Source organism: Rattus norvegicus, chromosome 12 (genome assembly GCF_036323735.1).
Source record: "Rattus norvegicus strain BN/NHsdMcwi chromosome 12, GRCr8, whole genome shotgun sequence".
Classification (NCBI taxonomy): Eukaryota; Metazoa; Chordata; class Mammalia; order Rodentia; family Muridae; genus Rattus; species Rattus norvegicus.
In genome coordinates this window covers 27,260,348-27,399,660 of record NC_086030.1, presented here as the reverse complement: position 1 = coordinate 27,399,660, position 139,313 = coordinate 27,260,348, and the positions used below count along the sequence as shown (strand labels likewise).

At 49.9% G+C, this 139,313-nt stretch overlaps 7 protein-coding genes, 1 long non-coding RNA gene, 1 other non-coding gene and 2 pseudogenes across 15 annotated transcripts in view; 6 read left to right on the top strand and 5 right to left on the bottom strand.

The window, feature by feature from the left end:
• Positions 1-5,594, top strand: part of Mettl27 (methyltransferase like 27) — a 9,154-nt gene extending 3,560 nt beyond the window's left edge. The window contains exons 5-7 of one of the 3 annotated variants that reach the window (XM_039089763.1): positions 144-236; positions 5,080-5,316; positions 5,448-5,594. In XM_039089763.1, coding sequence (XP_038945691.1) covers positions 144-236; positions 5,080-5,316; positions 5,448-5,467 — 350 coding nt within the window. In that variant the 3' untranslated portion in view covers positions 5,468-5,594. Of the gene's footprint in view, positions 1-143; positions 237-5,079 lie in introns of all 3 variants that reach the window. The other 2 variants (NM_001109499.3, XM_039089764.1) reach the window with 2 other exon arrangements.
• A 4,108-nt stretch (positions 5,595-9,702) lies between these two features.
• Positions 9,703-11,501, bottom strand: Cldn4 (claudin 4). Its single transcript, NM_001012022.1, has one exon. The coding sequence runs from the start codon at positions 11,308-11,310 to the stop codon at positions 10,678-10,680; it is 633 nt and encodes a 210-aa protein (NP_001012022.1). The 5' UTR covers positions 11,311-11,501; the 3' UTR covers positions 9,703-10,677.
• A 15,968-nt stretch (positions 11,502-27,469) lies between these two features.
• On the top strand, positions 27,470-29,270 carry Arpc5l-ps3 (actin related protein 2/3 complex, subunit 5-like, pseudogene 3; annotated as a pseudogene).
• Positions 29,271-47,916: 18,646 nt separating this feature from the next.
• Positions 47,917-49,420, bottom strand: Rps13-ps6 (ribosomal protein S13, pseudogene 6; annotated as a pseudogene).
• A 3,693-nt stretch (positions 49,421-53,113) lies between these two features.
• Positions 53,114-54,586, top strand: Cldn3 (claudin 3). The gene has a single exon (NM_031700.2). The coding sequence runs from the start codon at positions 53,554-53,556 to the stop codon at positions 54,211-54,213; it is 660 nt and encodes a 219-aa protein (NP_113888.2). The 5' UTR covers positions 53,114-53,553; the 3' UTR covers positions 54,214-54,586.
• Positions 54,587-77,644: 23,058 nt separating this feature from the next.
• Positions 77,645-80,922, top strand: Abhd11 (abhydrolase domain containing 11). Of its 3 annotated transcripts, none has more exons than XM_063271552.1 (6): positions 77,645-78,360; positions 78,500-78,635; positions 79,531-79,704; positions 79,867-80,037; positions 80,146-80,339; positions 80,594-80,922. In XM_063271552.1, the coding sequence occupies exons 1-6, from the start codon at positions 78,233-78,235 to the stop codon at positions 80,724-80,726; spliced, it is 936 nt and encodes a 311-aa protein (XP_063127622.1). In that variant the 5' UTR covers positions 77,645-78,232; the 3' UTR covers positions 80,727-80,922. The 3 variants fall into 3 exon arrangements, with proteins under 3 accessions (XP_063127622.1, XP_063127623.1, NP_001258109.1); NM_001271180.1 differs by having other exon boundaries at positions 78,198-78,360; positions 80,158-80,339; positions 80,594-80,918; XM_063271553.1 differs by lacking the exons at positions 80,146-80,339; positions 80,594-80,922 and having other exon boundaries at positions 79,797-80,010.
• A 95-nt stretch (positions 80,923-81,017) lies between these two features.
• Positions 81,018-82,005, bottom strand: Abhd11-as1 (ABHD11 antisense RNA 1 (tail to tail)). The gene is made up of 4 exons (NR_026689.1): positions 81,969-82,005; positions 81,565-81,681; positions 81,310-81,430; positions 81,018-81,220 (listed from the first exon to the last, which is right to left on the bottom strand). It is a non-coding gene; the product is annotated as an ABHD11 antisense RNA 1 (tail to tail) (long non-coding RNA).
• An 11,108-nt stretch (positions 82,006-93,113) lies between these two features.
• Positions 93,114-121,144, top strand: Stx1a (syntaxin 1A). Of its 3 annotated transcripts, none has more exons than XR_005491588.2 (10): positions 93,114-93,250; positions 106,157-106,234; positions 106,502-106,601; positions 110,167-110,241; positions 110,920-110,993; positions 111,095-111,203; positions 111,648-111,721; positions 115,057-115,310; positions 118,811-119,004; positions 119,834-119,871. XR_005491588.2 is itself a non-coding variant. In NM_053788.3 (10 exons), exons 1-10 carry the CDS (start codon positions 93,221-93,223, stop codon positions 119,909-119,911), a joined length of 867 nt encoding a protein of 288 aa, NP_446240.2. In that variant the 5' UTR covers positions 93,190-93,220; the 3' UTR covers positions 119,912-121,144. The 3 variants fall into 3 exon arrangements, 1 of the variants encoding a protein (NP_446240.2); XR_005491589.2 differs by having other exon boundaries at positions 93,116-93,250; positions 115,057-115,194; NM_053788.3 differs by having other exon boundaries at positions 93,190-93,250; positions 115,057-115,194; positions 118,894-119,004; positions 119,834-121,144.
• Positions 121,145-122,360: 1,216 nt separating this feature from the next.
• Bud23 (BUD23, rRNA methyltransferase and ribosome maturation factor) lies at positions 122,361-133,568 on the bottom strand. The gene is made up of 12 exons (NM_001135743.1): positions 133,499-133,568; positions 133,369-133,406; positions 130,987-131,082; positions 130,810-130,892; positions 130,491-130,587; positions 128,044-128,140; positions 126,604-126,654; positions 125,808-125,893; positions 125,299-125,344; positions 124,981-125,039; positions 122,906-122,995; positions 122,361-122,820 (listed from the first exon to the last, which is right to left on the bottom strand). The coding sequence occupies exons 1-12, from the start codon at positions 133,544-133,546 to the stop codon at positions 122,766-122,768; spliced, it is 846 nt and encodes a 281-aa protein (NP_001129215.1). The 5' UTR covers positions 133,547-133,568; the 3' UTR covers positions 122,361-122,765.
• On the bottom strand, positions 123,372-123,504 carry LOC120096124 (small Cajal body-specific RNA 20). Its single transcript, XR_005492150.1, has one exon. It is a non-coding gene; the product is annotated as a small Cajal body-specific RNA 20 (non-coding RNA).
• A 152-nt stretch (positions 133,569-133,720) lies between the features above and the next one.
• On the top strand, positions 133,721-134,800 carry Dnajc30 (DnaJ heat shock protein family (Hsp40) member C30). Its single transcript, NM_001109024.3, has one exon. It carries the CDS (start codon positions 133,735-133,737, stop codon positions 134,392-134,394), a length of 660 nt encoding a protein of 219 aa, NP_001102494.1. The 5' UTR covers positions 133,721-133,734; the 3' UTR covers positions 134,395-134,800.
• Positions 134,801-139,313: the final 4,513 nt, after the last annotated feature.

The window sequence follows — 139,313 nt, the reverse complement described above, 5'->3', positions numbered from 1 at the left end:
GCTGTTCACCATTAAGGCGGGTCTTTCCTCATAAATTAACTCAGAACTCCCTTACAGACAAACCCAGAGAGTTGTCTTCCAGATCCTGTCAAAATAACTAACAATAGTAACCATTACACATCTCCACCCCGCCCCACACGCAGGGACCTTTGACGCCGTGATCATTGTGGGCGCTCTCAGTGAGGGACAGGTGCCCTGCAGTGCCATACCTGAGCTCCTAAGAGTCACCAAGCCGGGTGAGTCACAACACAGCCAACCCCGCCCCTCAGGCATCCTTTCCCCTCTCCACAGCACTCAGGCCGAAGAAGGGTGGGGCACTGCATGGGGGTACCCATCCCAGACCAGCACCCCAGTTCACCATCTGCCCCTTCAGTGCCCCTCCCTGGCTGGCACACCATGAGGACAAACGACTGACTAGCTCACCTGCTAGCCATGGGCAACCAGGAGCATCTCCACCCTTCTGCCCTTTGTCCCCTATCTTAGAGCCAAATGGCTTTGTCACTAGGATCCCATCTACATCAGTCATGTGGTTGACGGTTAGGTACAGTCATGTCCGCATGGCCTTTGCTTCAGCCCTGGTACCCGATTTAGGTCAGCTGAGCTCCATCTCCCACCCTTCCTTGAATATATTTGATAGTTCTCTTTTCCTGGCATAGGTCCAGGTCTGTTCATTCAAGATGACAATGGCATCAGCTTGGATCACTCCACACACTGAGGGGTGGAGCAGGCTGGGGCTTTCTTTTTCCTACGGTGCTGAAGACTGAACTCAGCACCTCAGGCAGGTTATAAACCCCCAGACCACTCACAGGGCAATTCCAGGAAGAAACTCCTCTACTGAGCCACGCCCCCAGCCCCTCCCTGGGGGATTCTAGGCAGGTGCTCTACCACTGAGCCACGCCCCCATCCCCTCACTGGGGATTCTAAGCAGGGGCTCTACCACTGAGCCACGCCCCCAGTCCCTCAATGGGGGATTCTAGGCAGGGGCTCTCCCACTGAGCCACGCCCCCAGCCCCTCACTGGGGGATTCTAGGCAGGGGCTCTATCCCTGAGCCACGCCCCCAGCCCCTCACTGGAGGATTTCAGAGAAGGCAGGGAAGAGCAGAACTCTCAGAATGAAGTTGTATTTTCAAGGGTAGAGGGCAGAAGATGGGGTAGGGAGTTGCCTGGAAGAAGTGAGAAACTCAGGAAAATAGAGATTTCCAGAAGAGGGTCTACCTGGCCTAAGAACAGAATGAGGAAGTTGGAAGATAAAAACACTTCCTCTCCCAAGCCCTACTCCTGGAGCTAAGCCTAGGCATGTCTGGGCAGGATTCTGTTTCAGACAGGCCAAATAGAAGCTAGGGCATCAATAGGGTCATCGGCAGTGACATGGGTTGGGCTCAGAAGCACCGGAAATGCCCACTGCATGACCCTAAACAAAACAGACTCTCCTGTTCCAGCCTGAGCCCCCCACCTTCCTCACCCCATCTGCCAGAAACCAGCCATACTGGTTACATTGCAGCTACTTGGACAAAGTCCAAGTCATCCCCCCACACCCCCACTCCCAACCCCAGGCCTTCGATTTTAGAGGAGGAGCCCTCGTTGATCTTTTTTTTTTTTTAAGATTTATTTATTTATTATATATAACTACGCTGTTAACTGTCTTCAGACACACCAGAAGAGGGCATTAGATACCATTTCAGATGGTTGCCAGGATTTGAACTCAGGACCTCTGGAAGAACACTGAGTGCTCTTAACCACTGAGCCATCTCTCCAGCCTGCCCTCATTGGTCTTAAACTCGGAGATCTACCTGCCTCTCTGCCTCTCTGCCTCTCTCTGCCCCTCTGCCTCTCTCTGCCTCTCTGCCTCTCTCTCTGCCTCTCTGCCTCTCTCTCTGCCTCTCTGCCTCTGCCTCTCTCTCTGCCTCTCTGCCTCTGCCTCTCTCTGCCTCTCTGCCTCTGCCTCTCTGCCTCTCTCTGCCTCTCTGCCTCTGCCTCTGCCTCTCTCTCTGCCTCTCTGCCTCTGCCTCTGCCTCTCTCTCTGCCTCTCTCTGCCTCTCTGCCTCTGCCTCTGCCTCTCTCTCTGCCTCTCTGCCTCTCTCTCTGCCTCTCTGCCTCTGCCTCTCTCTCTGCCTCTCTGCCTCTCTGCCTCTGCCTCTCTGCCTCTCTCTGCCTCTCTCTCTGCCTCTCTCTCTGCCTCTCTCTCTGCCTCTCTCTGCCTCTCTCTGCCTCTCTCTCTGCCTCTCTCTCTGCCTCTCTCTGCCTCTCTCTGCCTCTCTGCCTCTCTCTCTGCCTCTCTGCCTCTCTCTCTGCCTCTCTGCCTCTCTGCCTCTGCCTCTCTCTCTGCCTCTCTGCCTCTCTGCCTTTCTGCCTCTCTGCCTCTCTGCCTCTGCCCAGTGCTAGAATTAAAGTTCTGCGTTGGGTTGGAGAGATGACTCAGACTTGATAAGTTATTCTCTGCTGGTGAAATGAGGCCATTCATGCCATATTAAATTATATTAAATGCAGGTTTATTAGGAAGCTGCTCTCATGCAAGTTCACTGGCCCCAGAGAAGGAGACTAGGGAAGTCACTGTAGGAAGGGAGAGAGAGGAGTGTGCATGCAGAGAAAGAGAAGGAGAGAGAAGGGAGACCAAAATGTCTAGACTACATAGGGAAGAGCTCCTGGGGGAGGCAACCCAGACTCCAAGGGTGGGCAGGGTGTGCCAGGTAGGGACTGAGGGATGCTGGGAGAACCTGGAGGCCAGGTCTGCTTTAATATGTAAAATATACACCTCTGTCCCTTGGGATCTGAACCCAAACAAAGATTAAGATCATTTGCAGAGGGGTTGGGGATTTGGCTCAGTGGTAGAGCGCTTGCCTAGGAATCGCAAGGCCCTGGGTTTGGTCCCCAGCTCCGAAAAAAAAAAAAAAAAAGAAGATCGCTTGCAGAGGACCCAGGTTCGATTCGCAGCACCCACATGGTAGCTTATAATTCTGTGTAACTCAAATTCTAGGGGAGCCAATACCGTTTTCAGGTGCCCACCCGCACAAGGTACACATACATACTCATGCACATAAAATAAAGCTTTGTGTCTTCACATCCTGCTCCCCTCTCCCCCCACCCCCAAGAAAGTGAGCGTCAACGTTTGGGTCCTGACAACCCTAACCAATCGGGCCCAGTTGCCCGTCTCCAATAGATCAACTAAAATCAAATTGCCAGGTGATGGTGGCACTCTCCTTTAGTCCCATGCTGGGAGGCAGAGACAGTCATATCTCTGAGTTTGAAGCCAGCCTGCACAGAGAGAGTTTGAAGATAGACAGGGCTACCCAGAGATACCCTGTCTAAGAAACATACATACATACATACATACATACATACATACATACATACATACAAACCAAACAATAAGAAATGCAACAAAAGGTTTGTTCAGTGTGTCTTCTTTGGGAAGGGGAATGTAGATGTCTAGTGATACACACGTGCCCCTCTCCCATTCCTTTTCTTTCTTTCTTTTTTTTTTTTTCCGGAGCTGGGGACTGAACCCAGGGCCTTGCGCTTGCTAGGCAAGGGCTCTACCACTGAGCTAAATCCCCAACCCCTCCTCTCCCATTCCTGATGTGGAATTTAGGTTTAAAGATGGAGTTTGTATAGGTAAGCGGTCCTGGTCAAGATATAGTACCACCTTACCACTGACCCATCGTTATCTGGGCTTCAGTGTTTCCTGCAAGGTAGACGGGCAAGTGTCAGAACTGTGTGGAGACTTTTCAGAGAAACAAGTTCCTCCTCCGACTGACTCCAGGCTCCTGCCGTTCCCTTCTTCCACCATGAGACTCCTGGGGAAATTCTAATTTGGGGGAAACCAATGTTTCAATAGTCTGACAGCCCGAGGGAGGGGCATAAGTGTGTCTTTAGCATCTCTTTGTAGCTATGTGGCCCTCCCTAGTCTGAAAACCACCCTGTATCCTAGATTTAAAGTTTGAGCTGCCTTGGGACCACAGAGATGGGTCGCTGGCTAAAAGGACCTAGGTTTGATTCCCAGCACCCACAGGGTGGCTCACGACCTTCTGTAACCTTATTTCCAGGAGGCCCAACACCCTTACCTGGCCCCTATGGGCACAGCATGTGCATGGTACACAGACATACAGGCAGGCAAAACTAAACATAAAAATTTTTAGATAAGCGCTCCAAATTTTTTTAAATTTTATTTTGTTCTTCCTGCCTAAGCGTGCCAAATGCTAGGATATTAGGTTTGAGCCACCATGCTTGGGCCATGCCAGGGGTTTTATACCCATGTATGCACAATGCACATACATGTCCTTCCCATGAAGCAGAATTATCATTTCCCTTCATGCCTGCAAGAAACTTAGCAAAAAGAAATAGATGGGCTTACAGGGCCAGCGTTCATGTGCTTTTCCTGAGACCCACACTTGTCTCTTAATGGGACTGGGCTACAGACAGCATGGAGCTCTCTGTCCCTATTAGGGTGAAGAGTTCCCAGAGTAAAGGACACTTTGGCTGTTAAGGGACTGCATAGGAACCTGACCGAGTAACATAGACCTGTGATCTCGACTACTAAGAAACTGAAACAGCAGAATCTCAAAACCAAGGCCTGTGCTACACAGGGATTTCAAAGACAGCCTGGCGATTTAGCAAGATCCTGTCTCAAAAGCAAAAATTAAAAGAAATGGGCATAGAGCTCAAGGGTAGAGGGCTCACCTAGGAACCCCCATGACAGCTAGGGGGTGTGGCTCAGTGGTAGAGCCCCTGCCTAGGATTCCCCCAGTGAGGGGCTAGGGGCGTGGCTTAGTGGTAGAGCCCCTGCCTAGAATTCCCCCAGTGAGTAGCCAGGAGTATGGTTTAACTGCAGTATCTTTTTTAGCATGATTGAGGCCCATGTTTTCACCTGCAGAGCTGTAAAAAAAAGTTTTGTGTTTTTTTGTTTCTGTTTGTTTGTTTGTTTGTTTTGAAATGGAGACCATGGGAAACCATCAGGTTAAGGAAACTGAAGGGGATTCCTAAAGCAGCTTTAGGCACCAAACTCTAGAACTGAAGTCCTGAGTGGGGGGGACTTCCGGTGCCTTCATTCAGCTCACCTGCCCTGCCCCCATCCCTCCGCAGGTGGACTTGTTTGTCTGACTACCAGGACCAACCCTTCCAACCTTCCATACAAGGAGGCGCTGGAAGCCGCCTTAGACTCCCTGGAGCAGGCTGGAGCGTGGGAACGCCTGGTGACCCAGCCTGTGGACCACTGGGAGCTAGCAACTTCAGAACAAGAGTCAGGGCTGGCCACCTGTGCCAACGATGGCTTCATCTCTGGCGTCATCTACCTTTACCGAAAGCAGGAGACAGCCCAGGGTGAGAGAGGGAGGCTCAGTATCCAGCCCCTAATTGACCACTGATCCTCTATGTATGGTCTTAGCCCAGTGTGTTTTCTTGGCCTTCCTTGCTCTGTCTGTAAAATGGGTCCATCTTCCCAACCATGTTAGGTACACCCCAAAGGGACTGAAAGGACTCCTCTAGTTTCAAGACCACAAGACTGGAGCGGTCATTAACAGTGTTTGCTCCTCAAAGCATGAGAAACTGAGATACCTGGCATCTTCAGCATCCAAAATCAACTTCACATGTTACAAGCATGCCTGTGTGTGTTGCCACTATTGGGGTAGCGAGATGGGCGGGTCCCTCAGGAGGTAACTGAACCAAAACTCTCCACTCAGTGAGGCATCCTGTCAAGTAATAAGGCCGAGAAGTGAGAGTGACCGGGGGTGGGGAGGTGGGGGGGTGGGGGGGTGGGGGGGTGGGGGGGATTATGGATGACCGCGCTCCAGCCTGTCCATGTGCGGGTGCGCCCGTACACTCAGGTACACAAGCTACATACCAGAGACAGGAAAAATAAAAATAAAACAGTAAAGAGACCACTGTGTACTGTAACACAACCAAGCGCCATTCCACCCCCATTTTGCAAAAGACGCTAAATTAGGACCAGCAAGATGGCTCTCGGCAAATAAAGCCACACTCACCACCAAGCCTGATAATGTGTGTTGGATCCTCAGGAGCCACGGGGTGAATGGAGAGAAATGACCCCCTACAGGTTGTCCTCTGATGTCTACATAGTACACCTGTGCATGTGTGTGTGTGCGCACACACACACACACACACACACGCGCGCGCGCGCGGGTGTGGTGCGTGCGTGGTGGAGGGAGACTGACCCAAATGTGCCCCTATAAATGGAATCTCGAGGGTTTTAGGAGACAGACAGGCTAGCGAGATGGCTCGGAGGGTGACTTGAGTTCAGTCTCCAGGGCTCACATGACAGAGAAGAGAAACAATTCCAGCAGACTGTACTCTGACCTCCACAAAACACATGCCCGCATGTGCACACGCACACAGCGACGATAGAAAATCAACAGATGTAAAATAAAGTCTAAATGACAAAGAAATGGGGTGATGCGATTAGTGGGAGGAGGTGACCGGAGAAGCAGATTCAGAAAAGTGTGGTTTAGCCAAATCTGAGGTTGTAGCCTGGGGCCCCACGACGACAAAATAACACTTCCTGGACACTTGGGCAGCCCCAGGCATAGAACCTGGCTTCAACCAGTCTGAGCAAGGCAAGACTAAATCCAAACCCACATAGAATAAAGCAAACAGCTGTCCACTATCCAACATCCGTGTCCCATCAGCCCCGTCCCTCCACCCCCACCAGAGATATTATCTGTTGTTAAGCTAACAGTGGGGTAGACTGGGCTTTCCGGGATCACGTGGGAAGCTGGGGCAAGGAAACAGGTAGATTAGCCTGCCCAGAACAAAGAGCTATGCCTGGGTTGGCCTGGTTATATAAACCGAGCAACCCAGCCACTTGAGAGGCTGAGGTGGGAAGACAGAAAGTCCAAGGCCTGCCTTGGCTGCAGTGAAACCCAGGCCAGCCTGGACCATTGATCCACACTCTATTTCAAAAGTAAGACAAGATCTAGAGAGGCTGGAGAGATGGCTTTGAGGCTAGGAGCACTGACCGCTATTCCGGACAGCCCAGGTTTAATTCCCAGAACCCACATGGCCACTCACAACTTCCTGTTTTTCCAGGGGACCTGACAAAACACCGATGCATATAAAATAAAACTAACTAACTAAATAATTCTAAAAGATCTAGAGATGTAGAGAGCTTTAGGATCCCCCAGTGAGGGACTAAGGGAGAACAGAAGTCCTGCCAAGGAGCCCTGGATCCCATCCCTAGCACGGGATAAAAATAGATTAACAATGGAAAAAAGTTTAATTTTTTTCATCTTTTTTTAACATTTATATATTTCCTCCCGCCCCCCAAGCTTTTTCAATGTGGTCAGCCCTGACTGTCCTAGACTTGCTTTGTAGACCAGGCTGGCCTTGAACTCACAGAGACCTGCCTGCCTCTGCCTCCCCAGTACTGTGACTAAAAGTGTGCTCCACCAGACTTGTATTTCTTTACGGGGTGTGTGTGTGTGTGTGTGTGTGTGTGTGTGTGTGTGTGTGTGTGTGTGTTCACATGAAATGACCTGCTTACGGAGGTCAGAGGACAGCGTGCAGAACCATTTGAGCTCCAGGAATGCGATTTAGGTCATCAGACTTGGCCGCAAGCACCATTCCCTCTGGAGCCATCTCACTGGCCCAAGAAAGGAAAATGATATAACGTCTCCTTTCTTATTCCGACCCATCTTTTCTGTTACTCTGACCCAGGGTCGGAAGGAGGCCTGGTGGGCTCTAACTGGCTACGGCCAAACAGGAGCCTCAAGCCCCAGTCCTCCAGCAGCCTCCTTTGGAGCACCTAGGATTACTTCCAGGCCTGTGTTGCTTAATTTTAGGCAGTGCTGGGACTTGAACTCAGGACCCCTGGTATGCTAGGCTAGCCCTCCACCCAGGAAGGTACATCCCTGCAACTTGGTGAAAGGACAGTGTTGTTTGTTTTGTTTTGTTGGTTTTTCTTGGTTTTAAAGAACTATGTAGCCCTGGCAAACCTGGAACTCACTTATGTAGACCAGGCTGGCCTCAAACTCACAGAGATCGGCCGGCCCCTCAGCCACTGGGTTTTTCAATGCTTAGCAAGAGACATTTGGAACTGCTCAACAGTAGAGCCTTTGCCTAACATGGGAGCCCTGGATTTAGTTCCCAGGACCACAGGAGTAAAAACTTAACTACGAAGAGAAAATAGAGCAGCTTAGTCTGTTATATGGGCTCAGGAAGCCCAGCCTGGCCTCAAATTGGCTATGTAAAGAAGGATGGTCTTGAAGTCATGATGCTCTCTCATGTACCTCCTGAGTGCTGGGGTTCTATCACAAGCCTATTCACTGGCTTTAAAACAATCTGACAGTTTAATTGTGAGATTTTGGCTATCCCCACAAAGTCAAGAAGTGGTAAGTGGGGCGTCGAGATGGGTAATTATATGAGCTGTGTAAGTCCAGTGATGTGACTTCCACCCCAAACCCACATAAAGATAGAAAGAGAGTCCACAAAGGGACTGTGTGGATGGGGCCCAGAGCTAGAAAGCTAGTGTACTTGAAGATCTGGGCTCCATCTCAGTCTGAATAAATCTACGTGTAGTGTCTGTACCCATAACCCCAGCACCCAAGGGTGAGGAAGGAGAATGGGATGTTCAAAATCATCCTTTGTGATTAACAAGTTTTTTTTTTTGTTTTTGTTTTTGTTTGTTTGTTTGTTTGTTTTATTTTCCCCCGCCCTGTTTTTTGTTTTTTTCCTTTTCTTTTTTTTCGGAGCTGGGGACCAAACCCAGGGCCTTGCGCTTGCTAGGCAAGCGCCCTACCACTGAGCTAAATCCCCAACCCCGTGATTAACAAGTTTAATTTCAGCCGGAATATGAGACCCTATCTCAGTGAAGAGTGGGGATCCAGGCCTAGTAGCAATGTCTCCCGAGTGCAAATCCTTTAGCCTCAGCACCACATAAAACAGGCATGGTGGTTCACATCTCTAATCCCAACACTGGGAGGATCAGCACTTCAAGGTCATCCTTAGCTATATACCTGGAGGGTAGCCTGGGCTACACTAAGATCTTATATCAAAACAATAAAAGCCCAAAGGAGTGGACAGGAAAGTTAGGGTGTGGCCAAGCTGCCCTGTGGTGGTGCAGGGGTGGGTTTAAGGACTCTCAGTACCTTGGGCATTCCAGGGCTGTGGGAGGACTCCCTAGGGAGGAAGCTATAGCCCAGACCTGTAAGACCAGCATGGCTTCAATAGCAGGGAAAGGACATTCCTTAGGGAAGGTGAGTCCTGTAGAGTGGCCTGTGGAAACAGGCCAGCCTGATGGCTCAGAGGAACAAGAGAGGAAGAGGCAGGTGAATGTGCCTCCGTTGTTCCTGTCACCTGTTGTTCTTTCCTGGTGTCGCCAGCCCCACCCCATCCCCCAGTCCTGGACATACACTGGGCCCTAGATACAGAGCTTGCCATCATGGTGGTAGTGCCCTCAAGGACTAAGGCAGGAGGATTGCGTTGAGTTTGATGAGAGTCTGGGCTTTATACTGTGACTCAAAAATTTTTTTAAAAAGCAAATACTGGGCTCAAGCCCCGGGGTCCTCCAGGTTAGAGGTAGGTCTCCCTTTTACAATTCTCCTCAATCACTTGAGACAAAGTCTCATGTACATCAGGCTAGCCTTGAACCTACTTGAGCTCCACCATTTCAGGTTATCACAACACCGAGGTCTCCTGTAGACCCCTCAGCCACCCCTCCAGCCCCGCCCCATCCAGACAGAGAACAGCCCAACCTTTCCTGTATGCAGGTGCCATTTATTGTAGAAAATAATAATTACAGCTGTGAACAGACCTTAAATTACAAAACAAGAAACCACAGAGAAGGCAAGGGAGTCCAGGAGGCTCCCTGGTGCAATGCCATCAGACCCCCGTACCTTCCACAGACTGGCCAGCGTCCTTGAAATGGACAAGGGTAGGGAATTCAGAGGGGCCCACCCAGGGTCCTTCTGAAGAGGGAGGGGGTATACAGAGATCAGAACATTTAGCAAGACCGTATGGGAAAGGGGTGGGGACACCCTGGGCTGCTTCTGGGTCCCCAGCCCTAGCACTCCCCAAACCAGTTTAAACCACCTCCACCCTTCCCTCAAACCTGTCCAGCCACTCCACAGAACTTCATTACGAGGGTAGGTGGGTGGGTAAGGCCCCAGTCATTGCTAATCACCGGGAGGAGTCCATGGCAGAACCCATCAGCTCTCAAAGGCCCCTTCAGTCAGTCATCCTCGACACCAAGACTCCAGGCAGGACCTGGTGTGCTCAGAAACGCGGGCGAGAAACGGCAAGAGTAGCGCGGGAGTAACGTGGAGGCGAGAGAGCGAGGGCACTGAGAAAGGGCAGTGAATGTTTGCTAACATGACCAGGACATCCACTCCAGAGACCAAAGTCACAGCTGAGCTATCCCGGCCAGCAGGACCCAGCTCCCCCTCCACTGTCGTACCCAGACAGCTGCTTCTGCCTTCAGCCCCGTATCCATGAGCAATCTGGATGCAAGCAAGGAAATATTTTTACATCTATCCTCGCTGGAGCCTTGAGATGTGTCCAGATGGGCCAGGTGGGTCCCCAAGGGCTACACGCTAGTAACTTAGCACAGTCCGGGTTTGCAAGCAGTCAGTAGCCCACAGCTGGTCAGGTCCTGGAGAATGTGAGGGGCCACAGGCCGTTATGAGTTCAATCCAAGAAAATAAAGGCAATGTGGACAGAGAGTGGCCCACCTTACACATAGTTGCTGGCGGGAACAGAGCGGGCGGCGGAGTACTTGGCGGAGTAGGGCTTTTCGTTGCGGCGAGGTGGGCAATTGCAGCAGAGGAGGCCTCCTCCCAGGAGCAGCAGCCCAGAAGCCGCCCAGCCGATGTAAAGCGAGGCCCCCATCTCCCTTTTCTGCCCGGAAGCCACCAGAGGGTTGTAGAAGTCGCGGATGACGTTGTGTGCCGTCCAGGACACAGGCACCATAATCAGCATGCTTGCCACGATGAACACGGCTCCGGCTGTGATCATGACCTTGGCCTTGACGGTCTCGTCCTCCATGCAGTTGGTGCACTTGCCCCCTACGACTGAGAGAAGCATCCCCAGAGCACCCACGATGATGCTGATGACCATCAGGGCTCGGGCGGCCTGCAGGTCCTGCGGCAGGGCCAGCATCGAGTCGTACATCTTGCACTGCATCTGGCCGGTGCTCTGCACCACGCAGTTCATCCACAGGCCTTCCCAGCTCGTCTGCGCCGTGACGATGTTGCTGCCGATGAAGGCGGTCACCCGCCACATGGGGAGCGAACAACTCAGGATGACTCCTAACCAGCCCAGGACGGCCAAGGAGATTCCCAGCACCTGCAGCCCCATGGACGCCATCGCTCAGCTTCTGCAGGAGTCAAGGTTGGGGAGCACGAAAAGTATCTCTCTCTGGAGTCCGAGGGCTGAGAAAGTCTTTTTCCGGTGAGCCTCTGGGACACAAAGCCAGCCGAAGGTGCTGAGCCCGGTCCACCAGCTACCAAGCGCGAACACTGCAGCTCTTTCCAGCCCGCACCTGCAATTGGGAGCGGAGGCCACAGGTGCTGCAGTTAAAGCACCGCGGAGGAGGGGCGGAGGCAGAGGGAGGGGTTTCTGTCCCCAAGGCCTCCCTCACGACCAGTTCCTCTGGATTCCTGAGCCTGGGCCAACAAAGGCGTTCTGAGGCCCCAATCCTGGGCCCCTGAGTCACCTGCCAGTATCACAAGAAACTATCATCTCCCCCAGCCTCCGGGCTCTCGCTGAGGTCAGCCGGGAGACAGACACTGAGTCACCAGCCAAGAGCGCCTGGATACTCACTGGGTGGGGACAACTAGGAGGGAAAGGGAGTCAAGCCTAGCCAGGGTTCAGAGCCTAAAGCAAGGGTCCCCAACACTCAATCCCGGCTCCCGTGAGGCAAGAGAATGGAGACTTATCACAGGAGAATTGAGGATAGTATATGGGGATGTCCAAGAGAACCCCAGTCTTAATGAGTGTTGCTTTTACCATATCAATTTTATCACCCCATCATGCCTATTATTGTCATTAATATGCCAACATCTGTACTTTGCCTCAGCAGCAACTTTCCTACTATTGGCCAGAGGAAGTTGGTTTGGGAAATGAGGACCTGGGGTGGGGACAGAGGGAGCCAGATCACCTGCTGTCCTCATGTGATTTCCCCACCCAGCCATAGTGCCCCTGGGTATAGAGGCACTTTAAGCCAGAACAAGAGAAGGGGAAACACAGAAAGGCTGGTGGGATGGTTCAGTGGGTAGTGCCACTTGCTGCCCCAAGGACCTGGGACCTATGTGATAAGAGACACACATGTTCTCTGACGCACAAGTGCGATAAATAAAATAAATGCAATTTAAAATTGGGGGGGGGGTGGTAGTGGTGGTGACAGAATCCTGTCCTCTCTTCCTTCCTAGGGCTGAGCCTTGCTGGCCAGAACTGGGTGAAGGTGAGTTCAAAACCCAGCCAGGCCCCAGAGACAGGGTCTACTTCATAAATTGCTCTTGACTCTTCAGAGTCACGGGAACTATTCCCACAAAAGCCAACCTGGGCACAAAGTCCTTGGAGACATTAAAGAGAAAGGAATCCTCCACCAGGGGTGCAGACAGGGAGATCAACAAAAGATGGTGGGCTTCCTCGCACAACTCTAGGGGCTTCCAGGGGCCACCATATTTCGAGATTATGTTCGGGACACCAGTACTGAGAAGCACACACCTTCTCGGGGTGATTGGGCGATGCAGTGAGGACGGGGTCAAAGAGGACATCTCAGGGAGGGGACAGCAAGGAGCTGAGGGTCAGAGAGATGTCTCACAAGACAAGGAATCTGGTTTGACCAGACACTGGCCTTGGGATGGGGTGGGGGAGGGGATACCAAGGGAAAGGTAATCTCCTAAGCTCCCCCACCTCCCGCCCCTACCCCCACCCCACCTGGTAGAAAGGACAGAGATGAATGTGTCCGTCTGAGAGCAGCCTGAGGAGGGACAATGTGTATCCCAAAGACACCTGGGAAATGTAGGTAAGGAGAACCTCCGGTTCACAGTAGAGTGGTGTAGGGTAGAGTTGATGTAGCTCCCTGTGGTCATAACCCCATCTGGAGTCCTCTATCTGTCCTTTCTTTTGTTGTTGTTGTTGTTAGACATGGTTTCCTACAGTTCTGACTGACTCAGACTCCCTATGTAGCTAGGGATGACCTTGAACATCTGAGCCTCCTGCCTCCACTTCCCAAATAGGATTACAAGCCATGGCCTGTTATATATGGTGCTGGGAATGGAACCCAGGGCTTTGTAGGTGATGGGCCAGCACTCTACCCTGCTGAGCCACATTTCCAGCTTAAGTTTCTGTTCCTGCCCCTACTTCACAAGTACTGGGATTCCTGGTGTGCACAGCACCAAGTCTGGCTTTGTCTCTGGTTTGGTTTGTTGGTTTTGTGGTTTTTCAAGACATGGTTTCACTGTGTAGCCATGGCTATCCTGAAACTCACTCTGTAGACCAGGCTGGCCTCGAACTCAGAGATCTGCCTGCCTCTGCCTCCCAAATGCTAGGATTAAAGGCTGTACCACCACTGTCCTGGGCTTTGTTTCATTTCCACAGCATCTTGGTATATCTAAGCCAGCCTGGAACGCTATGTAACACAAACTGGCCTCGAACATGTGGTAATGCTCCTGCCTCAGTCTCCAATCAGCTAGGGTTTACAGGTGTGCACCCCAGTCTCTCGTGTTTCTCTTTGTGCCACTTTTGTGGGTGAGCACCACAAAGACCCCAGCTGCCATAGATCCCTGACCACTGGCCACCGTCCAGAACCTCTCTGTGGCCCAGGGCTGCCTGCCTACCTGTCCAGTTCCAACCATAACAGATGCACAGTTTCTTTAAAATGGCTCCTGCCCCTCCTCCACCCCGTATTTGAAACTGGAGTCTCAGTATGTAGCCCACGCTGTCCTCAGATTCTCATGTCTCTTCATCCTCCTGGGTACTAGGATTACAGGTGCTGGGATACGCTGCTGTATACAACTGGTGCATAATCTCGGAATCTACAGAGGATGATCTCCCATCATCCCATGTGGTCTCAGTACTCACTACTCAGTACTTGGAGTTCGTTGGAGACTGAATCTGAAACTGCTCCAGGGTTAGAAGAGCAATGGAGCAGGGTCCCCTCCACATTCCCAGGGAGAGCTTAAGGCCCTGGAGACACACATTTTCATGGGCTCATGAAGCCTAGAACAATGTGTTTTTTTTTTCTTTAAGATTTATTTATTTCACATACATGAGTACACTGTCTCTGTCTTCAGACACACCAGAAGAGGGCATCGGATCCCATTACAGATGGTTGTGAGCCACCATGTGGTTGCTGGGAATCGAACTCAGGACCTCTGGAAGAGCAGTCAGTGCTCTTAACCGCTGAGCCATCTCTCCAGCCCCTAGAGCAATGTCTGACCGAGTTAAATGCTCAAGCTAGGTGTGGTGGCCAAAACCTGTAATGTCAGCAGAAGAGGAGGCTGGAGGACTATCACAAATTCAAGGCCAGCCTGGGCTACCTGTCTAAACTCATTTCCCCAAAAAATAGGTATCCAGACTTGAGGGTAATTCCAGCCCTGGGTAGGCCAAAGCAAGTTGAGAGTTTGTTGGGCATATACCACCATCACCAAAGCAATGCGTTTCCACAGGTATGCATGCATGTTCCATACCTCCTATAAGACCTGCTGCCCTCACGGCTTGGCCACCAAAGAACTCTTTCACCACAAACCCTTTCACTCGCTACAAGTCTGAGACCAGCTTGGGCTCACAGCAGGACTCTGTATCAATCAATCCATCAATATTAAAAAATAAGGGCTAGGAATGTCCTTCAGTTGGTATCATGCTTGCATGTCATACATGAGCCCTGGGTTCCAACTGTGACCCCGGAACCCAAAGGTGGAAGCGACAAGGATTAGAAGTTCAAGGCTACGGTGGGGGCCACATGGGATGCCTTCAAAATCAACAAAAAGACTGGGCGTGGTGGTCCGTGCCTTTAATCCTAGCACTCAGGAGGCAGAGGCAGAGAAGGGAAAGGGAGAAAAAAGCGAAGGGAAGGGAAGAGAGAAGGAAATGAGAGAAGAGAAAGCTAAAGAGAAAAAGATGGGTGTGTCAGGCCTGTGACCCCAGACCTCAGGAAGCAGAGGCGGGAGGGTCTGGGAAGGCAGAGAGCAGGCAGGAAGGTCTCCATTTAGGGAGTCCTGTACAAACCAGAGAGGCAAGGCCCTACCTCCAAAACAAACATACGAAAGCAAGTTTGGTGGGGGACTTGCACACAGTAGGTGTGTGGAGGACGTGTGATTCAGGGTGCACGGAGGCAGCCTTCCTACTCCTCCCCCAGGCGGGGACACCTCAGGAACACAAACGGACAGTTTCTGCCTGGACCACGCCTCCTCCCCTGGACTTTCCATACATGGCTCTGAGGACTCTCGGAAGGCCGCGGGCTCAATTAGAACAAAGATAAGTAGCAGTGCAAACCAGAAGTGCTTCCCTGCCCACGAATGACTTCATGCCAGACTCCCAGACACTGCAAGACTCCAGGGGGCACCGGCACTAATGAGTAAACTGAGGCCCAAGGAGAAGCAAGCGCTTGCCTTGGATGGGTGAGGTAGCCTTAGCCAGGTTTTCCTTCCCTGTTACCCTTGCCCAGGTTACCTTACAGGAAGCAGATGGCCAGACACCACCCCCCTCCCCGTCCCGCCCACACACCCCTCTACCATCTTGCCTTCCACTTCCGGCTCTCGCCAAATGGCACTGAGAGAGCAGGGGTGGAGGAGGGGAAGCACACAAGCCCTAAAACTTTCCACCTGTATCCTAAGTGACTAAAAGGTTCAGCCATCCACACGGGAACAGGAAATAGGAAGGGTTGCGGCAGGGGGGTTGGGGGTGGGGGTGGGGGACAGGTGTTCGCAGGTCCCACAGGCAGAGGTGGTCAGCCGCGGAAGGTGAGCCTATGGAGCCAGCTAGAGGTTAGACAAACAAAGCTGTATCCTGGGAAAACAACCAGATCGGGACAGGCAGTGGTTGGGCGAGACTGGAGGATGTTTGATGAACAGCAGAATCAGGTAGGGATGTTCCCCGCACCCCGCCTGCCATGCAGCGAAGCACCTGCAGGCCCAGGAAACCACTTTGCAGCCTCCATGGCTCCCTGAACAGGAAAGTGGAGAAGACAAAAAATTCACCTCCACGCCCGTGCAGGGCCACGGTGCAGATGGTATGCAAATTCCTGCTGCAAGCCTTCGGCACACGCCTGCAGTTTGTGCGCTATGGGATGCAGATCAGTGTGTGTGTGTGTGTGTGTGTGTGTGTGTGTGTGTGTGTGTGTGTGTGTTCGTTCGTGCGTGCGTGCGTGAGGTGTGATGAATGTGTGATGTGTATGTGTTGTGTGGTGTGTGTATTTGTATATGGTGTATGTGTGTGATATGTATGGTGTGTGTGGTGTGTGTGTGGTGTATATGTGTGTTGTGTGTGGTATGATGTGTGTGGTGTGTTTGTGTATGTGTGTGTGTTGAATGTGTGATGTGTTGTGTGTTGTGTAGTGTGCATAATGTGTATTGTATGTGGTGTGTGTATTTGTGTATGGTGTATGTGTTGTGTGTGGTGTATATGTGTGTAGTGTGTATAGTGTGTATGGGTGTGGTGTGGTGTGGTGTGTGTGTGTGGTGAATGTGTGATGTGTTGTGTGTTGTGTAGTGTGCATAATGTGTATTGTATGTGGTGTGTGTATTTGTGTATGGTGTATGTGTTGTGTGTGGTGTATATGTGTGTAGTGTGTATAGTGTGTATGGGTGTGGTGTGGTGTGTGTGTGTGTGGTGAATGTGTGATGTGTTGTGTGTTGTGTAGTGTGCATAGTGTGTGTGTGTGTGTGTGTGTGTGTGTGTGTGTGTGACTGAGAGACTCTTGCTGACCCTTGAGCTCACCATTTGGTCAGGTTAGCTTAACAACAAGCCCCCAATCCTCCTGTCTCCACCTCCCCAGTGCTGAAATTACAGGTACCCCAGACTCAGCTCTTCTCTCGTTGGTACAGCAGACACTTTACCCACGGAGCCATCTCCTCAGCCCAAGAGCTACACTTGGTTCCCAGCCTGGGCACTGGCAGCCTTACAGAGGGAGGCACATCCTCAAAACCTCCGAGGAAAGGGAAAACAGTGAATAGCAGAGAAAGGAGATGTCCTTAACCTCTCTAGCCACACTGTGAAGAGGAACAAGGAGGTCTGGTGACACCCCTGGAAGTTCACCCTTGGGGTCAGACAAAAGGTTTAGCCTTGAACACAGGCTAAGAGATGGGCAGAGCTGTAAGGGTCATGTACTCTGCAACACAGCATGGGCCCACTGTCAGGGACCCATCATCCTCTCAACTCCGAGTCTCCCGCAAGTTGTCAGAACTCTGTGAAGTCTCTTTCCAGGGGAGGCAAACTCCCCCTCTGACTGGCGTCAGACTTCAGACTTTTCTTCCCCCAACACGAGACTCATGGGGAATTCCAATTTCTTAGGAGCCATTGTTCTAACAGAACGATGGGACACAGGTGTGTGTCTAGAACGCCCTCATTCCTGTCGGGATGGTTACATGTTCGCTGTCTTCCTCACAGGACAGACTGGAAGGTCTGGGCTGGTGGATACAGATCATCCAAACTGGCTTTTCTCAGGGGCAGCACCCTCCTCCAACCCCACACCACAGCCGTTCCCTGAGTGTGTGGTGAACCATCGGCTAGCTCAGCCATCCTGGACCGTGTGCTGAGCCATCGGCTACCTCACCAGCCTTGCTGTACCATCCAGCTCTATGGAAAGAGATGCTGTCGGGATATAGATGTAGCCCGAAAACCAAGAAGAGGGCGGAGGGAGGGAGAGAGTGTGCAAACCATTCCAGGCTCCTTTCAGCCATGCATCCCAATGTGTCTGTGTTATGTAAGCAGGTGGGGAGGGTAACTCTGACCCCATAGGTAGCAATAAATATCCTAGTAAGAGCACCAGTGGAAGGGGAAGCCCTGGGTCCTGCTAAGACTGAACCCCCAGTGAACTAGACTATGGGGGGGAGGGCGGCAATGGGGGGAGGGTTGGGAGGGGAACACCCATAAGGAAGGGGAGGGGGGAGGGGGATGTTTGCCCGGAAACCGGGAAAGGGAATAACACTTGAAATGTATATAAGAAATACTCAAGTTAATAAAAAAAAAAAAAAAAAAGATTTCCTCTACACAAAAGAAGCAGGGAAGAGATTTAACCAATGTCAGGTTCATCTTCAGAGCAGGGGCCTGAGCATTGAATTCAGAAAAATGGAAGAATGGGGCGCTAGTGGTGAGAGCTACCCATAACTAAGTGCAGATCAAAGTGGGGGCTCGTTGATTTACAATAGTGGTTCCCACCCTTCCAAAGGCTGTGACCCTTTAATACAGTTCCTCATGTTTGTGCTGACCCCCCTACCATAAAATTATTTCCTTGCCACTTCGTGACTAATTTATGCACGATATCTGATATGCGACCCCCTCCCAAAAGGGTCACAAAACCCCCAGGTTGAGAACTGTGATCTACAAGATGGGCCTGAGAAACCCTTCTTGCTTGAGGGAACAAGCTGCTTCTAGGTTTGTGTGTGTGTGTGTGTGTGTGTGTGTGTGTGTGTGTGTGTGTGTGTGTAAGAGAGAGAGAGCTCACAGAGGTCACAGTACAGCTTATAAGAGTGAGTTCTCTCCTTCCACCAAGTGAATCCCAGGAATTGAACTCAAGGTCTCAAGCTTGGCAGCAAACATCTTTACCCACAAACTGCTTATACGGAGATAATTACTCCGTTCCGGAGTGCCATCTGGTCGAAGTGTACATGCCTTCATTAGGGGACTGGGCCTGTCCGGAGAGGCTCTGTTGTTCCTGGACTCCACAGTGACTAAAGGTTCGGGACAATGACTGGACACCTTCAGGTGCTTTTTGCGGGAAACCTGGAGCAGAGTATTGTAAAAGCCTGCAGCAGAACGCTTGTTCCTCTTATCTCTGGCCCTTCTGCCTCGAAGGTTGATTAGATAGTTAGGAATCTAGAAAGGCCTTCCCTGTATCACTGACTGACATGCCGACAAGCAGAGGCAGCCACTGACCCAAAACCAACTTGGAAGTGGAGGTGCTGGACTTTCCTCTGCCTTTAGTCGCCTACTGGGCCCAGGTGGAGAGTCAGGGTATGGGGAACGAGGGAAGGCATTTTCTTCTGTTTGCTTTTGAGACCGTTCCACGTAGCCCAGGTTAGACTCAAACTTGCCATTTAGCTGAGAGTGACCTTGAACTCCTGATCTTCCTGGAATTACAGGTATGTGCCACCAAGCCTGGCTCCAGTTATACAGAAATAGTGTTAGGGTCAGGTGTCCTTTGAATCACTCCCCCCACCTTACTATTTTAATTACATTTATTTATTTTGGAGGGGGTTGGTACACAGGTGGAGACCAGAGGAAAATGTACAGGAGTCAGTTCCCTCCTTCTACCACACGGATCCCAGGAATTGAATTCAGGCTGTCCTGTTTGGCAGCAAGCTCCTTCGCCCATCTGGGTAGCCCCTCTCCCCCCCCCCCTTTTTTTTTTTGAAATACAGTCTTTCATTGAACCAGAAGTTGACCAATTTATCTAGGCTAGCTTCAGGGATTTTCCTGTTTCCAACCTCAACATGTCTGGCTTCTTGCAGGAGTGCTGGTTAAGAATGAAATTTAGGGGCTGGAGAAATGGCTCAGTGGTTAAGAGCACTGACTGCTCTTCCAGAGGTCCTGAGTTCAATTCCCAGCAACCACATGGTGGCTCACAACCATCTGTAATGGGATCTGATGCCCTCTTCTGGTGTGTCTGAAGACAGCTACAGTGTACTCATATATAATAAATAAATAAATATTTTTTAAAATGAAATTTAAATCAGTCTGGTGGTGGCACACATTTTTAGCCCCAGCACTCCAGAGGCAAGGTGGATCTCTGAGTTCAAGGCCAACCAGGTCTACAGAGTGAGTTCCAGGACAGCCAGGGCTACACAGAGAAATCCTGTCTGTAAAGGAAAAAAAAAAAAAAAGGCTCAGGCTCACACCATGCTTCCATAGCAGTTTTATTTGTTTGTTTTTGTTTTTTAAATATTTTTTTAAGATTTATTCATTTATTATATATAAGTACACTGTAGCTGTCTTCAGACACACCAGAAGAGGGCATCAGATCTCATTACAGATGGTTGTGAGCCACCATTGTTTTTGTTTTTAAGATTTATTGATGTGTGTGCTTTGCCTGCTCATATGTATGGGCACACACATGCTTGCTGCCTATGGAGACCAGAAAAAGGTATCAGACCCCCTGAAACTGGAGTTTCAGATGGTTGTGAGCTGCCATGTGGGTGCTGGTATCTGAACTTGGGGCCTCTGCAAGAGCAGCCAGTGCTCGTAACCGCTGAGCCATCTCTCCAGCTCCCAGTTACATGTTTTTTTTAAGTCACTAGCCCATCAAAGGTTTTGCAAAACCTTAAACATATTTCCTGTGTAAGTGTATACCTTGCAGGTTCACTGCAGAGTCATCGGCATGGAATGATCTTGAAGGGCAGTCACGTGGACAGTTACAGGAAACAGGACTTCCAGACACAGGACAGTATGGGCTGACCACTTTCTATACTGTAATCCTGGGCTGGGCCCCAAATTCTGTTATTACCAGAAAAGGATGCCGGCCAACACAAGTGACACCTCAGCCAATCTCCCTGTATGAGAATAGACGTCCTCTCTGTCTCTGTGAGTCAGAGCTCAGAAGCCAGTCCTGGACAGCCCTTTCAATCGGCGGTTTTCAACCTGTGAGTCACGACCCCTTTGGGGGTCCAACAACCCTTTCACAGGAGGTGCATAATAGATTTCCTGCATCTCAGATACTCATAATTAATCATAAGAGTAGCAAAATTACAGTTATGAAGTAGCAATGAAGACAATTTTATGGTTGGGGGGCAGGAGGGGAGGGTCACCACACCGTGAAGAATTATATTAAAGGGTCTGAGCGTTAGGAAGGTTGAGAACCACTGCTGCCTGAAATCCTTCTGACTAATGGGCTGGGTTGTTTGGGGCTTGCCAAGCCGCTAGGAAACCAAGGTCCTGGATCTCAGAAGTAGGAGACTGAGCGGGAAGATCTCAAGTTCCAGGCCAGCTAGGACAGCCTGTGAATCATGTCTCCAAATAGGAAGGATTAGTGAATTTGTCCTAGCTGGTGCTGAAAGGCAGGTTCAGCTACTGGTCTTCAATTAGCCAATTCGAAAAGTCAAATCGATAGTGGGAAGTAAAAAGTGTGTGTTTTGGGGGGTGCTTATTCAATGTGACTACATTGGGGAAAGGGTCGAGATCCACGGACACACACACACACACACACACACACACACACACACACACACAGAGAGAGAGAGAGAGCCTGTCTTTAGGGTTCTAAAGTGAGAGTCAAGTTTAAATACATGGCCAGGAATATACACATTTAAGCAGCCATGGTCAAGGTGTGGTCCCACCCACACTGGCTCATCGTTGTCTGGGCTTCATTCTCATCCTGTAAGATTGTCCGTCAAGCCGTTAGAGCTGTGCAAAGTGTCTCTCAGGGAGGCAACTTCCTCCTCTTCCTGGGACCTCTTCCTTCTCCCAGCATGAGACTCTCATTTCTTTAGGATCCCTCGCTCCAGTAGCCTGATGGCCAGATAGAGAGACGAGGGTGTCTCTTTGGAACACCTTCATTTCTGCTGAGCCAGTAACAGGAGTAAAAGGACCGTTGAGATAGCTCAGTGGGTAAAGCGGGAGCTCAATTCCTAGAATCTCTGTAGAGAGTGAAGCACAGGCTGGAGAGATGGCCCAGCGGTTAAGAGCACTGACTGCTCTTCCAGAGGTCCTGAGCTCAAATCCCAGCAAACTACATGGTGACTCACAACCACCAGTAATGAGATCTGATGCCCTCTTCTGGTGTGTCTGAAGACAGCTGCAGTGTACTCATATATAATAAATATTTGGGGAAAAAAAGTGAAACACGGCTTAATCCCAGAGCTGGGGAAGTGGAGACAGACACTAGCCACTCAGCCTAGCTCAGAAACCTTGTCTCAAAAACTCTCACCTAGAGTGGTGCTTCCCTTTGATCAAGGCACTCTCTGAGTTCCAGGCCAGCCTCATCTACAGAGTGAGTTCCAGGGCCGCTTGCTACACAGAGAAACCTTGTCTCAACACACACACACACACTCACACACATACACACATATACACACACACTCACACACATACACACATAAACACATACACGCATATACACACATATACATACACACATGTACACATACATACACACACGTACACACACATAAACACACACATACACACACATAAACACGCACACACACAGATACACATACATACACACACATACACATACATATACACACACATATACATACACACACGTACACATACATACACACACATACACGTACACACACACACATACATACACACACATAAACACACACACACACACACATACACATACATACACACATAAACACATACACACATATACACACATACACACATGTACACATACATACACACACATACACATACATACACACGTACACACACATAAACACACAATACATACACACACATAAACACGCACACACACAGATACATACACATACATACACACACATACACATACACACATATACATACACACACGTACACATACATACACACACATAAACACGCACACACACAGATACATACACATACATACACACACATACACATACACACATATACACACACACACTCACATACATGCACATATAAACACATACACGCATATACACACATATACATACACACATGTACACATACATACACACACATACACATACATACACACACGTACACACACATAAACACACATACATACACACACATAAACACGCACACACACAGATACACATACATACACACACATACACATACACACATATACACACACATATACATACACACACGTACACATACATACACACACATACACGTACACACACACACATACATACACACACATAAACACACACACACACACACAGTCACTGTCTCCTAAGCATGGTACCAGAGGTTGACTTCTGACCTCTCTACATGTGCATTGACATACTTAGACACACATGTACACGAACACACAAAAGAAGAATAAAACCAGGGCTGGGGATGTGGCTAATGATAGAGTACTGACCTAGCATGGGACTCCCCAGCCCTCCCTTACCGGGCAGCCTGAATGGGTAGGCCACCCACCCCTAAGGTCTGAGGCCAGGTAATGACAGGCCTGGCTGCCCAGCCTGGCTAGACTAGCCAGGCAAGTGCCGAGCCCTACATGGCCTGGGGTGGAGGTGGCCGTGTTTCTAAGGAATTGAAAAAGACACTTTACTGCCTCGTGGCTGGAGTCCCAGGGCCAAGGCAGGATGGTACAGCGTGTGGAGGGAGAGAGGGGGGAGGGCTCAGAGAGGAGAAACAGGAACAGGGATGTAGTAGACTTAGTCACCCCAAAGACAGCTGTTAAATTACTTTCCCTGGAATTAGTTAATTTCCCTGGATTTCCCTCCCCATGAGGTGCTGGGGTGTGTCTCAGTGGTAGAGCACCAGCCCAGAATCCCTCCCTGAGGGTCTAGAGCACAGTTAAGCAATGGCCAAGGCCTTTGGCTCCTCCCCTGACATTACTCTGTATTTGCACAGGACCTTGGCCACTATCCCATGACCCCCATTTCTGTCACCAGTGACTATCAGCCTCACCCCTGGTCTCTAAAGGCTATATGTCTGTGCTGGCTTTGAGAGGTAGCCCTTCAGCCCCACACAGCTCCAGGACCCTCAAGCCTCTCTTATCCGATACCCTGGCTCTGTTTACCCTGCAGCCTCCCCAGGCTGAGAAACCTCAGTGTCAGCAAATTTTCCTAAGAACCTGCTGGGTATAGGCTGGGCCCTGGGCTAGTAGCCTTTCTAAAAGAGGCATTGGACTTAGCTCCCTGCTAAACTGCCAGAGCAGAATAAAAATAAAAAATAAAAATAAACAAGGCTCTGGGAGCTGATGTGACATCCCAAGCTGTAATGACCAGACCAGCATGGGAGATGCTCTTTGGTTTTCTGATTTTCGTTTGTCTCCCATATCTAAAGGCTTCTAAGAAGTTATAACCACTGAGCACATAACCAGCCCTTTCTATCTTTTTTGTTTGTTTGTTTATGTGTTGGCTTTTTGTTTGCTTGTTTTTGTTTTTGAGACAGAGTTTCTCTGTGTAACCCTGCCTGTCTTGGAACTCACTCTGTAAACCAGGCTGGTCAGACAGCTCACAGCTTCCTGTAACTTTGTGTGTGCACACACACATACACACACACACACACACACACACACACATATGTATATATATATATGTGTTCAGAATATATATATATATATTCAGAAAACAAATAAAACTCTGTCCTCTGAAAGAGCAGTACATTTTTTTAACCATCTTCTAGCCCCATTTATATTTTGAGACGGAGTTCCACTAAATTATCCTATACCCTAGGAAAGCCTTGAACTTTCGATTCTCTGCCTCAGTAGCCGGGTTAATAGGCCTCCATTACCAGGCCCAGCGTGGGTGGGTTTTGAACACCCTGACCATTTGTGGTTGGCAGGAGTAACTGGGCCAGGCATTGGGTTGATCGAAGAGCCGTGGGTAGGGCATCAAACAAAAGGAGCTAGGGAAGGAGAGAGTCTGTCCGAGGCAGGACCAGTCCTGACCTCCTGAATCAGCTCGCTAGCCCTGAGTGTGTCCAGTGGGCTGAGTAGGGGCGAGTTTGGGATCCTCCATGCCGCGTCCTCTTGGAACATGGGAGGCTATAGGATGAGCTCCCCGCACCGGTCACAAACCTGATGACGTCAGTTTGCAGAGAGAGAAGCTCGCTGTCTCTATGACACATGGAGAGGCTGAGAGAAACTAGCAGACTGACCACGAGACTCCCTGGTAGACAGCCAGTGAGTCAGCTGTGACAAGGACAAAACCCAAGGAGTCCAGGGATCAAAAGTCTAAATGACTGCAGCCCTGAGTGACTCAGAGGTTGTATTTCTCCTCCCTGTTTACAGGTGCAGAGGCCCAGCCTGCCCTCTGTCCTGCTCCGTACTTCAACTTATGACGTTGCCCCCAGCACGGAAAATACTCTCTCCTGCCACCCACGGATTCTTCCTGGGCCCTGAAAATCCAGCTTTAGCTTTGTGTTCATTTATATGGGCATATGTGTTTACACGTGTCCATGTTTGTCCATACGTGTCTGTGTGTGTGCACCAGTGTCCATATATGTGTTCGTGTGTGTGTGTGTGTGTGTGTGTGTGTGTGTGTGTGTGTGTGTGTGTGTGTGTGTGTGTGTGAGATGTCAATCTCAACTATCTTCCTCAATTGACCCCAGGAACCAAACCCAGGTCTTGAGGCTTAGGGGAAAGCCTCTTTACCTGTTAAGACCTTGCTGGCCCTTTGTTTTCATTTCACACGGGGGCTGGCTCGACCTGAGAGGTTTCCTCAGGCTTGAGAAGGAAGCCGGCTTACCTAAGGAGCCATTTTACCAGCCCACCTTGTTTGTTGAGACAGGGTCACTCCCTTTGACTTGGACTCCCTGATTGAGCTTAGAGAGCCCTGTGGATCTGTTTGTCCTACCTCCCCAGCGCAGTTATAAGCAGGAGTCGTCAAGTCCAGCATGGGTTCTGGGGATCCCAATTTGGGATTTCACATCTGTGCAGCAAATAGCTCACCCGCTGAGCCATCTCCCCAGCCTTCTCCCTTTGCCACCTGCACCTCACACTGGCCTAGGAAGCAGCTGCTCTGACTTCCTGCTGGCTCTCAGCTCCCAGGGAAGGGCACAACCCACTGCGACCTGCTGCATCCCCTGGGGACAGGAGGTGGAGCAGAGCCAAGAGCAGCCAAGCTTGTGGTTAGTTTTGAACTCTTTAATTATTCAATGTTCTTTTTATGCCAGGGCTTAACCGAGCGGGCTGGGATGTTTGAAGGCTTCCTAAAGGTTCCTCAGTTCCACCTTCCTGCCCTACCTCTCATCCTCCCCGACATTGTTCGCACACGCCCCTGCTTCTTTGCATACAAGATCCAGGGAGGTGGCCAACTGCCACAGGGCTACCTCTGCCTCTCTGGACCCCACACTACCATGTCCCACACAGCTAGGTGTATAGCACATGACCTCTGCGTTTCTCTCTGTCTGTCTTTTTCCCTCCTTCCCTTCTTGTCTGCCTGCTTTCCTTTATGTAGTGCCCTGACCCAGGGCTTTCTACTACTGGCAAGCACTCTACCACTACGCCACTCCCTCAGCCCCTCATTGGGGGATTCTAGGCAGGGGCTCTACCACTGAGCCACGCCCCCAGCCTCTCACTGGGGGATTCTAGGCAGGTACTCTACCACTGAGCCACACCCCCAGCCCCTCACTGGGGGATTCTAGGCAGGGGCTCTACCACTGAGCCACGCCCCCAGCCCTTCACTGGGGGATTCTAGGCAGGTGTTCTACCGCTGAGCCACGCCCCCAGCCCTTCACTGGGGGATTCTAGGCAGGTGCTCTACCACTGAGCCATGCTCCCAACTCCTTTTTGCTGAGTTTTTTTTTTTTTTCTTGTTACTGGAGTCTTTGGCTTTTTGTTATTGTTAAGACAGGGTCTCACTGTATAGCTCTGACTGACTGCCTCCCAGCGGCTGGGTGAAAGGTACGTGCCTCCATACCTGGCGCTGGGTTTTTGTCTGGTTAGAGTCAAGCTCACACTAGCCTAGCCTGGACTGTCATCCCAGTCGTTCTCATGCCTCTAACTCCTTCCTGTTACTCCCTCTCTGATAGAGTTACTTCTGGCCCAGGACATCAGGAAGCCCTTCTCCAGTCCCACCAGCCACAGCCAAGCGCTGGTTGCCATAGAAACCTCCATCCATGTGACTTCTTGGGACCTTGAGGTCAGTGGCTTTGCAGCCACTTTAAAAAAGGAACCTGGAAAGTCTGGAGAGACAGATGGGTCAGAGGTTAAGAGCACTTGTTGATCTTCCAGGGGACGCCCCCCAATTTGGTTCCTAACTCCCACATCTCAGCTCACAACTAGGTTGGAACTCCAGCTCCACCAGATCCATGGTCCTCTTCTGGTCCCCAAGGACACATGGCATACCCAGAGGCACATAAATAAAGCCTATCCAGGCTTGGTGGTGGACACCTTTGATCCCAGCACTTGGGAGGCAGAGGCAGGTGGATCTCTTGAGTTTGGGGTCAGCCTGGTCTACAGAACAAGTTCTAGGACAGCCAGGGATACACAGAAAAAATTCTGTCTTGAAAAAAAAACAAGGGTTGGAGAGATAGCTCAATGGTTAAGAGCACTGACTGCTCCTCCAGAGGTCCTGAGTTCAATTCCCAGCAACCACATGGTGGCTCACAACCATCTGTAATGGGATCTGATGCCCTCTTCTGGTGTGTCTGAAGATAGCTACAGTGTACTCATATATAATAAATAAATAAAATCTTTAAAAAAAAAAAAAAAAAAGAAGGAAGAAGAGGCACCGTGGAGGGGAGGCCAGAGTTGCATCGCGATCCAGGATGTCGAAGAACACGGTGTGGTCGGCCCGCTTCCGGAAGGTGGATGTGGATGAATATGATGAGAACAAGTTCGTGGACGAGGAGGACGGCGGCGATGGCCAGGCCGGGCCCGACGAGGGCGAGGTGGACTCATGCCTAAGGCAAGGAAACATGACCGCTGCCCTGCAGGCCGCTCTGAAACCCCCCCTCCCCCATTAACACAAAGAGCCAGGGAGTGAAGGACCGGGCAGGCAGCATCGTCTTGAAGGTGCTCATCTCCTTTAAAGCTAGTGATATTGAAAAGGCTGTTCAGTCTCTGGACAAGAATGGCGTGGACCTCCTAATGAAGTATATTTATAAAGGCTTTGAGAGCCCGTCTGACAATAGCAGCGCTATGTTACTACAGTGGCATGAAAAGGCACTTGCTGCTGGAGGAGTAGGGTCTATCGTTCGTGTTTTGGCTGCAAGAAAAACCTTGTAGTCCAGCTGGAACTGGACAGTGTTCAGAGGCGTGGGAGTTGCTGGTACAAAGACCAAAACAACCAAATGGCACCGCTGCCCTGTGGGTAGCATCTGTTTCTCTCAGCTTTGCCTTCTTGCTTCCTCTTTCATATCTATAAAGAAGAAAATTACATATCAGTTTCCTTTAATGAAAATTGAAATAATGTGGAGAAAATTTTGTCTCAGTGGGGGTGTTTGATCCTTTCATAACCATGTCAATAATGTGTATCCCATTCTGTAATTTATATTCAAGTTTGTGCAATTTCTAACTCTGTTGACTGGTTTAAAGGTTTTACTTTATTTTTAACCAATACTGAGAGATGTGATCAAAGTTGAGGCCAGTTTCCTAACTCATTGCTGGTCAGGAAGTGATCTTTATTTTTAAAAACAAGAGACTGGCAGTTAGTAACATTGCAAAACTGGACCACACTTCCCTTATTTAAGCAAAATGTGTTTCCAGAGCAAGGAGTGGGTGAGCCCCACTACCGGTTTCCAGCTTTCTTTCTGCTTGCCTCCAGATGATGCTATGAGTGGAAGTGTGCACTTCCTGTTAGCATCCAATTATCATGGCCTCTCAATCTCTTTGTGGTGACCCAGGGTCCAGAGCAAGAAGTCTTGCTCTATATAAATGTATTTACACAATATAAACGCCTCTTTGGCACAAACATCCATTTCCTTCTGATAATAAGGCTGCCTGGGGAAGCTATCCCAAGTGGGAGAATGGGACTCCAGCAGCCTCTGAATGAATGCTTTCATCAGAAATAAGGTAGCTGCCTTAGCCATTTACACAAGGGTTCACTGTAACATTTCACACGCCCAATGGTGTCCTCAGTGTTCTTCAGGTAATGGGGATCTCAGAAAATGTGGTTCTGATCCAAATACATAGTGTGTGTTTCAGCGCAGTGTTTTATAAGAAAGGAAAATGCCGCATAGTAAAAGAAAGGTGTCTACTTTGTCGGACAAACCAAATTGGTTCTCAAAAGTGACCGGTGCTTGTAAAAAGTTATTACAAAGTAGTTCTGAAACCAACCACCGAATGAATGCCTGTAGCCAAGAGGGAATCAGCCCGGTTGTCTTCCTAATATGCCAATTCCAGAGTCACTGACTGAGGTGAGAACCAGCACAGAAACTATAAACTGCTGTTTTTTGATACCTGCTTTTTGTTTTGTTCTGTTTTGTAAAATTATGATAAACTTCAGAAAATAAAATGTCAGTATTGAATTAAAAAAAAAAGAAAAGAAAAAGAAAAGAAACAAGGTCAGGCAACCATGGCCCTGAACGAGAGCCACAAGCCATCAATGGAAACCTGTCATCAGTTTCAAGCCACTCCCTAACTCACTCATTAGTCAGCTGTCTTCTGCCAGCGCAAGTGCCATGAGGGCGGAAGTCTGTGTTTATTTCCTGTGCTTCATAACTGGATCTGATAACACACACACACACACACACACACACACACACACACACACACACACACACACACGGCATCCTACCTACTTTGTAGACCGAGGCACTAGGATCAACAAATCTCAGCTACCGGGGATAACGGAGAGCTTTCCGAACCTGCGCAACTTAGACCTTTCCCAAGATAAAAAGCTGGGCAAGGAATGTGGCTCTAGGCTAGATTGCCTGCCTAGAATCACTGAAGAAGGGTTTGGGGGCGTGGCTCAGTGGTAGAGCCCCTGCCTAGAATTCCCCAATGAGGGGCTAGGGGCGTGGCTCAGTGGTAGGGGCCCTGCCTAGAATCTCCCAGTGAGGGGCTGGAGCCCAGCTCCTGGTAGAGCGCCTTCCTAGCTTTTGCAAAACCCTAGTTCTCTCCTTAGTATTAAAAGGGGGAAAAAAGGGGTTGGGGATTTGGCTCAGTGGTAGAGCGCTTGCCTAGCAAGCGCAAGGCCCTGGGTTCGGTCCCCAGCTCCGAAAAAAAAAAAAAGATAAATGCAAAAAGGGGGAAGAAGAAAGACATCAGAACATAACAGGAGCACATAGTAGAAGCTTTTTGATATCCTACATTGTCAGGTGACCAAAGCCTCCTTTTGCTCGTTCCCTTCCTAGTGGAAAATCTTCCTCTCATTTCTTCTGTTGCCACTCTTCCTCCCAAATGCTGGGATTGTTGACCTGGCCACCACGCTCCAGCTCATTTCGGGTGTTTGTTTGTTTGTTTGTTTGACAATGCTAAGGATTAAATTTAGGACCTTTAGTACTGAAGGAAAATGTTCGACTACTATACTACACCCCAGTATTGTAAGTACTTTATACTGGAAAGTTCCCCTGTGCTATTTGAGCTCGCTTAGAAGCTGGCTCTGGGCTGGACACGGTGGCTCATCCCTTTAAACCCAACAGTCTGGAGGCAGAGAGCAGCTAATCTCTATGAGTTCAAGGTCGACCTGGTCGACAGGGCAAGCTCAAGACCTTGTCTCAAGCAGCAACAACGAATGGAAGCTGCCTCCACAAGCAGGTCAGCCCACCACTCTTTTGGAGGAGCGGGAAGAGAGTTCGAGACAGGGTTTCTCTGTATAGCCCTGGCTGTCCTCTGACTTTGAGACCAGCCTGGTCTACCAGGTGAGTTCTCTCCCAGTGCTGGAATTACAGGCGTGTGCTACCACTACCAGACTAGCCCCTCACTTTAGACTCAAACATATTTATGTCCAGGGCCCTCCTAGAATCCTATCTGTGGCTGCCCCTTTAGGGAGAGGGAACAATAGCAAAACATCCCCAAAGTAAAAACCTACTATCCTTAACAATAGCTAGAAAAGTAAACAACATTGTTACCAGTGCTTATTCATGGTATAAAAATGCCTAAAGCGGGGTTGGGGATTTGGCTCAGTGGTAGAGCGCTTGCCTAGCAAGTGCAAGGCCCTGGGTTCGGTCCCCAGCTCCGAAAAAAAGAAAAGAAAAGAAAAAAAAATGCCTAAAGCACAGAGAAAAATCTCAAGCTCTGTGACCAGAAGCTCAGCCCCAGAGTAAAAAAAAAAAAAAAAAAAAAAAACTCAATAGAGGGATCCAGCTCACTGCCTCAAGCCTCCCAGTCAGTTTCTGCTCGATGCTGTGAGCTCCTGGTTTGATGACATCATCCCTACGGGCTACTAATTTCTTTTTACTTGGAAGTGTCCTTCCCTCCCTGTCAGCCCCCTCCTGCCTACTCAGGGAAATGTTGCACTCTGGCACCGCCTCTAAAGTATCAGGAACTTCAGTTGACTGCCTCAAGGGGACTTCCCAGGTGGATTTCTGATGGATGGTTGTAAGCCCCAGATTTAATTTCGTTTTGTTATACACCCTGTGAAACATGCCCAACTCTAATGCTTAGAGCATTCTTTTTTTTTTTTAAGATTTATTTTATGAATGTGAGTACGGTGTCTCACTGACTTCAGACACACTAAAAGAGGGCCCATCACTAGATAGATAGATAGATAGATAGATAGATAGATAGATAGATAGATAGATCGGATCCCATCATAGATGGTTGTGAGCCACCACATGGTTGCTGGGACTTGAACTTAGAACCTTCAGAAGAGCAGCCAATGCTCTTAATCATCTCTCCAGCCCTTTCTGTAGGTCTTGCACCCATACTCAGACACATAAATATACATATATTTTAAAAATTGAGCCAAGTGGTAGAAGCACATACCTTTAATCCCAGCACTGGGGAGGCAGAAGCAAACTGAGCTCTGTGAATTAGAGACCAGCTCTCGGTCTCCATGGTGAGTTCTAGGACAATCAGAGCTATGTAGTAAGACCCCCATCTTATAGACACATGGATAGATGGATGGATAGATGATTGATAGATAGATAGATAGATAGATAGATAGATAGATAGATAGATAGATAGGCAGGCAGGCCAGAGACATGGTTTAGTGGTTAAGAGCACCAGATGCTCTTTCAGAAAACTTGGGTCCAAGTGCCAGCACCCATATGGAGGCTCACAACTATCTGTAACTCCAGTTCCAGGGTATCTAATGTCCTTTTCTGTCATTTAAGGGCTCTAGACCCACACCACCTGGTGCAAGACACAAATGCAGGCAAAACATTCATACCCGTACAATTGAAAATACAATAAAATTAAATTTAAATTTAGGTTATGGCTTTTAAAAATAGGGATGGAGCTGGGCAGTGGTGGTGTACACCTTTAATCCCAGCACTCAGGAGGCAGAGGCAGGTGGATCTCTGAGTTTGAGGACAGCCTGGTCTACAGAGTGAGTTCTGGATAGCCAAGGCTACACAGAGAGATCCTGTCTCAAAAGGGAAGGGGGGCAGGTATTGGGATAAGCCTCACAATAGACTGCCTACCTAGCACTCATGAGGCCCTTGCTTTAATCACCAGTACCACCAAACAAATAAATAAAAAATTCGAGACAGCATCTCACTCTATAGCCGTGACTGATCTGAACCTCACGGTGTAGACCAAGCTGGACTCGAACTCATAGAAACTCTCTTGTTTCTGCCTCTGGGGGCGGTGGTGTAAAGGTGTGTGCCACTACCTCAGGCAAATATGAAATCTTAAAACAAAACAAACAAACAACTCCAGTCGGAGTCTGACCACCTCCTATCCCAGCCCACAGGAACCTGTCGCAGGCTCCCTGGCTAGATTAGCCCTGGGCCTGCAATAGAACTTGCTAGAGTCGCCCTCTCCTGTTTGCTAGTCGGAACTGCAGCCAAAGTGTCCAACCAGGTTTGGTAGGAATTTTGAAAATCTCATAGGACACAGGAGGAAGAAAAGGCCCGGGGCGTTACAACAGGTTGCTAAGGCACCTACAAATTGGATAGATGGATAACTACGGGTGGGTTTCTTTTTATGTTTGCAAAAAATAACGGCTGTGGAATATTAGAGATCTGACTCTGTCCTCCCCCGGGCCTTTGCTGACCGTCAGGATAAGTAAGCGAGGTCCAGTGCACCTATGTGTCCGCGGAGGGAGTAAGTAGTAAGCGTGGCCGAGGCTGTGACATAGTCTGAGAAGGCCACTCTAGGGCAGGAATACGAGGTCCCAGGAGACTGAATGGCAAGAAGCGCTCGTCCATTCCTGATGGGAAGCTGTGGCCCCAGGTGCAAGAACACCCCTTAGTGGAGGGGTGGGTGTGTGTGTGTGTGTGTGTGTGTGTGTGTGTGTGTGTGTGTGTGTGTGTGTGTGTATGGTGTGGTGTGCATTCCATGGCATGCATGTAGAGGTCAGAAAACAATCCACTGCAGTTTCCTTGTGATTTCTGAGAACTGAACTCGGGTTTGGCTGCAAGCCCCTTCACACGCTGAGGCATTTCACTGCTCCCCGGCACACAAAGACACAACCTATGCTTGGTCTTGTGGAAATACTGCCACCCTGAGGACCCAGCTTAAAAGAGTCCTCCCGGGCTGGTCCTGATGTAGCCCGTCTGAGGATGAGTGTGCACCTGAGAAGAAAGAGGGAGGAGCTATTTGAGCCAGTAGAATGGCTGTAAAATCCCAGCGCCTCCACCCCTTAAAAGACAGAGACCCTTCCCACGAGCTCTCGAGATTCACTTCAGGACCTGAAGCTCCGCCCACACTCTCGCCTTTGACTCATCTAGTCAGTAGGTGGCCTAGCCAACATTCCCCTGATGGATTTGATAGGCCCGCTTGCAATAAGGTCAAAAACCCCGCCCACATGGCTTACTTTTGTACAGGGAAACTCCCCTCACACGGATACTTTGGAATGGATGGCCCCGCCCACATGCTCACCTAGGAAGAGTCACTGAACTCAAACCTGGCCAGCTCATCCTCAGAAACACCAGCACCCACAAGGTTCTTGACTCCAGTTTCTGGGGATCTAAAGTCCACCTCTGCCAGCACCAGGCACGCACGTGGTGTACATCACATACATACAAAACATATATACAGGCAACACACAAACTAAACCAAATTAATCTGCTTAAAAAAAAAAAAAGGAAGAAAACCCCGACCTAACACTAGCCCCATTCACCAAGCTCCTACTTCTTCACCTCCAGCCATCTTCCTGAAACTCCCCAGGGGGAATAAAAGCTCAGACAGCAGAAAGGAACTCTGATTTCGCTAGGGCAGAGGGGACCTAGGGGGACAAAGAAGGGGGTTAGTGTGGGCCAAGGAATTCAGGGATCTAGTCTGAGACCAGGAAGCTCCCTTAGCTAGGCAACCAGGCAGCCCCCAGGCTGGCTTACACAGGATCTGGTGGAGAGCGAGCCTGGAAGAAAGTGATCTTGGGCAGGGCCTGTTTACGACTTGGTGAAACCTAGCCCTGGGGAGAGAGAAGTTTCTCCCGAGGGGGAGGGGGAGGCGGGTGTGACTCACCCCTCCCTTACCTGATCTCTGACACCTAAGAGCCTGGGAATTACCCGAGAGCAGCCAGCAGCCAACCAGGTCAGACTGAGAGAAAACAATTCCACCCTGGCCTGGCTGTTCTCACCTCACATCTTCCCAATGTACCCCCCACGGGAAGGACAGGTCACACCCAGAACTACGGACTCTCTGGGCGAGAATACAACACCCTGTCACGCAAGAACAAATCAAAGCCCATCTGCTCTTAGACCCGGTATGCAGTAGGCACCAGCAAGAGGAAGGCAATATACAGTAGGCACACAAAGTGTGCGGTAAGCACACCCGAGGTGGGCAGCATGCAGGAAGTGCAGTATACAGAAGGCACACTCGGGAGGCAGGCAGTATGCAGGAGGGGCAGTTGGCTTGAGGTCTAGATGCTTATGATCCTGCTACAAAGGACAGACACCAGGAAACCTAACAAAGACTGGCTCCCACACAAGGCCCACTCGCTCACTCACTCACTCACTCAAGCCTGTCTGCCCCAACCAGTTTTACTTCTTGAATGGCCCTAAGGGGGCCAGGAAGTTGGAAAGAGAAGCCAGAGCCCTGGGGCAGCAGAGAGGGAGGGAAACATAAACTACCTTTTCCCTGATTTAGAGCCAAGCAGGCCTTCACCAAAAAACCCCAAGAGGAAATCAAAGAGCACAGAAGTCTCTGTGACAACCGTGATAATCCGGAGGGTAAAAGGTCACACGGTGCCCATGGATCTGCGCCCTGACTTTTTCCTTTACTGATGGTTTGGGTCCTTTTGAGTTTTGTGGTTGTTTCGGATTTCCACAGCTGGGATTTCTCTGTGTAGGCCTGACCATCCTGGAACTTGCTTTGTAGACCAGGCTGGCCTCAAATTTAGAGACTGGCCCATCTCTGCTGGGATTAAAGGAATCCACCACCGCCCAGCTCTGTGTGTGTGTGTGTGTGTGTGTGTGTGTGTGTGTGTGTGTGTGTTTTAATGTTGGGGATGGAACCCCAAACCCAGAGCTTTTGCACCTGCTAGACACGAGCTTGATCTCTCAACTTCATCCCAGCACTGTACTCTACTTTTTTCTTTTATGTCAAATTAGCAAGCAATAATAGAAAATAAGAATCAGCCAGGCATAATGGCTCACACCTTTGATCCCAGCGCTCGGGAGGCAGAGGCGGGCGGATCTCTGTGAACCTAAGCCAGTGTGGTCTCCACAGAGTGTTCCAGGACAACCAGGGCTACGTAGAGAGGCTCTGCTCCGAAAGCAAAGCCAAAATGTAACAGTAAAAATAAAGGGGGAGAAGGATGTGTAGATGGAGAATTTGCCTGCGTGTTGATCCCCAACAGCAGTGCTGACCGTGGTGGTGCACACCTGACATCCCAGCACCCAACAGATAGAAGCAGGAGGATTGGAGATCCAAGATTAGACCAGGCAGGGGGCTGGAGAGATGGCTCAGTGGTTAAGAGCACTGACTGCTCTTCCAGAGGTCCTGAGTTCAATTCCCAGCAACCACATGGTGGCTCACAACCATCTGTAATGGGATCTGATGCCCTCTTCTGGTGTGTCTGAAGACAGCTGCAGTGTACTCATATATATTAAATAAATAAATCTTTAAAAAAAAAAAAAAAGATTAGGCCAGGCAGAGGGTAGTGGTGGTTGATTTGTTTGATATGATATGGCAGGAGGAGGCATTCCCCCAAGATATCAGCTATCAGCCATATGACAGGTCTCATATAAATGGAAGTTTATTTAGGACCCGAGAAGGGGTTCTGGAAAAAGGCAGTAGAGGCAGAGAAAGAAAGGGGACAGAGAAGGACAGAGAGAGAAAGGAAAGAGAAAGAAGGGGAAGGGCCAGCTAGGAATAAAATGGAGGGGGGAGGGGGGAGGGGCAGGGGGGAGGGGGGAGGGGGTGGGGGAGGGGGGGAGGGGCAGGGGCAGGGGCAGGGGCAGGTCCCAGAAACCAGAACTTCAGTTCTCCAAGGCAGGTCATAGGCGTCCATCTTTCCTCTGACTTCAGTGACAAATTTCTCTGGCTGAGTGTGAGCTGAGTGTGAAGCTGAGTGTGAATGGGCTAAGGCAGAGGATCCTGAGTTTGAGGCCAGCCTGGGCTACATAGTGAATCTGAGGGTTATATAGTGAGAATTACCTATAATTAATTAATTGTATATTTAATTATAAATATACATGTATATATAACATAGTTTAAATTATATAAAAATAAATATATTAATAACTAATTAAAAGTTAAAATTTAGGGCCCGGAGAGATGGCCCAGCAATTAAGAGCATGGGCTGCTCCTCCAGAGGATCTGGATCGGATTCCCTGCTCCCACATGGCAGGCTTAGAACCTTTTATAATTTCAGTTCCAGGAGACCCAATGCCCTCCTCCAAGCTCCATGGGCCAGGCATGAAAGTGGTGTACGGGCATACAGTAGGCGAGACAATCACATACATGAAATAGTAGAAAGATTAATTTTAAATGTTTAATTAAGAAAATGAGGGGTTGGGGATTTAGCTCAGTGGTAGAGCGCTTGCCTAGGAAGCGCAAGACCCTGGGTTCGGTCCCCAGCTCTGAAAAAAAAAGAACCAAAAAAAAAAAAAAAGAAAATGAAATTTTTAATTAAAAATAAAAATTCAAATAAAAAATTTAATTCAGTGTTTCAGATTATTTGTTTAAAAAAAGAAGTTAAGGGGTTGGGGATTTAGCTCAGTGGTAGAGCGCTTGCCTAGGAAGTGCAAGGCCCTGGGTTCGGTCCCCAGCTCCGAAAAAAAAAAAAAAAAAAAGAAGTTAAATGGGTTAAATAGTTCCATACCTTATGAATGGATATATACCTAAGGGGAAAAAATTTATATTTATATATATGTATATATATGCACATACACGCACACATACATAAACACACACATACACACATACATACACGCACACATACACACACATACAAATGCACACATACACACACATACATACACACACATACACATATATACACACATACATACACACACATATATACATGCACACATACACACATATACATGCAGACACATACACACACACACTCACACATACACACACACATACATATACACAGAGACACACGCACATACACACACACACACACACACACACAACACACACACACACGGGATGAGGCACAGAGGCACACACCACTCCCACTTCTAGGGAAACTGAGGCAGAAAGACAAAAAGCTTGAGACAAACTCCTCTGTATAGTGAGTCTTGTCTCAAAATAAGTAAGTAAACAGAGCCCGGATCCATCATGGTGGCTCAGAGGGTGAGGACACTTGGCTCTAAACCTGAGTTCATAAATGTTATCTCTGAAACTCACGCTGAAAGCTCTGACCTCTGACCTCTGACCTCCACACACACCAGGGTATACACGTGTACATGTGCATGCACACTCACACACTCACAAATCAAACAAAAGAATAAAAACTAGCCTGGGGCAAGGTGGTACAAGCCTTGAATTCTAGCACTTAGGAGGCAGGCAGAGCTCTGTGAGTTCGAGGCCAGGCAGGGCTATAGAGTAGGCCACAACAACAGCAAAACAAAATTTAAAAATATTGTTCAAATAATAATAAAAGGATAAGATAAAAAAGAGACTAGGGGGACACACAGACTGCCACATAAGGCAGACCAAATGACAGCTCGAAGGAGTGGCTTCTCTGCTTCAGCCATATGAGTTCAGAGAATCAAACTCAGGTCACCAGGCTTAGCTTCAATCACCTTTACCAAGCAGACCACCTTGCTGGCCCACTCTACACACATTTGCTCTAAGAGACCTGGTACGGGGTTGGGGATTTAGCTCAGCGGTAGAGCGCTTGCCTAGCGAGCGCAAGGCCCTGGGTTCCGTCCCCAGCTCCAGAAAGAAAAAAAAAAAAAAAAAAAAAAAAAAAGAGAGACCTGGTACATCAGTAGCTATGTTGCAAAATATATGCCAGCAGCCGGAGGCTTGGATGACTTTGTAAATATCAGAATGTACCGAAGAGACAGACAGGAAATGAACAATCCACGGGATCCTTGACGTATAGCTTGCATCCCCCAAGCAAGCAGGATGGCATATCTGGTATGGTGTGGTTGGGTATTGTTTGCATCCTCACTGGAAGATTCTAGGATTTGTGTCTGTTTGTTTTGCTTTTCTACTCCTCACTATGTAGCCCTAGCTGGCCTAGAACTCACCATATAGACCAGACTGGCCTTGAACTCACAGAGACATCTACCTTACTCTGCTTTCTAAGTGCTAATGTGCTGGGATTGAAGGTGTGTACCACAAAGCCAGCCTTTTCTTTTCCCTTTAATCGTGCATGACTGTGTACCCGCGTAGGTTTACGCACACCATGGTGTGCATGTTAGCTTGGAGTCCAGAGGCCAATCCCCAGAACTGGAGTTAAAAGCAATGTGGGCTGCCTGACATGGTGAGCAAGTGCTTAACCACTGGGCAGTCTCACCAATCTTGTTATTGTTCCCTTGAAAGAGGCTCTCACCGCCTAGCCCAGGCTGGCCTTGAACTCCCAATCCTCCTGCTTCTTTTTCCTGAGTGCTGAGATATCGGATATGATCACTTCATCTCGTTTGTGTTGAAGTTGAATCTAATCTCTCTTTCCCACTCCCGAGACACCATCCCGATGGTCTGTTACCAACTCAGATGGCCATGAATGGGCTCTACCTTACTGTGCTTTGAAGTGTCCTTGAGTTTGTTTTGCAGCACTGACAGTGGGACTAGGGACTCATACATGCCAGGCAAATGCTCTACTGAGCCACGCCCCCAGCCCCTCCCTGGGGGATTCTAGGCAGGGGCTCTACAGCTGGGCTATAGCCCAGGCCTGAATCATTTTTCTTTAATGATTTTGCCTTGTCACCATGGTCACTGTGCTTCCAAGCCCCCTAGAACCAGTGCTGGTGAATTGGGACAGAAGAAATTCTTTGATACCCAGAAAGAGCTGCTTGTGAGCTTCCACAACCAGACTTCCTGCAGACCTTAGCTCAGAGCCGGCTGGTGGAACGGAGGTGCTGGCCTGGCCCGGAGCGTGCCTTTGCCAGTGATAAGCTTGGAACCTTACTTAAGGTTGAGTAACCACAGATAGAGCCCTATCTTAAATCAACTTCTCATTGCAGGTCTTGAAACCTGCTTTGTTTAACTTCATGCTGTTTGGATGAGGATATGATAAGGGCCCCTGAAGTTTAAATAAACTTAGAAATCAACAGAGTGTATTAGTCTCCATTCCACTGGGAATGAGGCTTACAGACTGGCGCTCAACTGGCCCTGCAGAGACCACTCAAGACCCTCCCTCTGCTGTCTCTTCCTTCCGGTCCACTTGTCCATCCCAGACTCCACCCAAACATCCAAACAAGGTTTCCTTTCCTTTCTCACTTTCTTCTCCTCCTCCTCCTCCTCCTCTTCTTCCTCCTCCTCCACCTCCTCCTCTCTTCCTTCTCCCCCTCTCCCCTCCTCCCCTCCCTCACTTCCTCCTCTTTGTCTTTCTCCTTTCCTACTCCCTCTGCTTCTTCCCCTCCTCCCTCCCCTTGCCCTTCTTCTACCCTCTCCTCCTCTCCCTCCTCCCACTCCTCCTTCCCCTCCTCCTCCCTCCCCCTCCTTTCTTCATCCCTTTCTTCCTCATTTTTTCCACCTCTTCTTCCCTTCCCCTTTTCCTGCTTTGTCTTTTTTTTCTCTCTCTCTCTTCCCCCACTACCTTCTCTTATTTTTTGGCTCCTCCCCCTCCTTTGTATTTGAGACAAAGTCTCTTATTTGCCTCACACTCACTGTGCAGCCAAGGGTGGCCTTGAACTCCTGATCTTCCTGCCTTCTGCTCCGGAGTGCTGGGATTACAGGTGCCCACCACCATGTTCAATCTGCAAGGGCGTGGAGATGAAGCCAAGGGCTTCCTGCACCCCAGGCAGGAAGCGCTCTACCTGCTGAACCGCTTTCCAAGCCCCCTTTCTACACCTGACCTTTTTTGGATGATATCTACTGTAGCCCAGGCTAGCCTCCAACTCTAGATCTTCCTGACTCTGCCCCCAGAGTGCTGGGATTACAGAAACTCACTTTTCTTTTCCCTTCAGGTAGCCGGCATGTGGAGCTGAAAAGGCAGACAGCCGCGAGTGGGGACCTAACAGGAAACGATTAAAGCCCAGACACAGCTTGGTCTTAGTCTAGGGATCAGGAAGGGGGATGACGACCCAGAGAGGAGTCGATTCTAACTGCAATAGTTAATCCTCACTGTCAATGCGACTAGCTTTTGAATCAACCAGGACCTGAACCTGTCTGTGATGGATGTGTCTCCACCAACATTTTCAGGAGGTTTTGCTGAGGAGGGAAGACCAACCCTGAGTGTGGGCAGCACCATCCCACCAGCCTAGGGTCTCGGATGGAATAAAAAGTTAAGAGGAAGGGGGAGGAAGAGGAAGAGGAGCAGGAGGAAGAGGAGGAGGAGCAGGAGGAAGAAGAGGGGAGAGCACCCACCTGTATCTCTCTCAGCTCCTGGCTGTGGATGCTGTGTGACCAGCTACCACCACACACTCAAGCTGTTATGTCTTCCCTTCAACCATGAGCCAGACTAAACCCTCCCTTTCTTTCTTTCTTTCTTTTTTTTTTCTTTATTAACTTGAGTATTTCTTATTTACATTTTTATTTTTTGGTTCTTTTTTTTTTTTTTTTTTCCGGAGCTGGGGACCGAACCCAGGGCCTTGCGCTTCCTAGGCAAGCGCTCTACCACTGAGCTAAATCCCCAACCCCTCTTATTTACATTTCGATTGTTATTCCCTTTCCCAGTTTCCGGGCCAACCTCAAGGGAGCTGGCACTCCCAACCCCTCCCCTTCCCCTTCTGTATCCGTGTTCCCCTACCCATCCTCCCCCCAGTACCGCCCTCCCCCCAACAATCACGTTCACTGGGGGTTCAGTCTTGGCAGGACCAAGGGCTTCCCCTTCCCCTGGTGCTCTTACTAGGCTATTCATTGCGACCTATGAGGTTGGAGCCATGTATAGCCATGTACAGTCCATGTATAGTCTTTGGGTAGTGGCTTAGTCCCTGGAAGCTCTGGTTGCTTGGCATTGTTGTTCATAAAACCCTCCCTTTCTTGAACTGCTTTTGCCAGGCACAGCAGTGAGAAAAATAACTAAGACACCTTAGGAAAATCATGTGCCAAACCACGGTAACTTCACCAAAGGACGAGCAGGGCATACATGTTCAACTTCTATTCTCTCAAGATGGAACACAGTATCTCAACACATCCAACATGATGGTGTCCTGTCCTCTGCCCTCGTACCGCCCCATGCATGCACAGCAAGTCTCCTGCAATTGGGAGGTATTGATAAGACACCCCCTTCCCAGTTTATATCCCAGGAGATTACCCTTTGAACGATCAATAGAAACCTCAAGGGAGCTGGCACTCCCACCGCCACCCAGCAGTCATGAGAAGTCACCTTCTTCCCCTGTCATGAATACCACTAACTGCTAAACAGGGAGTCCGAACTTCTGCTTCTGCCAGTCATTGATAAGAAAATACCCTGCCCTCCTCTTGCCAGCGAGATGTCACAGTAAAGCTAAAACGGAAGGTTAAAGGAGAGCTGGAGAGATGGCTCAGCAGTTACGAGCATTGGATACTCTTCCAGAGGTCCTGAGTTCAAATCCCAGCAAACACATGGTGGCTCACAGACATCTATAATGAGGTCTGGTGCCCCTTTCTGGTGTGTAGGCATACATGCAGGCAGAATATTGTATACATAATAAATAAATCTTCTTTCTTTTTTTCCTTTTCTTTTTTTTAGGAGCTGGGGACCGAACCCAGGGCCTTGCGCTTGCTAGGCAAGCACTCTACCACTGAGCTAAATCCCCAACCCCCTTAAATCTTCTTTTTAAAAAGGTTAAAGGGATATCCAGAGTTCCAGGTCATAAAAAAGTTCAGAATTCAGTTGAAAATCACCCATTGAAGGCTAGGGGTACATCTTTCTAGAATCCTTCAGTAAGGGGTCAAGGTATGTCTTAGTGGCAGAGCATGGGTGTAGAATCCCCCAGTGAGGGGCTGGAGGTGTGGCTCAGTGGTAGAGCCCCTGCCTAGAATCCCCCAGTGAGGGGCTGGGGGCGTGGCTCAGTGGTAGAGCCCCTGCCTAGAATCCCCCAGTGAGGGGCTGGAGGTGTGGCTCAGTGGTAGAGCCCCTGCCTAGAATCCCCCAGTGAGGGGCTGGGGGCGTGGCTCAGTGGTAGAGCTCCTGCCTAGAATCCCCCAGGGAGAAGCTGGGGGCGTGGCTCAGTAGTAGAACACCTGCCTAGAATCCTCCAGTGAGGGGCTGGGGGCGTGGCTCAGTGGTAGAGCACCTGCCTGGAATCCCCAGGGAGGGGCTGGGGGCGTGGTTCTGTAGTAGAGCCTACATTTCAGATGATCTCGGGCTACCAAATGAAATCCTGACCGTTTCAAACAGTAACCATCCTTGTGGGTGTACAGTGGCACCACTTTATGGTTTTTCTGTTTCTTTCCCTGATGAGTACTGATAATAAACATCTTTTCATGTGCTTAAACCACTGTAGAAGTCCTTAATCCCAATCTGGGGTTTCTACCCCACCTTTGGCCATTTAGTTCCCAATTAATAAGCCTCAATCAGCACAAGAGCTGGGGTGCTGCTTCCCATCCATGCTGTTAGAATCTACTTTTCTATGGATAACCCCGAGTTCTTAGTGTGTTTCATCTGGGCTGCTCTTAACTCCAATTGGCCAGCCCTGAGGGCCATGTTTTCCTGACTTCTAACCCATGGCACCTCTCTGTTCCTTCTTCTTCACCTTCTTCTCCTCATTGTGGTTGTTCTCTGACTCCCTCCCCCAGCCTAAAACACACACACACACACACACACACACACACACACACACACACACACACGCCTATCTTTTCTGCCCAGCTATTGGCTGATGACATCTTTATTTACCAATCAGAAATAACTTGGGGGCAGGGTCACATAGCGTTACTTGGGTCTAGATGCAGTCTCTCTTCTCTCAGAAGCAACCAGGGCTTGGGGGCCTGCATTCAATACACAGTAAAAGAAGACCAAACCCCAACACTTAACTTATTGTCCTATTCTGAATGGCTGTTCATATCCTCCCTCTCTCCCTCTCCCTCTCTCCCTCTCCCTCTCTCCCTCTCCCTCTCTCCCTCTCCCTCTCTCCCTCTCCCTCTCTCCCTCTCCCTCTCTCCCTCTCTCCCTCTCCCTCTCTCCCTCTCTCCTGTCTCCCTCTCTCCTCTCTCCCTCTCTCCCTCTCCCTCTACCTCTCTCCTGTCTCCCTCTCTCCTCTCTCCCTCTCCCTCTCTCCCTCTCCCTCTACCTCTCTCCTGTCTCCCTCTCTCCCTCTCTCCTCTCTCCCTCTCCCTCTCTCCCTCTCCCTCTACCTCTCTCCTGTCTCCCTCTCTCCCTCTCTCCCTCTCTCCTCTCTCCCTCTCCCTCTCTCCTGTCTCCCTCTCTCCTGTCTCCCTCTCCCTCTCTCCCTCTCCCTCTACCTCTCTCCTGTCTCCCTCTCTCCTCTCTCCCTCTCCCTCTCTCCCTCTCCCTCTCTCCTGTCTCCCTCTCTCCCTCTCTCCTGTCTCCCTCTCCCTCTCTCCCTCTCCCTCTCTCCTGTCTCCCTCTCTCCTCTCTCCCTCTCCCTCTCTCACTCTCCCTCTACCTCTCTCCTGTCTCCCTCTCTCCTCTCTCCCTCTCCCTCTCTCCCTCTCCCTCTCTCCTGTCTCCCTCTCTCCCTCTCTCCTCTCTCCCTCTCCCTCTCTCCCTCTCCCTCTTCCCCCTCCCCCCTCTCTCTCTGCATTTTAGGATGCTTGTACCTCCCTTTTTGTTTGTTTACTTTTTGAGACAGAGTTTCGAGTACCTCCGGCAATCCTTAAACTATCTGTATAGTCAAGAACGAATGACCTTGACCTTGATTCTCCTGTTTCCGCCTTCTGACTGCTGGGATCACAGATCCCACCACACCCAGCTAAGGGTTTATGTGCTGCTAGAGATAGAACTCAGGGCTTCCTGTGTGTTAGGCAAGCATTCCACCACCACCACCAGCACCACCACCACCACCACCACCATCACCACCACCACCCAGCCACATCGCAGCCCCTCTGTTCCTATTGACACCCACCTCCCAACCTCCATCCACCTTTGATAGGTACTATTTTGTTGTTGTTGTTGTTGTTGTTGTCGTTGCTATTCAAGACAAGGTCACACTATATAGCCCTGCCTGGCCCGGAACCCACTCTGTAGATCAGGCCAGCTTCACACTCTGCCTCTACCCCCCACCCCCGCCCCTGAGCACTGGAATCAGAGGTGTGAACCACCACCACCTGTCAATAGCTCCTAGTCTAACTTCTATGATACCACCTTTTTGTCCAGTTCCACATGTGGGTGGGGTCACTCATTTCCCTTTATTCCCCTGAGCTGATGTCCTCCGGTGCAGTCCGTGTTGTTGAGATGGACAAGCTTGTATCTGATTAGTACTCCACAGTTCATATTTTGATTCCTCCTCCTCCTGATTCTCTCCTTTCTCCTTCTCCTTCTCCTCTCTCTTTTTGCTACTTAGTTCTGAGGTGGAGTCTCATGTAGCCCAGGCTGGACTAGGATTCACTATGTAGCCAAGGCTAGCCCAGCCTTGAACTCCCTGCCTTCTTCCTGCTTCTACTACTATATCCCAGTGCCAAGATTACAGGCGTTCGCCACCATGCCCCGGGTATCTTTATCCATTCACGTGTAGTCTCCACACCCTGGCTATTTCGTAAATGGCCACACTGAGCAGGAAGCATGGGTGCCTCTTCCGTGTCCTGACTGCATTTCCTGTGTCTCCATACCTGAGGCAGGATAAAAAGGTGGGAAGGACTGAGGATGGGAAAAGGTGGGAAGGACTGAGGATGGGAAAAGAGACTCCTTCACTCCGGAGTCTCACCAGAGCCTCCAGCCATCCCAGGGATACGAATTGCAGCACAGATGACAACCGCTCAAGGCTTCTCTTCTTTCCCAGTTGCAAACCTACAATTTTCTAGGAATCTCACCAGAAGCGTCATTTGCCAAGAAATACCTCCACCCCATTTGAGAGACCCCATAGTGTTACCAGATTATAAAGCCACGCAAGGCATCCCTTTCTGTCTAGTCCATCTGCCCTCTCACTTACAAATCATAAAAGCAAAGAGCTTTTCTAGAAATCTTTTGAGAGCCACCAATATTATGTATGTGGGGACCGGAGGGAGGGCTTGGCAGTTAAGAGCACACGCCGCTTCTCCAGAGAACGCAAGTTAGGTCCCCAGCACCCACAAAAGGCATCTCACAGCTTCCTAGGACTCCAGCTCCAGGGGATCTGACATCCTCTTCTGGCTCTTGTAGGCCTTCACACATGTGGCGTAGAGACACACAGACACACACTCGAGTATACATAAGAAAAGAATAATTGCAAAATGGTATTAATGCTAATACGGTTAACTGTGGCATTCGCTGGAGACACTCATAACTACAACGGGCTTGTGTTTCTTTCAGAATGCCTCTTATTCTCCTAACCCTCATGCCTGTATTAAAAAAAAAAAAAACTTCTTTGTTTGTTTGTTTATTTGAGACCCGTCTCTCGCCAGCAGTTTGGTTTATTGGTTGGTTTGGTTTGATCTTTTGAGAGTTTCAGTCTGGGCGTCAGGCTAGCCCTAAAGTCTAAGCAGTTCTCTAGCCTCTGTCCCTTTTTGTTGTTGTTATTTTTGAGATAGGGTCAGTCTATGTAACCTTGGCTGTCCTGGAACTCACTCTGTAGACCAGGCTGCCTCTCCCTTCCAGGACTGGAATGAAAGGTGCCATTATAGCTGCCTGGCTATATTAAAATATTTTTTATTTATTTATTTTTATGTGCATTGGTGTTTTGCCCGAATATATGTCTGTATGAGGGTGTCAGATCCCCTAAAACTGGAGTTACAGACAGTTGTGAACTGTCACGTAGTGCTGGGAATTGAACCCTGGGCCTCTGGAAGAGTAGCCAGTGTTCTCAGCCGATAAGTCGTCTCTCCAGCCCCTTTATCTTTAACATCTTTAATAAAATCTCCATCTGTGGGCTGGGTGTCCCGGTGAATACTTCTAATCTTAGCACCCTGGAGGCACAGGCGGGGGTATTTATCCCTGTGGTTCAAGGCAACTGGTCTGTCTGAGCTCCAGGCTAACCAGGACTAACATGGGGAGAGCCTGTTGTTCTTGTTGTTGTTGTTGCTGTTGCTATCTGTTTGTTTGTTTTCGTCTCTGATTCTGCTTCCTGCTGACTCATCTTAAAAAAAATTTGCATCAAACCCACAGATCCCTGTTTATCATGAGTTGACGTCCCTCAAAGAGTAAGGATATTAAATCTTTAGGCTGTGGAGAGTGGCCATGTGGCTCTCTCAGTCGGCTCACCAAGGGCATCCCCAGTGGTGGAAGAGTTAGATCCTATGATCTAACTTTAGACTTTAAACTTTTCTTTGCATTCCTTTATTCATTTGCCCTGTAGGGGCAGGCTGAGTGTGTGTGTGTCTGTGTGTCTGTGTGTGTGTCTGTGTGTCTGTGTGTATGTGTGTGTCTGTCTGTGTGTCTGTGTGTGTGTCTGTGTGTCTGTGTGTATGTGTGTGTCTGTCTGTGTGTCTGTGTGTGTATGTGTGTCTGTGTGTGTGTATGTATGTGTGTCTGTGTGTGTCTGTGTGTATGTGTGTGTGTCTGTGTGTATGTGTGTGTGTCTGTGTGTGTGTGTCTGTGTCTGTGTGTCTGTGTGTATGTGTGTGTCTGTGTGTCTGTGTGTGTCTGTGTTGTGTGTCTGTATGTGTGTCTGTGTGTGTATATGTATGTGTGTCTGTGTGTGTGTCTATGTGTATGTGTGTATGTGTGTCTGTGTGTCTGTGTGTGTCTGTGTGTGTGTCTGTGTGTCTGTGTGTGTGTCTGTGTGTATGTGTGTGTGTGTCTGTGTGTGTGTCTGTGTGTGTGTCTGTGTGTGTGTCTGTGTGTGTGTCTGTGTGTCTGTGTGTGTGTCTGTGTGTCTGTGTGTGTGTCTGTGTGTGTGTCTGTGTGTCTGTGTGTGTGTCTGTGTGTATGTGTGTGTGTGTCTGTGTGTGTGTGTCTGTGTGTGTGTGTGTGTGTCTGTGTGTGTGTGTGTCTGTGTGTGTGTGTCTGTGTGTGTGTCTGTGTGTGTGTCTGTGTGTCTGTGTGTGTGTGTCTGTGTGTATGTGTGTGTGTGTGTCTGTGTGTGTCTGTGTGTGTCTGTGTGTGTGTCTGTGTGTATGTGTGTGTGTGTCTGTGTGTATGTGTGTGTCTATGTGTATGTGTGTATGTGTATATGTGTGTGTGTCTGTGTGTGTGTGTCTGTGTGTATGTCTGTGTGTGTGTCTGTGTATGTGTGTGTCTGTGTGTGTATATGTATGTGTGTCTGTGTGTGTGTCTGTGTGTATGTCTGTGTGTGTGTCTGTGTGTATGTGTGTGTGTCTGTGTGTGTGTCTGTGGGTGTGTGTGTCTGTGTGTGTGTCTGAGTGTCTGTGTGTCTGTGTGTGTGTGTCTGTGTATGTGTGTCTGTGTCTGTGTGTGTGTCTGTGTGTGTGTCTGTGTATGTGTGTCTGTGTCTGTGTGTCTGTGTCTGTGTGTGTGTCTGTGTGTGTGTCTGTGTCTGTGTGTGTGTGTGTCACAGCATGAGGAAGTCAGAGAGCAATGTTACGAGAGTTGGTTCCCTCCTTCTACTATGTGAGTCCAGGACACTGAACTCAGGTGATTCCGGGCTGAGAGGCAAGCCTTGTAAACCACTAAACCATCTTACCAGTTCTTCTTCCGAACTGTTTTCCATAACGGGTATGATAAATACCGAATGTTGCCACTGAGACACAAGGCTTCACTCGTCTCCGCTTCTCCCAGCAACCATTAGCTCCTGCCTCTTTGATGCGGTCATTCCATCCGCAGTGAGGCAATAGCTCTTGCTTCTCATTTCCCTTCGTCCATTTTTCAATTGGACTGTTTGTCTTTCAATTACTGAGTTATAAACCCTGGGGTGGATACTGAGCTCAGGGCTGACTGGAGGTGTTTACTAGGAGCCAAAGTCTTATTTGTGGAGTCCCTGAAGTTTGGCCCCTGGGCACGAATACCATCCTGCTCGCTTCTGTTCTGCCCTGCCCAACAGATCCACCTCAAAAACAAGCCAACTCTTCTGACCCATCCCCCACCCCACCGCTGTCCATAGTCTCAGGGCAGATCCTTTCTTCCGCATGAGGAAACAGGCCAGAGAAGGGAGTGAAGGACTTCAAGGTCTCCAGGGTTGACTAGCACAGATCTGAGTGTGTATCATTTCTCTGTGTAAGTGTGTGCCCTGCCCTGGTTGTTTCTATTTTTACGGACAGGTACGTGGCTGTCCATCTCCTTACAGTATTAAGACATGAGTCACGGGAACATAGTTTCTCCCTTTTTTTTTTTTTTTTTTTACAAGGGTAGAAACTGAGGTTGGAAAAGTCATCGAAACTTTTCCTCAGCCTCAGAGACAACTAGGAACCATAGTCCATGGTGTCCAACCCCAGTACAACCAGCAGTCGGAGCGGCCTGCCCTGCCTCTAAATTCCTGTGACTTCCGGCACAGCATTTGTATGATGAACTCTCATCAGTGTTTCCTTTCCTTTTTTTAAATAAATTTACTCAAAGTGATTTTACTGCTTGTGTACACATCAGCATTTATGCCCCGAGAGCAGAGGCTGTGGACGACTCCAGTTTCCAGTTGGGTGGGAGCACCCATTTAGTCTTACAGTATCGAGCCAGCAGGTGAATTCTGCTCTCTATTAGAATCAGGCGGAATTTAGCATCCTTATCTTTTCTGTTCCTTTCAAGGTGCATTTGAACAGCAACTGCTTTCTGAATCAAATGGTAGAGATCCTCAGGGAGATCAGGGGCAAGGCCTTTGGACTTAAGGATTCTCAAGATTTTTTTTTCCAGTCGCAAAATGGACCTGTGCCACACCATGCGAGTCCCTCAGGATCTCACCTATCTGGGAAGGAGTCAGGCCTTTCTTGACCAACTTGTAAATTTGTTCCTTCACGTCGTCAGACATCAACTTCAGCCACGTGGGCATGCTATGGTGGTAGGGCAGTGCCGACTGGGACAGGCCCTTCTCAGGAGCGTGCATGCGACCCATGATGGCCTCTTTTCCCTTTCCTCCTTCTTATTTTTTTTTTTAAATGGGAGAAAGAATTTATTTGTGCTTACAATTCCCGAGGGAGAGTCCATAATGGCAGAGGCAGTTTGTCAACAGGCAGAGGTGACAATAAGAGGCAGGAACAGGAAACAGGTCACATCTGGAAGGTTTGGTTGGCTGGCTTTAGTTTTGGACAGGCAGGGTTTCTCCGTGTAGCCCTGGCTATCCTGAAACTCGATCTGTAGACCAGGCCTCAAACTCACAGAGATCCACCTGCCTCTGCCTCCCAAGGGCTGGGATTAAAGGCATGTGCTTGGCTTGTTTTGTGTACAAAAAGACCTCACTGTATAGTTCTAGCTGGCCTAGAACTTTCCATGTAGACCAGGCTAGCCTTGAATTCACAAATATCTCTTGTGTCTACCACCCAATTACTGTGAGTAAAGGTGAATACCACCACCCCAGGTTTCCCTCACCCCCTTTTATTTATAGTATGTGCTGTGTGTGTGTGTGTGTGTGTGTGTGTGTGTGTGTGTGTGTGTGTGTGTGTGTGTGTGTATTTGGAAATATGTGGAAGCGAGAGACACTCTGAGTCTCTCCCTCCATTGTTTCTCTAACTTATTGTTGAGGCAGGATCTCATGCTAAATCTGGAACTCATCTCTTTGAACATCCAGGCCCCAAGGACCCTCCAGTCTCTGCCTCCTGAGGGTTAGGACTACAAGTGGGAGCACTTGTACTCAGTCTTACTTCATTTTTGATTTGATGTGTTTTGTTTTTCAGAGACAGGGTTTTCTCTGTGTAGCCCTGGATGTCTTAGACCTTGATTTGTAGACCAAGCTGGCCTTAAACTCTGGAATCCACCTGCCTCTGCCTCCCAGGTGCTGAGATTAAAGGCTAAAAACCTAAAACCTAAGGTTTTTTTTTTTTTAATTGTTGTTGTATTTTTAGTGTCCATTTCAGGGCACAGGACCCATGACCTCCTTCTTATGTGACAAGCACTCTACAGGCAGAACCATATTTCCAGCCTCCACCGCTCTCCCCCATCCAAGGTGGCACCACACCAGCTCTCCATTAAAGACTTGTACCTTTATTTCATTTTATTTTGTTTATTAAGTACCCTGGGCTTAAACTCCTTCCAGAAGAGCCCTGACCCAGCACCAGCTGGGCTTTGTGGCCCGGCACTCCCAGCCCTACCCATCAGGACCAGCCCAAGACCTTTGCACTAAGAAGAAACAGAGCCTGGGTTTCCATGTGCCTCTGGGACTGTTTATTGTAATCCTCTTTCACCCCAGGGTTTGAGCTCTGAAGAAGAAGGTGGAGTTTTGAGTGTTTTTGATTTGAGAGTTGGGGGTCTGGGGGGGGGGGAGTGAGGCTCAATTCAATTAGTTATTCGATGTGAGTGTGTGTGTGGGGGGTGTATGAGTGTGTGTGTGTGTGTGTGTGTGTGTGTGTGTGTGTGTGTGTATGCACTCGAGTGCAGAGAACAACTTTGGGGAATGGGCTTTTCTTCATCTTTAAAAGAACAAGGGGTTGGGGATTTGGCTCAGTGGTAGAGCGCTTGCCTAGCAAGCGCAAGGCCCTGGGTTCGGTCCCCAGCTCCGAAAAAAAGAAAAAAAAATAAATAAAAGAACAGGGATCAAACTCAGGTTGTCAAGCTGGATGTCAAGGGCTTTTTATCCTCTGGACCATCTGCCTCCCCCAAGCTCTTCAGCTAGCTGGATACACCTCAGGTTCCCAGCTAATTGCAAAGCCCCTGGGGCCCTCAGGTTACAGAAGCAAGGGAAAGTGCTAAGTCAATTACCTCCTTGATTACCCAGCCCTGTTCTAGGCGTCGGGAGTGCCCGTAATAAAACAGGCAAAAATGCTGGTCCTTCGTCTTGGAACATTCTGAATGTCCCCGTGGTGGTAACAGACCGGAGCAGAGACAAAGAAACAGAAATAAATGAGAAACCAAGCGTGGCCTCTCTCACAAAGAAGCTCACCACTTATGCAGGGGAGGCAAAACAAGGCCACCCTGTGCTACACGGTTCAGCCCTGTGGGGGAGGGGAAGGAGGGGGGAGGGGAAGAAAAAAGAAAGGCAGGGAGAGAAGAAGGAGGAAGAGAGGGGAAAAAAAAAAAGAAAGGAAAGCCAGAGACCACTTCAGATGATGTCAAATACGAAAGAAAACAAAGGTATAAAAGAGGAGGGGGCTCCGATCAGTCTAGAGGCAGAGAGGCAGGTGGATCTGTGAGTTCGAGGCCAGCCTGGTCTATAGCATAAATTCCAGGACAACCAGGGCTACAACAGAGAAACACTGTCTGGAAAAAAGCAAAACAAAACAAAAAGAGAGGATGGGGGCATTGTGAGTAAGATGTCGGGATGCTTTTTGTTGTTGTCCATTGTTTCTGTTTGGGTTCAGGGTTCCAAGCCACCCACCCCGACCTTCAAATCAGCTGGGGAGGCTCTCGATGAGGTGCCTACTGACATGCCATCTCTCAGGGTTGACTCAATGCCGGGGACAAACCAAAGGCTTGGTGCTTGCTGGCCAAGCACGGGGGCTACATCCCCAGCCCCTGAAACTATGACAGATTCGGGGCGGGGCCAGTCAGTCACGTGGGCAGCTGCAGGAGTGGGAATGTCTGGTGAAGAAAGGACCCCAAGCACGGGCCCTGGGTCCTCGAAGAGGATGCATGGGAACTAACCAAAAAAACTTTATCCTAGCGGTGGTGAGGGGAAGAGGCGAAGGGAGGAGTCGGAGCATGCGCCATCCCAAGGTGTGCGGCAGGAGAGTCAGTATCCAGAGGCAAAGGGGTGTTTGGGGGCTTTTTTTTTTCTTTTTGGTTGTTTGTAGTTTGTTTGAGCCAGGGTCTCATGTAGCTTTGAATTCTCCGTGTAGCCAAGGTGGTCTTGAACTCCTGCCTGCCTGCCTCCACTTTCCCAAGCACTGGGATTACAGGCGTGACAGGCGAACTCTGTTTTATTTCGAGGAACAGTTTTACTGTACAGCGCACTCTGGCCTTGAACTCACAGCCAGCTTCTTGCCTCAGCCTCAGGCATGAGCCAACACACCTGCCTAGACTTCTTTTCTCGTGTGTATCAAATCTCTTTGCCACTTTTCACTCACCCTGGTACTCACCCTGCCCCGTCTCCCAGAGGAAAGAAAACAACACCGTGAGGAGAATCTCAGTGGGGGAAAAGCAGCTCTGGGTGGGCTAGCAATTGAACCAACCCTGCTATCAGCCCAGGTCACATGAGGGGGCTGGACAAGAATCTGAACTCAATACCTATCCCTGGGGTGCAGGGTGGGCTCTTCAGGTGGGCGTCCCTGGCTTCAGAGTCCTGTATATCTGAATATAGACAATACCGCCAGGCTGCACTTGGACAAGGCCAGTGTGCTTGCCTCAAAGCCGGAGGGACCCGGAGCAGGTGCTACATTTCCATCCACCTACGGCGACAAACAGCCTCAGCCACGCCCCCACCTGGGTCCTCCCAATCCGGGTCCTCCAGAGGAATTGGCCGCGCCTCCATCCAACGCCTCCCGCGCTAAAGAGGACGGAGGTGGGGGGGGACGAGAGAGTCAAGCAGTTTACAATTGGTGATTTGCACTTCAAATCCCTGAAGCGCCCCTCCCACTCCGTATATCTCCAGAGAATTCGTTATGCGTAAGGAGCTAGGGGGAGGTTGGGAAGAAGCGGAGCTAGGAGGACCCCGCCCTCCTTCGATCCCCCATCCCCACCCACACGCACACACATATATAGTTCTGCATTGAGGTTGGTTCTAGCTAATTCCTTTCTCCCATGGTGAAGAGGGTTGGGGAGTACCGATCGGACTGGACGGGACACACGTCACTGTCCCCTGGGCCAGAAGAGCGAGCTCCGCCCTCCTCCTCTGGGCACCAAGCTAAGTCCAACCCACCCCATCCCAGAGCCAACCCAGTCTCAGAAAGACGTCTCCAAAGCCACAGGCAGGTGCAGGGGCAGTCTCCGTGCGAGCCCCGGGAAAGGAGCCGTTAGCGTGCTCCGTCCATTGCCATCCACCGGTCGTTCCCGGCGACAGACCTCCGTCAACTTTTGAAGGGGAGTTGGTTCTCAGGTCCAGCGGCCGCGATCCCTGGTCTCCCAGCCTACGGAGTTACCCGGCGGAGCCGGTTCAAGTCCAGCAGCCATGTCCATGGGCCTGGAGATCACCGGCACGTCGCTGGCCGTGCTGGGCTGGCTGTGCACCATCGTGTGCTGCGCCCTTCCCATGTGGCGCGTTTCGGCATTCATCGGCAGCAGCATCATCACGGCGCAGATCACCTGGGAAGGCCTGTGGATGAACTGCGTGGTGCAGAGCACCGGCCAGATGCAGTGCAAGATGTACGACTCGCTGCTGGCCCTGCCGCAGGACCTCCAGGCCGCCCGAGCTCTCATCGTGGTGTCTATCCTACTGGCAGCCTTCGGGCTCCTCGTGGCGCTCGTGGGGGCCCAGTGTACCAACTGCGTACAAGATGAGACGGCCAAGGCCAAGATCACCATCGTGGCGGGAGTGCTTTTCCTGTTGGCGGCTGTGCTCACCTTAGTGCCGGTGTCCTGGTCCGCCAACACCATCATCCGGGATTTTTATAACCCGCTGGTACCTGAGGCCCAGAAGCGAGAGATGGGAACTGGGTTGTACGTGGGCTGGGCTGCCGCCGCGCTGCAATTGCTAGGGGGCGCCTTGCTGTGTTGCTCCTGCCCACCACGCGAGAAGTACGCACCCACCAAGATCCTCTATTCCGCGCCGCGATCCACCGGCCCTGGCACCGGTACCGGCACCGCCTATGACCGTAAGGACTACGTCTGAGAGGCCGGGTGCGCGCACACCGCACCATCACCACTACCAACCGTCGATGTACCCCACCCGTCCAGCGTGCAGCCTCGCCTCAGAGACCACCCCACCTTCCAGATGGTTACAGACGCCACGCAGTCTGCTTGCTAGGCTGGAAGAGGACAGACAGCCTGGCGTCCCCTTTTCTCCGGTTGCCACCTGATTACCTGGCCTAGGAACTGTCCAAGTCGAATGGACAAAGACACCTCGCCCTTCCCAAGTACAGGGTTGGGGTGGCCATCGCAGCTACTTGCCAGCCCCGCAGCCAGAAGGCTCATAGTGGGCAGAGACAGGCAAACTATAAAAAGGGCCGTTTCGTATTTTTCAATAAAAGCCTTTCGTTTTTGCAGTCGCTGGAGCTTCCTTATCCTGAACGCCGCACTGCCCACCACCTCCCCTACCCGCCACCTGCTGGGGAGTGTCCCTCAATAGCCTCACCAGGGGCAGCGAGCTTTAAACAGCGTACAGGTTCAGTAAGGAGAAAGTGGGGGGACACATGAGTTTGCTGCTCACTAGGTGGGTAACACTTGGGAGGTACTTCAAGACTGATCTCAACAGACCCTATAGCAAGGCTTATCTAACGACCCAGCCAGAGGGTTTCCGAGGGCCAAGGCTGGAGAGGGGCAAGGGGAATGGTTTGTGCTTGGACCCACAGCCTTGCTCTGGGCACTTGGGGTGGCTGACGTGCAGGTTAAAGAAACACATTCTCTACTGGGATCTCATATTTGGAGACGTCGAACAAAAAGACCTATTGTTCGGATCAAATGCCTCACCTAAAACGACGGCTAAGCGATGGGGGTGTGGCTCAGTGGTAGAACACTTGTGTAGCATGTATGGGGCTCGGGCTCCATTGGTGGGGGGGGGCACCTAAAAGGGACATTTGACAAAGAATTCTGACGTGGAGGTGGAGAGATGAGGGGAAAGGCCACCCCACCTTCTTCCCAGTGTCCTCAAAGGAAGAAGGGACCTAGCTTTAAACGATAATGAGACTGGAGGCCAAGAACTGAAGCAGGGCTCTTGGAGGGGAAACAGGTTCCCGACTTCCTAGGTTTTAAAGGGTGACAGCATCTGGAAAGTGTAGGCAGAAATGTAGGCGTTCAAGGGTAGCCTCTCTGACACTTACCAATTTCTTTTCTTTTCTTTTCTTTTCTTCTTTTTTCCCCTTTGAGACAGGGTTTATTTGTGTAGCCCTGGGTGTCCTGGAACTTGCTCTGTAGACCAGGCTGGCCTCAAACTCACAGAGATCCACCTGCCTCTGCCTCCCTAGTGCTAGAGTTAAGGGTGTGTGTCACCACCCACCAGCCTTAGTTTATTTTCTCTCTTTCTCTTTCATTTGTTTTTGCTTCTGTTTTGTTTGTTTGTGTGTTTGTTTGTGTGTTTAGACACAGAGTCCCTCTACACAGCCCTGGCTATCCTGGAACTCAGGTAGACCAGACTGACCCCCGTGATTAGTTCACATATCAATTTCAAAGCCAGCCTGGGGAGGGAGAAATGTTGGGGGCATGTCTTTAATCCCAGCACTGTGGAGGCAGGAGGATCTCTGTGAGTTGGAGACCAGCCTGGTCTATGTAGTGAGTTCCGGGTTAGCCAGGACTTCGTAAGGAGACTTTTTGTGGCAAACAAACAAACAAAACCAGAGGGAAAAAAAAGTGAAAGAAACTTGAGGACGACACTCAAAGCTGATGGTGGGACCCCAACTTTCTGAGACAGAACTGACAAGGCTAAGGAAGCCTGAGTCTTAGGGCTCCAGAACCATTAGAGTGTCAGAGCTCAGGAGAGAGAAGAAACTAAAAACTTTAACTTTCCCGGGTGATGGTGGTGCTCCCCTTTCTCCCCAGCACGGGCAGAGGCAGAGGCAGAGGCAGGCAGATCTACCTCAGGTCTATCGAGACAATTCCAGGACAGCCAGGACTCTACGGAAAAGCCCTGTCTTGAAAAACCACCATAAGATAAAAGTAAAACAGCGTAAACTTCCTGCCTTAGGTTACTGGCTGTAGGGAGGCAGGGAGGCTGAAGAGTTTCACTTTGAGGGTAAGAGCTGATCAGACAAGGAGCGTCCACGTCCACGTAACAGGAAAGAGACCTTGTAAACCTGGGAGTTGTTAGCATACAGATGGCAGCCGAAACCAGGAGCACAGTTAAGAAACCAAAAGAAGAGTTTCGAGGACGTGGGGATGAACAAGGATGTTTGAACAGGGAAAGGACCTGGAAGGAGATGGGTTTGGAAAGCAGAGTGACTGACTATGAGTGGCCTTAGCAAGAATGCTGGGGACCGGAGGGGAGGGAAAAGTGAGTGGGTGGCAAGCTGTTTAAGATAGGCATTTAGACACCATGGGTAAGTGTCGTGCCTAGAACAGGATTCCCAGGGAGGCTGGAGCAGGAATCTATTGAACAACGGTAACTGGGAGGGAAAGAGGGTCACACAGATATTTGACCAAACGAACTCGATGTGGGGTTTGGTTTGAGACAAGGTCTCGGTGTGTATCCCCCGGGGGTAGCCTGCTTCTCAGCTTACCTCAACATCTGGTATTGGAGACAGGTTCCGGTGTGCCCAGGGCCAAAAGATTGCTTAAAGTTTCTCCTCTTCCCTAAGGAATGCCAGCGTGCTGTCATCAGGATGACCTAAGGAAGAGGAAATGGTTCCTATTAATAGTAAGTGCCCTAGTCTTTTCATTCCTGATATCCTAGGAGAGGAATGAGGAGATGACTACCCCAGCAGCTCTCCCAGGAAACTGGTTATCCAGGAGGCGAAAGACTCCAGAGAGAGACAGTGTCCAATGAACTTTGGAGAAAAGAGACTTGGAGTCAAGTGTGTGGCATGACTGTAATCTCAGCTCACAGGAGGGTGAGCAGAAGGATCATGAGTTCAAAGCCAGCCAAGACTCCATAGTGTGTTTTGAGGACAGCATAGGTAGGCTACACAAAGCCCAATCTCAAAAGAATAAACAGACGTTGGCTCAGTGAGGGGGAGGAGCTCTAAGGAGCAGTTTGTTTTTTTTATTGCTTAAATTTATTTTCGTTGTGCGTGTAGATGTCTACAGAGATCCGCTTGTCTGTCTCTCCAGTGCTGCGATCAAAGGTGTGTGCCACCACTGCCCAGCAGTTCTGTCCTTTCTTTTTTTTTTTTTTAAAGATTTATTTATTATTTTATGTATGTGAGTACACTGTCCTCAGACACACCAGAAGAGGGCATTGAATCCCATTACAGATGGTTGTGAGCCACCATGTGGTTGCTGGGATTTGAACTCAGGACCTCTGGAAGAGCAGTCAGTGCTCTTAACCACTGAGCCACCTCTCCAGCCCCTGAGCCATCCCTCCAGCCCCTGTCCTTTCTTTATAGGAGTTTTCGAGATTGAATTCAGGTCTTCAAGCTTACTGGGTATGCACTTAACCCACTGAGCTATCTTACTGGCATGGGAGGGTAGCCCAGAGCTAGCCAGTGCCAAAAGAGTCCAAAACACCCCATGAAGGTGGAGACCGTGTCTCTGGTCCTGACTAGAATTTGGGGTTGTGAGCAGAGAACCAGTTTGTAGTGTTTCTGTCCAGCTTTAGTATTCTCTGGCCCAGGAAACCAAGTTGGGTCAAGGCACAACTGAGAGGCATCTCTGACCTCCGTGTCCCAGAGAGCCCTGAAGTGTGTGCAGGGTTACTCAAGGACAACCCAGCTTCCAGAAGGTACAGTAAAGCCAACTGTAGTGATGTACACCAGTAATCCCCCTTACTCTGGAGGCTGAAGCACAGAGTTTGGGCACAATGTGGGCTACAGAGTGAGTTCAAGGCCAGCCTGGGTAGTTTGGTCAGACTGTTTTAAAATAGTGAGATGGGGTCTATGGAGATGACTTCATCGGCTAGAAGCACATACTGCTCTCACAGAGGACCCAAAGTCAGTGCCTTCCACCCATGTGAGACAGTTCTCACAGCCACCTGTCACTCCAGCTTCCAGTGGACCCGCTGCCTCTCCTCTCCTGAGACACCCCCACGTATATGCAATATCCCCCCATAACAAAAAATAATAATGATAATACTAATAAAAAAATAGTGGGGGTTGGGGATTTAGCTCAGTGGTAGAGCACTTGCCTAGGAAGCACAAGGCCCTGGGTTCGGTCCCCAGCTCCGAAAAAAAGAACCAAAAAAAAAAAAAAAAAAAGTGCCCATTGGTGGTGGCTCATGCCTTTAGCCCTGTTCTCCCCCCCCCCCCCGGAGCTGGGGACCGAACCCAGGGCCTTGGCGCTTCCTAGGCAAGCGCTCTACCACTGAGCTAAATCCCCAACCCCGGCTCATGCCTTTAATCCTAGTACTCCAGGAGTAGAGACAGGCAGATCTCTGTTAGTTTAAGATCACCCTAGTCTACACTGTCAATTCCAGGACAGCCAAAGCTATGTAGAGAAATCCTGTGTCAAAAAACCAAAACCAACAACAGAAAATAATACTGGTGAGACAAACCCTTAATAAGAGAAGTGGAAGTATACAATTCTTTAAACTTAAAAAAGTAAAAAGAAAAATCTGGCAGTGATGGCTCATGTGCCATGGCTCAGCACAGGCAGAGGCAGGAGGATCTCTGAATTTGAGGCCAGCCTGGTCTACTTAGAGAGTTAGTGCAGCTCAGTGTTAGAGGGGTTGAGGGTTAGGAAAGTCCTTGCCTAGCATGAGTGAGGCCTTAAGTTTAGTTCCTAACACTGGAGAGTATGTGTGGGGGGTGGGGGGAGACAGAGAGACAGAGAGAGACAGAGAGACAGAGACAGAGAGGAAGCAAGGCCTATTGACACACATCTGTAATCCCTTACTTGTGAGGCAGGGGTAGCACAAAAGTATCTTTACAACATCAAGGCCAGCCTGCTCTACAAAGGGACAACCTGTCTCAAATTAAAGAAAAGTTAAACAAAAAAAAAAAGTACCTTTAACCCCAGCACCCTAGAGACAGAGGTAGGTAGATCTTAGTTCAAGGAGTGCCTGGGCTGGATAGTGAGACTCTGTTTCAAAACAAATAAATTAAAAACAAGGGCTGGAGAGATGGCTCAGCCGTTAAGGGCACTGACTGACCTTCCAGAGGTCCTGATTTCAATTCCCAGCAACCACATGGCAGCTCACAGTCCTCTGAAATGAGAGCCAATGCCCTCTTCTGGTGTGTCTGAAGAGAGTGACAATGTACTCATATACATAAAATAAATAAATAAATCTAAAAAAAAATTAAAAGCAACATAGTACCAGGTACCATGCTGGGCATTGAGGGAATTAATTAATTTGCATTCTTACCATGAATATTTTAGTGTGTGCAGCCAAGCCAGGAACTTAGGATACAAAGAAGGTGGGCAGTTGCTTTGGGAGAGAAATCTCCAGGTTCCTTTACAACATACAGGTTCAGTGGTCCTCACCAGGCCCTGCAGCCAAGCTGTGGCCTCAGGCCTTCCTGCTCTTGCCACACCAGTTTGAGCTCTTCCTGCTGGCTGGACCCAAAGCCAAGTTCTTCATCAAACACAGTTGCAATGTTTACTCTGGCTCCCTCAAGGTCTTCAGTAGGCTTCACACAGTCCTGTTGCTTATCCTGCTCCACCAGGCCAGCGATTCAGGAAAGGTCACTCAAGCCAACAGGGTTGGGTTTTGCCAAGCTGGTGTAGAAGCAAGCGAGGGTTGGGGCTCCTGATGCCTGCTGAGGGGACTTTCTGCAGGGCCTATGCACCTATAGGTCAGATCTGTACAACAGGTGATATTGTTTCTATTGTTTTGGTTGTAGGTGTTTCTTTGTTTTTGTCTTCTCTTTCTTTCTTTTCTTTTCTTTTTTTCGGAGCTGGGGACCGAACCCAGGGCCTTGTGCTTGCTAGGCAAGCGCTCTGCCACTGAGCTAAATCCCCAACCCCTTGTTTTTGTCTTTTCTACACACACATTCCCCCCCACCCCAGCCCCCAGTTTAAAACAAAACAAAACAGGTGGGCTGGAGAGATGGGTCAGTGGTTAAGAGCACCGACTGCTCTTCCAGAGGTCCTGAGTTCAATTCCCAGCAACCACATGGTGGCTCACAACCATCTGTAATGGGATCTGACTCCCTCTTCTGGTATGTCTGAAGACAGCAACAGTGTACTCATATACATTAAATATATAAATTTTTAAAAAGATTTATTTATTTATTATATATAACTACACCATAGCTGTCTTCAGACACACCAGAAGAGGGCGTCATATATCATTACAGAGGTTGTGAGCCACCATGTGGCTGCTGGGAGTTGAATGCAGGTCCTCCGCAAGAGCAACGCACACTGTAAACTGCTAAGTTCCATCCCCAGCATCACACAGGGGTTTTATCTCAGCAAAGGTGATGCTGGAAGGCCATTGAGCTCCATGAAATGATGAGAAAAGCTTTCCCTCATCTGGACCTCAGTTTTCAAATAATTCCAATAGTAGTTAGACCCGATGAGCCCTCCTAATTTAACTTTTTCTATCCTTTGTTAATGATGAGCTTGAACCTATTTATTTTCTTGTTCTAGAGTGCCAGAATCCACAGTGTGGTCTTGCACATGCAAGGGGGATTCTAGGCAGATGCTCTACTGCTGAGCCACACCCCTAACCCTTCTCTGGGAGATAGTAGGCAACCGCTCTAGCACTGAACCACACTTCCAGCCCCTCACAGGGGGATTCCAAACAAAAGCTCTACTACTGAGCCACGCCCCTAACCATTCACTGAGGATTCTAGGCAGGAACTCTACTTCTGGACTACAGTCCAGCCTAAATCTTTAATGATCCCCTCATGGCCACCATGGCCACTGTGGTCACTAGTCTTTAGACTGAATGCTGGTGAAGTGAGGAAGAAGTGACTGCCTGAAATCCAGAGAGGGCCATGGCAAGTGTGTGACAATCAGAGGACAACTTATCAGGACAGTTCTCTCCTCCCACCATGTGGGTCCCTGGAATCAAACTCACATCCTTAGACTTGGTAGCAAGCACCAATACTATTTATCTATTTATCTATCTGTCTATCCATCCATCCATCCATCCATCCATCCATCCATCCATCCTCTATCATCTACCTACTATCTATCTTTAATTTATCTTCTATCGTCTATATCTTCTACCAACATCTATTGTCTATCATCAAACATCTGCATATATATCGTTTAGATATCATCTACTCTGCTGGCTGGTTTTGTGTGTCAACTTGACACAAGCTGGAGTTATCACAGAGAAAGGAGCCTCAGTTGAGGAAATGCCTCCATGAGACCCAGCTGTAAGGCATTTTCTCAACTAGTGATCAAGGTGGGAGGACCCAGCCCATTGTGGGTGGTGCCATCCCTGGGCTGGTGGTCTTGGGTTCTATAAGAGAGCAAGCTGAGCAAGCCAGGGGAAGCAAGCCAGTAAGTAACATCCCTCCATGGCCTCTGCATCAGCTCCTGCTTCCTGACATGCCTGAGTTCCAGTCCTGACTTCCTGTGGTGATGAACAGCAACTTGGAAATGTAAGCTGACTAAACCCTTTCCTCCCCAACTTGCTTCTTGGTCATGATGTTTGTGCAGGGATAGGAACCCTGACTAAGACATCTACCTATCTGTCTATCTCTCTATTTAGATACCACCTATATATCACCTATCTAGATATGTCAATCTAGATATCATCTATCTGGATAGCATCTGGATATCTATTTTTATGTATAGGAGTGGTTTTGACTACAGGTATGTCTGTGCACCACACGAGTCCCTGGTGCTATTGGGGGTCAGAAGAGGGGATCAGATCCCCTTGAACTTCATTACTTACATACAGATAGTTGTGAGCTGCCATACAGGTGCTGGGAATGGAACTCAGGTCCTGTGGGAGAACAGCCAGTGCTGTTCAGTACTGAGCTATCTCTCCGGTCCCTGTACTGAGCCATCTTAAAAGCCCTCATAAATGAGATTTTAAGTGTATTATTTAAATTGATTGTGTGTGTGTATTCAGATTTCTTTTTCTCCATGTTGTCAAATTCTGTTCCCTGTCTACTGTATCCTTTAATCAAAATGCAGAACTCAGTGATTGGAGGTGTGGCTCAGTGGTAGAGCCCCTGACTAGAATCCTCCAGTGAGGGGCTGGGGGCGTGGCTCAGTGGTAGAGCCCCTGATTAGAATCCTCCAGTGAGGGGCTGGGGGCGTGGCTCAATGGTAGAGCCCCTGCCTAGAATCCCCCAGTGAGAGGCTGGGGGCGTAGCTCAGTGGTAGAGCCCCTGCCTAGAATCCCCCAGGGAGGGGCTGGGGTGTGGCTCAGTGGTAGAGCCCCTGCCTAGAATCCCCAATGAGGGGCTGGGGTGTGGCTCAGTGGTAGACCCCCGCCTAGAATCCCCAATGAGGGGCTGGGGTGTGGCTCAGTGGTAGAGCCCCTGCCTAGAATCCCCCAGTGAGGGACTGGGGTGTGGCTCAGTGGTAGAGCCCCTGCCTAGAATCCCCCAGTGAGGGACTGGGGTGTGGCTCAGTGGTAGAACCCCTGCCTAGAATCCCCCAGGGAGGGGCTGGGGGCATAGCTCAGTGGTAGAGCACCTGCCTAGAATCCCCCAGTGAGGAGCTGGGGGCGTGGCTCAGTGGTAGAGCCCCTGCCTAGAATCCCCCAGTGAGGGGCTGGGGGTGTGGCTCAGTGGTAGAGCACCTGACTAGAATCCCCAGTGAGGGGCTGGGGGTGTGGCTCAGTGGTAGAGCACCTGCCTAGAATCCCCCAGTGAGGGGCTGGGGGTGTGGCTCAGTGGTAGAACCCCTGCCTAGAATCCCCCAGTGATTTACCATAAATCAGTAACAGAATGCTCTCCTGGTATTCTCCAGTGAAGAACTGAGTCCAAGACCAGATGTCACAGTACTTAAATAGATAACATTAACTAAGCTCCAGATCCTCCTGCCCCTTGTAGCACAGCAAAATGTCTGCATAAACCAGACCTAAACAATGACAAAGCCAGTCGACACTGACAGGCTGACAGGCCAAGGAGTGCAGGAAAAATATCAAGGAGGCCCCTCCCCTAGTTAAAGAGCTACAAGCAACACCTGAGAGAGGAAGAATTAGTCTTCTAGTCTTCCCCAGGGTTGAGCCCCCTAATTGGTCATTTAATACCAAGTGGTCAGCCCTAAACATATGCAACAATAAACAGGTAGATGCAAAACACTAAATTTCAGCGGGTTGTATTCATATATTCATATGTGTACATAAACATATACATCAAAAATCATATATATATTGTATACACATACCTATTCATCATATACATATGCATACATGTCACACACACATGTATGTGTATATATATATAGAGAGAGAGAGAGACAGAGACAAAGAGACAGAGACAGAGAGAGGAGAGAGAGAGAGAGAGAAGAGAGAGAAGAGAGATGTGCCATGAATTTGATTTAAGAGGAATTCAGGTTGGAGATGGGACATGAGGGGTTGAGGAGGAGAGAGGGGAGGAAATAATGTAAATACAAAACCCATATAATTTTTACAGTGCGTGCGTGTGTGTGTGTGTGTGTGTGTGTGTGTGTGTGTGTGTGTGTTGAAGGGCATCTGCATGACACAGCACTCACATGGAGATCAGGGGACAAGTTAGTTAGGGGATTGATTTCATTCTTTCCTATGTGGGTTCCAGGAATCGAACTCAGGTCCTCAGGCTTAGCAGCAGACACCTTTACCCACAGAGTCCTCCCCCTGGCCCTCATTTTACTTCTAAGCATACGACTGCTTTTGCCTGCATGTGTATCTGCACTCCATGCATTCCTGGTGCCTGCAGAGGCCAGAAGTCAGCTCCCGTGGAACTGGAGTTACAGATGACTGTGAGCCACGATGTGGGTGCTGGGAATTGAACTTGGGTCTTCTGCAAGAGCCAGTGCTCTTAATTGCTGAACCATCTCTACAGCCCTGACACCTATGAAATGTTTATAAAGGTAATTCCATAAGAAACAGAGTAAATGTTGGCAGGGAGGGGGTGGCTCACATGTTTAATCCCAGCACTCAGGAGGCAGAGGTGAGCAGATCTCTGAGTTTGAGGCCAGCCTGATCTACAGAGTGTGTTCCAGGACAGCCAGGGGTATAACACACACACACACACACACACACACACACACACACACTCATGCACAAGAACAACAACAACAACAACAACAACAACAACAATAAACTTACACCACCATGCCAGCCTGTCCTTCTATCTTGAAATCTTGAGACAGGATTTTTCTCTGATACTGGAGCTCTCTGGCTTCAGCTTAAGCCCTTGGAATTTGCTTGTCCCTGCATCCCCTGCCACCCAAAGCTGAGGTTATAGATACACAGTGACCATGGGTGCCAGCGATCTGAACTCATGCCTTCATAGCCATCAGTCACTTCACCCAGTGAGCCATCTCCCCTACCCCAGGCTGTAAGAAATGAGGTCATGTCATCGGTACATCCCTAATTCTGAAAGCCATGCCTGTGTGCTGGAGATGTGCCTCAGAGGACTTGCCACGTGTGAGAGTCCCTGCGACCACTCCCAGTACTACCAAATAATAAAAGAAAGTATGCCAGCATTAGTGGCATAAAAACATAACCCAGGTACTTGGGAGGCTAAGGCAGGAGGGTTGACAGTTCAAGGCCAACCTGGCCCACACAGAGTGAGTTCAATGCCAGTCTGGAGAACGTTGTGAGACCCTGTCTCAAAGTAAAAAGCTGAAGTCGGGTGGTAATGGCAAATGCCTTTAAATCCTAGCACTCCAGAGACAGAGACAGAGGATCTCTGAGTTCCAGGCTGAGGGCAGCCTGGTCTACAGAGTAAGTTCTAGGACAGAGAAACCATAACAAAATAGTAGTAGTAGTAGTAGTAGTAGTAGTAGTAGTAGTAGTAGTAGCAGCAGCAGTAATAATAATAATAATAATAATAATAATAATAATAATAATACTGTTGAAAACAAAACAAAGACCTGAGGTCACTATTCAGTAGTGTAGCTAGCTGGTTCCCAATTCCCCAGTGAGGGACTCAGCTGTCTGGCATGTCCTGAGACCCAGGTTCAATCCCCAGTCCTGCAAAAAGAAAGAAAAAAGAAAAGAAAAGACAAAAGAAAAGGAAGAAAGACAGACAGACAGAAAGACAAATAGAAAGAAAGAAAGAAAGGGGGAGGGAGGGAGGGAAGGAGGAAGGGAGAGAGAGTGAGAGGAGAGAGAGAGAGAGAGAGAGAGAGAGAGAGAGAGAAAGGAAGAAAGATCGATGAAGGTCATCCTTGTCCTTAGAGGTACTTAGTAAATATTTGTCAAATGAATGGCTGGTGGCTTGTTGATTTAGAAGGCGTCAGTGAAGGGGACAGTATGTGCCTAAGGCACCACAGCACTTACAAATGACAGTCCACAGACCTAGGTGTGCAATGACCATTTCTGTAATTCTTCATGAAGTGACCCTTGATGCTTTACTCTGCACAGTAACTCCACTCCTCCCAAGTGTGGGCCTCAACTCCAACGAGGCCAAGGGGACTAAGAATGACAGAGGCTTACGCCGACCCTCCCGGCGCATAGGAAGCAAAGGCAGGAGAATCCCTAAAAGTATAAGGTTAGCCTTATCTATCAACTATCTACTTCTATCTATCCATGATCCATCCATTATCTCTATCAATCAGTCTATCATCTATCTACCTCTATATATATATATATATATGTGTGTGTGTGTGTGTGTGTGTGTGTGTGTGTGTGTGTGTGTGTGTGTGTGTGTAGTGAGTCCCAGGCTAGCCAGGGATATGCGGCAAGACCCTGTCTCTGAAAACTAAAAACAGAAGAACAAAAAATAACAGCTGGGCTTGGTGGTGCAAGCCATAACCCCAGCGTTTAGAAGGCAGAGCAAGAAGATCAGCAGTTTAAAGTCATCTTTGGCTGCATCGTATAAATTTGAGGCTAACCTGGACTACATGAGATCCCATTTCAAAAAGCCAACAGCGGGGGCTGGGGATTTAGCACAGTGGTAGAGCGCTTACCTAGGAAGCGCAAGGCCCTGGGTTCGGTCCCCAGCTCCGAAAAAAAGAACCAAAAAAAAAAAAAAAAAAAAAAAAAAGCCAACAGCAGAAGGCTGGTGAGATAGATGCCTTAGTGCTTACGGGCACTTGTCATGCAAGTCTAACAACCTGAGTCCAATCCCTGGAATGTGTATATGTATATATATATATATATATATATATATATATATATATATATATATATATGTATGTATATATATGTATGTGTGTGTGTGTATATATATATATGAAGAGAATCCACTCCACAAGTTTATCCCCTATCATCTGTGTGTATCATAGTGTAAGTAAAAATCCTCTCAAACACGCACACACACATACACACGCACACACACACACACACACACACACACACACACACAGAGGAAGGCAGGGGGGAATGACAAATAAAAATAATTTTAAAGAATGTTATAAAGAGGGGTTGGGGATTTCCCCAGCTCTGAAAAAAAAGAAAAAAGAAAAAAAAAAGAATGTTATAAAGAAGTGGTGCATGCCTTTAATCCTAGCACTTGGGAGGCAGAGGTAGGAAGATCTGAGTTCGAGGCCAGCCTGGTCTACAGAGTGAGTTCCAGGACAGTCAGCGCTACACAGAGAGACCCTGTCTCAAAAAAACAAAAGAGAAAAACAAATAAACAAACCTTTCGGAAATAAATCAAAGAGAAGAAGAGGGGAGGAGACTAGTTTGGGAATGGCTGAGGGTTTAGAGAGTTTAACAAATCTCAGAGGTCCCTTGAGTCTTGCCTGTCTGTCTTTCCCCCAAAGGGCTTCGCTTTGGAAACACAAAGTCGATTTTTTTGCTCCTAGAGCAGTCCCATGTGCCCCGAGGCCATGAGCACAGACCCAGAGTGTGGAAAATAGTTAAATGTGGGACAGAACAGAACAGACCAACAGAGAAATACGTTCTGAGTTTGGGACAGATGGTGCTGATGTGTGCTGAGAAATGACTGCAGGCAAGCAAGCGGAGAGGGAACAACCAGAGCCATAGGGGAAATAAAAATCACCAGAGCTAGGAGGGAGTGGGCTGGAGAAGGAGACATGAAGAACAGGAAATAGGTCTAATGGCCTCGTGTGTGTGTGTGTGTGTGTGTGTGTGTGTGTGTGTGTGTGTGTGTGTGTGTTGTACACGGAGGCCAGAGGTCAAATGCTAGCCACCTAACTCTTAGTTTTAGTTTTTAATCTCTCAATCTCTCCCTCTCTCTCTCTCTCTCTCTCTCTCTCTCTCTCTCTCTCTCTCTCGTGTGTGTTTGTGTGTGTGTGTGTGTTTTCATGAATTCAGAGAGTGTCAGATTCCACTGGAGTTAGAGGTACAGGCCATTGTGAGACATGCATTGTGGGTGCTGGGAGACAAACTCAGGTCCTCGACAAGTGCTCTTAACCTCTGAGCCACCATTTTTTGTGAGGCAGGATTTCTTTTTCTTTTTTTTTTTTTTAAGGTTTATTTATTTCAGGTATGCAAGTACACTGTCTTTAGACACACCAAAAGAGGGCCTCAGATCTCCATTACAGATGGTTGCGAGCCACCATGTGGTTGCTGGGAATTGAACTCAGGACCTCTGGAAGAGCAGTCAGTGCTCTTAACCGCTGAGTCATCTCTCCAGCCTGAAGCAGGATTTCTCAATGAACCTGGAGCTCATCAATTCTGTTGGCTGGCTGACCAATTGGATCCTAGTATCTGCCTGTCTCTGGCTTCCCAGGACCAGATTTAGAGAGTGCCCTGCTTTTATGCGGGTGATAGGGATTTGAACTCAGGTCCTCATACTTCAAACACAAACACTTTACCCTGTGAATCAATCCCCTGCCTCTCTAGAATGACTTTAAAAACCAGACAGGGTCTGCACATTTGTAATCCCAACAGTCAGAAAACAGGAGAATCAAGAGCTAGCAGGATGGTTCAGTGGTTAGGAGCAGCTGGTTTTTGTTTTTTGGGTTTTTTTTTTTTTTCCATAGGGACCTGAGTTCAGCTCCCAGGACCCACATGGTAACTCACAACCAGCCATAACTTCAGTTCCAGGGATTTCATGGGTATCAGGCTCACCCACAATACACATACATACATGTAAGCAAAACACACATACACATATAAACAAAATAAATACATCAGAGAGAGAGAGAGAGAGTTCCAGACCACCTTCCTATAATCCGAGCATGGGGGGGGGGGGTTGGGGATCCAGAGTCTAAGATCATGCTAGGCTACATGGCAAGTTCAAGGCCAACCTCGGCTATTTGAGCGCCTGCCTTAAATAAGGGTCTGAGGTGGAGCAGACTGTTGTACATGAGCGAAGTGTGTTTTACACACGGAGGTAGGCATAAACTTTTAAGGGCCTAGGAGAGGAATGTTGCTGATCAGTGCAATGCATTGTGGGTGTCACGTGGACACAGGGTGGATTGGCGGTTAATATTCATTGTCATCCTGACGGGTTTGGGAATCATCTTGGAGACATGCTCTATCTGTGAAGATGTTTCCAGAGATTTAACCCAGTTGGACATATCCACCCTGAATGTGGGTGGCACCATCCCAAGGGCCGGGGTCCTGAACTGAGTGAAAAGGGGACAGTGAGTAGAACACCAGCCTCCATGTGTGTCTGCTTCCTGACTGTGGATGCCGTGTGACCAGCTTCTGTGACCATGCCTTCCCTGTCGAGATGGACCGTATAACCTCAAATCATGAGTCAAAATAAACCGTTGCTCTTTAGTGTGTGTGTGTGTGTGTGTGTGTGTGTGTGTGTGTGTGTGTGTGTGTGTGTGTGTGTGTGTGTTTGTTTTCTGAGACAACCTGGCTTGGTTTGTCCTAGGCCTTTAATCCCAGCACTCGAGTCAGAGGCAGGAGGAGCTCTGAGTTGAGGCCAGCCTGGTCTCCAGAGCAAGTTCCAGGACAGCTTGGGCTACACAGAGAAACCCTATCTTGAACAATCAAAATCTAAACAAACAAACAGAAAACCCAGAGAGTTTAAGTCAGCCTAAGGCACGTATGGAAATCTCAAAAATAAAGACATACATACATACATACATACATAAATACAAGAGTTGAAGGCTCTGGGTGAGCTAGACGACTTCACCGTTGTCCATGGTGTTCTGGCTTCTGGAACATCCTCTTCCACTGTCAAACCCTAGTCAAACCCTCATTAGCCTCCGGGTCTTGCATTCAACCATCTCTTTCCAATATGCTATCATAGGAGATCCAGGATTGGATTTGCTTCTTTGCTTTGAAGTTGTTGGGTTTTTTGTTTTTTGTTTTTAGATGTCGTATCTGTTCCACCTGGAATTGATCTGGCTCCTTCTTGCACCCCAGACCTCTGGATATAGTAGATCCTCAATTAACAAAGGCTCGGCTTGCAGGCAGAGAAGATAGGATTATAACCTTCAGGATCGCTTTTCCCAAGCTGAGCAGATCAATAGTGTCTGAAGCCAAACACAGACTTTGCCTGCATGTGGCTTGCTGTCTCTGGTATGTGCCTGCTGTGCCGTGCTGTGCCTGGAGTGCTGTGCCCTGTGTGCCGTGCCTAGTGTTTTGTCTCTGATGTGCTGTGCCTTTTGTGGTGTGCCTGGCATGCTATGCGTGGCACGGTGTCCCTGGCGTGGTGTGCCTGGCATGCTATGCGTGGCACGGTGTCCCTGGCGTGGTGTGCCTGGCATGCTATGCGTGGCACCGTGGCGTGGTGTGCCTGGCATGCTATGCGTGGCACGGTGTCCCTGGCGTGGTGTGCCTGGCATGCTATGCGTGGCACGGTGTCCCTGGCGTGGTGTGCCTGACTTGGTTTGCCTGGTGTGCTGGGCCTGGTATGGTTTGCCTGGCTTGGTTTGCCTAGTTTGTTGTGCCGGGTATGTTATGCCTCGTGTGGTGTGCATGGTGCATTTTACCTGGCATGGCGTGCCTAGTGTACTGCGCCCGGTGTGGTGTGACTGGTGTGGTGTGGCGGATGTGCGGCTCCTGGCGTGGAATGGCTGCTGTGCTGAGGCTGCGTCCTTCCTCTGAAGTTGTTTCCTTTTGTTCTTAATCTTTTTTTTTTTTAGGTTTTTTCCGAGATGTATTAGTTTGTGTTCCGTCAGGAGTTGGTGTGCCCGGGGTGCCATGCCTGCTTGTGCTGTGCCTGGTGTGAGAATGTACGATCAATCATTTTAGGTCCAAAATCTGGGAAGGCATCAGGCACATGGAGAAACAAGACCTCAGGTGGCTAAGTGGGAAGTCACACGGGGGGCCCCTGGGAGGATGCGCCCCAGCGGGAACCTCCAGGGGCCCTCCCGGAACTCTTAAACAAGCTACAATCCTGTTGATACCCCTGCCACACCCAGACCAGCAGGCAGGAATTTGCCCGTGACCTCCCCAGGCATACTCCTGTCACCATGGCGACCGGTTTAGGGAACAAGCGGCCTGATTGTCCCTGCCCAGCAGGGCAGGTGAAACCCTGGCCACGTGACCGATACTGAGCCAGGTGCGGTTAAGAAGACGCTGCTTCCAGCCTTAACCCGTTCGACGCCCAGCCGCCACCAGGGTGCAGTGTCTCTGCCTCCCAGCCTGCCACATATACACACACGCACACGCACACGCACACGCACACGCACGCCCCTCTCTTCGGACCTAGAGGGCCCTAGACTAGGTGAAAGGTGGAATCTGGGAAGGAATCCAGCCTGAGCCACACTAGTCTGGGTAATGTCGCCTTTCTTTGTTTCTTTCCTTCGATGTAAAATAAGAATGGACTGAGCGAGATGGTTCCGCAAACGACTTGAGGTCGGTCCTTGCGACCTACATGGAAGGAGAGAACTGACCCCCTCTTGTCCTCTGACTCCACATGCCAGCTACACACAGACACACAATAAAATATAAAAATGTAAAAGAGAGGAAAAGAGGGGGCGGGGTTCGGCTCATTAGGCTCTCAATATAATCCCCTCTGAGTTGCTGGAAGCAACCAATGCAATCCCTGGTTTGGCCAACAAGCTGGGAAGGGTGGGCAGCTCTGGAAGGACCCTTCCCCAACAGGCCACCCCCCAGAGTCCTGCCCAGGGAGCTTTACCCCCTTGTCTGCTCCGCCCACACTTTCTCTGGAATGTTCACCTGGGACCTTCAAACCAACTGGTTTTTCTGCTTGCCAGGTTCAGCCTTGAGCAAGCCACGTGACCACAAAGCTTGGGCTCCAGGACTATGTATGTCCTCAAGGCTATTCCTGACACCAGATTTGGGCTCTTTGGCTTTTGGGCATGGGGTCAAAGGTTGTGTACCAGGTTGGGGTGAGCTGGCTAGACAGAAGGTTGATCAGAAACTGTCTAACAACACTACCTTTTTCCAACAGAACTATGAACCCTTTGACTCTGGGGGCTGGTGAGATGGCTCAGTGGATAAAGGCACTTGCTGCCAAGTTTGTTGATGTGACTTCAATTCCTGGAACCCACATAGAGACCCCTGTCTTCTGACCTCTACATGAATGCTGTGACACCTGTAAACCACATAGACAGACAGGCAGGCAGAAGGGGACACTCGCACACACACACAGATGTGGAGGAGAGAAACAGAGATACACATCGACGTAATTAATACATGTAAAAGAAAGTTTAGGTGGGCATGGGGGCACACAGGCCTTTAATCCCAGCTTTCGGGAGGCAGATCTCTGTGAGTTCGAGGCCAGCCTGATCTACAGAGTTAGTTGCAGGACAGCCAAGGCTATGAAAAACAAAAACAAAACACCCTGTCTGGAAAAACCAAAAGTACATGTCAAAATATTTCTAAGGATCCTTCCCAGAACTTGGCCTGAAATCCTAGTATTCTGGAGGCTTGAGGCGGGAGAATTGTTGTGAGATCGAGACCAGCATGGGTTACATAATGAGTTTCAGGGCAGCCTGGGCTATAGGACCAGACTCTATCTTAAAAAAAGAAAAAGAAGGGGTTGGGGATTTAGCTCAGTGGTAGAGCGCTTGCCTAGCAAGCGCAAGGCCCTGGGTTCGGTCCCCAGCTCCGAAAAAAAAAAAAAGAAAAAGAAAAAGAAAAATCGAGACAGAAGAAGAGGAGAAAGGGGGAGGGGGAGGAGGAGGAAGAAGAGGAAGAGGAGAAGGAAGAAGAGAAGGAGGAGGAGGAAGAAGAGAAGGAGGAGGAGGAGGAAGAAGAGGGAAGGAGGAGGAGGAGGAGGAGGGGAGGAGGGGAGGGAGGAGGTGGTGGCAGCAGCTGGGAGGTGGTGGTGCATGCCTTTTTAATCCCAGAATGAAAGGCAGAGGCAGGGGCTGGAGAGATGGCTCAGTGGTTAAGGGCACTGACTGCTCTTCCAGAGGTCCTGAGTTCAATTCCCAGCAACCACATGGTGGCTCACAACCATCTGCAATGGGATGAATGCCCTCTTCTGGTGCGTCTGAAGACAGCTATAGTGTATAAATAAATCTTAAAAAAAAAATAAGAGGGGTTGGGGATTTAGCTCAGCTATAGTGTATAAATAAATAAATCTTAAAAAAAAAATAAGAGGGGTTGGGGATTTAGCTCAGCGGTAGAGTGCTTGCCTATCAAGCGCCAAGGCCCTGGGTTCGGTCCCCAGCTCTGAAAAAATAAAAGAAAAAAAAATAAGAAAGGCAGAGGCAGGTGAATCTCTCTGAGTTTGAGACCAACCCAGGCTATAGAGAAAGTATGTCTCAAAAATCAAACAAACAAAACAAAAGGTGGAAGATGGGAGCTGGGAACGTAACTCAGTGAGTTCTTGCTAAGCATGAAGGTTCCCTCCCCACTTCTGCATAAACCAGGTATGGTGGTGCATTCTTGTAACCCTAGCACTCTAGAAGGAGAGGCTTGAGGATCAAGTGTTCAAGGCCATCCAGGAAGGAAGGAAGGAAAGAAGGAAGGAAAAATCTGGAGACATGTTGACATGTTGCTCTTTCAGAGAAACCAAGTTCAATTTCCAGCACCCACAATGCTGTTTCACAACCATCTATCCATATACCAGGGGATCCACTGTCTTCTGGCCTCCGTGGTCACCAGACATGCACATGGTACACAGACAGACACGCAGGCAAAGTTCCCATATAATACGATAAAAAATGAAATGAAATGAAAATAGATAAACCTACAAGCAAATTCAAGAAAAGGAAAGAAAGGGCTCAGTGGCAAAGAGCACTGACTGCTCTCCCAGAGGTCCTGAGTTCAATTCTCAGCAACCACATGGTGGCTCACAACCATCTGTGATAGGTTCTGATGCCCTCTTCTGGTGTGTCTGAGACAGCGACAGTGTACTCACATATACAAAATAAATAAATCTTTAAAAAAAAAAAAAAAGACAGGACTTTCACAGAGCTTAGGTGTTCCCGTCAGCATCTAATAACTCTCTGTGGCCACAAACTGAGTACACTCAATCCGGTAAGGATCCCTCAAGAGCTCAGAATAGAAGGAAACAGATGTGGCGTCCCCTGATGCAGAGGGAAGCCTGGGAGTTGGAACACAGCCCATGTTAGCCTTGTCCTGGAGGGTGGAAGAGTGAGTGGCCAGCGTATCCCTGGTCAGTCTACTGTTAGTGGGCACTAGAGCAGACAGCTAAGGAAGTTTTGCCTAAGTATTTCTCCAGCACTCTTAAGTACTCCACTTTTTTGTGTAGAGGGGTAGAGTTTGAGTGCAGGAAGTCATGGAATTAACTAAGCAAGCGCTCCACCAATGAGCTGTATTCTTTTGTTTTGTTTTTGTTTGTTTGAGACGGGGTCCCTGTAACCCTGGCTATCCAGGAATTTACAATGTAGACCTGGTGGGCACCATGTGCACTCAGTACCCTTGGAAGCCAGAAGAGAGCATCGAACCCCTGGAACTGGAGTTACAGATGGTTGTGAGCTGCTCTGTGGGTGCTTTAGAAATGAAGCCAGTTCCTCTGGAAGAGCAGTCAGAACTCCTATCTGTTGGGCCATCGCCCCAGCCCCTTGGAGACCCTTTAGTAGAATTATATTATAGTCAAGTCCTTTGGGAATATGTGCTAGAAATGAGTGGTGTCAGGCTGGGTGTGGTGGCGCATGCCTTTTGTCCCAGGGATGCAGAGGCAGGAGGATCTCTGAGTTGGAGGTCAGCCTGGTCTACAGAATGAGTTCCAGGACAGCGAGGGCTACACAGAGAAATCCTGTCTTGAAAATAAAAAGTTAATGTGTGGCACGGTTGGTGACCGAGACAGCAGTTAACCTTGTATCCTAAAACATGTATAAAACGGGTAGGCTTGGTGGCACAGGTCTCTGATTCCAGTTATCCATGGGTTGAGTGAGAGGGCCGGATGTTCAAGTCCAGTATAGTCTGATTAGTAAGACCCTGCCTCTAAGTAAAAAGTAATAAGAGAGCAGTGAGGCCGTAAGTTCAATCCCTCACACCATTTAAAACTAAAAAGATGAGCTAAGAACATGACTTAGTGGCTGCTCTGGCGGAGGACCTGGGTTTGATTCTTAGCACCCACATGGTAGCTTCCCATCATAATTCTAGTCCCAGGAGATCTGATGTCCTACTCTCGTACATTTAAGCAACAGACAGGCCTGTGGTACACAGACATACACACAGGCAAAACGCAGTTACACATGACATAAAGTAAGAAAAATGCATTTGAAGGGCAAAGGCTCACAGAAGGAAGAAAAGCCACACGTTTGTGATGATATGCAAATGTAGCCACTAACACATGGGGATATGCAACATATGAACACATGGGGATATGCAACATATGAACACATCGGATATGCAACATATGAACACACCGGATATGCAACATATGAATACATGGAGATGATATGCAACATATGAAACATGGAGATATATGCAACATATGAACACATGGAGAAATGCAAGCAACATATGTACATGTGAGAATGTGAGAACAGTACGAACAGAAAGACTGAATTCGAGTGCAGTGCTGGTGGCTTATACTTTTAATCCCAACACTCAGGAGGCAGGGGAATCTCTGAGTTTGAAGCTAGCCTGGTCTACGGAGTGAGTTCTAGGACACCCAGGGGTACACGGAGAAACTCTGTCTCAAAGAAGAAAGAAAGAAAGAAAGAAAGAAAGAAAGAAAGAAAGAAAGAAAGAAAGGAAGGAAGGGTAAGCCAAGCATAGGGTCATGAGAAAGGACTAAAGGCAGGCATTAGACACGGGAAATGGGAGAGGATATAAAGATAATTGTTTTCTAATTCTAACTCTGTCACGGATCTTTTTGGTAGTTTTGGTGGTGAATAGGTGCAGAAGTATACTTTTGATACTGAAAGTATAAAATTTAATGTGTGAGAGGGATTTGTTTATTTGCAAATCACCTTATAATAAAGTGTCTATTCAACAGATTAAAAAATAGGGCTGGGGATTTAGCTCAGTGGTAGAGCGCTTACCTAGGAAGCGCAAGGCCCTGGGTTCGGTCCCCAGCTCCGAAAAAAAGAACCAAAAAAAAAAAAAATAGAAAGCTATGTAAGGCAGACAGGTGTGGTGTTGAAGGCTATGATTCCCAGCACTCAGAATTGGAAACAGCCGGGTCATGCATGGCTTCAGAACCAGCACACAAATGTGAGGTCGGCTTGGGCTGCGTACTGATCTTGTTTGTCAACAAAACAAAACAAAGATAACAATCAAAATGGAACATCTGGGGGTTGGGGATTTAGCTCAGTGGTAGAGCGCTTGCCTAGCAAGTGCAAGGCCCTGGGTTCAGTCCCCAGCTCCGAAAAAAAGAAAAAAAAAAAAAAGGAACATCTGTAGTCCTGGCATCTGGAAGGTGGAGGCAGGTGGATCAGGAGTTTAAGGCCATTCTCAACTACATATGATGTTTGAGGCCAGCCTGGGCTACATAAGATCAGGTCAAAACAACAACCAAAAACCAGTTGTCAGGTGTAGGCACACGTCTTTAATCTCAGCACTGCGGAGACAGAGGCAAGAGAATCTCTGTGAGCTGGAGGCCAGCCTGGTCTACATAGCAAGTTCCAGGGCAGTCAGAGTTGTGTAACAGAGAGACCCTGTCTCAAAAACAAACAAAAAAGGTTGGCGACTCAGGAGTTAAGAGCACAGGATGCTCTTGCAGAGGACTGGATATGGTTCACAGGACCTACATGGTGGCTCACAACCATCTGCAATTCCAGTCCCAGGAAATCCTATGCCCTCCTCTCAACTCTGAAGGCATGGGGTACAGGCATGGTACACAGACATAAATGCGAGCAAACACCCCTACAATAAAGCAAAATAAATAAATCTCTCTGTGTGTGTATGTGTCTAGGCAACTAGTGGAGTGGAAGATAGACACCAGCGCTGACAAAGAACAAAAGGGAACTAAGCCAGTGGCTTGGTGCCCGGCTGAGGATGCTGGGAAGGATTCTGGAGGGTATGAAGTGCTACTTCAGTGACAAGGAGTCCTGAAGACCCCGGCCCCCCAGAAGGTGTGTTTGCTGTGACCAAAACAGTTCTAGAACTGCTAAAGGATGGACCACAGCAGAAGGGGGGGTGAGGGGGCTGAAATAAAAAACGACTTTCCCTAGACTATGAAGGGAGAGGGCAGGGGGCAGGTTCCCCACAGGAAAAGTCAGTGCAGAATGGGGTGCGTTCTGGGCAGAGGGTTGCCACTCTCTGCTAATGGCTTGTTGTTAGTGTTCGTCCTTTCTTTTTTCTTTTTTGAGACAGAGTTTCTCTATGAAGTTCTGGATGTGCTCAAACTCTTATACACAAGGCTGGCCTTGAACTCAAAGAACCGATCGCCTCTGCCTCCCATGTGTGGGATTAAAGTCGTAGCCCCAACACCTGGCCGGGAGCCATTTCTAGTCAGTGCAGGTAACTACAGTACAAATCCCTGGCCAAGGGGGTTGACCCTGGTTTTTCAAATTGACCTGAACCAGAAACGGAAGACCGGACCAAGACTCTGATTCTGTCTGTTGGACCAATCTTTTTGCCCTTTCTGCACCTCAGTTTACCGATTCAAGTGAAAAGATCGAGATCAAGCTCGCAAGCCCCTTCCTCCTAGCTGTTTCTTGTGAGGGAACTTCACAAGAGGAACCAAGCACTCATACTCTGGGCTCCCAACCATGGAGCAAGGCGCCAGAGAGCTGGCGGGAGCTGGAACAAGAGTCACTCCTGGCGTCTCCTGACTATGCCGGGGGCACAGAAAGTGTGGCATCCACCCAGGGCGGTGCCTGAGGACTGAGGAGCAGGCCAGGTGAGGTCTGCTCGCCAGGCGAGAAAGGAGTTTCTCAGTTTGCCAGGGACACGCCCCACACTTGCTCCTTGAACTGAGGACCTCTGGTCCGAACTAGGGAAACACCAGAAGACTATGAGCTTCTTAAAAGCTGGGGCGTGGCCTACAACGTTGTCAAGGGGCTCAGGGAGGTGTGCACAGAACCAGGCAGGATTACGTAATGGTGCAAAAGCAGGTGCGGGAATCTTGTGTGGCTCCGCCCAAGGCGTGGCCAAGGAGCCAAATTCCAGGAGCTACAGCAGTTTAATAGGTTGCGAAACCGTGCAAGAGCCCGCCCAGGTTCAATTATAGCTCCGCCCGTGGCAGGGCGTGGCCAAGGGTGCAAAGTGGGAATTACGTAATGATGCAGAAGGCGGTCCCAGAGTCCCTAGTGGCTCCGCAAAGGTGTGGCCAAGGAGCCCACCTCCGGGTGCCTGACAGTGGCCACGGTGGTTAAGTGATGGTGCGAAGAGCATGCCCAGGACGTGGCAGGGGCTCACAGGTCTGAAGGGGATTGTATATTGCCCAAGAGGAGGGACCAGTCCCATAATGCGCTTTCCTGGTCCTGGTCAGGAAATGGTCTCTAAGCGGCTCGCAGTGTCCGCAGGAATTGCGTAATGGTGCAAGGGGGCAGGACTAGTGTTGTATGGCTACGCCCAGCCTGTAACCAAGAAGCTAGTCCTACTGACCGGGCTCAAAGTGGCTGCAGGAAATGCGTAATGTGCAAAGGCTTAGACCAACACTTCTGATGGCTCCGCCCCAGGAGCTCCTGCACTGGGAGCTCCCGGAGTACGCTAGGCCACGTGACCTAAAGTGGCTCTCCGACGGGGGGCGGGGCATAGACAGAGCCCTTGTTGGAATAGACAGGGCTCTGGGAGGCGGAGCGTGCGCAGGAAGCACGTTTTGAGAGCTGTGAGAATGTTCTGCTGGGCGCGAGCTTGGAGGGTCCCCCGTGGGACAATCGGTGCCTCCTCTCCCAGGAGTTCGGCGGTTCCTGTCACGTTCAGTAGCAGCCGCAGTAGTGGCCAAGGAAACGCTGATCCGAGGTCAGTCAAGGACACCCGGACGGTGGCCCTTCACTGGTCCACTTCGCACGCGGCCCAGCAGGCCCCGCCCCTCTTTTAGCCACGGCCCTTTTCTCCTTCACTCCCCCCACCCTTACTCTATGGTGGCCCCACCTTCCAGGCCGCTGCCGCTGTCCTATAATCTTCTAGATGGAGACGCGACACTCCCAGCCATCGTCCTTTTGCATGGACTCTTCGGCAGCAAAAGCAACTTCAACTCCCTCGCCAAGGCGTTGGTTCAGAGGACCGGCAGGAGGGTGAGCTTCCGGGTTGGGCGGCGCATGGGTGGGCGGGGACTAAGGGGTAAGTCTGAGGACTGGGGACCTAGTTTCAATCTCTCAGGTCTGGGCTCTTGCTGATAAATGGAAAGTTTCTGTGCACAGTAAACGGGAAAACATCTATGAAGAGGCCTGCTCCTGCAAGATGCCCCACTGTTAATCCAGTTATGTTACTTATATCTCCACCCGTCTCTTTGTCAGGTCCCAAAGAAACTCGGGACAATTTTTCGGAACCTACTAGGATACCAAAGCACACTCAACGTCCCGGCTTACTCAATACCTGTGGCACCCCTCAGCTCTCCTCACCCTCACCCCTTACTATAAACCAGCCCAGAGGCTTCCCTTCCTTTTCCCCAGCTTCTCTTTTTTTTTTTTTTTTTTTTTTTTCCGGAGCTGGGGACCGAACCCAGGGCCTTGCGCTTTACCACTGAGCTAAATCCCCAACCTCCCCCAGCTTCTCTTAACTATTAAGCCAGACATTTAAGCCATTCGCTCGCTCTTGGTACTCCAATCCTCTTTTGGTCTGAAAGCCCACTCTCCTTGGCACCTTAAGTTATCATCTGGCCTCCACATGTACACCATGGCATGTGTTACAAGCATAACTTGCACACATACATACATGCACACATGTGTGTATATAATAAAATAAAATAAAGGTATATTTTGAATAGCAACTAAAGTTGCTAAAGATTGACCTCTGGCCTCCACATGTACATGAAAATGTACACACACACACACACACACACACACACACACACACACACACAAATTATGTCTCCAGACTTCTCTCCCTGACTGCTCCCTAGTCCCTACCAGTCTTTTCTTTGTCACTAATCAGAATAACACCATTCCTCCTATTTCACCCCTACCCCAGGTGCTGACAGTGGATGCTCGGAATCATGGTGACAGTCCCCACAGTCCAGATGCAAGCTATGAGGCCATGAGTCAGGACCTCCAGGGCCTCCTCCCCCAGCTGGGCCTGGTGCCCAGTGTCCTCGTTGGCCACAGCATGGGAGGAAAGACAGCCATGCTACTGGCACTGCAGAGGGTGAGCTACACAGGTCTGGGTCCCCTCAATGCACTGTGAGCCTTAAGCACCCCATTAATAACGTGGGACTCATCTGTACCTTGGATGGCCAGGTTCCAGAAACTCTGCTGGAGGCTCGGAGAGTTTGCCTGGGACCCGCTCTGTTCTGATTCTGTCTCACAGCCAGATGTTGTGGAACGACTGGTTGTCGTAGACATAAGCCCAGCAGGAACCACACCGGGATCATACCTCGGAAACTTCATAGCAGCCATGAAGGCCGTTGATATCCCAGAGAACATACCGCACTCCCGGGCCCGAAAACTGGCGGATGAGCAGCTTAGCTCGGTTGTCAAGGTAACACACTCCCCGCCCCCTTCTTCCCCCCATGGTGTTGTGGACTAAGACGCATCAGAGGAAAAAGGAGTGGGCGGGCCTCACAGAGAGCCCCTTCACAGCTGCCAGATCTCCCCACAGGAAGCGAGCGTTCGGCAGTTCCTGCTCACTAACCTGGTGGAGGTGAATGGGCGCTTCTCCTGGAGAGTGAACTTGGATGCCTTAGCTCAGCAGTTGGACAAGATTTTGACCTTCCCACAGCAACTTGAATCCTACCCGGGGTCAACTCTCTTTCTGCTTGGTGGAAATTCTCCCTACGTACCGTAAGCCAGCGTGAGGCCATAGGAAGGGGCAAGCTTGCTTTACCCACCCACCCCCACCCCCAGCTGTGGGAGCCTCCTTGGGTCGGGGAGGGCTTGGGCGTGGGCACGGGGTATCTGGGAGCCTGGCAATGCCACTGGGCATGAAGGCTCATACAGCTCTCGTTCTCTCTGTTCTCTCCCTCCCTTTCTCCCCTCCTCCACCTCTCCATTGTCTTCTTTAACCCCGTCTCCATTGACCTCACCATGGTGGCCAGACCCAGCCACCACTCAGCGATTAGGCGGCTCTTCCCTCAAACCCAGATTCAGACTGTGCCTAATGCTGGCCACTGGGTCCACAGCGACAAACCCCAAGACTTCATGGATGCTGTCATCAGCTTCTTGGCTTAAGAAGTAGCTCTTTGGGGCTGGAGAGATAGCTCAGGGGTTAAGAGCACTGACCGCTCTTCCAGAGGTCCTGAGTTCAATTCCCAGCAACCACATGGTGGCTCACAACCATCTGTAGTGGGATCTTGGCGCCCTCTTCTGGCGCCCAGGCACATATGCAGGCAGAACACTGTACATAATAAATCTTTTAAAAAAGAAAGAGAAGTAGCTCTTTGGAAGAGTAGCCAGGGGACTCTGGTATCTGTGTCACTGTACCTTGCTTCTGCATAGAAAAACTCAGGGGCAATTAGAGGGTACAGAGGTGGTCTAACACTTTAATGAATCAAGACTTAAAGACCTGGGATCCATTTTCACCACCGTCGTCCCCAACGACCACGGGAGAGTTGGATCCAGGAACTCCTGCCCGCGCTCATGTTCTCTTGTGCGCCCAGAGTGCCTCTGGGCTCTCCCTGCAGCTGACTCCGCACCCGCTCTCGAACCATCTGCTGCATGTCTTCCTGGGCACAGGAGAGAGAGTGGGTCCGAGGCAATCCCTGGGGACGGAGGGGCGTCTTCCAAGCCTCCCGAGTCAGAGGCCCTACCCTACCTCCCAGGCCTCCACCTCCTGTTTCAGCCTCAGTTTCTCCTGCAAGACCTCCAGCAGTTGAGCCTCCACTGCGCGCAACTTGGCTCGACAGGAGTCCAGCTCCTCTTCCACCGCTCGCTTCCTGCAGGCAGCAGGGATGGGGGGGGGGGGCGTGTTCTAGTGGCTCTCTTCTGGAGACATCTGGAGTCCCCTTCCTCTCCTCTAGTAGGAGTGAGTCTCCCCACTTCCCCCACCCCCACCTGGAGGTTCTCTCACTTAGCAATGGCTTCATCCCTCTCCCGCAGTACTTGCTCCAGGGAAGGCTCCGCCCAGGTGTCCCCCAGTGCTCCTGCCGCTTAGGATTCTGGGTTCTGTTGGAAGGTGATGGATGACCTGGGGTTCGAGAAGCCTCACCGTGGGTTCTTCTGCCCTGCCCCTGGTCTGCCTCATGCTATTTCCACTCAGCCTTACCACCCTTCGCCTCCAGGGGGTGCTGCGCCCGCATCTTATAAAGCCTCAGGATCCCTAGTCTGGCTATCTGGGGAGTAGACCAGGGGACCTTGGGTCTTATTCAGGAACGGTCTGGTTCAGCAGAATGGACAATGTTGTAAGCTCTCGAGGAGAAAGGGGTTCCCACACAGCCCTTTGGAAATAATACTGAGTGGCCTGGGGACGCTTACCTTTCTATGTTCTTAGAGTCAAGGCCTGGTGACTGAGATTCTTGTCAGTTGGTTGAGGCTACCTTTGCCCTTCCAGGCAAGGCACTCCCTAGCAGACTCCGCCTACCGGGGGACAGCCTGAGGCAAGGAGCAAGTGCACCTCCCTCCTACACCTTGGAAAGCCCCAAGCCTTTTCCCTCAAGTCTTGCCGGCCGTCGCCTCCAGGGGGCGCTCCATCCATGTCTCACAATAGCTAAAGAGGGACAGCTAGGTTTAGTTCAGCTAAACTAGGTTTAAATCAACCTCTCTCTACCTTCTGAATGCTGGGATTAAAGGCGTGCATCACCACTGCCTGGTTCATTACCAATAGCTTGAATATCTACATTTCCTTTATGATATTACTAGTATACCCCAAACATGCAGTGCCTAGGAAGCTGTCTAGCTGCATTTCCAAGCTGAGCGACTTTTGTTTGTTTGAGACAGGGTTTCTCTGTGCACCGCCACTGCTTGGCTATAAAATGTCGAATCCATACTGGGAATAGGAAAATAATTTTGAAACTTTGGGCGTCTCTTCCTCCATCCATCCATCCATCTTTCTTTCTTTCTTTCTTTCATTTCTTTGTGCAATGCTACATAAAGAATGAACACAGGGGTTGGGGATTTAGCTCAGTGGTAGAGCGCTTGCCTACCAAGCGCAAGGCCCTGGGTTCCGTCCCCAGCTCCGAAGAAGAAGAAGAAGAAGAAGAAGAAGAAGAAGAAGAAGAAGAAGAAGAAGAAGAAGAAGAATGAACACAGGCACTTGTACATTCTAAGCAAATGTTCTGCCCTAGCATTCTCCGTACTCGAATCTAGGGATTCTAGGCAGGGGCTCTACCACTGAGCCACGCCCCCAGCCCCTCCCGGGGGGATTCTAGGCAGGGGCTCTACCACTGAGCCATGCTCCAGCCCATAGTATTACCATTTTGTATAAGGGACTTGGGCATCCCAGCCTCTTTGGTACAGTTTTATTCTCTGTGTGGCCTTGGCTATCCTCTGCAGATCAGGCTGACCTTGAATTTGGACGAACCTCTGCCACCTGTGCTAGGATTAAAGACACCTGGTTCCTGTTCGATCCATTTATTTATTTTAAAGAATTATTTAGGGGCTGGAGAGATGGCTCAGAGGTTAAGGGCACCAACTGCTTCTTCCAGAGGTCCTGAGTTCAACCACATGGTGGCTCATAACCATCTGTAATGGGATCTAATGCCCTCTTCTGGTGTGTCTGAAGACAAGTACAGTGTACTCACATAAAATAAATAACTCTTTTTTAAAAGATTAATAATATTAATAATTTAATAATTCTTTTTTTAAAGATTAATAATAATAGGGGAGGAGGGGACCTAGTTCAGCATAACTCAGTAGCCAGTGTTGGCTCAAACTTCTAGAATTTGACACCAGGCAATTTAGGCATAAATACAGTGCAGTTGGTGGGGGAGATTCCCTGGTGTTGCACAAGTCCATTCACAAGGAGGCAAAATTGTGTTGAAATTCTCAAAGGGTACATGGAAGATACATTCTAAAGATAGGATATATGTATTATCTCTTGTTCCCCTCTTCTGAATTCTGTAGGCACTTAGTGTACTGTGGTAAGAAACACTCATATACATTAAAAAGAAAAGAAATTGCTTTACTGTTTTTTCCCCTCTTCATCTGTGTTTCCTTAAGCCATATCGAGAATATTCCTTTCTGGGACCAGAGTTCAGTTCTCAGCCCCCTTGTCTGATGGCTTGAAACGTCGTGTATTTCCAGCTCCAGAGCATCCAATGCCCTCATCTGGCCTCCAAAGGCACACACAAACTAAACAACAACAACAACAAAAATTACAATAAACACCTTGCGGTGTAGCTAAGCACTAGAGTACCTACCTAAAATTCCCCTTAGTGAGGGGTGGCTTCGTAGTAAAGCTCATGCGTGAATCTCTGAGTTTTATCCCCAACACTCAGGGGGGGTGGCTTCGTAGTAAAGCTCATGCGTGAATCTCTGAGTTTTATCCCCAACACTCAGAACACACATTGGGGGATAAAGCTTTCTCTTCCTTCTCCAGGTTCATACAGCCCCTATACTTCTCTGTTACCCTCTTGTCACTGGCAGTGAGAGTGGCACTGCCAGGGTGTCGCAGCCACCAGCTGGTGGGCTTCTGAACGAAAGGCAGCTTCAAGCGATGCAGTACCACTCTTGGCCTGAAGGTGGCAGCAGCTCCCAAGAGCAGAGATCCCATGAGCTGCTCCTACTCCCCCAATGTGTGAGATGGAAACCCCCTGCTCAGGGTGCTTGGCAATTCCCAGGGTTCTTTTGTAAAAATATCTGCTCGCCTGACCCTGCATATATTTTCTCCCCACTCTATCCACACCTCTGAGATCAAAGGACATGATCCAGTGTGGGTGGTGGTGGCAGCGGCACAGGCCTATAATCTCAGCATTGGCGAGGTGAAGGCCCAAGGAAAAGGAATTCAAGGTCATCCTGGCTACATATCACAATAAAGGCCAAAGCAGACATGGTGGCCAAACCTTTAATCCCAGCACCCGGAGGCAGAGGCCGGCAGATCTCTGAGTTCAATGCCAGTCTGGGAGTTTGGTGCCAGTCTGGTCTACACAGCGAGTTCCAGAATAACCAAGGCTACAACAGAGAAACCCTGTCTCGAAATCCAAAAAGGAGGGAAGTGAGGAAAGGATAGAGAGAAGGAAGGAAAAAAAGAAGAGGCCAGCCTGGGGTAAATGAGAGACCGACTGGGCAGATGTTTTCCTGGTCAACCCTCATTTGAATTCTAGGGCATGCTTGTCTTTTGGCTGTAGAAGGAAGCTCAAATTTAGGAATGTCCTTTACCCTGCTACATCCTACTCCCTCTCCCTCCCCTCCCACTCCCTGTCTCTCTGGCCCTGTGAGGTAGGCACCCTAAATGGCCTTGGCTGTTCTGGAACTCACTGTGTAGACAAAGCTGACCTTGAACTGGTTGCTACCCTCCTGCATTTGCCTTCCCAGAGTTGAGGTTAAAGATGTGAGCCACACAGAGTTTTAGTTTGAATTTTAAGTGTATGGGTATTTTGCCCAATGCCTACGGAGGCCGGAAGAGAGTATCATATCCCCTGAGCTACCCGTCCTTGTGGGAAATGAGAACCAAACCCAGGTCTTCTGAAAGAACAGCAGGTGTTTACTTTTTATCTATCTATCTATCTATCTATCTATCCATCCATCATCTATCTATCCATATATCTATCCATCCATCTACCCATCCATCCATCCATCATCTATCCATCCATCCATCTACCCACCCATCCATCATCTATCTATCCATATATCTATCCATCCATCCATCTACCCACCCATCCATCATCTGTCTGTCCATCTGTCTATCTATCCATCCCTCCATCATCTATCTATCCATCCCTCCATCATCTATCTATCCATCCATCCATCATCTATTTATCCATCCATCCATCATCTATCTATCTATCTATCTATCTATCCATATATCTATCCATCCATCTACCAACCCATCCATCATCTGTCTGTCTGTCTGTCTGTCTATCTACCCATCCATCATCTATCTATCTATCCATCCATCCATCATCTATCTATCTATCCATCCATCCATCATCTATCTATCCATATATCTATCCATCCATCTACCCACCCATCCATCCATCATCTATCCATCCATCCATCTACCCACCCATCCATCATCTATCTATCCATATATCTATCATCAATCCATCCATCTACCCACCCATCCATCATCTGTCTGTCTGTCCATCTGTCTGTCTATCTATCCATCCATCCATCATCTGTCTATCTATCCATCCATCATCTATCCATCCATCATCTATATATCTATCCATCCATCTACCCACCCATCCATCATCTGTCTGTCTGTCCATCTGTCTGTCTATCTATCCATTCATCATCTATCTATCCATCCATCCATCATCTATCTATCCATCCATCATCTACCTATCTATCCATCCATCCATCATCTATCTATCTATCCATATATCTATCCATCCATCTACCCACCCATCCATCCATCATCTATCTGTCTATCTATCCATCTATCCATTCAACTATCCACCCACCCAGCCACCCACCCATCCATCCATCCATCCATCCATCCATCCACTTATCCATCCGTCCATCTATCTACTTATTGGGTTTTTTTTTCAAGACAGGGTTTCTCTGTGTATTCATTTTTGGTTGTTCTATCTATTTATTTCTTCATTTTGAGACAGGATTTCTCTGCATAGCCCTGGCTGTCCTGGAACTCACTCTGTTGACCAGGCTGGCCTCGAACTCAGAGATCCACCTGCTGTGTGCTGGGATTAAAGGTGTGCACCACCATTGCTTGGCTTTATTTTCTTTTTAACTTTGTGGATGTGTGTCCATGCACATAGGTGTGGGTGCCGACAGAAGCCAGAGGTGCCGTGCCCCCTGGGGTTGCAGTTACAGGTGCTCGTGAGCCACCCATGTATTGGGGACCGAACTCAGCTCTTCTGCAAGAGCAGTGATCTCTGTTAACCACTGAGCCATTTTTCTAGGTCCTGGACCACTTTAAAATAATCTTTTTGAGATACAGTCTTACTCTGTAGCTCAGGCTAAAACTCAAAATTCTCCTGCTTTCAATATTCAGCGTGCTATATAGATAGCTCATTTTTGTCTTTGAAAAAGCAATACTAAGGGTCTGGAGACATGGCTTAGCAGGTAAAGGGTTCTCACTACGCCTGATGACCTGGGTTCAGTCTCCAAGACCCACATGGTGGAAGGAGAGACCTGACTCCTACAAGCTGTCATCTGACCTGTGTGTATGAATGCACACATACACATGCTATAAGAAAAGCATTCATGGGGGTTGGGGATTTAGCTCAGTGGTAGAGCGCTTGAGGCCCTGGGTTCGGTCCCCAGCTCCGAAAAAAAAAAAAGTATTCATTCATTCATTCATTCATTCATTCATCGAGACAGAGTTTCTCTGTGTAGCCCTGGCTGTATTCTGGAGCTTGCTTTGTAGACCAGGCTGGCCTCAAACTCACAGAGATCCACCTGCCTCTGTCTCCCAAGTGCTGGAACTAAAAGGCAGGTGCCACCACTGCCAGGCAAAGCTTTTTAAAAAGGCAATAACCAGGCTGGAGAGATGGCTCAGTGGTTAAGGGCACTGACTGCTCTTCCAGAGGTCCTGAGTTCAATTCCCACCAATTCTCACAGCCATCTGTAGTGGGATCCGATGCCCTCTTCTGGTGTGTCTGAAGACAGTGACAGTGTAATCACATACATAAAATAAATATTTTTTTTTAAAAAAAGATAATAACCATTATTCAAATACTGAATTCGGTTGGCTCCACCTTTATTAAGCATCTACAATACAGCTCTTTCTTTCACCATAGTCACAGTTGTCTGTCCCGTGCATTCAGGACACATCTTACCTGTGTTCCTGCATATGCCCTCAACCCCTGTCACCCTGTTTTAACCTGAAACAATCCTGTTAAAGCCAGTGGTAGATACTATATGTGCCTCTTTGCTCCCATGCCCATGTGCCTCCCAGGCCCACCAGCAATAGGCTAAGATCGCTTAAATCTTCTCAAGCCCAGTCTCTCCCACACTCTGGCTTCATCTCTTCCGGGGTCTTCCTTACCCACAATGCTCCAGGCCTCCTCACCTCCCTGCTGTTCCCACACACGTACTGGGCATGCTCCCTAGTCGTTGCTGTTGTACAGACTGTCCCTCTGCCCCGAGGGCTCGTCCCTACACGGTTTACCCCTCCCTCTGAAATTTCCTCAAAAGCAGTCTTCTCGGCAGAGACCTCTAATTTCAAGTGGGAGCAGGGCTGGGCATGACATTGCACACCTCCAGTCCCAGCACTGGGAGGCAGAAGCAGGAGTTCTCTAGGAGTTCCGGGCCAGCCTGCTCTACATAGCAAGTTCCAGGTCAGCCAAGGCTACATAGTAAAACCAGGAGGTCGCTGGGCTACGCTGTGAATTTCTCTTTGGGCTACATGAGACCCTGATTGATTGATTGATTGATTGATTGACTGACTGACTGACTTAATTATTTGTTTTATGTTTTAGTTTTTTTGAGGCTATCTCTGTGTAGCACTGGCTGTCCTGAAGCTTGCTCTGTATGTAGATCAGGCTGATCTCAAACCCACTGTGTCTGTCTAAGGAGTATCTATGGAGATTAAAGCCTCCTAGTTGAGACTCCGAGTTAAAAAATATAAACATCAAAAGGCGGCGGGGGAGTGGGGGTGGCTCAGTCAGCGAGGTGCTTGTTTTGAAGTGTGAGGGTCAGTTTGATCATCAAAACCCACTTGAGAAAGCTAGGCATGGTGGCGTGTCCTTGTAAGCACAACGCTGAGGACGTGGAGGCAGGAGGATTCCTGGTCAGCCAGTACCACCTGCTTAGTTCCAGAGCAATGACCAACTCTACCTCAGAACTGTGAAGATGGCGGTGTGGGGTGGGAGTTGGAGATGGGGCTGGGGTGGCTAGAGAATTGACTCTGTAATTAAGAGCATTGTCTGCTCTTGCAGAAGACTAGGGTTCAACTCCCAGCAACCACTTGGCAGCTCAGGGCTGTCTATTCTCCAGTCCCAGGAAATCTGATGCTCTCCTGTGGTCTCCTCAGACATCAGGCATGCAGGTGGTGCCCATATAAACCTGCAGACAAAATACCCATTTTTTTTTTGAAACAGGGTAGCCCTGGTTGTCCCCAAACTAGCTCTGTAGACCAGGCTGGCCTCCAGCTCAGAGATAGACCTGCCTCTGCCTCCCAAGTGCTGAGATTAAAGGATGAGCCACCGCATAAAATAAATACTTTTTTAAAAAGACAAAAGCAAGTTGGCACAGAGGTAGAAACAATAAAGGTTGCTTTAAAAAAACACCTGAAGGGGGTTGGGGATTTAGCTCAGTGGTAGAGCGCTTGCCTAGCAAGCACAAGGCCCTGGGTTCGGTCCCCAGCTCCGAAAAAAAGAAAAAAAAAAAACCACCTGAAGAAGGATAGCAGAGGTTCATCTCAGGCCTTCACACAAACCACTCTGCATGTACGTGCATGTGACACACACACACACACACACACACACACACACACACACACGGAGGTGGGGGTTGGGGATCAAATTACAATACTCAAGCTAGGAGTCATGCCTGGTATCTGTAATTCCCATCCCTTGAGAAGCTGAGACAAGTTTGGGGCTATTCTGAGTGGGCTACATAGCGTTCTAGGCTAGCCTCAGTTACATAAAGAGGGTTACATAACTCTTTAGAAGTTGGAAATGTAACTCTATGTGTTTCTTATAATCCCCGTGAGGGGCTGGGTGCGTGGCTCAGTGGTAGAGCCCCTGCCTAGAATCCCCCAGTGAGGGGCTGGGGGCGTGGCTCAGTGGTAGAGCACCTGCCTAGAATCCCCCAGTGAGGGGCTGGGGGCGTGGCTCAGTGGTAGAGCCCCTGCCTAGAATCCCCAGTGAGGGGCTGGGGGCGTGGCTCAGTGGTAGAGCCCCTGCCTAGGATCCCCCAGTGAAGGGTTGGGAGTGTGGTTCAGTGGTAGAGCCCCTGCTTAGAATCCTCCAGTGAGGAAGGGCTGGGGTCATGGCACTATGGCTCAAAAAAAAAAAGAAAAAAAAAAAAAGAAAAAGAAAAACAGTTTAGAGCAAAGTGCACATTTTCACTTCTTCATTCATTTTTCATGCTAATATTTAACATGTCTACATGAGTGATGTTGGCAAGATAGCGTGGCTTTCTTCTGGGAGCAGCTGTTTCTCATCTTCCTGAAGTCTCACCCCACAGCCGGATACTGAGTTCTGAGGACAGCCGTGATCCACTCCTCTCCCCATATATAGGGAATCCAACAGATCGGGGCTCGGCAGCTTCCCCTGTCAGTCAAATGGGCCCTGTGGAGGGCAGAGGGAGACAGTGTGCCAAGTATAATGGCACACTTTGTGGTATCTGTACTCCTGGCACTCAAGAGCCAGAGGCAGGAGGATCTTAAATTTGAAGCTAGCCTGGGCTACATAACATAATATATGCCAGGCTATCCTGAGCAGTGTGAGGGGCTCTCTGAAAATACAAAGGAGAAAAATGCTGGACTTGTAATTCAGTTGGTAGAATGCTAGCCCAGCATGCATGAAACCCTAGGTTTCTTCCCCAGCTGTGCATAAAATGGGAAAGGCAGTACACACTTGTAATCCTAGCACTTGGGAGGCAGGCTGTTATAGACAAATGTTCTCTGAGCCAAACTTGCACCATCTTCAGGAGCTGGGCTGGGCCTGCTCATAGTAGGTCTTCCCCAGAAGGGCCTGTTGAGCATTGATCTTTCCTCAGAGAAAGACGGAGCAGAAAGGTTCATGGGAACCTCGCTGGAGTATCCAGGCACCCTCCCAACCACTTGTATACGATTCTTCCCTCATCGTGCGGCTGATGCTTTAGGGAGGGGCCAGAGTATAAATGTGTGGAGACCTAGGGGAAAGGGCCCCATCCATGCAACCATAGAAAAATCATTTGAGGGACATCTTAGCGTTCCCATTGCTGTGAAGAGATACCATGACCATGGCAATTCTTATAAATTAAAACGTTCGATTGAGGCTGGCTTACAGTTTCAGAGGTTCAGTCCTTTATCATCGTAGCAGGAAGCATGGCGGCACGCAGGAAGACGTGGTGCTAGAGAAGGAGCCGAGAGTTCTGCATCGTCTGCAGGCAGCAGAGGGAGCCTGTTAACCACAATGGGCATAGCTTGAGCATAGATAACCTCAAGGCCCACCTCCACAGCGACACACTTCCTCCAACAAGGCTACACCTGCTAACAGAGCCACTCCCTGTGGATCTATAGGGGCCGTTCCGATTCAAACCACCTTGGGGGTGGGGGAAGGGAACATCCATACACCTGTAAGAAACCCCTTCCCTATGCTCTGTAAGTAAGGCCAATAGACTCGTTGGTTGCCCGGGGTGAACTTTGGTTGCATTGTGTCTTGGTTTGTTTGGGGGATCTTGGAGTCGGGGAAGGAATCTTAGCAATACAAAGAGAGGAAGATCAGGGATTCAAGGTCATCTTCAGCTACATAGTAAGTTTGGGTTTAACCTGAGATACAAGAGACCTTTTATTTAAACACACACACACACACACACACACACACACACACACACACACACACACACGATAAGATGGCTCACTGAGTCACTAAGTAAAGGCACTTGCTACCAAGTCTGATGACCTGGATTGATCCCTAGGAGCCACACGGCGGAAGCAGAGAACTGACTCCAGCAAGTTGTCCTGACCTTTCTGTGTGAGCCGTGGCATTATCGGGCACACAAATAAATGATGTAACAAATATTAAAAATAAAATATAGCATAATGTTGGTGTCTAGACAACTGGAAAGGATATGGCTCTCTCCCACGCCAGGACACATTTGTCTCCTGTCAGATTTTTCTAGGGACGGAGGAAAGGCTGAGCCAGTGTCCCAGCTTGCCTGTGAGCCAGCCCTCTAACCTGCACGGAAAGTCTGGGAGAGGTGCCAGGGCCAGCCACACTGGGCAGCAGGTGGCTGAATCGGATCCAGAACCATGCCTTAGTAACCCTAGTGTACAAGAAAGCGTAGGTGTTCCTGGCCGGGGGTCAAGAAAGCCCGAGACCACTTACACAAAAGGAGGAGCTGGCAGGTGAGGAGGGGTGTGTGTGTGTGTGTGTGTGTGTGTGTGTGTGTGTACTGTGTAACGAGATGCTGGCAGGAAGCTAAAAGGTACATGTCAACCAACTGGCACACCATTCACATTGCCCTGCAGGTACTGCCACAATCTTTCCACTGGGCCTGGGTCTGCACAGCCTACAGCTTCTGCACAGGAAATAAGACGTCAGGCCTGGTATTTGAACTCTGGGCTGGAGGCATGAAGGGCTGAGTGTGGCAAGCCTTTTTAAAAAAAAAAAATCTTAAACATTTTATAAATTGTTTAAAAGATTTATTTATTCTATTTATATGAGTATACTGTTGCTCACTTAAGACACACAGCAGAAGAGGGCATCAGATCCCATTACAGATGGTTGTGAGCCACCATGTGGTTGCTGGGAATTGAACTCGGGACCTCTGGAAGAACAGTCGAGTGCTCATAACCACTGGGCTATCTCTTCAGCCCCCCATCTTAAACATTTTTATCTTTTATTTGTTTGTTTGTTCAGTGTCTGTAAAGAGAAAGACAGTCATCTTGAACCCAACAGGTCAGCTGAGAAACCCTTGGGAAAGTAAGAAGGCAGCATCCCAGTCTGGCGACACGATACTCGGAGAGGTGGGAAGGTTTAGGGTTGACCACTACCGAGAGGGATTTTATTTTGTTTTATCTTTACCCGTTCGTGTGTCCCTTGCCTCCTTTGTGTCGTTGCACAAATGTGTGCCATAGAGTTCACTCATGTGGAGGTCAGAGAACAATTTACAGGAGTCGCTTCCTTTCTTCAGTCACGTGGGTCCCAGGGGTAGAACTCCAATCATTGGCTTTTTGTTGTTATTTTTTTCAAGACAGGTTTTCTCTGCGCACCTTTGACTGTCCTGGAACTCGCTCAGTAGGTCAGGCTGGCCTTGAACTCAGAGATCTGCCTACTAGGATTAAAGGTATATGCCACCGCCGCCGCGCTGGAACTCGGTGGAAAGCATCTTCACCTATTCAGCCATCTCAGGACAAGGAGGGGGATTTTGATTTAGGGAAAAGAGGGGGTGCTGGAGGTCCTGAGGCAATCAGTTCGAGAAGGGATTTTCAAACCTGGCATGGAGGCTCATGCCTGCAAACCCTGCACTCCTCAGGCTGAGGTTGGAGCAGGAGTTCAAGGCTTGCCTGGGCTATACAGTGAGATTATCACTAAAACAAAGTGGGAAGGGTTCTACTCCAGCAAATTCAGGGGATAGAAAGGACTCCGAGGGTCAGGATCCAGGGTCTAAATAATGGGTGGCTGAGAGGAAGCGGGGCTGGGGCTCAGGAAGGCCAGGGAATTGGAGCCACATCGCTAGAGAACACTAGTTGATGCGTGGAGGAGGAACCAGTCCGGAAGGCTGGGTTTGTACCCCTTTGCGCTCCCCGGGGGCGGAGCCCTGGGCGGGACCTATCCGGGCATGGACGGATGATGGGTGTGGACGGATGATGGGCGTGGCCATCTGGGTTGGGCTTGGGGGTCCCAGGGATTGGGGCGGGGCGCGGGCTGGCGCTGCGCAGCCGCGGGGCGGCATCCGCGCATGCGGGGCTTACTCGGTTGCAGCCGGCGCCTACTGCCACTCCCGCGAGCATGAAGGACCGAACCCAGGAGCTCCGCACGGTGAGTCCGATCCCCGCGCTCCGCTCACCCCGCGCCTTGTAATTCTCCACTTGGTTCCGGCATGCCACCCGGGCGCCCACAAGGGGACGGAAGGAGCCTAGCAAGCCTGGGGGACCCCCGGAGCCCCATGGGAGTCCCACCCCTCCGATCTACTTCTGGTCACGGACTCGAGCTCTTCAGCACCAGGACCGATGGCTAAAACCTGGGGTTTTGAGGAACTTTTCGGGGCGCTCCTGTTTGGGGGCGATTAGAGGGCTGTTATGGGGTTTCGGTGGCGGGATGCAAAATCGTGACCTGTTCTCCGCCTGCTTGTCACCGTCCTTGCACTGTCCCCTGGAGGCTGAGCCTCTCATCTCCCTCCCACCCCCTGCCCAGAGTTCCCCTCCCAACCCCATCCTTAGGCGCGCTGCGGAAACGAGGCCGCCGGGTGGGGGTGGCCTCTGCAGGAGCCGTCTCTTGGGGCTCCTCATCACCTGTGGCTCCCATCACCTGTGGCTCCCGATCCACCCTGGTCGCTGTAGGGATCCCGTCTTGCTCTGAATTAAAGGACTCAACCATATCTACCTTTGGTCCACCTTTGGGCTTCTAGGCTACCCAAGCTGTCATTGTCCAGACCCTTCCCGGATTTCCAGGTCTGACTGCGACCTAGGTCTATTTTCCTACCTGTGTGACGGAGGCCTCTGGGGTGTGGCTCTTGGGGCGGGGTTTCGAGATGAGTGGAAGGCAGTAGATAGGTTCTGTGGAAGTCAGAGCCCATGATCCTTCAATCCTGAGACCCCAGTCGCCTACTTTTAACACACAGGGGAATGTCCTTTCTCTGGTTTCAGATCACAGAGGGACAGAAATTAAGCCCTCCCGTGGGAGGGTTGAATAAGGGCACTTTATCAGGTTGTCTTATATGATTCCCCAACAAGCCCCACCCGTTGATTTCTGGGTGCCTCCCCCCCCAAGCTGGGTGGCTTCCTAGAACCCTCCTCTTGTGCCCCACTTCCAGCCTTTCATGGAAAGTTTTGTTTGGGGGCTTTTGACCTAATGGCTGGGATTTCTGCCTAGCTTCTCCATTTGTGCCTGGATCCCCCTACCATAATATCAGCCACATCTGTACTCTCCAGTCTAGCCTTCGTCCTGTTCCCGACCTGCAGCCGACCCCCACATGCCTTCAGACCTGTGTTATTCTTGGCTGGGTGCCCAGTGCCTCATCTATTTCAAAGGAAATAGGCAGCCTTTCATGTCATATATAGTCCTTAAACACTTCCCCCACCCACCCCTGGTCGCTGCCCTCAAGCTTCCGGTGTTTTTATGTCATTTATTTATTTATTTATTTATTTATTTAAATGTAAAAGCTTTCTCTGTAGCCCAGGCTGGCTTGGAACTATGTAAACCCGATGGGTCTTAAACTCAAAGCAACCCTCCTGCCTCGACTTCATGAGCACCAAGATGACAGCATGCACCATTGTGTCAGACTGGTGCCAAATTTGAGTCAGATAGCATGTCCAGGTGATAGGTGGCAGTGACATGGTCGTGCCCGTGTTGGGGTACCCAGTGTGACCCTCGTGAGAGTGTGAGGGAACCAAGTGACACGAACACAGGCCTCTCTCTGTACGATAGCAGCCCTTCGCTTCTCAGCCTTCGGCCTCTCTGCTGAATCTGAAATTGAGGCACAGCAAAAGTGGCCCGCTTGTTTGTAGAGGAGGTCGATCAGGGTCAGAGAGCTTCAACCTAGAGCTATGCCCTCGACACTGTCCTGGGTAGCCCCACATAAGGCTGACAAACTTGACTTCAGACTAACACCACATGGATTCTTCCCCATCAGATCCACTGGAGACAGCCCTTTCAGCCAACTGGCCTTGTCCGGTGGCGGGGAGGGGGGGGTCCTAGCTGTTCCAGGCATGGCTGGGATGAAGTAGTCTTGGGGGCCACTGCCGTTCTTAGAAATCCCTTGCTCTCCGGTCCTGGAGTTCCAGTTTGTGAGATGCAAACAGCACACTTGGGACCAGAAAGCTAGCTCAACCTGTAGACATTTGCCTCGCGTTAACCCGTAGGGGGCGGGGCACCTGTCAATCAAGTCAGCATTCGAGGGTGGAGGCAGAGGACCCTTGATTCACCATCACTCTCAGCCTCACGGGGATTTTGATGCTATGGAGTATGGGATCCCTGGGAAATGAAAAAGGGGAAAGAAAACTCAGTACCCAGCTTCTTGGGGCTTGAGGAGAGGTCCTCAGATTTCTGATTGTGACTGGATTTTCAGGAACCCCTGATGCCCAGGAGTCAGGGTTTTAAAAGCACGGAGTCACCAGGGATGGAGACGCTGGTTCACGCTGAGGCTGCCGGACATACACAGGGCATCCGTGCCTGCTTCAGCCTTCTCTCCCGTTGCCTCCTCTGCCTCCTCCTCTTTCTCCCCCACCCAGCACCACCACATTTGGAAGGAAGGAGAAAGAAGGGAGCTTATTTATAAAAGTCACACTTGGGGAAAGAGCTGGCGTGCTTCCTCGCCGCCCGCCGCTGCCGCTGTGCTGTAGGCTGGGCCCCGGCCCTCCAGCCATCTTCAGCCCCGCCTCTCCCAGATCTGCAGATTGCACATTGAAATCGATCCCGAAGGGGCTAGTAGGGCCCCCTGCCCTTAGCCTTGTAGATGGGTCCACAGAAGCTTAACCCCTCAGAGACCAAGACTGGTCCACGATCACACAACTGGGGAGAGAGTGAGGAGTATTCTCCTAACATGGGGTGTCAAGAGGCCTCATCCCCACAACTCAAAGGTCTCCCTCCTCTCCTTCCTTTCCTTCATTTGTGAGAGAAGAGCTGATCTTAAACTTGTTATGTAGCCCAGGGTGGCCTTGAACTCATGATCTTGCAGCTTCCACCTCCCAAATGATAGGATAGCAAGCACGTAGGGTTCTGCACACTGATTCTCTTTTTCTTTTTCTTTTCGTTTTTCTTTTTCTCCCCTTGGTGCAAATTTACTAAGTACCCCAGGCTGGCCTGGAGTTCATCGTGTAGCCAAGGGTAGCCTCAAACTCCATGCAGTTCTTGTGCTTTCGTGTCCCAGCGTTGGGATTTCAGGTGTGCCCGGTTGCAAGCTCAGTTTATGAGGAGACTGGGGTGGAACTCAGGGCTCCCTGCATGCTAATCATACAACCCTACCAAGTGAATGACAGCCCTAGCCCCAGGTCTCCATTTTCTGTGGAGAATTCTGGAACTGACCTTCCCGTGCTAACACAGAGTGTTCCCGGATCACTGGCGAGGCTAGCATGACACGGGGACCTACTACAGGCAGAGGATTTATGTGGAGGGGCGATCGGAGCAAACCAGCCAGAAAGCAGGTGAGAGATAAGTGTGTGGCTGAGAGGGAGCTGGACTTCAGAAGGCAGAGAGCGTGATCCCACAGGAGGGGCCAGTGACAGCAGAGGAGAATTTAAACCTTTCCCCCAAATTAAAGATCTCAGTACCAGGCCTGCTGTGTCTTCTGGTTCATGCCTGTCATGCTGGCTACTCAGGATGCTGGAGACGGAAGATCTCAAATTCGAGGTCAGCCTGAACTACGCCACCGTGAGTTCTACATCAGCCTCAGCAACTTAATGAGACCCTGTCTCAAATAAATATGTAAAGGAGGAGCAAACAGCACGTATTGTGGCTGGGCTGTGGAGGCCACGCCTTTAATCCCAGCACTCGGGAGGCAGAGGCAGGCATCTCTGATCATGTTGGTCTCTGAGGTCGAGGCCAACATGATCAACAGAGTTCCAGGACAGCCAGGGCACTTTTATCTTACTGGGCACGAGGCGCACACATGGTCCATATATGTGAGCAAAATACACACACAAAATCAAATAAATAAATCTAAAAAGTGTTAAAAATATAAGACCTGGGGATGTAGCTTACTATAGCTCATGCCTAGAATCCCCCAGTGAGGGGCTGGGGGCGTGGCTCAGTGGTAGAGCCCCTACCTAGAATCCCCCAATGAGGGGCTGGGGGCGTGGCTCAGTGGTAGAGCCCCTGCCTAGAATCCCCCAATGAGGGGCTGGGGGCGTGGCTCAGTGGTAGAGCGCTTGCCAAGTATATATGAGGCTCTGGGTTCAAATAAAATTTGAAAAGGCGGGGGTAGATATCAGGATCCTTCACACCTGGTACCCATGTTCCATGAGACATAAGACAGGCAGAATTTTCTGGAAGAGGAAGCCTAGGGTTTCCTTTTTCCTTACCCACCGCTAGTCTCCTGCTCCTCTAGGTACCATCTCTGCCTTATGCTTAGTTGTGCTTAATCTGCCTTCTCGTTTGTAAAATGGAGCTGACACTAGCTAGATATAGAGGTATAGGCCTGTAATCCTGAAATGTAGGGGATGGAGACAAAAGGATAGAGAGTTCAAGGCCATCCTTGGCTCCATAGCAATTAAAGCCAACCTGGGCTGCATGATAAAATAAAGTAAAATAAAATAAGGAAGGAAGAAAGAAAGAAAGAAAGAAAGAAAGAAAGAAAGAAAGAAAAGCAGACATTTTAACGGAGCTGCTGTCACCCAGAGGTGACAGCAGACTCACTGTATGGTTTTCTTACCCCTCTCCAGCTCCCTGGGAGAGGGTCCGGAATACACTGTACTTGAGCACATGTTTATCTGGAATGGCTTACGGAACCATCTCGTCCAGTGGTTCTCAATGCCGAGACCCTTTAATACAGCCCCTCGGGTTGCGGTGACCCCAACCATAAAATTATTTCCGTTGCTATTTCATAACTGCCATTTTGCTACTATTCTGAATTGTAGTGTGATGACGATTCTGATATGCAACCCCTGTGAAAGGATTGACACCCCCCCTAGGGTCACGACCCACAGGTCGAGAACCAGCGATATAGTCAAACCACTGGTTTTACATAAACATAAGGTTGGGAGAGGACCGGGGGTTTATTTAAGGGTGCACATCCCAGCACAGCCCCTTTCTGGGGTCTGTGGAGGGCACTGAGCCTAGGCAGTGGCAGGAACGTAAAATCGGAAGTGGAATTGGAGGCATCGCTCAGCCCCAGAGGTGGAGACAGGGTGCTAGGCTGTCCTTGGGAGCTGGCTTTTCTGGGGACCCAGCCTGCCCCTCTCTGTATATCCCTGTCTGGAGCTTCGACCTCTCTTCACTAGCGATACTGACTTTGATTAGTCACTAAAAAGAGGAAGGGAAAAAGAAAATCACCCTGTAGGTAGACAGCAGGGCTGGCTGAGCTCAACAGATGAATCAACCCTGCTGGCTGGCCTGCTGCCATCCCCCAGCCTCTGCGCCTCCCAGAGCAATCACACTGGCTTCCTGGAGAAAAAGTGTCCTAGAATACAGGAGTCTCTGCCAGGAAGACCACGTAGACTGTCCTCAACACCGCTAGGGGCAGCTTTCTGATTCCTGTCCTCAGCGGCTCTGGTGAGGTCCCATCTTCCTCAGTGTCTTTGCTAGGAAAGGCACTTGCTCCCAACCCTGCAAATTCCTGGAGGTCAGAAGGTCAGAGGGTCAGAGGCAAGTCAGGGGGGCGGTTCTCTCCTTCCTCCTCTGTGTGGGTCCCAGGGATCAAACGCAGGTTTCCAGGTTGGTGCGGAAAGGACTACCTCCCCCCTCCCCCCACCCCCCCCCCCCCCCGGTGAGCCATCACACTGACCAAGGCTGGCCTCTTAACTGGAGGTGGAGGCTGTTCTTATTTGTCCATTTATTTATTGTGTATTTGTTTGGAAGGGGCACACGTGAACCACACTGCACCATGGGAGTCGGAGGAGTCACTTCTTCTTATCTAGTATGTGGGTTGCACTTAGGTCACTGTGCTTTGTGGCAAGCCACTGAGACATTTCACTTGCCCAAGGAGGATGTGTGGGTTTGCTTGTTTGTTTGTTTTCTGATGGCTTAGTTGTCGTTTTGAGCAAGATTTTGCTGTAGCCCAGGCTATCCTTAAACATATATTGATCTTTCTGCCTCTGATTCCTGCACGCTGGGATTAGTTAGTTATCATGACCTCAGTGGAGATTGGCCTTGTTTGTTTGCAGTGCTGGAGATCAGTCTTAGGCCATTATACATTCTGGACAGGTGCTCTACCACTGAGCCACGCCCCCAGCCCCTCACTGTGGGATTCTAGGCAGGGGCTCTACCACTGAGCCACGCCCCCAGCCCCTCCCTGGGGGATTCTAGGCAGGGGCTCCACCACTGAGCCCAGCCCCCACTGGGGGTTTTTAGATGATGTGGGATATGCATGTGTGTCCAGGTGCCCCAGGATTCCAGAAGAGAGTGTTGATGCCCTGGAGGTGACGTTACTGGCCCTTGTGAACTACCCGATGTGGGTGCTGAGAACTGAATTAAGAGGCCAACCTTGGCCAGTGGGCTCTTGAGTTCATAACTGCTGAGCCATCCCTCCAGCCTCTTGGAAAAAAGAGATTTTTAATTCTTCTCCTAAAGTGTTCTGGATGTGAATCAAATCAAACCAAAACAACCAGGGGATAGACAAAAAAAACCTGCTGGGAAGAATCAAAATGTTACAATATGTGAATGAGAGGGAAAGCCTGGGGGTTTGTGTCACACAGCTGACAGTGGAGGCAAGAGGAGTTCTATGCTTTCAAGGCTAGCCTGGACTACATAGCAAGACCCTGTCTCATAGAACAAAGGGAGGAAGGGAGGAAGGGGGTGAGGTGAAGATGTTTCCATGTTTCTGGTTTGCGGCTCCTGAGCACTGAAGGGTTTCAGGTTTGAGAAGAGGGCTCTGGAGAAGGGCACAGACAGACACTGGCCAGATTGGCAGCAAGGGAGCTGCATGACTTCTGCTCATGTCCGCCCATCAGATGTCTGGGGCCTTGATCTGCACTTACCTCATGAGTCTGGCTGCTGCCTCCATGCTGGAGCTCACCAAGTTCTTACCATCATCCTGCCCTTCTCTGCAGCTTCCACTACCACCCACCTGGGTCCTTAGTCACCCAGCAAATATCTGGGTGTTCACTGGGGCTTGTCATTTGTTTGTGACAAGGTCTCATGTAGCCCAGGCTGGCCTCCTTATGTAGCCGAGGATGGTCTTGAACTCCTGATCCTTCTGCTTCCGCCACTCCCAGTGCTAAGATCATGGACATGCACCACCACGTTCGGTTTACTGGATGCTGGGGCTCAGACCCAGGGCTTCATTCACGGTAGGCAAGCAGTCTGCCAGCTGAGCCGCCTTCCTGGTGCGTGGGTAAGCACTGTGTGTTCAGGTACCATGTCCATCCTGCTCAGGACAGTAGGAAGAAGGCATGCCGGGATGGCCGGCCGAGCCAGGTAACCTGATTTTGTTTTGGTCAAGAATGTGTCTGGGAGGAACGACGTGGCCCATGTCCATAATCCTACTACCAGGGAAACTGAGGCAGAAAGATGGACGTGGGAGGCCAGCCTTGTGAATAGAGAGACCCTGACTCAAGAAAACCCAGAGCGAGAGAGGACCAGACAAAGGAAACAGGGATGATCCTTCCTGTGTCCATTCTCCAACCTTAAGTACCGGGCAGGGGACAGTTCAGGGGTTTGCTCGGAAGAATTATTAAGTGATTGTAATTTTTAAAAATTGTTTCAATTTTCTCTCTTCTGTAGGTAGTATCTCTCTCCCTCTTCCCTCCCCCCTCTCTGTTTCTTTGTCTCTCTCTGTGTAGTATTGTGTGTGTGTCTGTGTGGTGTTGTGTATATGGTGTGTGTGTGTGTATGTGTGTGTGTGTGGTACTGTATGTGTGGTATTGTGTGTGTGTGGTATATGTGTGTGTGGTTTGTGTGTGTGTGTGGTATTGTGTTTTGTGTGTTTGGTATTGTGTGTGGTGTGTGTGGTATTATAGGTGTGTGTGTTATTGTGTGTGTGTTTGTGTGTGTGCATGGTGCGTGTGTGGTATTGTGGGTGTGTGTGTGGTATTTTGTGTGTGTGTGGTATTGTGTTTTGTGTGTGTGGTATTGTAGGTGTGTGTGGTATTGTGTGTGTGTGTTTGTGTGTGTGCATGGTGCATGTGTGGTATGTGGGGGTGTGTGTGGTATTGTGTGTGTGTGTTTGTGTGTGTGCATGGTGCATGTGTGGTATTGTGGGGCTGTGCTTTCTATGGCTCGAGTGTTAAGGTCAGTGAACAACTTTCTGTGGGTTCTAGGGATCCAATGCGGGCCATCAGACTTTGCAGCAAGCGTGTTTACCTGCTCAGCCACCTCACCCCCCACCCCACCCCCGCCTTGTTTTTAAGCCAGGGCCTCTCTCATTCCTTCAGCTTGACTGTTTACATTTATGTTTCCACTGGGTTCTTCCCGTCCGAACTCCCCGTAAGCAGGCTGAGATCTCAAACACAGTCATTGCATTTTAAAATGTGGATTCTAGGAATTGAACCCAGGTCATTGAACTCAGGTCATCAGGAATGAAAGGCAAGCTCTTTGACCCGCTGAGCCATCTTGCCAGCCCGTGAGCTCTGGCTATAAGAATAGAGTTAGACCATCGGTCTTGGTCCGCTTTTGTTTGTTTGCCTTTTTTTTTTTTTTTTTTTTTTTTTTTTTTTTTGAGACAGGGTTTCTCTGTGTAGCCCTGGCTGTCCTGGAACTCACTCTGTAGACCAGGCTAGCCTGCTTCTGCCTCCTGAGTGCTGGGACTAATGGTGTGTGCCACCACCAGTGCCCGGATTGGTCAGCGTTTTTAACACTACTCAGACTACAGCGGGTTCAGTTTGTGTACTGTGCTACAGAGGACAGAGGCAGGACAGAACCAGTCTTGGGCCTCTGTAGAACAAACACACACTCCAGTTGAACAGAGAAGGGCAGAGAGAACACCGGCAAGACGGCAAGACCGTTAGATCTCTGATACGGCCGCCCTAGGGAGAAGGCGTGAACGGGTTCTTTATAGCGGAGAGCCAAACCACAGGGAAAAAAAGAGACTGCCAAACAGCGTTGCCTTCCAGACATGAGCAGAGCTGTCTGGGTAAGGTGGTGATGGAGCGCTCTGGCATAGGAGGCATGCAGGCAACGGCAAAGGGAAAGTCTCCTCAGGTCCCTGAGGGCATGGAAGTGTGGCTGTGGCTCCCATCAGGACGTGAATAGTGTATGGGAAACCTCCTCACTCCCTCGGTTTCCCCATAGAGGCAGCATCTGAGGGAGCGAACGGAAGTACGGGGAAACAGAGAGTGGATTGCAGGGGCAGGAAGATGCTCATAGGGACTGTGTAGACTCTGGACTGAGGAGAGAAGAAACAGAAGGGCACTAGTGAGAAACTCTGAAGGAACAAGGTGGTGATGTCTGGCTTTAGTTTTTATTTTATTTATTTTTGTAGTTCTGTTTTTCCGAGACAAGGTTTCTCTGTTGTAGTCCTGGCTGTCCTGGAAGTTGCTCTGTAGACCAGAGATTCGACTGCCTCTGCCTCCCAAATTCTGGGATTAAAGGCACAGGCCACCGCTGCTGTCCAGCTGATGGCTAGCTTTAATTGTCACCCTGACAGATCTGGGAAGAGACTTGATCTTCAGATTGTCTATATTGGCTTGGCCCATGGGCAAGTCTGTGTAACGATGTGTTAAATTTATGTGGCAAAGCCCAGCCCACTGTGGGTGGCACCATTCCTTAGGTCCTAAACTGAATAAGGGTGGATGGTTGTGAACTACCATGTGGGTAATGAGAACTGAACTCAGGTTCTCTGCAAGAGTAACACGTGTTTTTAACCACAAAGCCATCTCTCCAGCCCTTCTCTTTGCTCTTTACTGGATGTGATTTGATTGGATCTCTTTTTTTTTTTTTTTTTTTCGGAGCTGGGGACCGAACCCAGGGCCTTGCGCTCGCTAGGCAAGCGCTCTTCCGCTGAGCTAAATCCCCAACCCCATTGATTGGATCTCTTAAGCATCTGCTGCTATGACTTTTGTAACCTGGATTGTGAACTAAAATGATCCCTCTCTCCGCTGAGGTGCCTGTTCTTAGGACAATAGCTTGAGAGGAAATTAAGACAGGGGAAGAGGGACTTTGGAAAGATGATTCCTGTGGACTTTGGCCTCAGGGTATTTGAGATCCCATGACAGGTTTTTAACATAATGGAGAGGTCTGACCCACACCTTCTCATTGGCTTTGGGGCTACTCTGAATGACACATTCAGAGTCTCCCCTAAATGGTCCCTTCCCAACTTTGCCCTCATGAATGAGGTCTGGCCATTTTCCTGCCAGTCTCCAATCTAGTCCAGCCCTCACGAGGTGGTGGGAATGAATAGCAGGACAGATTATAGAGAGGTCAGGTGCCTATGTGAGGGAGGGCAAAGTGAGGTACAGAGAGGCACCAGCCCAGTGCCTGTGGTCCCAGGGTGGAGCAGAGGGCTCAGCAAGGCTGGCACATGGGTTCTCAGGTGTTAGGGATAGAACCCAGGGCTTCATGCACCAACTGCCATTTTTATTATTTTTAAATTTTTTTAGTACATATTTATGCCTTTGCATGAAATGCCTGTAGAGTCCAGCAGAGGGCGCCAGGTCCCCTGGAGCCGGAGATGCAGTGGTTGTGGGCGCTGGGAACCAAAACTCTGATCCTCCACAAACGCAATATGAGCTCTTAACTAATGAGACAAACTCACCAGCGCCATTTTAGTCTTTTGATACAGTGGCTCATGTAGCCCAAGCTAGTCCCGAATTCCCCAAATAGCTAAGGATGGCCTTGACTCCTTATGTTCTTGCTTCATCCAGCGTCTGGAGTTTGATTGGGGTTATAGGCCTGCCCAGCTTTGGACATTCCCAGACGAGAGAACTGGAAACTGGGTAATGGTAGTAAATGACTGTAATTCTAAGGACCTAGGAGATGGAGGCAGAAGGATCAGGAGTTCAAGGCCATCCTCAGTCTCACAGTGATTTGGTGTCTATCTTGAGCTAAATGAGACCCTGTCTCAAAAATAAAAATAAGAAAAAGGAGCAGGCAGGTTGGCTCAGTGAGTTAAGGGGCTTGCCCCTAGTGGGTCCTACCCCCAAGACCCACATGATGGAAAAGAGAACCAACTCCTACAATTTGATCTCTGACCTACAAGGTCAGGAGCATACTTATCTACACATGGTATATTATGTATTCCTATATATACCACGATTGTATGTAATATTTTTAATTAAAATGTTTAAATAACTAATAAAAATAATCAAAGGAGATAGAACGTTCTCCTTCCACCTTTCCTAGTTCCCCCATCCTCTTCTGGGTCCCAGAGCTTGCAGGAGGCTGAATGGCAGGAGCCCCAGTCCCACTGCTCAGGACCTGGCTAGCTGCCTGGTGGTAGGGAACAGAGCTCCTGCAGGCTGTGCCATGCCTCAGTTTCCCTACGGAGTGCCCCGTGTGACTCAACCCCAGATCCGGGAATGGTCCCTAAGTCTGACAATAGTTCCTTGTCTGTGGGATGGGGGAGGGATGGCCACCTGGTGGAGTCCGCAGGCACTCGGGGAGAAGGAGCAGAGTGGGGGTTTATTTTAGCTGCCTGGGGGAGGAGGTGTGATCTGTAGATGGGAGGGGCGCCTCAGAGCTGCCTCCAGAGAAGCTTCTAGCTGCTTCCTCTTGTATTCAGCGGGGTCCTGCTTTGGCTACGTAATGGGGCCCAGGAAGACGTCTGTGTCTTGCTCTAAGTCCTCTACCCCTATAGTCAGTTATCACTGTCCCCACTTCACAGAAGAGCATCAGTCTTGGAGTGTGGTATGTCCCTGAGCCAGGCTTTCTCAGCCCCTCTACCTGAGTCACGTTGAGAAAGCAGGCAGTACCCTCTGCAGTGAGCAGCAAGCCATGACCGAGCCCTGAGCTCCTGGCCCGTAGGTGATCGTTCTAGGGTCACATTGGTGTACCTTGGCTGTGGGAAGGACATTGGACTGGCCGGCTCATGACCCTGGCTGACTCCAGGTTTGTTGGCCAAGGCTGGGGAGATTGCTCAGCAGTTAAAATGCTTGCTGCAGAAGCAAGGAGAACCTGAATTTAGATCCCCAGACCCCATGCTATACGAGTGTGGCAGCCTGCCCGTAAATCCAGCCTTAGAAGGAAGAGACAGGGCTTCCTTAGAGCAAGCTGGCTAGCAAGACTGGCCACATCTAATCAGCAAGCTCTGGGATTGATTGAGAGACCCTGCCTCAATAAATAAGGTGGATTGCAAGGGGGGGGACATTAACCTCAGGCACCCACACATGTACAAGTATGCATACACATATGGATCTCATGCACACATATATACACATGTGCGCACACACACACACACACACACACACACACACACACACACATATGAAATGGAAAAGGAAAAAAAATAACTGTGGTCAAAAGAGAGAAGCCAAGTCTAATTATTCCCTAGCTGGTGATTGGTGGTGGTTTTTGTAAGGCTGCTTTGGGGACATTGGGACCAACAGGTCTTGGAAACACTAAACTCCATTTTAATTGAGAAGCAGGCATGGTGGCACACACCCGTGATGCCAGCACTCGAGAGGCTAAGGTAAGGTCAGGAGTTTAACCGTAGCCTGGGCTACACAATGAGCCACTATCTAAAAACAGAACAAAACAAAGACTGTTGGTTCTGGAGAGCAGGGAGTCCTGGCTTGCAGGGAGTCTGTCCTGGCTTGCAGGAAGTCTGTCCTGGCTTGCAGAGAGTCCAAGAGGCAGAATTTGGAGACCCCAGTGGGGCTCAAGGCTCAGTTAACTCGGACAACAGCTTATTGGCTGATTTCAATTTTAGGGACCACCGGCATGGTAACCTAGTTTCATCATTACTGGGAGGGGACATGACTCTGTCACCTACTTGACAGGCAGATCCTCTCTACTGTGCTGGGTGTGTAGGGATCCTCCAGGTGGCATTGTGGCTGAAAGTGTGTGGGACACAGGTTGTCTCCCAAGAGGAAGCTAAATGGCCTAAGAGCCTCACCGAGCTTCGTGTGAAGATGTCTCATAGTTTAGGATCTCGAGGGGCCCAGGCATATTTACTCACATATATTCAACCCTGTTCAGGCCAAGGACAGCGATGACGACGATGATGTCACTGTCACTGTGGACCGAGACCGCTTCATGGATGAGTTCTTTGAACAGGTGGGAATCATGTACCTCGATGTCCCCTCTTGTACCTAATGCTTTCTCACTCATGAGCCAGTGCCGGACTCTCATGCACCTAACCCCTGCTCGCCATCATCCCCCTCTCCCCCACCCCAGGGTGGGGGTGCTCCAGTGTGAGCCAGTTTGAGGGTGAATAGGCCCGTGCCTAGCAGAGTCCATGCTTGGGGTTTTCCGGGAGCTGTGGCCCATCTTTCCTCTGGTTTCCTGCTGTTCTCCTCTAACCCTGCTGACCTGGGTCTGCAGGTGGAAGAGATCCGGGGCTTTATTGACAAGATTGCTGAAAACGTGGAGGAGGTGAAGAGGAAACACAGCGCCATCCTGGCCTCCCCGAACCCCGATGAGAGTAAGTGAGAAGCCGGGGCTCCTGAGCTCCCGATACTTTGCACTGGGGAGCGATGGGGCAGTGGGCGTTTGACCTACATATGTAGAAGACAGGGTTCCTTGTACCAACCCAGTGCTGGAGTTAAGGAAGTCAGCGCCCACTGCCACCAGTAGACATTGACCTGCAATGAAGATTTGTCACAGCCAGGGATGACGGGAATAATCTGTGATCCCAGCAGGTGGTGGTTGAAGGATTCCAAAAAAAAAAAAAAAAGGTTCAAGGTCTTCCTCAGCTACAAAGAGAGTTCAGGCTAGCCCCACCCTCCCCAGCTTTTCCCTAGGGCCACAGGAAGGACAGGCAGCTCTCCTGGGATGCTGGGAGTTGGGTTGGTGGGTGGATGGATGGATGGACTGACCGAGGGGAAAGTAAGTTGATGGATTGGAGGCTGCCCTGCCCAGCCCCGCCCTTCTTGACTCTCTAGGGAGCAGATGGCAATTCTGAGGTAGCTCTCTGACCAAGCAGGCTACCTGTGAGATCTGGCATCCTGCCTCATGGGAGCTCAGAGCCCTGCATTCTCACGGCTCCAGGAAGTCAGTCACCTGTCTCCCTTCACACGAGCAGCCTGTGTGTGTCGACTCAGTGTTAGACAGGGCCCCTTAACCTGGCCTTACCTCAACACTCCTGTTGAGACTCTGTGTGTGTGTGTGTGTGTGTGTGTGTGTGTGTGTGTGTGTGTGTGTCCGTGTCCGCTCATGGATGTGAGTGTTCAGGTATGTATGCCGGTAGGTGGGTTTCCAGGACAAACTGTCAGGTGTCCTCTTTGCCCACCCTGCCTTGTGTTTTGCTTGGTTTTGTTTTTTGAGATACTGTCTCAACCAAGGGGGTGGTGGTTGCCCACGCCTTTAATCCCAGCACTCCCAGGGAGGCAGAGGCAGGTGTTCAAGGCTAGCCTGGTATGTAGAGCTAAGACAGTCAGGGATACACAGAGAAATCCTGTCTCAAAAATCCAAGGGGGGAGGAGAGAGAGAGAAACAGATAAAGACAGAGACAGAGACACAGACTGACTGACTCGCCATACAGACCAAGCTGGTCTCTCTGTTATTTTATTAATATTTTTAGATTTATTTTATGTGCACAAGTGTTCTGCCAGCATGCATGCAGTTGTACCACGCGCGTGCCTGGTATCCAGGGAGGTCAGAAGAGGGCATTATGTCTCCTGGAACTGAATGGAACTAGCATGTGGGTTCCGGGAACCGAACCTAGTTCCTCTTAACCACTGAGCCATCCGTCCAGTCCCCCCACCCCCTCCTGTTCCATGTACACATTCAGAGGCTAACTTGAACTTTCAGGACTCCATCTTCTCCATCCACAGTGTGGGTCCCGGGTATTGAACTCCGGCTGTCAGCCTTGGCGGCAAGCTCCCTTACCTACTGATCCAGCTCACAGCGCCCCCAGGCTGGTCTTGAACTCACTAAATTGTCGAGGATGACCTGATGCTCCTGCGTCTACGTCACCAGGGCCCAGGTTGCCAGGGCCCAGCCAAGACTCTCTGCCCGGGAGGTTTTCAACTGCAGGCCCCCACAGGCATTGACTGGCAAGTTCTCTGTCTTAGGGACCTAGGCTAGCCAGCCACTCATACCTGGTCACTGTTCCCTGAAGAAACCTGTCCTATTACTCCATGTCCTCTGGGAGGTCCCAAACCCCTGGGGCTCACATAAGACAAGGGAAGAAAGGGGGACCCCTTACCCTCTGGTCCAGAATAAGTCTCCCTCTGGCCTTTTGGTTCAGTATATTTGAGCCAAGAGCCGTGACGGCAGCTGTATTTTATATGCCCCAAGGAAGACAGAATGGAGTGTGTGGGACCTAACGAGACATCTAGGAGGGAGAGAGAGGGGGACCTCCCAGGACCATGGAAAAGGAGTCCAGTCACCTCACCTCATCCCTTTTCCTAAAGATGTGTCCACAGTGGCAAGGATGACGTGTGTGTCTCTGTCTGTGGTTATCTAGGTCACTGTGTGTCCCTGTGTGGGCTGTGTAATATGGTAATTTTGTGGTAAGAGGAAAAGCAATGAGCTTTTGGATGTAGCTCAGAGGAAGGAGAGCTTGGATGTTCTGGGTTCAGGCTCCAGCAGAGCATAAGCGAGACATCAATGGCACATGTCCGTAGTCGTTCTAGCCTTTGGGGAGGTAAGGCAAAGAGACTAGGAGTTCTGAGACATCTCTGGCTACACAGCAAGTTTTGGGATAGCCTGGGCTACATGAGATCATATCTGAAGGAAAGGGGACTCTGGCAAGGGGACCCTTAAGCTGCTGGACATACATACCGAACCAGAACTACTCTGCTTCCTTTCTTAGCATCCCTGGGTGGCCTACAGAGTGGGTGTGGTACCCAGGAACGGAGCCGTGGAGCCAGGCTAAGATGGCAGCCAAGGGGAGAGGGCACCCCACCCAGGCTGTGGGGCAGGGCAGAGCTAAGGAGGAACATGAAAATTGGCAGCAGGTCATCGGGGGCTTTCCTAGATCAATGCTGGTTCTTCCCTCCTCGGGGGCTGCCATCGGCTGGGCTATTTTAAGTCTGAGCGAAAAAGGCTGAGACTGCAAGAGCAGCTGGTGACCAAGTTTCCTTTTGTTCGTGGGAGGAAGGCTCCCGCCTCCGCGGTGCAGAGCCCCCTCTCCGTCTCACTCACATTCCACTTAGGTGGCTCTCCCATCCTGACACACCACTGCTGTCACCCCTGAGCCCCGTCCCCAGGGTGTATGGTAGGGAAGCGGGTAGCCAAGAACCTGCTCCCAGCTTCTCTGCAGAGAGGGTGGTCCTGGTAGCTTCCTGGGAGAGCAGCTGAACAGCCTGAGGCCTCTGCCAGCCCGAGGTCACAGCTGTCTCTAGGACAAGGGCCACTGTCCTCCCATACCTCTCTTTGCTTCTCATGACCCCCGGTGACCTGTCACCTCCATGGCTACAATCTTTCCCCCACCCTGGGGTATTATCTCTTAGAAACTGTTCTTCTGTTACCTCCCCCACACCGCCAACACCAGGGTGCCCTCTGTTTCAGACATTCAGGGCAGCTAACCACCTAGGAAGGACAGCATTGTGAGGAGTTCAAAGTCAGCTGTTGCTTCGACTGGGTAGGCAAGGTTGGACCACTGTGCTCCGGCCTGGTGGGGGTATCTGCTTCCCCTCCTGAGCCATCCCTCAGGTAAAGCCAGGTGAACGGAGCCCACCCTCCACCCTGCTCCCGTTAAGTAAACAGTCCTCAGCGCACAGGCCGACTACAGCCCGACCAGCCTTAAATTTAGCCCCATCTGTTATCTCGGGAGGGGAGGGGGTTCGGGGAGGCAGAGAAGGAGGAGAAGGAGGAGGGCGGCTTCTTGGAAGGCAGCAGCAGGAGAGAGGGTGAGACTGTAGCTAGGGTGGCCTTGGCCTAGAATTGCAGCTGTAGACCAAGACATAGCCAAGGGAAGGAGGGAGATCACAATGCCAGGGTTTGCCCAGAGATCTCCATCCCATTCCTAGTGCTAGAGGCTGAGATCTACACCATGTCTTCTCTCCCCCTCTACCTTCCACCCCCACCTCTCTACCTCATAGAGACCAAGGAGGAACTGGAGGAGCTCATGTCGGACATTAAGAAGACAGCGAACAAAGTTCGCTCCAAGCTAAAGAGTAAGTCGCTCTGGTGGTTGGGGACCTGGCTCCGTGGCAGCTGGGGTCATGGCTCAGTAGGCTTGCCCAGCCTACATGAGGCCCTGAATTCCATCCACAGAACCCCATGAACTGTGTGTGGAAACTCATATCTGTAATCTCAGAAAGTGGAGGTCTGAGGATCAGGAGAGCCTAAGCTACATAGCCTGGGGACAGCCTGGGCTATATGAGAATTATATAGAAATAATAAATTAAAAATAATTTTTAAAATTGCAAAAGCCCACCCGAAGAGGATTCATGCATAGACCACATGTTGTGTCTGTTCACAGACATGCATGCATGTCCAGGGGCCAGGACTATGTAGGGGACATGTTCTACAGGTGGTAGACACCTGGTCCTTCCCCTGCTTCCTGCACAAAAGAGGAATTATCAGGTCACAGAGTGCCTTGAGCTGCCAGATCCAGTACATCCAGGTGCTCAGGTGTGTGTGTGTTCACACACGAGTGTGCACAGCTGCACGCACCTCCCAGCTGTAAGGACTGTTGTCCGTCCCACCTCCACTATTGTTTACAATTTGCCTTCTGTGTGACCCCCATCCCTTGTGGTTGGGAGGGGAGCGGAACCCTTGATTTACGGGCGGGGCCGATGTATGGAGGCAGGGTATTGCTTCCTCAGCGGCCTCCTACCTTCCCACCCCAGGCATCGAGCAGAGCATCGAGCAGGAGGAAGGTCTGAACCGCTCGTCGGCGGACCTGAGGATCCGGAAGACGCAGGTGCAGCCGAATGGCGAGGGTAGGCGGGCATCTGAGTGTCTGGGTACTCGGTGGAGCCCAATACCTACCGGTACCCCTGTCTCCCCACCCCCGACTCCCAGCATTCCACGCTGTCCCGAAAGTTTGTGGAGGTCATGTCCGAGTACAACGCCACTCAGTCAGACTACCGAGAACGCTGCAAAGGGCGCATCCAGAGGCAGCTGGAGATCAGTGAGCTGGGGCAGGGTCCGGGCTGGAAGGGAGGCCCTGTGGCTGAAGTGGTAAAGGGGGCTCATGAATGTGTGGGTTTGAGGGTTGGAGCTATGAACAGGGAGGGCCTGGGGTTGTGGTTTGAGCCAAGTAGTGGTAGGTGTGGCCTGTGGCTAGGGGCGTGATTTGGGTTGGAGGGGTGGTGCCATGAATAGTCTAGGTATGGGGTTTGGCCCAGATAGAGTGGGTGTGGGTAGGACCGTGTAGTGCGGACATAGACTGGAGAGGGTGGTGGTGAGGCCATTGGTGAAGCCTGTGACTACAGATGGGGATGGGACCATCAATTAAAGGGTCTGGAGGCGGGGCTTAGAGCTAGAGGTGTGGTTGAGGGTGGGGCTTCTGTTGGAAGCTGGATGCTATTGAACTCCTAGGAGAGGGCCTGACTTAGTGTGATCCCACCCATAGCTGGCCGGACCACGACCAGTGAGGAGTTGGAAGACATGCTGGAGAGTGGGAATCCCGCCATCTTTGCCTCTGGGGTGAGTGTGAACCCCTCCCCTGTTACCAGGACCCATTGACCACATGCCACCACATTACAACACAGTGTGGGGGGCCAAACCCAGGATCAGGGTAGTGTTTGGATACAGCACCCGACTGAGGTGGAAGCGAAGGGAGGGGACCAGATTGAGGGTCGTGTAAATGTCTGTGGCAACGGTGAAATTCAAGACTTGTGTTCAGGTTATGATCAGGTAAGGAGCTTGCTGGCAGGCCTGACGACCTGAGCAGGGTCTCTGGGGCTCAAATGGTAGGAGCAGAGAACTGCAAGTTGTCTATACACACCACACATGCATACGCTCACACTGTGCACACATATACACGTGCACACATACACCCATGCACACACACACATGCAGACACACATGTACACACACACACAATGTCATAAGGAAAACGTATTGTTGCCAGTTCAAAGCCTGCCAGGGTACCAAGCAGGCATGGTGCAGCGTCCCTTTCATCCCAACACCAGGCAGAGGGAGGCAGAGACAGACGGACGAACAGAGCGAGGAGGATGGAGTCCCTAGCATCCTTGGCTGCACGGCTCACTGGAGGATGGGCTGAGCTGTATGTGACCTAAAACCAAACTGTGTGGCTGTAACTGCAGCAGTGAGGGGACAGACCTGGCCAGGGTTGAGAGCTCACTGGCCGGACTTCTGGTTCAGGAGAAGACTGTGTCACCGAGGCAGGGCGGACAGGACGCCTAAGAAGGGAACGTGATGCTAACTACGCTTACTGCCTGAGTTCCGTCCCCAGGAGCCTCCTGGCGGAGGGAGCGAACTGGCTTCCTTCTCCAAGTTGTCCTCTGACTAGAAGCAAGCCGTATAGTCATGCGCCCATGCATGCAAATATTTTCTTACGTGGTGAGGTAGAAAGTGGTAGATGCCTTGTTCTGGTCACTGCAGATTGGTACATAGACCTGCGTGTGCACGCTTGTGCGCGCGCGCGCGCGCGCGCGCGCACACACACACACACACACACACACACACACACAAATAAAAAGTTATTATTATTTTTTTAATTCCAGAAAACTAGGGCTCAGTTCCCAGCACTCACATGGCAGCTCACAACTGTCTGTAACTCCAATTCCAGGGGATCTGGCTCTCTTTCTTTCTCTCTCTCTCAGACACACACACACACACACACACACACACACACACACAAATAAAAAGTTATTATTATTTTTTTAATTCCAGAAAACTAGGGCTCAGTTCCCAGCACTCACATGGCAGCTCACAACTGTCTGTAACTCCAATTCCAGGGGATCTGGCTCTCTTTCTTTCTCTCTCTCTCAGACACACACACACACACACACACACACACACACACACACACACACACGGAAAACAATGCAGTGCACATAAAATAAAAATAAATAAATTTTAAAAAAGAAAATAAGTAAATAGATGTGTAGAAAACCCAAAAACAGGACTGGAGAGATGGCTCAGAGGTTTAGAGCACTGCCTGCCCTTCCAGAGGTCCTGAGTTCAATTCCCAGCAACCACACGGTGGCTCATGATCATCTGTAATGAGATCTGATGCCCTCTTCTGGTGAGTCTGAAGACAGCTACAGTGTACTCATATACATAAAATAAATAAAATATTAAAAAAAAAAAAAAAGAAAGAAAAACGAAAGAAAGAAAGAACCAAATCACAAGACTGAGCTGTGGTGCGATTGTTAAATAAAGTTCTTGCCTGCCACTACGAAACCTAGGCCTCAGTTCTCGGCACTTTCTAAAACCAGCATGGTTGCAGGCCTATAATTTGAGCACTAAAGAGGTAGAGGCAGGGGCTGGAGAAATGGCTCAGAGGTTAAGAGCACCGACTGCTCTTCCAGAGGTCCTGAGTTCAAATCCGAGCAACCACATGGTGGCTCACAACCATCTGTAATGGGATCCAATGCCCTCTTCTGATGTGTCTGAAGACAGTGACAGTGTACTCATTAAATAAATCTTTAAAAAAGAAGAAGAAGAAGAGGAGGAGGAGGAGGAGGAGGAGGAGGAGGAGGAGGAGGAGGAGGAAGAAGAGGAAGAAGAGGAGGAAGAGGAAGAGGAGGTAGAGGCAGGAGAATTAAAAGTCGAAGCTTAGTTTTAGCTGTATAGCCTGTTCCAGACCAGCCTGGGATTCATGAGATCTTGTCTCAAAACAACCCCATCAGGGCCAACAGGACAGCTCGGCAGGTACGAGCACCAGCCACCAAACCTAAGTACCTGGATTCGATGCCCAGGCCTCTCTTTGTGAAAGGAGAAAACTGACTCCTGTCTGGCTTTCACGTGTGTGCAGTTGGACATGCTTGCATGAGCATACATACATACATGTGCAACAAGTAATAAATGCAAATTCTTTATTTTTTTTGTTTTTGTTTTTGTGTTTTTTTTTATTTTGTGCAACAATGTTTCACTGTGTAGCTCTGACTGTCCTGGAACTCTTTGTGTAGGCCTGGGTGATTTGGATCTCACAGAGATTGGCCTGCTTATGCCTCTCAGGGACACCATGTCTGCCATAATAAAACAGTCACGTGGCGAGCACTAACTGTGGGGGAGTGTCACGAGCTCCTTCTTTCAGACAGGAATCAAGTCCCACAGAGACTCAGCAATGGTGCCAGACAGGAGGTTGGAAAGGCTGTGGCTGCTGCTTTTGGGAAACCTCTACTCACTCAGCTGCCTCCTCCTTGGCCCCTATTCTAGTCTCATTTCTATCGCTGTGAGGAAAAAAAAAAAGCAACTCAACGGAGAGGGGTCATGTTTTAGCTGACAGGATTGAAGCAGCTAGTCACCTCGCAGTCAAAGTGGAGAGAGAGAATGAATGTTTGCATGCCTAGTGCCCAGCTAGCTTTCTCTCCCCATAGCCCAGGATCTTCTGTGTAGGGAATGGCAGCACCCACAGTGGGCAGGGTCTTCTCACATCAGTTAACATTGATAATTAAGACAGTCCTTCATCGACATGTCCCTAGCTAAGCTGATTTAGGTCATCCTCATTGAGGAGAGACTCTCTTCCCGGGTGACTCTAAATTATATGAACTTGACACAACTCTCGAGCCTGGAGAAATGACTCTGTGGTCATTATAAACGCATTAGTCCTTGCTGCTCTTCTGGAAAACATGAGTTTGGTTCCTAGCATTCATGTCTGATAGCTCATAACCACCTGTGACTCCAGCTCCAGGGCCTCTGACACCCTCCTCTGGCCTTCTCAAGCACCAGACTCATGTGCATATACCCAGACAAACATATATGTATAGATTTCAAAACAAAAAAGGACAGCCTCCCTTACAGTCCAGCCCTTCTCCTCAGCATCAGGGTCCCTCTGCTCTACCCTGTAGATCATCATGGACTCCAGCATCTCGAAGCAGGCCCTCAGTGAGATCGAGACCAGGCACAGTGAGATCATCAAGTTGGAGAACAGCATCCGGGAGCTACACGATATGTTCATGGACATGGCCATGCTGGTGGAGAGCCAGGTGAGGACCCTCGTCCCCGATGTTGCCCTCGGTCCCAGCAACATCCAGGGCCACACTAACCCCTTCCCTTTCCACCCAACACGCTGCCCTGCCCGGGAGGGACAGAGTATCTTCAGGTAACCATACTGTTGTAAGGGCCTCCAGGGATCCCGTTGCATGGCTCTGCTTGCTCCCCTAGGCCCTGCATGGCCCCACCTCTCCCTCCAGCCCTGTCCTGGCTTCATGAACTACATCAAGGGCCACTATAGACTGGCTGCCTTGCTTGGAACAAAAGGCATAGCAATGACCATGCATGTGCGTGTGTGCGTGGACCTTATACTTTTGAGACAGGGTCTCTTGTTGAATCTGGAGTTTACCAAGTCACCTATACTGGCTAGCCAGTGAGCCACAGATCCCCTTGTTTCCAGCTCCCAGAAGTTGGGTTACAGGTATGTGCCACTGTACCTGACTTTTTACATAGGCGCTGAGGACCAAAACCAAGGTGCTTGTCAACTGAGCCATCTCAGTCCCCATTACCTGACTTGCAAGTTTTTCCTTTCTATTTTTTTAAAAAAAAAAAAAAATTCTCGAGACCATATCTTGCTATATAGACCAAGTTGGCCTTGAACTCATAAAGATGTGATTGCTTCTGCATGCCCCATGCTGGGATAGGAGGACGTGCCCATGGCATAACATATATTCACTCAGAACTTGGTCTACTCAGGGCTTCCTTTGCCCAGACACACGTGTATGGCGGAAAGGGACCAGCTAGGAGGGGCTCCCAGGAGCAGCAAGGAGTGACGTCCAGCTGAGGGACCAGCAGTACCAAGAGCTCAGTAAGAGGCTAAGCTTGAGGAGACAGGAGGGCTGAGGGACCCAGGGAGTGGTCAGGGCCAACCCAGAGTTGGAGACAGATGATGTGGTAACGGGTAGTCTCATATACGCCAGCCTCAAATTTACATAGCTTAAGACTACCTTGAACTTTTTTGTTTTGTTATAATTTATTTGTTTTTCATTTTTTTTTTTTTTGGTTCTTTTTTTTCGGAGCTGGGGACCGAACCCAGGGCCTTGTGCTTCCTAGGTAAGCGCTCTACCACTGAGCTAAATCCCCAGGCCCTTTTTTCATGTTTTTTTAAGTGTATGAGTGGTCTGTCTTCGTGAACACCTGCATAGCAGAAGAGGGGATCAAATTCCTTTGTAGATGGTTGTGAGCCAACATCTGACGCTGAAACTCAAACTCCCAGACCTCTAGAAGAACACCAAATGCTCTTAACTGCTGAGCCATCTCACCGGCCCAATCTTGGACTTTTTTAAAGAATTTTTTTTTCTTTTCTTTTTTTCGGAGCTGGGGACCGAACCCAGGGCCTTGCGCTTGCTAGGCAAGTGCTTTACCACTGAGCTAAATCCCCAACCTCTTAAAGAATTTTTATTTATTATTTTAATGCGTGTGGGTGTCTTGTCTGTATACATGTCTGGGCACTAAGGCCTGGGACTCCTGGAGGCCAGAAGAGGTATCTGATTCCCTGGGACTGGTGTGATGGATGGTTGTGATTTGACAAGTGGGTGCTGGGAATTGAACCAGTGTCCTCTGTGACAGCTACCAGTGTTCATAACCACTAAGCCATCTCACCAGTCTAACACTGAACTTTTTTATTTAAAAAAAATTTTTACTGAGCCATCTTACCAGTCTAACACTGAACTTTATTTAAAAAAAATTTTATGTCTGTGTCTGTCTGTGTATCTGTGTCTATCTGTGTATCTGTGTCTGTGTGTCTGTGTATCTGTCTGTGTCTGTGTAGCTGTCTGTGTCTGTCTGTGTCTGTGTGTCTGTCTGTGTCTGTGTATCTGTCTGTGTGTCTGTGTATCTGTCTGTGTCTGTGTGTCTGTGTCTGTGTATATGTCTCTGTGTATCTGTCTGTGTGTCTGTGTATCTGTGTCTGTGTGTCTGTGTCTGTGTATATGTCTCTGTGTAGCTGTCTGTGTCTGTGTAGCTGTCTGTGTCTATGTAGCTGTCTGTGTCTGTCTGTGTATCTGTCTGTGTCTGTGTGTCTATGTCCATTTGTGCTCAAAGGAGAGAGTTTCTGGCTTGGTGACATCAGCTTTTATCCCCTAAGGCACCTCCCCTTCTGGTCCTTGGACTACTGTCCTCTTGGCTCTCATTCCCAAACGATGAGGCTGTATGACAGTATTCAGTCGACATTGTGCTGGAGATCAAATGTGGGCCCTCCCAAAACCGAGTCACATCTCCACCCCAGCCCTTCGCTTTTGTTTTGAGGCAGGGTCTTCCTCTGTAGCCTTGGCCTCAGACCTGTGGCAATCCTCATCGCTGAGAGCTGGAATCACAGGGGCAAACCACCATGTTTGCCTTCGTTGACGTGGATTTTACCGTTGACTTTTTAGTTTTGGTTTTGTTTTGTTCTTTTGCCTTTGTGAAATAATCTTGCTGTTTAGCCCAAGCTAGACTTTGAACTCGGGATCCTGTCTGGGTCTCCTCGGTGCTAAGATTTTAGCTGTTACCACACCTGGCTTTGTCGAGGTTTTGTTATTGTTTGTTTGTTTGTTTGTCTGTCTGATTTGGTGATGGTCTTCAGGGACATTGTGTGTTTATGATTTCTTTTACCTTTATAAAAAAGGGTTTTGCTGGGCTGGAGAGATGGCCTCAGTGGTTAAGAGCACTGACTACAGCACTGACTGCTCTTCCAGAGGTCCTGGGTTCAAATCCCAGCAACCACATGGTGGCTCACAACCATCTGTAATGGGATCCGATGCCCTCTTCTGGTGTGTCTGAAGACAGCTACAGCTATATATAATAAATAAATAAATAAATAAATAAATAAATAAATAAATAAATATTTTTTTTTGGTTCTTTTTTTTTTTCGGAGCTGGGGACCGAACCCAGGGCCTTGCGCTTCCTAGGTAAGCGCTTAAATATTTTTTAAAAAGAAAAAGAAAGGAAGAAAGAAAGAAAGAGAGAGAGAGAGAAAGAAAGGGTTTTGCTATGTAGCCCAGGCTAGTCCTGAATTCCTGATCTTCTTGCCTCAATCTCCTGAGTGTTAGGCTCACAGATCATGCCTGGCTAGACCAAAGGTTCTAGGGGTAGGTGTGTTATGAGCAGTGGGCAGGTCTGAGAAAACTGTGCCAGGTTCTCCTGAGAAACCCTGAGGAGAAGACATCAGACTTAGGCTGAGATCCAACATGGTTGTAAGTCTTGTGGGACAGTGTCACACTCAAATGAAAGACATGGGATCCGAAGAGGACTGTGGGGGCTGGGCAGAGAGTTTCAGCATCTGAAGACAGCAGACATGAGCTTTCTGGAACTGTCCCCCAACCACTGAGGCTTGCCCATGCTCTTCTGGTAAGCTTTGGCCAAGGAGAAGTACAGACTGTGACCCACCCACTCCTGCCCTGCCTTTGCCTGGCATTGTCCATTTCCTAGGGTCACAGCTGACTACCCCCTCTGCATGGTCCTCAACCTTGTCTGAGACTGCATGGCCAATTCTACACCCCAGGATGGCTGCTCTTTGGGACGGGTGGGAGCTGCTCCTGGCATGTTGTACTCAGGCCTAGTGGCACAGGTGAGAAGCTACGTGCCCTCCTCACACAACTCTTCTCTCCCTCTCTCTCTCTCTGACTTCAGAGTACTTTCCTCAACCCCTACCCTGCACCCTCTCCTGGTCCTGAGGAGGGAGGCCTGGACCTTGGGTGCCCCTGGCCCTGCAGGGGGAGATGATTGACAGGATCGAGTACAATGTGGAACACGCTGTGGACTACGTGGAGAGGGCCGTGTCTGACACCAAGAAGGCCGTCAAGTACCAGAGCAAGGCACGCAGGGTCAGTGGCCAGCTCCGCCTAAACTCATACCCCAGAGAACCCCCAAGCTGTGGGATCCTCCTCCCCTCCTACTTGTCCCATTTTCAGAACCTCCAACCATAGCCTTCACTTCTCCATCAACACTCCATTCTAGGCCATTCCTGATACTAGTCCGGCCCTCCAGAATCCAGCGCTTATTTTACAGATTTTTGGTTGTTTTGTTTTAATTTGTTCCATATTGGGGTTCCATATTGCGGATGGAACCCAGGATCTAGGAAATGCTAGACCAAAGCTCCACCACTGAGCCCCGCCCCCAGCCCCTCACTGGGGGATTCTAGGCAGGGGCTCTACCACTGAGCCCCGCCCCCAGCCCCTCACTGGGGGATTCTAGGCAGGGGCTCTACCACTGAGCCACGCCCCCAGCCCCTCACTGGGGGATTCTAGGCAGGGGCTCTACCACTGAGCCACGCCCCCAGCCCCTCACTGGGGGATTCTAAGCAGGTGCTTTACCTCTAAGCCACGCCCCCAGCCCCTCCCTGGGGGATTCTAGGCAGGGGCTCTACCACTGAGCCACGCCCCCAGCCCCTCCCTGGGGGATTCTAGGCAGGGGCTCTACCACTGAGCCACACCTCCAGCCCCTCACTGGGGAATTCTTGGCAGGGGCTCTACCACTGAGCCACGCCCCCAGCCCCTCACTGGGGGATTCTAGACAGGGGCTGTACCACTCAGCCATGCCCCCAGCCCCTCTCTGGGGATTCTAGGCAGGGACTCTACCACTCAGCCCCAGCATGAGCCCTCATTCCAGTCTCTCCCACTGCTCTTCTGAGGCCTTCCTTTTGTGTCCCTGCAGAAGAAGATCATGATCATCATTTGCTGTGTGATTCTGGGCATCATCATCGCCTCCACCATCGGGGGCATCTTTGGATAGAAACCACCCCACCCACGGCTCCATTCTGGATGGGTCTCCCTGAGGAGGCCCCTGGCTGCTGCACCTAGCTGGGTTGCCCTCCCCACTCCTGCCTTCTGGCTGGGAGTCCTTTTCCCTCCCATCCAACACCGCTCCCTCTCTGCCATGAGGCTCCCGTCCCCACCACCCTGCCCCAAGCCGTGTCGTGTGCATGATCTTGTGACAGTGTGTGTCTGTACAGGAGGCAGAGGGGAGCAGGATCGGGAACAGCCAGAGGGGCTGGGTACAGGCCAGTGTGGGCAAGACTCGGGCCCTGGCCAGGTCCGCCTTCCTTCAGGCCTGGGGCCTACGCTTCCCTGGGACTCAGGCTCCTTTCTGGACCCCAACCTTGCCCTCACTCGCCCTGCCCTCTGGCTTCCTCAGCTCTCCCCACCATGCCAAGGCACCTGGAGGGTGGGGACCAGCTGGTCACATGGTGCTGCTTTTCAGGTTAGGGGTGGGGACAGCTCAGCACTGAGTCTTTGTTAGCTGCCCACTGCCAGGATGCTCAGGGTGCCACGGCTGCTGGTGTGCTAGGAGCACCCAGTACCCCTCTTTGGGCAAAGCCTGACAGTGTCTCTGGCCTCAGCTGCCCTTACCACAGCCCTGGGAGTCCTGTTCCTGGGCTGGGCCTGAGCCTAGTGATCCTTTGCTAAGAAGCTCAGTGGTGCCATCTCCAGCCTTGCTCTGAGCTGGAGAGGTGGAGCAGGCCATAGTCCTCTGCCCACAGTCTCTAACGGGCATGTTAAGTCGTGGCCGGAGTTGCATGTTAGGGACAGCGGTTCCCTGCTCCCTTTCTGCTCTGAAAAGCCAGGTGTCACTTTGGGCCTGCAGTCTCACCCTGCCCTGTCTCCCATTGATGTGCCACGTGGTGTCAGGTGTACTGGATGCAGTATTCAGCAGCCAGCTGGGGAGGGGGCTCCCCACTTTCCTCCCCTGCCAACTTGGGGCTTCTCAGAGTCAAAAATGTACCCCCATGCCCCAGGACCCCTTTCTCATCCACAGGCAAGGAGTATGCATGCGACTGCATGCAGCGGGAGCTGGGGCCGTGTCTGTGTGCCCCTTCCCCTCCGCTTTGCTCCTGCCCAGTGACTGACCACTGTCCGTGCTGCCTTCTCTCATGGCCACTTCCCTTTACCCCGTCACCAAAGGTCTCGGTACAACCAGCTGCCCATTTTGTGAGATTTTTATGTAGAATAAACATTTGTATCTGGAGTGAGCCTCTGTTTGGAATTTTTCTTTTCCCACCTGCAGTGTAGGGGAATCAACCCTGGAGGTGCCGATGGGGACGAGGCTCAGAGATGGAGGATCCCTCCGTCAACACACAGGCCTTCATTTGCCTCTGGGTGGTCAGTGGGTGACATCTGGGCTTTTGAGACAAGCCCCAAACCCCACATCCTTACCTAGGGGGAAGCCAATGCCCTTGCTTATCAAAGGCAAGGTTCCAGGTCTCACGTGTACATGAACACTTAGCCAGCATGCATGCATGTGCCTGAGGCCCTCAGAGGTCGGAAAAGTGGGTTGACTCCCCTGCAACTGGATTTGTGGATAGTCTCAGTCCCCATGTGGGTGCTGGGAACTAGTTCCAGTTTCTCTGCATAAGCCATGTCTCCACCTCAGAGATCTTGGTTTTTAAGTTTTTCTTGTTTCAAGCTAGGATCTCACTAGGTAGCCATAGCTGGCTGTTCTGGAACTTACTATATAGTCTAGGCTGGCTTCAGATTCAGAGATGCGCCTGCTCTGCTTCCCAGGGGCTGGGACTAAAAGGGAGCACCACTGTACCTGGTGATTTATGAGCATGTGTCTGCCATATGAGTGTGTTTGCCTGGGGTGGCCGGAGGAGAGTGTTGGATCCCCTGGACCTGGGGTAATGGGTGTTCTGCGCTCACAACATGGGTTGTAGAAACCAAACTCAGGTCCTCTGGAGGAGCAATAAATGATCGAAACCACTGAGCTATCTCTCCAGTCCCTTCAAGAAAAAGGTACATGGGTGCTTGAGCATGTATACATGTATGGGGAGATCCAAGGACAACTTTGGTCCTCGCCTTTTACCATGTTCAAGCCAGGTGAGATATTTTGTTCCCTGGGTATAGCTGACCTGGGAGTTTCGGGGGATGGCTGCTGGATCCCACACATCCCAGAGCCTGAGGCCACTAAATACTAAGATATTTAACATTTCCCACTTGAGGCAAGCGGCTTGGGAGTTGCAGAGACCTGAGGCAGTATACACTCAAATTCCCAAACCCCATTCCCAACATGTGTACAAAGTGACATGCAAGATGAGTTCAATTCAGGGACCCACCTGTGCCCTAAGCAAAAGAATGCTTCTGTCTATTCCAGGCCTGTATATCCAGTTCTTGCCTGGGAGCCATGCAGTGGTCCCCAACAGAGGAACCTGAGACACTAGCTCAGGGGAAGCCAGGGACACCAGTTACTTAGAAAGTAATTTAATGCATTTAGGACAAAATAAAACATTCTTAGAAATGTTTTTCCTTTTGGTTTTTAAGACAGGTTTTTGCTGTGTAGCCCAGACAGGCCTGGAACTTTCCAACTTCTTGTCTCAGACTCCCGGGAGGGTGTTGCGATTATAGGATGTGAGCTGCCAAACCCAGATCCCTGCAACTCTTAGTGAAGAAATATTTTGAGAGCGTCCCAACTCTTCTAAAATACTATGTTGCTAGCTGCTGAGGTAAACAGTTCAATCCAGAAAATTCCTGAGGCAGGTCCTGGGTTGGATAGCGCCCACTCTGAGCAGAGTGGGTGGCAGGACCGTCTGCATCTGCAGACTGGATGTGTGTGGGTGGCCAGGCTCTCCGGCTGATCAGATGTGGCTCCCTCAGAAGCGGGGCTTGCGCTTGCGGCCGGTGTACTGCGTGTCAGGTCTGACCTCCCTGCAGATGGACGGACAGACAGAATGGGCTCAGGGGCGGCCACAGCACCCCTCCCTGCCCGCTGTCCATGCCAGCCTCTACTCACTTGCCCTGGCGCCTGCGCCTCTCCTTCTTCTCTAGGACCCACTCCCGGCTCTTCTTCACCAGGTCTCTCCGGGCCTTCTTGTGTGGAGCCCTGGCCAGAGACAGAGAGGTGGGTTGTGGGGTGGGGATGGCTAAGCTGTGCTCAGGGGCAGCCCAGAGGCTCCATCTTCCTTTCTGTGATTTCCACTCTGGACTCCTCAGCAATAGGACCAAACCTGGCTTAGCAGAGCTGTGGCGTGTGGTCTGTGCCCCTGCAAGGTGTCACTGGGTGGATGGCCTGGTGTCTAACACACACCTGGTGCATGGGTAACTCCAGGAAGCAGTAACTCAGAAGCCTGGTAGTGCCCAAGGGAAGCCACGGCACCTTCCCAGTCCAGTGTTGCCACTTAAGGTGCTCCAGGCTTGAGAATTCAGTGTGACTATGGAAGCCAGTGTCCATCCCACCCCCACCCCACTCAAGCGTCTATCAATGTCTGAGGCCGGAAAACAAGACTGCCCGCTCACAGCAGTCCTGACGAGAATGCTCCTCACAGACTTGTCTTGGCCTCCAGCCCTGGCCAAGGAGGAATGTGATCTCCATGGCTCAATGGACAAGAGGCCTGAGGAAGACAGGGTGCCCGCTCACCCAGCCACAGCCACATTCCCGTGGGCTGCTGGGATGAAGTGATGAAGGAGAATGGCCGGCTGCTTCAGTGTAGGCTGAGGCCCCTGGGTGCTGACAAGAGCCAGGGCCTAGCCTTGCTGAACCCTAGCCTGGCAGAGCAGAGGCCCATGAGCTACTCGGCATGTGTGGCAGGGCAGGGCTACCCAAGCCACCAGGAAAGAAGGCAGGCTACGTGAGGCCAGAAGGGTGCCACGGAAGGAAGTGTCAGGTTGGTAGAAAAGCCAGTCAGGAGCCTGCCCCCCTCTGTGACCAGGTGAACAGCAGGAATTAGTGGTCAGTTTCGGCAGCACAGCGCCACACCACCACGCACGCTGTGGGATGCGTAAGTGTGGCTTGTGACCGGATCTGGGAGGTTCCTAGCTGCCAAGAAGACAAGGAAGGAAGCAAGGGACTAAGCGGGGTGAAGAAGAAAGGAAAGAGGGATGGAACAGCCCAGAAGGACAGGATGGGCTGACAACCAACACCGCGCTGATACCGGTGTGAAGCTAAGGGACCCTACAGTGCATGCAGGGGCTTGGATGCCTTGGGCTTCCTCTGCAAAGCTGAGTAGAAACATCTAGAAGAGTCCTAATGCGCAACGGGGAATGAGCAGGGAAGGTAAGGAAGGACTCTGTGTGAGCGAGGGTCAGGGGTCAGGCTGGGAGAGCCTGAGCAAACGTGTGGGCAGCGCGAGTGGGGATGAACTGGGAGGCACCAGACAGAGGAGTCACAGAGGTGGAAAGGAAAGAGGAAGTGACCAAGGGCGCCCGGAGGGAGGCCATGTGGAAACCTGTTTCTTCTCTTACTGAAACAGAGACAGAAATGGGGCAGGTGAGACGGGGCAGGTGAGACGGGGCAGGTGAGACGGGGCAGGTGAGACGGGGCAGGTGAGAGGCTCAGAAGGTCCTGTGCTTGCTGCGCCGGCCTGGCCCCTGACCCACAGGGTCCCCTACTCATTCCTCTCAGCTTTGCAGAGGAAGTACAGAGCGCCCAATCTCTGCATGGTCCTCATGCCTCGTCCTCACACGAGGGTCTGTTGGTGACACATGCTTTCCGTAAGCTGGGCTGTGTGGAACAATCTGCATATCCGTCCCCATCTGTGGGGAGCTGTGTGTGGACGGGGAGGACTCGGGAGGGTGGGGATGAGGATGCAGGAGCCCAGGAAGGCTGAAAGTGGCTGGAGGGATGGTATGGGGGACGTGTAATGGAGCACCCTGCCCAGTGCGTCAATACGGGGCACGCGCAGGCTCACACAGGAAGCTAAGGCGCCGTGGCTGCCCCGGTGCTCTTCCTGAAGAGGGGCAGACACAGTCCAAGAGGCACATCTGGTTCTAACATCTCTTTGGTGCTGCAACTGTGTCTAAGCTAAGGCTGAGGTGAAAGCGGAGAGTAACGGCCCAGCCCTTGCCTGGTCCCCGCACCTTCCACCTTACCGTTCACTGGTGAAAGCGGACTCGGAGGCCTGGTCTGCTTCCTGACTTTCAGTCAGCCCCTGCAGGAAACAAAGCTCTCAGGTCACCCTGTAGCTCACTACTCAACACAGAAAGAAGAGCATCCAGGCCTGAGTAAGCCCAGTAGGCCTGAAGACAGGCCACAGGGGTGGGAGTTCCCTCCCAGGACCTGCAGAAGTCTCTCTCAGATAGCTGGCTCTGTATGCAGAGAACTGGGAAACCCTGACCATGGCAGCCCTCCCAGCATGCTCCTGTGTTGGGAAAAGAAGGTACGACCTGAAGACCAAGGCTCTTCCTTACCTTTGGCAGGGAGGTGGAAGGCCCAGAAAACAGACAGAGGTAGAACCTGAAATGAGAGAGGGCAGGAGGAAGCCTGGCTCACAAGGCCTAGCAGCAGCACAGGGTCCTTGTCCTACATTGTTGTGGCCCTGCGCACCTACCCAGCGTTCCTCTGGCTACATAGTAGCCTGAAAGGGCCCCAGCAATATGGAGTCAGGTCTTGGTCCCAGCACTCGCTGTGTATGTGTGTACACACGAGGTCAGAGGTCAGCCTCAGCTGTCATTCCTCAGGCACCACCCATTTGTTCTTTGACAGGGTATCTCACTATCCGAGAGCTCAGCAAGTAGGCTAGGCTGGCTGGCCAGAGTCCCCAGAGATCTGCCTAGCTTCATGTCCAGGGCCCTAGGATCACAAGTGAGCACCACCATGCCTGGCTTTTAACATGAGTGCTGGAAATGGGACATCAGGCCCTCAAGCTTACAAAGCAAGCTTCACCCACTGAGCCATCGCCCCGGGCCCTGGCACTTACTTCTTTGCTTTGGCACTGTTGGGGAAGTCCACCACCACACCGCCAGTGAAGCCTGCTCTCGTGGCCTGGGTTGTGATCAGCTCCAGCTGAGGAGATAGGGTCAGGGAACGATCAGAGGGACAAGAGGGACAAAAGCTGGAGATATTCTCAGCCCTCACTGGTCAGAATCTAAAGCCTTCTCTAGCTCGACCTTTCTGACTCCAGATGCCTGGAAAGCCACCAAGGCAGAATTCAGGCTGTAGCCATTCTCAGCAGCCCCATACTGAGGGAGTATCAGAACAAACCAGTTCTGTCCATTCCCACCATCTGCTCCAAGGTCCCATCTCCCAGCCCTTAGGAGATGAATGGGGTCAACTAGAGCTGACTTGGTTCTGATCCCACAGAATCCCTCTCTTAGGCCACACAGGACGGAGCTGCCGAGGTCCTCTTGCTGCCCCTAAATCCACTGCATTATGGGAATGGACAGCATCCCAGCAACGCCTCACAGCACCTTAACTCTCTTCTCTCTCAGAGCTTCAGATGGAGGCCAGGCCCAGTGCATGCTACATGAGACTGAGCCAACCACAGGCTCCCTACCATCTCACCTATCAAAGAAGACAGCACTTCGGCCTCCCCTACAAACACGCCCCCTCTCAGGAAGCCGCCTGGGGTCACAGTGCCACTACTAGGGTACCCTGCCCTTGTTTGACCAGGCAGCATGACTTCCATGTTCTGTCACATGCCCGGGCAAGAAGGCAGCTGAGTGGCGAAAACGTTGTATGTTCTCCCCTCCCCGAAGCCCTAGCTACCTGCTCACCTGCTCCGAGTTCTCGGGGTACAGCTGCAGGACAGCTCGGGCCCCACGGACCTGTAGGCAACAGAAATGTCATGACCACAGAAGTGTTCTGTGGAATCATGACCACAACACTCCTGTCATGGGCAAAGTACCACTCTCATGGCTCAGAATACTATCACCAACTAAAGACTCCTAACCTCTGGGGTGCATGTTGCTAAAGCAGACATCTAACTTACAGTTGCAGGAAGAAAAACTGGGGCCAGGTGGTGCATGTCTGTAACCTAAGCCTTCGGGAGGCAGAGGCAGGAGGATCACCACGTGCTCAGGTCTAGCCTGGTTTACACAGTAAGTCCCTGTCTCAAAAGAAAAGGGACGAGGAACAAAAATAACCCAGTTGGTGTTGGAATTAAAGGTGTTCGCCATGGGCTGGAGAGATGGCCCAGTGGTTAAAGCGCTTGCTGCTCTTCTGGAGGACCCGGGATCCACTCCCAACACCCATGTGGCAGCTCATAGCATCTACAACCACAGATCCAGGAGATCTGCTGCCCTCATCTGGACTCTGTAGGCACCAAGCACGAATGTGGTTCACAGACATATATGCAGACAAAACATTCACACACGTAACATAATAAAAGGAAGTAAGAGGAGAAAAAAAGAAACAGACCAAAAAAAAAGAGGAAAGGAAAAAGGTACATGCCACAATGCCTGGCATGATTCTTTGTTTTTTGAGACAGGGTTTCCCTATGTATCCCTGTCTGTCCTGGAACTCACTCTGTTGACCCGGCTGGCATCGACTCAGAGATCTGCCTGCCTCTGTCTCCAGAGTGCAGGGATTAAAGATATGCACCAACAGCCAGTAATAAAAAAAATTTTTTTTTTCAAAAGAGAAAGTTAGACAAGGGCTGGAGAGGTGGCTCAGTGGTTAGAACTGACAGCTCTTCCAGAGGTTCTGAGTTCAATTCCCAGAAACAACACAGTGGCTCACAGCCATCTGTAATGGGATCCTATGCCCTCTTCTGGTGTGTCTGAGGCTAGAGGCAGTGTGCGCACATGCAGAAAATAAATAAATCTTTGGAAAAAAAAATAAAAGGAGGAGCTGGGGAGGAACTTCTAGAGGACAGGGGCACTCTGGCAGGTGACCTCTGTGTGCTACACATGCCTCTTCTCGGTCAACTCAGTGTCTCAGATGCTGGCCATGCTGCCACACCTGGGCTTTTTTTCTTTTGCATTTTTGAGGCTTCTCTGGTTGACTTTGAGCTTCCTGTGTATCAAAGGCTGGCCTTGAACTCCCAACTGTCCATGGATTCCATGTCTATACAACCTGCGACTGAGTGTTCCACAGGCCGTGCTCCTTTCTTAGCAGCCTTGTCATGGATCCCTTCAACTTCATCCTTGAACTTCCAAGACAGGAAGAAGGACAGACAGACACGCATGCATGCAGAGGAAGGAGCTTATACTCACGAGGGCAGAGTACAGAGAAGAAAAGAAGCAGTAGAGGCGCCTGGCAGGGATGTCCGACTTCTTGTTTGCGTTGCAGAGCCACTGCACCGCAGAGATGCTGAAAAGGACGAGACCTCGTTAAGTGGGACCAGTGCCTTCCCCAAAGACCTCCAGGGGACTCTGCCGTCACCCGCACTGATCTGCGGCCTGCAGCTCACGCTGTAGAGGCCAGCCCACTCTTGGTCACTTCTTCACAACACAGTCCACTTGGGGAAAGAACTTACTTCCTTCAGCCATCCCAGGAAAAGGTTTTCTCAGCCAATGTCTCTGTGAACTTCCAGGTACCAAGGCCATGGCGGCCCACCTACCCCTTCATCCTCTCACACCAAGGGAAACCTGCCAGTCACTTAGCCCAGCCACTCAGCTGCCTGCCCCTTTACACCCTTCTGTGTATCTACTAACGCTCTTCAAACCACCCAGATCTCAAACCTTCTCCAGTTACGTTCTTCACTTCCGGCCTACCCCTCTCCACACCCGGCCACAGAATGCCATCCTACTGGCCTGGCATGAGCAAGGCCTTCAGTTTCATCTCCGACGCCACAAAACAAAACCGGCACATCAGCCAGGTGGTAGGCACATTTAATTCCAGCACTTGGGAGGCAGAGGCAGGTGGATCTCTGTGAGTGTACACAGGGGCTTTGGGCCGGATAGGGCTACATAGTAAGATTCGTCTTTAAAAACAAACCAGAAAGAGCTTGAAGGGGCTCGAGACCCCTTATGAACAACAATGCCAACTAACCAGAGCTTCCAGTGACTAAGCCACTACCTAAAGACTATACATAGACTGACCCTGGACTCTGACCTCATAGGTAGCAATGAATATCCTAGTAAGAGCACCAGTGGAAGGGGAAGCCCTGGGTCCTGCTAAGACTGAACCCCCAGTGAACGTGACTGTTGGGGGGAGGGCGGCAATGGGGGGAGGACGGGGAGGGGAACACTCATATAGAAGGGGAGGGGGAGGGGTTAGGGGGATGTTTGCCTGGAAAAAGGGAAAGGGAATAACAATTGAAATGTAAATAAGAAATACCCAATTTAATAAAGATGGAGAAAAAAACAAACAAACAAAAAAAAAACAGAACCCACCCCGCCCCCACACACAAACGCTTCATATCTCTCTTTTTTTTTTTTTTTTTGTTTGTTTGTTTTTTGTTTTTTTGGAGCTGGGAACCGAACCCAGGGCCTTGCGCTTGCTAGGCAAGCGCTCTACCACTGAGCTAAATCCCCAACCCTGCTTCATATCTCTTTAACATCATTGCTTTAACTCTGAGCCAGGACCTCAAGCAGCCTAGCCTCCAACTCATGTGGCACAGGAAGAGCTTGCACTGCTAATCCCCAGTGCGGGGATTACCACCATGTGCAGCAACAGCTCACACTTCCAACAGTAAGCTCAACACCGCAGAGCCGGGGATTAAGGTTCAGGGGCTGCAGTAAGCTCAACACCGCAGAGCTGGGGATAAGGTTCAGGGGCTGGAGAGATGCTCAGTGACTCAGAGTACTTGCTGCTCTTACAGGACACCAGTTCAGTTCCCACCACCCACACTGCAGCTCACGACCATCTCCAGTGGCAGGGGACTGTCCTCTAGCAATCACGGGACCAGGCAATCATGCGGTACATGCCCATGCACACAGGCCGACACATGCATAAAATAAAATAAACAAATCCTGCCAATGAGAGCTTGTCTGAGACTAGAGGCAGTGTCTGAGGAACAACCCGAGGGGGCTCTCTTGCCTCCACTTGTCTGTACCCACAAACACAACATACACACACAATTATTTCTAGCTGTCTTCATCCTTATAAATCTACAAATCGGGCTGGAGAGAAGGCTCAGTGGTTAGGAGCACTGACTGTTCTTCCAGAGGTCCTGAGTTCAATTCCCAGCAACCACATGGTGGCTCACAACCATCTGTAATGGGGTCTGATGCTCTCTTCTGGTGTGTCTGAAGACAGCTACGGTGTACTCACATATATAAAATAAAAATAAAAATCTTAAAAAAAAAATTTTTAAATAAATCTACAAATCTTAGACCATGTACATTTGATGAGTCACTGAGTCTGCATCCTGGTCCTTGTATGGAGAACAAATGATACTTTTGAAGAATCTCCTTTCTCTCCACCATGTGTATTCTGGACATCAAATGCGGATCTGCCAGGCTTGCTAACAAGCCGTGATCACTGAGCCAGCTCCCCAGAACACGTAAGTTTTTAAATGTGATGTAATGACTGCTATATAGCCAGGTTTAGACAACGTTCATCTATGAAACTAAAAGTGGACGGTAAAGAATGTCACCTGGGGGCTGGGGATTTAGCTCAGTGGTAGAGCGCTTACCTAGGAAGCGCAAGGCCCTGGGTTCGGTCCCCAGCTCCGAAAAAAAGAACCAAAAAAAAAAAAAAAAAAAAAGAATGTCACCTGATGCAGCCATCAAAAGAACCCGGTCTGAAAGGGACTCCCTGGCCCATGTCCCCTAGTAGTAGGTCTCCCTCTGTGTCGCGGTCCAAGGCGGCGTCTACATTGGAGGAAAAGAAAGTATGGGTACAACTGAGACAGACGGGTGAGGTGGGCAGGCCTGTGGTCTCAGTAACAGAGAGGCGGAGGCAGGTGTATCCCAAGTAGGGGACTAGCCTGGGCTATATAGCAAGATCTTATCTCAAACAAGCAAAAATCCAATCCACCTGTTCCACACAAAAGAGGAAGTGACCTTGGTCCAAGGCAGGGCACACGAACTTACCCAACATGGCAGGGCTGATGTCAATGCCCACCCAGTAGTGCCCCTCTTCTGAGATATAGTCTCCACTCAGTCCAGAACCACAGCTGGAATAAAGGAACCATCGGGGATCACACTGCTGAACAGCAGGGACCCTCCACCCTGACCTAGACAACTGGACCTGGGGTACCAGGGCCTTACCCGATGTCTAACAGATAAGAAGGCTGGCCCTCTGGCAAACAGAGGAGCTCCAGTGCTCGCTCAGTCATCTTGGTCTGGATGTCAATCATCCGTGAGCTGGGAAGTAGAAAAAGAGAGGAGCAGTTATGGAACTCCAGGTCGAGTTTCTCCTAGACCAAAGGAGTCAGGAAAATGAAGAAGCAATAATCAGCTAAAGGTACTTTTTCTACTTTAAGTTCTTTTTATTTCATTTAGCGTGTGTGTGTGTGTGTGTGTGTGTGTGTGTGTGTGTGTATGTGTGTGTGTGTGTGTGTGTGTACACATGGTACTGGAGGTCAGAGGCCAAGTTGCTCAATTTGGTTCTCTTCTTCCAACATGAATTTCTGGGGACTGAATGAACTCAAGTCACGAAGCTTGGGGACTACCCTGTGAGCTATCTGGCCAACCCCTGCCCAACATTTTAAACTCACAATTCTAACCTGAAATCAACAGACTCAAATGCAAGTATTAAAAGTAGCCCCGTGAGGGTTGGGGATTTAGCTCAGTGGTAGAGCGCTTGCCTAGCAAGCGCAAGGCCCTGGGTTCGGTCCCCAGCTCCAAAAAAAAGAAAAAAGAAAAAAAAAAAAAACTCAAAAAGATAGAGGTGTATCTCATTTTATTAAAAGGTGTTTGTTTCACATTTTGTCTCACACACACACACACACACACACACACACAGTGTATTAGTGTTTTGCCTGCACATATGTCTGTGTGAGGATGTCAGATCTTGGGAGTTAGAGATGGTAGTGGCTGCCATCTGGGTGCTGGGAACTGAACCCAGGTCCTCTGGAAGAGCCTTCAGTGTTCCTAACCACTGATCCATCTCTCCAGCAAAGCTGACGGAAATAGAGCCAATCACTCAGCAAATGACCAGCCAGTGACCATCTACAGCTCTACTGGGCCTTCACACCTTACTCCTTAGGACTGTGTTCTCTCAAAGAGTCACCTTCCATGCTTACTTTCACAAACAACATCAACAATGAACAATAAATGTTAGGGATGTGGCTCGGTGGTAGAGCACTTGCCCACAAGAGGCCCTGTTTGATCCCCAGTACCTCCAAAAAGCAAAAAGACTCATCTCAGTAGTGAAAGGTGTGTGTCTGGCCATACATCCCACCCCACCAGAAAATGAAAACCTCACAGCATTGGTAACCCTGAAAAATACAATACCAGGTCCCACAGAACCAGAACCTGGGAGGCAGAGGCAGGCACTTCTCTGTGAGTTCAAGGCCAGTCAGGGAGGTGAGGGAAGAGACAGTAAATCAGAGTGCAGTAGCGCAAGGCAGTGCAGGCCCATAAGGCCATTCAGACGTACAGAACTTTAACAGCTACTGGCTGCCATGATGAACAGAATGGTCACACATGGTCTTTCCAAAAATCAAGGTAAACCGTCCCATGGAACAGTGTTCTGCCCAGCCATACATGCTGGACCAGGCCTGCAATTTTAACACTTTTAAGGTGGAGACAAGAGGGTCAGGAATTCAGTCGTCTCCACTACACAGCAAGTTCAAGAATACCCTGGGCCATATGAGACCATGTTTCAAACCAACAAAACCAAATCAACTACCATGCAGAGGACTCAGACAAGGCTTATGTCAATGGTTACCATGACAACTCAGTGCACTCATGCATTTAAGTAAGGATCACGATAAACCCACAATGAGTATGTCCTCCTTCTAATAGTAATGATTCCTTCTAGGGCTGTAGCCTAATAAGAGTGCTTTTCAGAACCCTCCAGCGAATAGCTAGGGGTATGCCTCAAAGGTAAAACTTCTGTTTAGAGGACTGGAGAGATGGTTTGGTGGCTAAGGGCACTGACTGCAGCACTGACTGCTCTTCCAGAGGTCCTGAGTTCAAATCCCAGCAACCACATGGTGGCTCACAACCATCTGTAATGGGATCTGATGCCCTCTTCCAGTGTGTCTGAAGACAGCTACAGTGTACTTATATATAATAAATAAATAAATCTTAAAAAAAAAACCCAAACAATAAAAACCACTTCCACTTAGAATCCCCAAGCCAGGGGCAGGAGGTGAAGCTCAGAGACAGACCACTTATATAATATGACAGTACCCTATTCGTATCTTCTAACTATTGACTACTTTACCACATATTTAAAACACACTGTCAAACGACCAAGTGTAAACTGGAAATGAATATACCCACAGGTAGCCTCGGTAGCAAGACACAGACAGACAGACAGACAGACAGACAGACACACACACACACACACACACACACACACACACACACACACACACACACACACACAAATTCTACACGCTTTCTAAGCGATGCCCATAATCCGGGCGACTTGCGGATCCCGACCCCCGCGATGCCTCTTAACAGCCATGCTCTCCTCACTTGCGAACGTATTTCCGGGCTTCATTCTGGTCATAAAACTGTTGAGAATAGAAAAAACACATGGGGTTTGAAGGGAAGAATCCAAAATCAGTCATTCTAGAAAAAGACCAAGACCTGGAGGGGCTCTCACCAGCTCTGGCGGTCCGCTGTGTTCTGGTCTCCGGCTACGAGATGCCATCTCTAAGGGATGGCAACACGCTGGGGCCGGCGAGCACAGGCGCAATGTTTTGACGTCATCAACCTGCGATCGTCTCAGGCTAAACTTCCCCGCCTTTCCTTTTATTTGATTGGCTATAAAGCGGGGACGCCTCTAGCGATTCGAAGCCTCCATTGGCTGCCTCGGCGCCGCCCTGGCCCCGCCACAACATGGCGGCCGCGCGCTGCCTGGCGTGGCCGCTGTCATCCCTACGGAGATTGTGGCAGGTCCAGGGCTTGCCTCAAAGTTCGGCCACGGGCTTGTGCTCACGAGTGAGGACTTATTCACGCAACGCTCTCTATGATCTTCTGGGCGTCCCCTCCACCGCCACGCAGGCACAGATCAAAGCGGCGTACTACCGGCAGAGCTTCCTCTACCATCCGGATCGCAATCCCGGGAGCACCGAGGCTGCCGAGCGCTTCACGCGCATCTCCGAAGCTTATCTGGTCTTGGGCAGTACCATCCTCCGTCGCAAGTATGACCGAGGTTTGCTCAGCGACCAGGACCTGCGCGGACCTGGTGTCAAGCCCTCTAAGACGCCGGTGGCCGATCCCACTCCTCCCCGCCCTCCTCCCTACACCCCTAGGGCTCACGGTGGCTCTCGGGCTTCTCAAGGCGACGGCCGCACTATGTTCGATTTTGACGCCTTCTACCAGGCGCACTATGGAGAACAGCTAGAGAGGGAGCGTCGTCTGCGCGCCCGGAGGGAAGCCCTTCGCAAAAAGCAGAAGGACCACGCCAGCAAGGGGCCCCGCTGGGACGATACCCGAGATGCCACTTTCTTTGTCATCCTTTTCCTTATCTTCATCTTTGTCGGCTTTCGTATTTAATCGGAGAAAAGGAGAGAAAGGGATCCAGCCCAAGAAACCTGCTTTTCTTGACCTTTGAACTATTAGTTTACGATTGAATTGACTTTCTCTTTTGACCCTTCTGACACGTGATCAACACATCACTCTCCTTTGGTCCAGAAAAAGACGATTTTTCAGTGGCCAAGAAGTGGCCCCAGGATAGAGATTCCTTAAAACCACAAATTTAAGTGCTTTCCAGAATCCCCTGGGTGCCTGCTCATTTCTAGAAGTTGTCCTTCTGATGCCAACCCCCAGAACATTTCCAGAAGCCCTGTCCCCTGCCATCTGTCTGTATAATAGGTGGTGCTTCCCCTGTAACCTCTGAACAGTGCAATACGACTGGTTGTCTGACGCCAAAAAGATAAAATTCTTGGGGGCTCTTGTGAAATTTGTTTTTCTGTGTTACCCTGAGCCACAGGTGAGACTTGATCAACGATCTAGTTGACACTGGGGATGTAACTCAGTGAGGGCATGCAAAAGGCATGGGTTTAGTCCCCAACTTTGTTGTCTTCCTGTGTCCCCCTTCCCCACTAAGAAAAAGTTAGTGAAAGATTGCCAAATTTTTCCTCAGGTCAGTGCCACACCATTTCTGTCATGGGGGATGGAGAAAAATCAGTCTTAAGGATGGGGAATACAGTCCTGTGTCCATGTCCATATCTATCTAGGGAGTGACCTTGGGGGAAAGTGCTATGTGAGCCTAACAGCAGAAGGAGATGATTTTTTCCTCCTAAGGTCTGTCCCTATTATTCCACAGTGATGACGTAGGGTGGTATTACTGGGGCCAAGTTCATCTTGGGGACAGTGTGCCTGTCCTTGGTCTTTTACTAGCCGCTTGCATTGCTAAGTGTGCAGCCTGTTAACTGTGACGAGACTTGGAGCTTGAATTCCTGAGTGTGGCCTGTGCATCTGCAGTGCTGATCATAAGCACCACCAGTCAAATCCCTCTAATGAGGCTATTGGATTGTGAGTAATTTCTGCCTAGAAGAAGCAGAAGGCTCACTGGTCAAGGTGAAGGTTAGGCCCGTAATACAGGGAGGCTGAGGCTGGGGGATTGTGACCAATCACATAGCAGGCCTGCCTTTAAAAGGATACAAAATGACACACGGGGCCATGTGTAAAGCCAAGAGACTACAGACCCGCAGCAGAGTCTAGCTGTGGCTCAGTTGATAGGGCTCACCTTCAATGCACAAATCTCTGGGTTTCTCCCACAGCACCACATAAACCAGGCACCAGGATCTTGGCACATTTTGGAAACAATATCAACTATGTATCACAGACTGGCCTAGAACTTTCCATCCTCTGCCTCAGTCTCCTGAGTGCTGAGGCGTGGGCCACAGACCCACAGGGATATCGGAGGCTTTCGGGAGGATTGCCATAAAATGGTTCCCTTGGTAACATTGTATGCTTCCCAACTCCCAAGATTTTCCAGAGTTTTCTGGTCTCTCAAGAAGAGTAAACTTGGCAATGGACATAGGCTATTCCCCTACCCTGATGGTGGAGGGAGGGACCGTAGGAGTGCAAGCACATAGGAAGGCTGAGTGAACAGTGGGCATGAGGCTGAGTCAGGAAGAAAGGAGGTAACGGTGCACGCATCTGGGGATCTGTTCTTGCCAGACTGCTAAAATGGGCAAACTGAGTAAAATGCCTTTACTGATCACAGTGTTGATACAATTGATTTCCTTCCTTCCTAACTCCATCCCACGTTCCGGCAGGTCATCCACACGGTGCATCCTTGGCCTCTGTCACGGTTCCAGTATGATTCAAGACAGGACATGACAGCATTTATATAATCCCAGCCTGTGGCAAGCAGGCTGAGGCAGGAAGGTCTCCAGCTTAAGACCAGCCTAGGCTAAATAGTGAGATCCTGTCTCAAGAAAGGTAGGAGCTGGGCACGGTGCTCCACACTTGTAATCCCAGCACTGGGAAAGCAGAAACAGGAGGATCCCCCACAAGTTAGTGGACCATCGGGGTCTACATAGTGAGTTTCAGGCCAGCTAGGGCTACGTAGTGAGGTCCTGCTTCAAACAGAGAAAAGGGGGTGGGGTGGGCCGATGAAGTGTCTCAGGGGTTAAGGAGTTTGTCCCTAAGCCTAACCTGCGATCTATCCCTGGGACCTTCATGAGAGAAGGAGAAAACTTACTCCAGAAGTATTCCTCTAATCTCTATATATAAGCTTAGTGCCAAGTATGTGTATACCCATGTGCATCCTCACACCTCGGACAAGACAAAATAAACAAATAATGTATATAAATGTAAAAAAAATGTCGTGTTTGACTCAGGAGATTCCCACAGCACCACGAGAACGGCCACAACACTCATTTTGGGAAACGAGAGGTTCTCCCTATGTGTCTCCTGGAAGGGCACCAGAACCCATGAAGAGAGTGAAGCAACAAGTCATGGGCCTCCCTCAGCCATTGTGTTGAGTGGGTGAGGATGGAGAGAAGTGGGAGTGTTGCTCAGTGGGTAGAGTGCTTACAAAGCCCCGGGTTCCAGCTGCAGCACTGCATACACTGAGCTGGTGGCGCAGATCTGTAATCACAGCACTCAGCAAAGGCAAGAGGGTCCAAAGTGCAAGGTCAGCCCAAGATATAGAGTTCAAGGCCAGCCTCAGCTACGTAATAAATTAATTAAAGGAGTTGGGGATTTAGCTCAGTGGTAGAGCGCTTGCCTAGCAAACGCAAGAACCTGGGTTCGGTCCCCAGCTCCGAAAAAAAGAAAAAAAAATAAAATTAATTAATTAAAATGAATTAACAACAGATTTGGACAGCTCTCAGTTGAGCTTCCCTGTGATAAAGTCACTCTTGTCTGCCTGTGGGTGACATCATAGGAAGCAACATGCCTCAGACCCCAGGCGGGTTAGCTCAGATCAATTTGCAGCTCAGGTAGTATGCTATAGAGCGTCTGCGTTGATGAGTAGTGCCCCCTCTGTTAAAACCACAGTGTTAACTGGGAATGGAGTATGCATGAAGCCCTGGGTCCCATCTCTATCACGGCTCCAATGTGCCATTTGCAAATCCAGTACACAGCCTGGAAGAAGGACCAGAAGTTCAAGGTCTTCTCTGGATGCAGTTGAATAAGCCTTTAACGCCAGCATTCAGGAGGCAAAGGCAGGTGGATCTCTGTGAATCTGAGGCCAGCATAGTCTCTCAGAAATATAGCAACAACAGAAATTGAAGGTAGAATAGAATTTGGGCCTTGCAGAATGAATTTGGGCCTTGGAGGGAGCACAGTTCAGATACTAACACTCATAACAAGTGGTCTGTGACTCCTTTTCTTTTCTTTTTTTTTTTTCTTTTTTTTTTTTTCGGAGCTGGGGACCAAACCCAGGGCCTTTCTCTTCCTAGGCAAGTGCTCTACCACTGAGCTAAATCCCCAACCCCTTCTTTTTTTTAAAAAAGATTTATTATATATAAGTATACTGTAGCTGTAGTCAGACACACCAGAAGAAGGCATCAGGGGGTTGGGGATTTAGCTCAGTGGTAGAGCGCTTGCCTAGCAAGCTCAAGGCCCTGGGTTCGGTCCCCAGCTCCGAGAAAAAGAAAAGAAAAAAAAAAAAAAGAAGGCATCAGATCCATTACAGATAGTTGTGAGCCACCATATGGTTGCTGGGATTTGAACTCAGCACCTCTGAAAGAGCAGTCAGTGCTCTTAACCACTGAGTCATCTCTCCAGCCCAACCTGTGATTTGCTCCAAGAGATCCAACATCCTCTTCTAGTCTCTGTGGGTATTACACTCATATACATGGACATTGGACTTGTGCCCCCAACACGCACACACACAATTATAGTAAATCTTTAAAAAGATATAAGGTGGGGCTGGAGAGATGGCTCATCGGTTAAGAGCACTGACTGCTCTTCCAAAGGTCCTGAGTTCAATTCCCAGCAACCACATGGTGGCTCACAACCATCTGTAATGGGATCCGATGCCCTCTTCTGGTGTGTCTGAAGACAGCAACAGTGTGTACTCACATATATAAAAATAAATAAAATCTTTAAAAAAAAATAAATAAAAGGTTGGCCAGGTGCTAGTGGAACACACCTTTAATCCTATCACTTAAAAGGCAGAGGCAGGTGGATCTCTGAGTTTGAGGCCAGCCTGGTCTGCAGAGCAAGTTCCAGGACAACCTGAGCTACATAAAGAAACTTTGTCTCAAAACAACAATGAAAAAGAAGGGGCTGGAGAGATGTCTCTGAGGTTGAGAGCACTGACTGCTCTTCTAGAGGTCCTTTTTTTTTTTTTGGTTCTTTTTTTTTCCGGAGCTGGGGACCGAACCCAGGGCCTTGCGCTTCCTAGGTAAGCGCTCTACCACTGAGCTAAATCCCCAGCCCCTCTTCTAGAGGTCCTTGGTTCAATTCCCAGCAGCCACGTGGTGGCTCACAACTATCTGTAATGGGATCCGATGCCCTCTTCTGGTATGCAGACATATATGCAGGCAGAACACTGTGTACATAATAAATATGTCTTAAAAAAAAAAAAGGGAAAAAAATGAAGCCTTTGAGTCAGCTCAGGCCACACATGAAACAGTATCTCAAAACAGCCACATAAAAAGAGGAAAGCAGAAAGGGGAGGGAAGGGAAGGGAGGGAGGGAGGGAGGGAGGAAGAAACACATGTGTTACCCATAGAAATGGACTGCTTGCATTACCTCGTCACTGTGCTGACCCTGCAGGGATCTGACTGTGATATAATAACTCACGCGTGGGCCAGCGAGGTGGCTCAACAGGTAAAGGTGCCTGACAACCTGAGATGATCCTGATCCCTCGGACCCACTGGAGAAAGAGAACCAACTCCCACAGGTTGTCCTCTGACAACTCGTGTGCACACATATTCACACACACAAATAAAATTTTTTAAAAGAACCCTCATTATGTAAATAAAAATGAGTATAAATCTTAATATATA

What these genes read in the sequence shown, in the direction of transcription:
- Abhd11 (XM_063271552.1), top strand. Translation starts at nt 78,233, where the DNA reads ATGTTCTGCTGGGCGCGAGCTTGGAGGGTCCCCCGTGGGACAATCGGT. An exon ending in TTCAGAGGACCGGCAGGAGG is followed by an intron (nt 78,636 to 79,530) that starts GTGAGCTTCCGG and finishes CCCCTACCCCAG; the next exon opens with GTGCTGACAGTGGATGCTCG. An exon ending in AGCTTAGCTCGGTTGTCAAG is followed by an intron (nt 80,038 to 80,145) that starts GTAACACACTCC and finishes CACAGCTGCCAG; the next exon opens with ATCTCCCCACAGGAAGCGAG.
- Bud23 (NM_001135743.1), bottom strand. Translation starts at nt 133,546, where the DNA reads ATGGCATCTCGTAGCCGGAGACCAGAACACAGCGGACCGCCAGAGCTG. An exon ending in ACAGCGGACCGCCAGAGCTG is followed by an intron (nt 133,407 to 133,498) that starts GTGAGAGCCCCT and finishes TATTCTCAACAG; the next exon opens with TTTTATGACCAGAATGAAGC. An exon ending in TCTTATCTGTTAGACATCGG is followed by an intron (nt 130,893 to 130,986) that starts GTAAGGCCCTGG and finishes CCTTTATTCCAG; the next exon opens with CTGTGGTTCTGGACTGAGTG.
- Stx1a (NM_053788.3), top strand. Translation starts at nt 93,221, where the DNA reads ATGAAGGACCGAACCCAGGAGCTCCGCACG. An exon ending in GAACCCAGGAGCTCCGCACG is followed by an intron (nt 93,251 to 106,156) that starts GTGAGTCCGATC and finishes AACCCTGTTCAG; the next exon opens with GCCAAGGACAGCGATGACGA. An exon ending in ACCAGAGCAAGGCACGCAGG is followed by an intron (nt 119,005 to 119,833) that starts GTCAGTGGCCAG and finishes GTGTCCCTGCAG; the next exon opens with AAGAAGATCATGATCATCAT.
- Cldn3 (NM_031700.2), top strand. Translation starts at nt 53,554, where the DNA reads ATGTCCATGGGCCTGGAGATCACCGGCACGTCGCTGGCCGTGCTGGGC.
- Dnajc30 (NM_001109024.3), top strand. Translation starts at nt 133,735, where the DNA reads ATGGCGGCCGCGCGCTGCCTGGCGTGGCCGCTGTCATCCCTACGGAGA.
- Cldn4 (NM_001012022.1), bottom strand. Translation starts at nt 11,310, where the DNA reads ATGGCGTCCATGGGGCTGCAGGTGCTGGGAATCTCCTTGGCCGTCCTG.